The sequence below is a fragment of the Pantherophis guttatus genome, chromosome 7 (assembly GCF_059756535.1).
Source record: "Pantherophis guttatus breed Tessera chromosome 7, ASM5975653v1, whole genome shotgun sequence".
Lineage (NCBI taxonomy): Eukaryota > Metazoa > Chordata > Lepidosauria > Squamata > Colubridae > Pantherophis > Pantherophis guttatus.
Genome location: NC_142069.1, coordinates 243,869 through 384,846, shown reverse-complemented (window position 1 = coordinate 384,846; position 140,978 = coordinate 243,869). Strand labels below are relative to the sequence as shown.

General features: G+C 54.6%; 2 protein-coding genes across 2 annotated transcripts; one reads left to right on the top strand and one right to left on the bottom strand.

Moving 5' to 3' along the window:
- Window positions 1–46,558: 46,558 nt before the first annotated feature.
- SND1 (staphylococcal nuclease and tudor domain containing 1) lies at window positions 46,559–140,681 on the bottom strand. Its single transcript, XM_034430081.3, has 24 exons — window positions 140,284–140,681; window positions 139,158–139,307; window positions 138,003–138,123; window positions 136,826–136,904; window positions 135,343–135,503; window positions 135,150–135,241; window positions 133,794–133,952; window positions 132,979–133,085; window positions 132,216–132,306; window positions 129,042–129,155; window positions 104,710–104,799; window positions 97,097–97,197; window positions 96,346–96,456; window positions 95,061–95,133; window positions 89,675–89,816; window positions 71,250–71,359; window positions 51,821–52,009; window positions 49,566–49,707; window positions 49,190–49,313; window positions 48,730–48,799; window positions 47,906–48,019; window positions 47,280–47,483; window positions 47,147–47,191; window positions 46,559–46,859 (listed from the first exon to the last, which is right to left on the bottom strand). The coding sequence occupies exons 1-24, from the start codon at window positions 140,368–140,370 to the stop codon at window positions 46,794–46,796; spliced, it is 2,742 nt and encodes a 913-aa protein (XP_034285972.2). The 5' UTR covers window positions 140,371–140,681; the 3' UTR covers window positions 46,559–46,793.
- Window positions 58,427–61,288, top strand: LRRC4 (leucine rich repeat containing 4). The gene has a single exon (XM_034430083.3). It carries the CDS (start codon window positions 58,698–58,700, stop codon window positions 60,669–60,671), a length of 1,974 nt encoding a protein of 657 aa, XP_034285974.3. The 5' UTR covers window positions 58,427–58,697; the 3' UTR covers window positions 60,672–61,288.
- Window positions 140,682–140,978: the final 297 nt, after the last annotated feature.

Here is a 140,978-nt window from a genome sequence, read left to right as displayed (position 1 = left end):
AAACCTGTGATGTACAGGGAATTATTGGACGATGGGGGAAATCTTAGATCTAAAGCGGAACTACAAATATGGGGAATCAATTTGGACTGGAGGGCATATGCACAAATTCAGGCAAGATACCAAAAAGATAAAGCCAATGGGATGGGGTTTACTTCATCACAAGAGTTCAATAAGGCCCTTCTGGAAGGTGACAAGAAATGTATCACTAAGGTATATAACCTCCTCCTGTCCCGATCTGTAGCTGAGGAAATAGTTAAAGACTCGATGATAGCCTGGGGGAGGAATTTTGGATATTCATTAGATCTGGAAAAATGGCAACAAATATGGGATAGGAATGCGAAAATGACGATGGCAGTGTCTTTCAAATAAAATATATTTAAAATGTTATATAGATGGCATATACCACCAGCAAGAATCGCAAAGATGTTCCCTGGAACCTCAGCAGAATGTTGGAAATGTGGGTCAGCCAGGGGTACATTTTACCACCAATGGTGGACATGTCTACAAGCCCAAAACTATTGGAGTAAGATAAAAGTTTGGCTCATGGAGATTACAGGAGTCAGCTTTCAACTGAGACCAGAGGTCTACTTGCTAGGAATAAACCCTGTGGGCATAAGGAAAGCAGACTGGTACCTTTTCATACACATCACCACTGCGGCTAGAACTGCATATGCGCAACTTTGGAAAGGGAAAGAAGTACCATCGGATCAGATGATTATCAACAAAACTTTGTGGTGTGCAGAATGTGATAGACTAACATATATTCTTAAAGATAGACAAGAATCAACTTTCAATCAAAGCTGGGATGAATGGTACCAATGGATAGAAGTAAAAATGTCATGAGGAGAGATGTTAGGGAAGCATGTAGCATAGATATGTAAATAGCAAGTTAAATATAAATAAGGTTATATTAGATATAAGAAGATTAACAAATGCAAGATGCAGTATGAAAAACCAAATTGAAGATGTAGTATGATGATATGTGAAGTTATTTAGAAACTGTATCTATATGGGGGTTGAATCAACCTCAGTCGTATGTATGTGATTGTGTTTCGTTATAGTCTTCTTTCTGTTTTTTGTTTCTAATTTATAATAAAAAATGTATATATATATATAAATAAAAGGAAGTGAGCGTCACAGGGGCACATGGGGGACCGCTCCTGAACTGCAGCATCGCCTGCTTGACCAGCTGCAAGTGATGGGTAGCCCTCGAGAGCAATTACAATGACTGCAATGTGGAAGATGAGAATGGCTGATGTAGGATTCCGAAAGATCTCCTGTATGGAGAATTAGTGCAGGGAAAGCGCCTGAGAGGGAGACCACAGCTGCGATACAAGGATATCTGCAAGAGGGACCTAAAGGCCCTGGGAATGGACATTAACCACTGGGAAACCTTGACCTCTGATCGTTCAGCTTGGAGGCTAAAGACGCAGCATGGCCTTCTCCAATTCGAAGAGACACTTGAGGCAAAGGGGCAGTCCCGGAACCAGCGAAATCTGGGGGCTGGGCAGGGGACAGAATGGATCTGCCCTCAGGGTGGAAGGGATTGAGAGCCACTCTCCAATTGGCCTTTTCAGTCACACTAGATGCTGTGTTAGGACCTCTTTCCAGAGCACGATACCAGAGTCTCTTGAGACTGAAGGATGCCAATGAATGTGGAAGGCATTACAGAATGCAGTTGCAAGGGGACTGATGCTTGGGCGGTGCTGTCTGATGCAATTAGTGCACAAGAGGCGCCCACACAAAGGTTTTCCAAACCACGGCTGCCCACCTGATCTTTCAGCAGCACCCATGAGACCCCCAAATTATGCATCAAGTCTCTTTGGGACTGTGCAATTCCCCAGAGAACCAGTGATGGAAAATCTGGACCCACGTTCTTTCAAAATCCACAGCCACTTGGCTTTATGAGGTTAATCTAGTTAGGAGGGGTCCCTGGTGCTCTCTGAGCTTGATTGTTTTCTCGCAGATGTTTCATTATCCAACTAGGTAACATCATCAGTGCTGAGCAAGAAATGTCTGCAAGGAAACCACCAAGCTCAGAAAACATCAAGGAAGCCTCATTTCAACACTGAGCTATAAATATTCTCCTATTTAATTTAATTTAATTTAATTTAATTTAATTTAATTTAATTTAATTTAATTTAATTTAATTTAATTTAATTTAATTTAATTTAATAATTTAATTTAATTTAATTTAATTTAATTATTTAATTTCATTTCATTTCATTTAATTTAATTTAATTTAATTTAATTTCCAATTTATATACCGCCCTTCTCCCTGAGGACTCAGGGCAGTGTACAGCCAAGATAAGAACATAGAATACAAATATTAAAAACAGTTAAAAATATATATAAATTTGGCCCGAAAGTTAAGAAGTCACAAACTGATTAAAAGAATTTAAAAATTTCTTATTTAATAAATTTATTATTTAATAAATAATTAAAAAACAAGCAAATGATTAATAAGCCTTATTTTTTTTTTCCAAATCATTTTTTTATTTTAAAACAAAAAAGAAAAATAACATACAAACATCATTCATTCAATCAAGTACAGACAGTACATCGGTCGGTTTGCATCCCTAGTGCCCTCTCCTCTCTTCACAATATCACTACATATCCACAACTTATTTTTATATAAAATATATTGGTTGTATCATCATTTAAAATATTTCAGCATTTACTTATATATCACCATTTTTTATTATCTAGCCAATGATAAAATAAATCCCATATCAAATAATATTGTTTTTCTACCTGCTCTCTTATTTCTAATGTCAGTTTACTCATTTCGGCACAGTCCAACATTTTCCTAATAATTTCTTCATCTGTAGGTATCATTTCTGCTTTCCAATTTTTAGCAAATACAATTCTAGCAGCTGTTAGAAGATTCACAATTAAATACTGTAGTTCTTTATTATATATTTCTGGTAAAATCCCTAAAAAAATATCTCTGGTTTAAAGTGTCTCATGGTCATTTTTTCCAGCCACAGGTGTATCTTAGTCCAATATCTCCTTGCTTCTAGACATGTCCACCACATGTGGTAATAGGATCCTGGGGTCTGATAGCATTTCCAACACCTCTCCGATTTGTTCTGGAACATTCTGGCGATTCTCGATGGGGACAAATGCCACCTGTAAAACATCTTATACAAATTTTCCTTATACACTGTAGACATTGTCATTTTATAGTTATGAGACCACAATTTTTGCCATTTTTCTAAATCTATCCCATAACCAAATTATTCCCCCATGCTACCATCGATTCTTTAACTTGTTCTTCTTCCAGTTTTAACTCTAACAAAAACACATACAGCTTTTTAATAATATGATCATCTACCCCCATTAAAATCTTATCCAAATTAGTCAAAGCCTTGAAAAACCCTTCTTGCTTACAATCTTCTCAATATCTAGAAAATATTTGCATATATGAAAACCAATCCATCTTAAATCCCTGTTCCTCCAATTCCTGTTTTAATTTGAGTTCACCCTTTTCATCCAATAGTTCACTATACCTAATAATAGTTTGTTAAAAATAAGCCTTATTTTTCAGGTGGTGCAGACGCAGCTGCTGGCTTGTGAGCTGGTCAGAGATGCTGAAATTTGTTTGCCTTCTGCGTTTTTAATTCAAGGTTTTCTTCTGCTGCTGGTTTTTCCAGTTGGATGCTTGCTAAATTATGCGATTTCGTAACTAATGTTGCAACATCCTGAAAGCCAGGAGGAATCCCACAAGACCCCCCTTTCTCTCACCTGGGGAGGGAAGCCCAGCTGAGGAATCCTTGCTCGGCTGCTTCCTTGTCATTGCCCCACTTGGGGTGGGGGGACCCGTGGTCTGCAGCTGCTGTGACATCCCTCTTATGGAGGGAGCCCTGCTTTGGCACAGGCCCTTTGGTGATTCCCTCCCCCCCAGTTGAGGAGGGGGCAACTGCTCAGCCCTCCCCCAGCCATGGGGTTTGGCTATTCATAAATGCCTCTCCAGCACACACATACGAGACTTGCCCTGATTGGTTCCAGAAAGTGCCCCCCCCCACACCTGGAGCCATCCCTGGCTGCCCTTTGCTCCACCTTAGTGAGCAGCTCCAGGCTCACGCAGATGATGCCAGCCTCTCTGCCATTACCCAGCGGCAGGCAGCTCGTTACGGGCTGGGGAGGAGGGTAGAGAAGCAAACAGGAGCAGCCAAAGCAGCCAAAGCAGCCGGCAGCTCCCTCCGTGGAGGACCAACAGGTGGGGAAGCAGAGGGGCTTCCACTCCCAAGCATCACCCCTCTCCATCTCTACCAGGCCATGGTTGCGAAGGGGCAAGAAGAAAGAAACATGGTCATGTGCAGGATCAAATCTTCCTTCTGTTGGAAATGACTTCAACAAACAAACTTGGGTCAGTAAAAACACAGAGATTTTATTTAAAAATAAACAAGAAAGCAATTTTGCAAAATAGGGTGGGTATCCCAGCAGACCTCAACAAAGGAGTTTGAGCCAGGAAGCCACAGCCTTAGATTTCAAAAACATTCATTATATGCAGTTCTATCCCGACCGCCCATTTCCCTCCTCCTTTGGACTTATTGGACAGGCCCTCCAGGGGTTTCAGCTAATCCAAGATGCCTCAAAGGAATACATTATCTCTCTCTTTGTTTTCTCAGATTACTTTCTCTTCTCTCGTACCTATCCGTATCTATCTGTTAATACATTATTACATAACATCTATCAGCCCTCTAGTGTTAAGGAATGTCTCCGTGCACCCTCAGCAGGGCCCCTCTCCTATGCCAAAGAACAGGATCATGCCCACATGTCCTTCTCCAAGCATCTGCACCATAGACATGGGAGAAAAGTTCCACAAAGCATATACTCTAACTACATTGTAAAACTCAGTCATATTTAGATCTTAATGCAGGAAGGATACAATTGATTTCATACATATGTTTTTACAGAGGTACATGTATTATAAATGCTTAACAAATAAATGCTTAAATGGAAAATACTTTTGTAGGAGCATAACATATATTGTACAATAGAATAACAAGTTTCTATTCATTTATTACTATTCCCTTCGTTACTATTTTATTTTTGAATTCCCTTATATCCTACCCTTCCTTCCTTCCTTCCTTCCTTCCTTCCTTCCTTCCTTCCTTCCTTCCTTCCCTCCCTCCCTCCCTCCCTCCCTCCCTCCCTCCCTGCCCAAATGCCAGTATTTTGGGTGTTGACAAATAAAAACATGAGGAATAATGCAGGAATAAAAACGAAGAGCTAAAACACCAAAGGCACTGATAATGTTCCCTAGCGGGGTCATGAAACGTTTGCAAACAGCTGAGCTCCAGGGATTCTCTTGTCTTGGGAACAAAGAACAAAAGATAGCAGAGGCCAGAGAGCAAGCCCCCCCACCCAGACATTACCCTCGCCAAAGGGAGAGGCTGTCATGGATTCAGCCTGAAGAAGCAGCCAACCCAGAGGTCAAGAACCAAGTGTTACTACTGCAATCCCTTGGCGTCTGCTTTACAAGAAAAAGGCAGGCCACGATTTCTTACAGAAGTTGAAGGCTACAAGGCAGGAGTCTGGTGTGCTGGCCAGTTTGGAGAAGGTAGGCAGGTCCGAACATTAAAACTGGTACTTTGAACCTACGATGGAGCCATTCTGTAATGTCTGTATGTGTTTCAGAATAAAAAACAGAACTAGTGCAAACCTGAAAGATGTTACATGCCCCTGTCTCCGAGTGCCGGCTGGTTGTATGAACTCCAAGGAGAGTTTTGGCTTCCAGCTTCCAGCCGATGGTTCATTCTGGCCCAAAGCACCGCCTGCTCTGAGCAAGGCTAGGGGGCCTTTTGTGGGCCCTGGAAAGCAAGGCCGGCCTGGTCCTTTTCATGCCAGGAAGCCTCCTTTGGGGACAGGAGCTAGAGGGGAGGTGGTAGAGATTGCAAGGTTCAACCCCTTGCTCAGAGATGACCAAATAAATCCCTGACTTAGTGAAATCAGCCGGTTTGAAATCCTTGGCAGATTCCAAGCAGAAGCTGCTGCTGATTGACAGCTCTTGCCCTCAGAGGCTGCACCGAGTCTCCCTTTTCTTTTTTTTCATTCGGACTGACCGGTTCTTCTTCTCTCAAATTCCACCAGAGGGAAGAATCTGCATCCTTTGGCCCAAGACAGTCCTTCGATGTTCACAGAGCCGTCTCTGCCTTCTCTTAGGCAGGTTCAGCCTCCTTTAAGGCTTCCTCGCAAGGTTGGCGTTCAAGCTCCTGATCATCCCAGATGGTGGGCAGCAATATTCGTAGGGCCACATGGATAAAACCCAAGGAGGGCTTCCAGCCGACACACGGTCAGTCCTGGGCAATTGTGCCCTCGAGGTGGGCGGGGACCAAATCCGGAGAGCAAGTGACCACCTTCCCCAGGGCAGGTTGAGTTTGGGGGAGCTGCAGCCCAGCAGGACCCGCCTTTCTTCTCCACAAGAGCCTAATTTTAGTTTAGTTTAGTTTAGTTTATTTGATTTGTATACCGCCCTACTCCCGAAGGACTCAGGGCGGTGAACAGCCAACAATAAAATACATAAATACACAAAATTTAAAAACCCGATAAAATCAGATTAAATTATTTGGCCCAGACAAATTAAAATACCCCAATAATTTAAAAACAGATTAAAATTTACATATTTAAAAGGAAGAGATTAGGCCAAGCCCGCCTGATGGAATAAAAAGGTCTTCACAGCACGGTGGAAGGAGCGCAGATCCGGGATCCTCCGTATCTCCGGGGGGAGCTCATTCCAGATGGTAGGTGCCCCCACAGAGAAGGCTCTCCCCCTAGGGGCCGCCAGTCGACACTGTTTGGCTGACGGCACCTGGAGGAGTCCCTCTCTATGAGAGCGTACTGGCCGGTGGGAGGCTATTGGTGGTAGTAGGCGGTCCCGTAGATAACCAGGTCCTAAGCCATGGAGCGCTTTAAAGGTGGTAACCAAAACCTTGAAGCGCACCCGGAAGACCACCGGGAGCCAGTGCAGCTCGCGCAGGAGAGGTGTTACATGGGAGCACCATGTCGCTCCCATTACCACCCGCGCGGCCGCACTCTGCGCCAGTTGGAGCCTCCGGGTGCTCCTCAAGGGGAGCCCCATGTAGAGAGCATTACAATAGTCCAGGCGGGAGGTGACGAGGGCATGAGTGACCGTGCGTAACGAGTCCCGATCCAGAAAGGGACGCAACTGGCGAATCAGGCGAACCTGATAAAAAATCCTCCCGGTCATGGCCGTCAAGTGCTCTTCTAAAGACAGCTGTGAATCCAGGAGGACGCCCAAGTTGCGAGCCCTCTCCGTGGGGGCCAATGATTCGCCCCCAATAGTCAGTGATGGCGTCAACTGACTATATCGGGACGTTGGAAACCACAGCCACTCGGTCTTGGATGGGTTGAGCCTGAGCCTGTTCCTCCCCATCCAGATCCGTACGGCCTCCAGGCACCAGGACATCACTTCAAGGGCATCGTTGGGGTGATCCGGGGTGGAGATGTACAGCTGAGTGTCATCAGCGTACTGATGGTACTCCACCCCGAAACCACGGATGATCTCGCCCAGCGGCTTCACATAAATGTTGAACAGGAGAGGCGAGAGGACCGACCCTTGCGGCACCCCACATATGAGGGGCCTCGGGGTCGACCTCTGTCCCCCTGTCAACACAGACTGCGACCAGTCAGAGAGAAAGGAGGAGAACCACCGCAACACAGTGCCTCCCACCCCTAACTCTTCCAACCGGTGCAGCATGATACCATGGTCGATGATATCAAAAGCCGCTGAGAGATCTAACAGGACCAGGACAGAGGAGCACCCCCTGTCCCGAGCCCTCCAGAGATCATCAACCAACGCGACCAATGCCGTTTCCGTGCTGTACCCGGGCCTGAAGCCCGACTGGAACGGATCCAGATACGTCGTTTCATCCAGATACTGGGGGAGCTGTTGCGCAACCACACTCTCAACAACCTTCGCCACAAAACGAAGGTTGGAGACCGGACGATAATTTACCAACATTGCTGGGTCCAGGGAAGGCTTCTTGAGGAGAGGCCTCACCACCGCTTCTTTCAAGGCGGCAGGAAAGACACCCTCACCCAGCGAAGCATTTATAATCCCCTGGAACCAGCCTCGTGTCACCTCCCGAGAAGCCAGCACTAACCAGGAGGGACACGGGTCCAATAAACAAGTGGTCGCGTTCAGTCTACCCAAAATCCTGTCCATGTCCTCAGGGTCACAGGCTCAAACTCATCCCAGATAACATTCTCAAGACCTGCCCCTGTCTCTCCCCCTGAGACTACCCAGTCGGAGTCCAGATCTTCCCGAATCTGAGCGATTTTGTCATACAGATATTGAACAAAATCCTCGGCTCTACCCTCCAAGGGGTCCTCCCGCGCTTCCTGGTGGAGCAGGGAGCGGGTCACCCTAAACAGGGCGGCCGGGCGATTATCTGATGACGCAATAAGAGCAGCAAAATAGCTACATTTTGCTGCTTTTATCGCCACTAGGTAATTCCTAATATGAGATCTTACCAGTGTCCGGTCAGATTCAGAAAGACTGGCCCTCCAACTACTCTCTAGGCGTCTTTTCCGGCGCTTCAACTCCCTCAGCTCCTCAGTGAACCAAGGAGCTAAATGAGATCGGCGCCGGGTCAGAGGCCGCAAAGGCACGACCCGATCCAGAGCTCCAGCGGCCGCCCTATCCCAGGCGGCCACTAGGTCTCCAGTCGAGGCGTGTGCCAGAGCCTCAGGGAATGGCCCAAGCTCCATCTGGAACCTATCAGGTTCCATCAGGCGCCTGGGGCGGAACCATCTTACCGGCTCCGCCTCCCTGCGGCGGGGTGTAGCGGTTCGAAGGTCGAGACGAAGGAGAGAGTGATCAGACCATGACAAGGGCTCGGTGACTATATCCCCTATCTCGAGATCACTCAACCACTGTCCAGAGACAAAAACCAGATCCAGCGTGTTTCCCCCCGTGTGGGTAGGGCCATGAATTAACTGGGTCAGGTCCATGGCTGTCATGGAAGCCATGAACTCCCGAGCCACCTCAGATGCCTCACCAACGGACAGCAAGTTGAAATCCCCCATGACCATAAGCCTGTTAAGTGGAAGAAAATGTTAAGTGTTAAGCTGTTAAGTGGAAGAAAATGTTAATTGCAGCAATATTGTTCATTGTTCACCTTCATCTCCCTGTGTTTGTTGTCTGCAAACAAGCTGAGTTTAGCACTAATTGTTCTGTCTGTTAATTGCCTCGTCTGAGAGACACCTGAATTGTCGATTCCTCCCCCCCCGCCCCCACAAGTAGGCCATCCTTCCTCTTCCTCTTTTCTACCCCTCCAGGTGCCCACCGATCTCTCCAGCTGGCTTAGCCTCTCAGAACAAGATGTGGCAGCCAGGAAAAAGCCCCTGGTGAGCCAGGCTTGGCAGCAGCGTGGAGCTGGCACCGTCCGAGCACCTGGCGCTTGGCTGCCCATTCAGGGCATGTGCCTCTTTCATCATGAGACAAATGGGAGACAGAAAGCTGACTGGCCTAAATTGAAACTGGATTGGCCACCAAGAGGCCCATGGACTGGCCCCTACGGGCCAGTTCTGGATCCAGGTCCCCTCCGATGGCAGCCTCCTGGGTCAGCTAGCCAGGGACCCCTTCTCCTGGGGAATGCAGCTGCCATAATTCTTTGGTTGCTAAGCGAAGCTGTCGCTAAGTGAAACTGACTGTGCTTATGGTTTGACTTCAGCTTTTCTTTGTTTTACAGACCTATGAAGGTTATAAATATGAGGACTGTTTTCAAAATTACTTTTCATCACCATCATAGCTGCGAATGGTCGCTAAACAAAGCAGATGCTAAGGGAGGACTACCTGTGTGGTGCCCTGTGGGAGCCTGTTGGCAGCCGGTCCACTCAACATGCACACTGAGAGACACACACTGATGGTCTGCCTTTAGGCCTCTTCGTCCTGGCCAGCGGCTGTTCCTGGCTGCTCCTTCTGCGAGGAGGGTCCGTCCTTTGTCCAGCAGGGCCCACGTAGCTGAAGGTCTGCTGCCCCCCCCCCCATGACCTGTGATGGCCCAGGGGACGGGGTCCATCTCTGAGAGGAGGCCGTCTCCTTAGTTAAATTTGGGAGGTTGCATCGCTAGGGGAATCCATCCGGTGTTGCTGTTTTTACACAATCCAATGCACTGGATAAAACCAGAAAAACCAGTAAACAGAGTAAACCTGGAGTGGCCTCCGCTGCTGTGTCCCCCTTCAGCGCACGATGTCTTCCAGCCACCTTCTGGGGCTAAGAAGGGACGAGACAGATGTGCTGGGGCAGGCAGGCAGGGGGGGCAGGCTGGCTTCTCTGCTGCTGATGCTCCCCCTTCCTCCCCCCCCCATCTCTTCTTCCCACAAGATCAGTGGTGGGATTCAGCCAGTTTGCACCTCTTTGGGAGAAACAGTTGTTAACTTTCTAAGCAGTTTGGAGAACCGGTTGTTGGAAGAAATCTTATTTTGTTTTTTTCCACTTTACAGGGCTAATCCTGTAAGGCAGGCAGGAAGGAAACATTCTGGTGTTGTTTCTAGCCTAATCTTTATTGCCCTGCTTACAGAAACTGCCATTGACCCTTATTACATTGTAACAGCTAAGGCGAAGTGCCCATTGATGTGAATGATGTTGAGTTAGCCACGCCCACACGGTCACATGACCACCGAGCCACGCCTACCCAGATGGTCATTGGGGCAGAGAACTGGTTGTTAAATTATTTGAATCCCACCACTGCACAAGACCCCTTTTGCAGAAGGGGCTGATTTGAATCTCTCTTCGGACCTGACTAGACAGAGAAACCTTGATCTTTTCATATTTAAGGCATCCAAAGAAGGTTAAAAAGGAGAAATGAATTTGATTGGATTATATTATTTAGGGCCCTCAGTTTTCTTGCCACGTTGTGTAACTGTTTCTTGTTTTTAATATTGCCACTAGATTGAGATATGAGCTAAATCAACACACACACAATGCCACGGGTGGATCTGGGCCTGGCTTTCTGAGCAGCAAGTGGAGTCCACCTGCCAGTAGGCGGGGCCCAATCAGAGAGAAGCCCCCTCCCCGCAATGCAGGTCCTCCCAAGAGCCGCAGGGAGGGTGGCCAGCTGTGCCCCCTGCCAGCTCCAGGCATCCTGGATTGCTCAGCCAGACACTAATTGGCTCCTCCGGCCTCTCCATCGGGGTGGGGGGGCTGGTTTCCACCCTGTGAGGGGCCTCTCCCCAGCCCCAAGGCAGCCTATGTTCTCCACCATAGTTCAGAGAAACATGGGGAGCTTCCTAAGAAGCCAAACTGAGCTCTCATTCCAAAGTTTAACTGAGCAGTAATTTTTCCTTCTGTTTCTCTTAAATCTCCTGTCATTTGTCTTCAAGCTGGGGAAAATCTTTTCTTTGCTGCCTTTATTTCTGGTGCCCTTTAAGACACACACACACAGAGAGAGAGAGAGAGACAGACAGACAGACAGACAGACACACAGACACACACACACACACCCGTATCCTAAACTCTCCAGAGGGCCCAGATGACCTCGGCTGGCGTTTCCTCCATTTTCTCTGGTTCTTCAGGGTCCCTTTTACGGCAGATCAACATGAAAGCTCTGAGATATTGGTCCTTCATTTGTGCTCCCTTTCCCGGCGATTCCTGACACGTGATTGACAGATATTGCCCCAGTCAGAACATTCTGGAGTCTGGACTCGTTTTGCCATTTTTACAATATCTCTGGGCAGACATGGCCATTTCCTCCAACTATCTCCCTCGCCCTTTAAATTCCTCCTCTGTGCTGGTTCCTGGCAGCTCAGATGCAATCAGATCAAACTGCAGGAGAGCCGCCTTAATCTAAGGTAGCCATTAGCGGCTCTGCTGACCGACCAACCCATTTGTGGAAAGGCCCCTGTGAGCTGCACTTCCTGGGTTGCACAGATGGGTGAACTTAGGCTTTAAATGGAGTTGATGCTGGGGAAGGCAGGCCCTGGGCTGCCCCTCTTGTGATTCTGACCCACTTGACCGAGAGGCCGGATTGATGGAATTAATAGTGGATGGGCAGTGGCTGAACTGCCCACCCAGCACGACCGAAGGACAAACCGAGAGGGCCAGCTCAATGGCCGGAGATGACTTACTGAAGGCCGACCTCAGAACGGGGCACACACCACCGTGTGTCACTTACAGCTCAAACCACTCAACTGCGCTGGTAATGAGACGCAGCCCATTCTGGGCAGACACCCTGCACGGGGGGGGGGGTGTCCATGTCCCCGTGTCCCAGGCTTGCATTCAGGCAGCCACACAACTGCAGCAGATCCTCCCGACTGACACAAGGACAACCAGGCCAGGGTGGAAGCAGAACTTGCGCAAAGCCAGTTGTCTCCTTTGCCCCCGTGTCCGCCTCAGTAGCACCTTCACACCCACACATACAACTAGAGGTGTGTGTGGCATTCTTCTCCTCCGGTGTGATTCTCCCACGGGACAAACGGGGCACCTGTGCGGGCATGCAGCACGCTTGGCATCCAGGCTCCAAACAAGAACATTGACACTCCAAACTGTCAGGGTACTTCTGCCTCCAGAACACTTTTATAGATTGAGAGCTCAAAAATGCCTCCCTTGGGAAAAAAAGGCCTTTTAAGTGGACCGTCCAGGGGAGGACGCTGAGCCTGCACCCAGCCTGAGGTTTCAGGCCACCTCAGGAGGCCTCAGGCAACACAATGGGGTCTTAATGCATCACAGCTCTCAATTGGGAAGGTGCTGGATATCTGTTGCGCACACACACACACGCACACACACACACACGTCCTCTGCGTCTACACAGCCACCTTCTCTTCCCCTCCCCCCTCCAAGCCTCCCCCCCACATTTAAATTCCCCGTTGGCCTGCAGAAGAGACCCATGAAAGCCGATGCCTCTGAATGAAAGGTGCTAATTTGAGAAGGTGCTTCTCCAGCTCAGATGCGAAGGCTTTGTGGACAACAGGGCTTTCAAAAGACAGGAGGAAGATCTCTGGAGTCCCTTCCAACTCAAGAAGTCTGTAATTCTCTGGCTTGTAAAATTCCACTGAGTGACAAGTGTTCACACAACCCCTCCAAAGTACCCCAAATGGAACCCCCGTCATGTTTAAGACCCTAGAACTAAGGAGAACTTTCCTAACAATCAACCAGTGGCACGGCTTGTCTCCAGAAGTTGTGGTTGCTCCCATCACTGGAGGCTTTTAAGAGGAGACTGGACAGCCGTTGGTCTGGAATGCTATAGGGTGTCCTGCTTGGGCAAGGGGTTGGACTAGGAGACCTCCAAGCTCCCTTCTAATTGTTGCATTTGGGGAAGTCTTAGAAAAGTACCTCAGAGATCCTTGAAAATACCCTCATGCAATGGGTTTACAAAGATATGGAGAAGGCAGTAATTAGTGGAAGCCAGCATGGATTTCTTGAAAACAAGTCATGCTGGACCGATCTTGATAGTTTGACAGCGAGTGAATTAGTAAGCCAAGGGAATGCTCTGAACATCATCTATACACAGACTTGGATAAGGCACCCGATGCGGTGGAGTCCTTGGTGAGAAGCTGCCAGGGGTGGGTGGTCCTGCTGCAAGATGGCTTTGCAGGTGGTTGAACAGCTGTGTCAATGCATTTGCAGTGCATGGGGAGAGGCAGGCGGAGGGTCCCCCGGGGGCTTGGTCTTGGCCCTGGGGCTCTTCAACCTTTTAATCAATGACTGGGATGAGGGGATGGGAGGGGTTCCCGGGGGATTTTCAGATGACACAAGCTGGGTGTGTGGAGGGTGTCTGTGCAGTTGCTCGGAAGAGAAGCTCAAGGTTTGGCTTAGAGCATTGGTCCCAACAAAATGCGGTTCAATGTCAAAAATAATTAATAAAGTTCTACGCTAGGCAGGAAACAGCGGCTGATGGGTGCGAGTCTGATGGCACCTGGCTCAGCATTTCTTCTGGGGGGAGGATCTGGACGTGCTCTGAACTTGGGGTGGATCGGTACTTGGGGGGAGGATGAAGCTGCAACCAGAGCCAATGCTAACCATGCCATGTCAAAATCACAGGAAGGGACAGCTGTGCTCTATGGTGCACTGCAGATACTCTGCCCACTTCTGGATGCCATCACAATGGGGAAAACAGAGCTAAGAAGGAAAAGGTAGGCTGCACAACTCCCCCCCTTGTGGGCAGGTCAACTCTTTGCCGAATCCCATCAGACCCACGGTGACCCTCCCTGCCCAGACAAGCCACCCCCCATGCCTTCCAAGGCCCAGCCTGGAAGCACCCCCCCCCCAGCTGCTGGAGCAGAGATGGAGGGCAGCCAAGGAAAGACCAGCAGAGAACCCCCAGCCTTCTGAGCTCTGGTGGCGCAGTGGTTAGAGTGCAGTATTGCAGGCTAACTCTGTTCACTGCCAGCAGTTCGATCCTCACCAGGCTCAAGGTTGACTCAGTCTTCCATCCTTCCAAGGTCAGTAAAATGAGGACCCAGATTATGGGGGCAATATATGCTGACGCTTAGAGAGGGCTGGAAAGCCCTGTGAAGCGATATATAAGTGTTATTGCTATTAATTCACTCCTGCTCAACTGATGGCCTCCACGCTCCACCCTTCCCAGTCGGCTCCCTCCTGGAAGCCCCCATAATGGAAAGGACCCCAGCTATGTTGACAAGGGGCCACCCAGCTGGCCAGTCCTTCAGCTCCCCAGGAATTCCTGCCTTGTCTTCTCTCAGCCTTGAGCTCCTTCCTTCAGCGTTTTCCAGGGCAGCCACAATGCAAGGGAGGCGCTGATGAATTTGAAAGGATGCAGAGGAGAGAAATAAGATGGGGAGGGGGGATTAAATCTTGTGAAAATCCAAAAGAAGAGAAAACTGAGTGGAGACAGAAGTCTGTTCCCAAGAGGAGGAGAAGTGGCTTTATCCAGCAGGCTCCAAGATAAGACAAGTAGCAATGGGTGGAAGCTCAACAGAGAGAGTGCAAAATTTGCAACCAGGAGGCATATCCTGCCAATGGGAAGCTTGAGGCAGTGGAGCAACCTGCCTCCTGGGGGGAAGCGGGGAACGCTGCACCACTGGAGGTTTTAAAGAGGAGGTCGACAGCCATCTGCATAGGATGGCATGAGGAGAGGGTAGTAGTGTCCTGGTAAAGGCAGAGACTGGGAGTTCTAGTCCCACCTTAGGTATAAGTATGAAGCCAGCTGGGTGATACTGGGCCAGTCCCTCTCGATCAGTCTAGGGAGAAGAAGAAAAGGACAGAACACTTCCAAAAATCTTGCCAAGAAAACTGCAGGGACTAGTTCATGAACTGCCCAGCAGCCAATACTGACTCAAAGGCACGTACACAAGAAAAGAGGAGGAGCCCAGTCCTGGACATAGGGTTGGACTAGAAGATCTCCAAGGTCCCCTTCCAACCTCCTAGTCTATTATCGCTGCCTAGTGGGTGGGTTAAGCGTGCCGTGTGAACCCTGCCGCAGAACCTGGCCGAGCTCTAGAGAGGAAGGGGCTGAGGACCCGGGAGAGCAGGCCAACCGGACGGAACGAGCAAAGCCGCCAATCCACTAAATCAGCTAAATATAGTGACTCGAAGCCCCCTCCGAGCATTAATGAAAGCCTTGAATTAGAGGCACATTTGAGGCTTTGATGTACGGTATAATTTGAGAGTCTCGCTCACTGACGTCGCCCACTTCAGCGGCCGCCGCCTTTTTCCTGCCTTCCAGGCTTTCTCGGGCCACGTGCCTGCCGCGGGGAGGGGAGGGGAGGGGAGGGGAAAAGAGGGCGTCGGCTGTCCCCGCCCCTTTCTCCTGCCCACCAATTGGAAGGCTTTGCCGCGGGGGCGGGGCGGGGGCGGGGGCGGCCCGAGCGTGGCGGGGCAACTGGCCGAAGAGGCTCCGCGGCCAAGGCTGGGCAGGTTTCGGAAGCTGAGGACCCAGCGGGTCGGAGACCACGAGGAAAGGCCGCCGGCCGGCACTGCCCTGGGCGCGCCTGGTAAGTCAGGCGCTGCCGGGAAGCCGAAGCCGCCGCCCCGACCGGACGCGCCAGAGGAGACTCGAGCGGCCCGAGGGCTGAAGCCGAGACGCCGCCTTCGCCCCGCCGCTCGCCTCGGCCAGCTGCTTCTACCCGACGCCCCTTGGCAGCCGGCAGGAGGCGCTTTCCCTCGCGGGGGGGTCTTCTGGGGCGGGCCACGCATTCCTGGCCTGGGCAAAGCGGGGGCAGAGGGGCGCCCAGCGAAGGTCCCGGAAACGGGGCGATCAATGGAGGTGGAAGTGCTTCCCAGCGAAACGGGGGAGAAAGGAGGAGCTGGGCTCTTCTGGGCTCCGGGCTTCAGGGCGGAATTCCGAGCGGTCGGTCGGTCGGTCGGCCGGCTTCCAAGGGCAAGAGGGAAGGTCGGGCATTTGGAATCGGCGCCTGTGCAGGGGCCAGGATGGGCTCTGGGCGGCTTTAGCCTGGAGAAAAGACCCCCGGGCGGAGGACGGGACCGACAGCCCTCTTCAAAGAGCCCACCGCCGCCTCCCAGCAACTCTTGAGGCGGCTATTGCAACGCCCGCTCCCCAGGGCTGCCTAAAAGTGGCCGCTGGTGCCAAATGCAGGTGGGCTCAGGTAGAGGCCGAGGTTCTTGGGTGTCCTCCTTGAGCACAGGTGGGAGGCGGCAGTGGGAGGCGGCTGCCCCAAAGGTCAGCGCTATCTTGGGTGAAATGCCCGGTGCATAAAGTCCATGTCCCAGAAAGCAATAATTCCCCTCTACTCTGACCAGACCCCATTTGGAGTCCTGAGTCCATTTCTGGACATCTTCAATCCAGTCACAAATTGAAGCAACTTCAGAGGTGGGATGATGATGATGATGGAGGAGAAGGTTCAGGCAAGACTTTGTGAGGAACTTGTGAGCTGGTGGAACAATCTGCCCCTTTAAGCTGCTCCCCCCTCGAAGGAGGAAGCTGATGGCCATTGCTCAAAGTGCTTCACCCAAGAAGAGCTCGAACTGGATGACCTCTGAGGTCACTCCGAACTCTCTTGCCATGGTCACTGCCAGTAGGAAGAGGCTATGTGGCAGCCCCTCCCATAGCCCAGGTCCTCATTCCCCGGGGTAACCCCCGGCTATCTCAGCTCAAAGACTTATGTCGGACTCCTGGTTTCACGATCTGTGGTGGAACATCGCCTGGGTTTCTAGGAGGGAGGGGCTGCTTTCTGGAGGGCAAAGAGACAGCAGGAGGATAAGCCCAGAGGATATCTGGAGGTATGTGGATAGTTGCTTTAGTCTGGCAAGATGGTGTCTGTAGGTGAACAGCAAAGGAAACGACTCTGAAAGTGTCATTCTTGGTTCTTGGGCCAGGACAGGATGCTGAGTGCCACCCACATTCCTTCATCTGGAGGTGGGAGGGAAGCAGGGAAGGGCGGGAGGGACCTGTATCTTCCTCCCTGACTGCAGAGGGAAAGGAGCTTCTCTGCTGGGTTGCTTGAGTGCAGGCTCCCCCAGCAGTTGGCCCGAGAGCGGCCGGGGTGGGGTGGGGGTGGGGGCTTCTGAGCCTCTGCTGTGCAGGAGAATGGGCAACCCTGCCTCCCCCCCCCCAGCCTTAGTTCTGGGAAGACCTCTGAAGGGCTAAGAATAAAGGGCCAATATTCCCCAGCTGGCTTCCGGTTCTCTGTAGTGACTCCCAGCCACATCACGTCTTTGGGCCCAATTTCTGGGAATCCTGGCCCCATGCCCAGAACTGGAGGCAGGCAGGGAAGTGCCAAGAAGGCTAAAATGCTTGGATGGATTTTAAAGCTTCTCATTCAAACTCCAAATGTCAGGACTGCATCATCGGAGCGAGCTGCCTTTGCACTTGGCGTGAAGGTTGGTTGGCTGGCTGCCAAGCGATGCTGGTATGAGCGGCTGGAGAACTCTACCTAAGTGCAAGCAGGACAGCGGCGGAACTGGTGCTCTCACCTTCTCAGGGGCAGCTCTGAGCAAGTGGCCAGCAGGGTTAAAGTAGATTTCATGCGGTGCAAAACGGCTCCCCCTGAGCCCAACTTTGGGGCAGTGACTGATGGTTGGTCTGTCTCTGCTTGATTGCAAAGATGGCTTTTGTTGCTCTTCCTTGGGTTGGGTCCCAGCCAGTGGATTGGGGGGGGGATCCCCATTCTCTTCCACAATAACCTCTGTCTGCCGGCAGTCCAGTGAAGGGGGTGCCCCTTCCGCGCCAGAGGCTCTGGGGTCTGGGCTAATTGGCAGAGGCAGGGCCAGCTGCTTTGGCAAAATCTGTGGTGGTGGTGGTGGTGGTGGTGGTGGTGGGGTAAGTTGCAAGGAGGAAAGGATTACAGTTTCCCCAAAGGTTGCAATGAACAGTTGAAATTGCAGCCTCTGAAGAGCTCTGTTGATTCTTTTGAAAATCTTCCAGACACATTTCATGGTGGAAAAAAATAAAAGTTAAGCATCACTGTGACAGATATAAACTTAATAATTGTTTCTCTTACTCTACCTGCACTAAATTCCAAGGGCTCCATGGGGGATTCGGAGGCAGTCAGTGCTTGCAAATGCCAGCCAGGAAAGTCACATGCTGGCCCCACGTCCCACTCCCCCCCCCACCCCAAGTCAGAATATCTCAGGGCAAGAAGTGGACATGAAAGGGAGGCTGACAGGATCTGTTTTGTTAGCAAAGGGTGGCTCGGGGGCTGCTGCGATTGAGTGCAGGGGGGAGGTGTCCCTTTGTCACAGCCGCTTTCCACTCAGATTGAGGCCTCCAGTGCAGGCCCTCCGTGACTGCGGAGTTCCTCCAGAGGGGGCTTCCTTTGCCTCTCCACCCACTCCACCCATCTCGCTCTGGGACTCCCAGACCCATAGGGCTGAGTTTGGAAGCCAGAGAGAGCCCAGGATCACTTCCCCCCTCCCCTATAGGGCAGGAGAAGGAGGAGGATCTTGAAGGAATGAAGTTCACAAAGATCTCAGTCCTTTGGAGAAGCTTCCCCAGGTCCAAAGTGGTGGCCGATGGAAAAAGGGGAGGCTCAGATGCAGGGAAGAGGGTGGTCAGGTGACTGGGCCCTGGAGGGCAGGGGGCCTTTGCAGCCCTCACCCAGCCATGGAGGAGGAGAGCCTGGGGGATGACTGGGGGGACCCTGGCAGGGATGGGGCTTGAAGAAAAAGCAGGAAGTGGGTCTCAAGGGGAAGCAAGGCCAGGAGTCCCCAGTGGGTGGGAGAGGAGAGGCTTCGTTCCCCCACCCCTCAAAGGCCCGAGAAGGGCAGGGCGATAGGCAGCTGTGGCCCCAACTGGGAAGAGGGAAATTGAGAAGGGAAAGATCCCCTGGGGACTCCTAGGTGGGTCCAGATCCTGCCCCAAATTGTCTTGGAAGGGCCAGGCTGCCTTCAGGGAGAAGCTGGAGCTTCTTGGGAGCCAGTTGGGAGGGAGTCACCGTCCCCACCAGAGATGCCAGGTAGGGGCTGCCCTTTGGAGAGCCTGGGGGAGTATAGAAGCCACAAGATGGGAAGCAGAAATAGGCAGCGGTGGGGCTGGGGTTGGAGAGCGCATCGCTCTTCACTTAAGAAGCCCTGTTTCATTTTGTATCAAAACCCTTTTTAAAACATGTGAAATGTGGCTTTTGTAATAAAGCTTCCTACAAGAGAGATGTCCTGCCTGAATTTTCATGAAAACCCCGAGCTGCCGCAGCAGCCCCCGGCCCAGCAAGCAGCGGGAAAAGGCTGAGCCGCTCTGGCTGAGGGCGATGTGCACTGGCTGGCTGGCAGGGCGGCCGGCTGTCCTTGGGCTGGGTTCACGCAGCACATGGAGCCCTTAACCCAGAAGAGCCAGGCACAAGGGCTGGGTTGCGTAACAGCACAGTGTGACAGCCAGGGTCACAAAACACACAGAGGGAAGGAAGGGCTGGGTTCCCACAACACACTCCACACCAACTGCCCCCTTTCAGCTGCACAGATGGGTTATGTACAGCAGCTGATTATGGGGATGGATGAGGCTGAGGACGATGGGATTGGTGTGCATGTAGCTGTGCAATGACATTTATGCACCTGTGTGTACACACACACACACACACACACACTTCTGGCCTACGAATCTGCTTGCTGGCTTCTCCTTTTAACTGAAGTGGCTGGTGAGCGGCCGGCACTATTGATGGATTAATTGATCGATGGATTAATTAAAATCTTCTATATGCTTCCAAGCAGACCTCCCATGCTTGGTTGTGAAAATACCAGCTGGGAGTGAGATGGGAGAGCTCAAAAGGGGTGGGGGTGGGGTCCTCCTGAGGGTCTCTGTTCCCCAGGGGGAAATGGGCTGCCCCTCCCTATAGCCAGGTGAGGCTTCCATCCATATTGGGGTTGGCGATTCTTCCGGGTTGGGTGTGTGTGTCACAATTTCTTGGGATTGGCCCCTCTCCGATGGGCATCACAACTTGTGTAAACCCCTCTCCCAGCTGATGGGAGTCTTGGGGGTTGTGGGGGGGGGGAAGGACAGGCTGAAGGCAGCTTCTCTGGGGCAGGCAGGAGAAGGGCATTGTCTGTTGGCAGGCAGGAAAAGGGGGCTTGGAGGGAAAGAGCTGTCCCCCTCCTGCCATGGGGGTGTCCATACATCACCTTTACTCCATGGGTGAGAGAACTCCAGTGGTTGCAGTCACAGAATACACTATGCCTACATGTGTGTGTGTGTGTGTGTGTGTGTACGCGCCTCAGAGCCAGCCATTTGGGTTAGTGTATAACACATTTATAATTTAGCCAGCATTGTGCAGAAAAATGGGTCAGCTCCACAACAAGCCTTCTTCTGCCGGGTGTTGTTTCTGGAGAGCCCTCCCTGCCAGCTGCTGGAGTCTCGGGGAGGCCCCCACCCATGGGTCCTGCGTGGCTCCTCTCAAGTGAGGAGGAGGCCTTGGCTCCCCTGCAGCAGGGCCAGGCTGCCTTTCCCCCATTGTTTTTCCCTTGGTGAAGTGGGAGGGTGCATGTGTAGTAGGAGGGAAGGGGGACCAGAGTGTGCAGCTTTGCGGTGCATCTTAACTGGAGCTTCCTGGGCGCCTTTTCACTTGGAAATGCCCAGGAGAGGAAACTGAGCCTGAGAGAAACGCTGCTTGGATGCCATGCAGATCTCTGCAGAGCGCCTGGGCACCCGAGGCGAATGTCTTGCACCTCCTGTCCATCTTGAGGGCCCAGCTCCCTGCAGTGCAGCCCCTTCCCTCCCAGAAGCCCCTGAGGCAGCTCCCAGCCCAGCCCGGCCCCTGTGGCTGCCTTTGTCCTGTGGGACTCTGCCTGCCTCCTCCAGCAAAATTTCCCCCCTTCCTTTCTGCTGCTGGTACCACCCCCACCCCCGTCTGCCTCACGTGGCCTTTGGCTTCCCAGCACCTGGGACACCGAGCCTTCGCCCCATGAAGCAGGACGGGGCCCCAGAAGGGATGTTCCTGCTGCACAGCTGTGGGGCTCCAGCTTCCCTGTCCAGTGCAAGCTCCGGCTGGCAAGCCTCCCGCAGGCTGTTGGGGTTGCAGAGCCCTCACCCAGCAAGGTAGGACCTCTGCATGACACAAAGCTCTGAAGGGCAGGCAGAACTGGCCCAGGGAAATCCCTTCCAGGCAGCCCCTTTCGGGCTCTTCCTTCCTTGTGGTGCCTGCCACAAGGCACTCTGTCCTCTTTTGGACGGGGGGGGGGGGGGGGGCACAGAGTGACAGAGAAGGGGCTCCCTCCAGTGGGGGAGAGGAGAGGCTGAGCCCTTCTCCCTCCTCCTCTAAAGGATCTATGTCAGGGCCGGGGGCGGGGAGGGGGGTGTCTGCTGATTCAAGATGCTCACCTGCACCAGAGGCTCAGAAGAAGCTCAGTTGAAACCCTGCAAGATGGTGTGTGTGTGTGTGTGTGTGTGTGTGTGTGTTTGATCTGGCTTGATCCCAATTCCAAATTTGTGGCTGGGATGTCCCAGCCCCCCCCATGGCAATAGTGCCCCCCCATGGCACTATTGAATATGTCCCTCTGCTAAAGCAGCTGGGCAGGCAAGGGCATGAGGGGCCGTTCCAGCCTCAGTTAGGTGGGTGCCAGCTTCAGCTCTCGACAGCCACAACTTGCATCCTCACCACCTCCCATTAAACTCTGCTGGGGGGGTGTTGGAAATGAATTCCACCAACGAGCATGGGTCGATGAAAACAGACTTTATTAAAAGAAAATAATAAAAACTATTTTGCAAAATAGGGTGGGTATATCCCAGCAAATCTCAACAGAGCAGTTTTAGCCAGGAAGCCACACCTAAAATCTCAAAAGCATTACATTTTCTAGTTCCCTATCCCAGCGGCCCATTTCCCTGGACTTATTGGACAGGCCCTCTGGGGTTTCAGCTAATCCAAGATGCCTCAAAGGAATACATTATCTCTCTCTTTGTTTTCTCAGATTACTTTCTCTTCAGCACCTCCCGTACCTGTCCATTACACATCTACTTAGCATCTCTCAGTTTTAAGGAATGTCTCCGTGCACCCTCAGCAGGCCCCTCTCCTATGCCAAAGAACAGGATCATGCCCACATGTCCTTCTCCAAGCATCTGCACCATAGACATGGGAGAAAAGTTCCACAATGCATATACTCTAACTACATTGTAAAACTCAGTCATATTTAGATCTTAATGCAGGTAGGATACAATACTACGACTCCCTTCATTTCTATTTTATTTTTGAATTCCCTTATATCCTACAGGTGGGAGGACTGGCAACTCCCAACTGGTATTGCTGGCCACATCTGGACTGTTGAAAGGGGCAGCAGCAGCTTCTGCAGTGTTGCACTGGCGCAGTGGAGGCTCCCATACCAAAGGCATGAGACTTATATACCACTTCCCAGTGCTTGGCAGCCCTCTCTAAGTGGTTTACAGATATCATAATTGCCCTCAACCATCTGGCTCCTCATTTGAGCAACCTCGGAAGGACGGAAGGCTGAGTCAACCTGGAGCCGGTCAGGATCGAACTCCAGACTGTGGGCTGTGCCACCAGGGCTCTACCAGCATGTTCCCAGCCCAGGCCAAGTGGCATCTTACCTCTGAAGGCCAGGGCTCAGCACCCAGGTACACCCAGGACCATCACTCTCGACCCGGCCATTTCTTCCTGGAGGAGTGCTTGGAGGCCCCCCTCTGTCCCAGGTGAGGTGAGGGGCCTCCAAGGCTTGCTTGCCACATCTCCTGGGGTCACCAAAGCCCTTCAGAGGGGTTAAGAGGGACATTTAGCCTGCCTGCTCTACTGGCCTCCTTTCATGGCTGCTTCCACTAAGCCTGTGAAATAATCTTGACTATATGTCTGTTTATCCGCTGGGGAGTCTGTGCTGCTCTAACATTGAGAATCAGAAAGGAGGAAGCTGAAACTTCCTGCAAAAGGCACTGATCCACTCATACCTGAAGATTGGGGGGTGGGCTTGGAAAGCAATGCCCTCCCCCATCTACGGGGCCTTGTGCTGGATGGCCCTGCTCATGTAGGAGGCCTGGGGCTGCATCATCATCTCCTGGCTCCTCCAGATCCCTCCCTCCCTCCCACTCCCCACCCCCACGCCCTGCCAGCCAGGCCCCCGCCCCTCCTTGCCACTGCCAAGGTGTTGTGGAGGGGGGTGACAATCAATCAGCAGGAGGGGCTTCCAGAGCCTTGGCAGAGTCCCCCACCATATGTCTCCTGGAGCTGCAACGGCTGCTTCAGGGGCTGCGGCATTTGTGGCTGGCTCTGAGGGAGGGGCCGGGGGGGGGCACTGCAGGGGTCGGCTAGATATGGTGAATCCGGGGAAGGGGCAGGAGGAGAGGGTGGCCCTACGGCCCTTCTGGGAACCTTTCTGGGGGACTGAGCCCTCGCCCTTTTATTTGGATCTGGGTGTGTGTGCTGCGGGGGGGGGGGGGTTCTGTTCTTCTCTCCATGCAGGAGCATCTCCAGCTGCTTTGGCCAGCTGTGGAGAAGCCCAGCTGGTTTGCCAGAGGTTGCAGCACATCTGGGGCAGACCCATCAGTCTCCTTCCTCCCTCAGCTGCTGGGGGGGTGCAAATTACCCAGACCCCCTCTCTTGCAGCGGCCCTTGGCCGCTTCTACCTGGTTCCTTCTACGGCTGGGAAGGCACCTGGCATTGCCCGCTTGCTCTGGTCCTTATTAGTATTTGGGATGTGCCAACCTGGCACTGCACAGGAGGGGGACAGGAATCGGATACCACTGGCTGTGTGACCAGGGCGTGGGGATTTGCAGGTTGCTGCTGCTGCTCTTCTCTGTGTTTCTTATTTCGGCAGCCCCATTATGCCTTTCCCACAACTCCCTTGGCCTTCCTATTAGCAGAAGTGGTTTTCCCTCCCTCTCTCCCACAGGTCTGCATGCCCATTAGCCTGACGGTCCCCCACAAGGGCGAGGCAGAAGGGACCCCCCATGCACCCCCCTGTGCTCCTTTTCCCATAGAAGCTGTTGCGGGTTCTTTTGGAAGCCGGTTCTGGTGCACTTGCGAAAGGCCGCTTGCCCTGGGTCCAGGTACAGTCTGGCTGAGGGCCACAAGCTCCTCCCACATTGTCTGGAGCTCCTCCTCCGCACCCACAGCTGTTAGGGGAGCCATTTCTGGACCTAGGTTCAGCCCACTTTCAGAAGAGCACGACATCCCCACTGGGAGACAGCATGTGGGCACGGGCTCTCTTCTTGGAGAACTGGGAAAGTGACCGAGGCCTCTGTTCCCAGTGAGTGATCCCACCCTCTGCAAGAGAAGGGCAATGTGGAGCTGCCCTCTTGCCTGCAGGCGACCCCTGGAGCTTCCCCCCCTCATCCTTTCCCCTAAGGGGATCTGCAGCACGAAGGGCAGCACACTGGCAGAGCAGGGCTCTGTGGCTTTGGCCAGCCTGCTTTTGTGCCAGCTGTGGGGCTGCTGGGCTGCCCTTGCGGGTGTTAGCCGGGCAGTACCTTTGGGCCAGAGGTCGAGGCAAGGGATCATCCGCCCCTCCACCCACGCCCCTCCTGCCAGAAGGGCCTCAATGGGTTTCTGAGCTCTTTCCTGGGGCTTCTGCTGAAGCTCTCAGTGGGGAGACAGCTCTGCCAATGCCCCCCCCCTGGTCTTCAGGGGGGGGGTGTCCTTGTGTTCTTTCAGAGAGAGCCCTCCCAGACCTGGAACTTCGCAGGAGGGATGGTCTCACTGGCTGCGATGACAACCACACCTTCCCCCCTCCCCAAGAGCTGAGGGCTCTTCTTCACCAGCCAATCATGTGTCCCCAGAAGGGTCTGCCTCCAAGGGTGTCTCCCCTCCCCACACCCTGGTCCTCCCTCAAGGGATGGTAGGGGCGGGTGGCAGCCCAGAGCAGCAAACCCAACCCTGCCTGCCACCCTTCACCCATCCACTCCTGGGATGGGAGGGCAACACCCAGCTGCTCCTGGGAGTGGGACAGCAGCCACCTGGGGTGAGGGGGGCGGCAGGACTTTGTTCACTCCTTGGCTGCCTCCCGCTCCCACCACTGGGCTGGATCCTTTGACAGTGCCAAGGACCCTCAGGGAGTGTGTGTGTGGGGGTCTGCTTTCTGATCACTCCCCCCCACTCAGCTCGGTTTCCAGGTAAGAAATAGTAAGATAGAAAAGCCGAAATGCTTTTTTTTTTAGCATGTTTTGATTGTGAACTATATAACAAGCAACAGCAACAATAAAATGCATCAGTGATTTTACAGGAGGGGAAAACACAGACAGGGATTCAAACAACCAGAAGAAGAAGAAGAAAGAAAGAAACCGTTAAAAAAGGAAAGACGAGATCCATGTAGTATCGATGTAAGATGAATTCAAGCCAGGAAGACATTGTTAAAGCTACCTGGATGTCTCGCTCCCTCTTTCCAGTCTCTGGAGGGCCTTTCAGCTTTTGCTTTGGAGAATTTCTTCCATCCGAGGTCAATTTTCACCCGTGTGTCTTGGGATTCGGCCTCCTGCATTCTCCCCAGAGGACTGGCCGCTTGGAGACAAGCCCTTCTCGGTGCTCTTGAGCAGGGCTCTCCATCTTGGCAACTTTAAGACTTGTGGACTTCAACTCCCAGAATTCCCCAGCCAGCTATTCTGGGGAATTCTGGGAGTTGAAGTCTTAAAGTTGCCAAGTTTGAAGAGCTCTGCTCTGAAGTGCCCCCTTCATTCTTGATCTTCTCCTTGCTTGTTCTTCCCTCACTCTTCTCCAGTGCCTCCTTTCCCGTTTCTCTTAACATGCCCCAACCCCAGTCTGGAAGGAAGGAAGGAAGGAAGGAAGGAAGGAAGGAAGGAAGGAAGGAAGGAAGGAAGGAAGGAAGGAAGGAAGGAAGGAAGGAAGGCGGGCAGAAGGAGATTCTGTCAGGCCTATTTTTTGTGCCTCTTTCGACATTAATTCACTGACTGCTGCTTTCCCCCAAGCATTTGAAATCTCGAAATGTCTCTATTTCCCCATCTTTAATAAACTTTTCACTATGTTACACAAATTCATTTACTCGCTCTAATTGTTCCATCATATGTGCATAACTAGCGACCATTTACTCTGTTTTCCCTGTCAGACGCAATTACCCCCGTCTTGGCCACGTTTATTTTCCAACACCCGTTGCATCTATTTACCATTGGCTGGCCAAGGACTTGGCATTGCCTGCTTCCTTCCAAGGTGCGGCTGAGTCATGGCCTCCTCTGAAGCCGTCCTGGGACTCCCTTCCCTTCTCATCCCATCCCATCCGGAGACAGCTGCTTGGTCTCCTTCCAAGCTTCCTGCGCAGACCTAAACTTCTCCCATCTCCCTTGGGCACGATTCCTATCCCAGGGTGGGAGCAGTCATCCTGGTGAGGTCCGCATTCGCATCCAACATCCCATAATTCTCCAATCGGACTCTTGACACAGGCAGCTCTCCAGTTGCAACCATTCGTTTTGTGACCATTCAAAGCTGCAGCAGCCCTGCAAAAAAGTGGCTTATGACCATTCTTCAAACTTACGACCATTGCAGCATCCCCATGGTCGTGATCAAAATTCAGATGCTTGGCAATGGATTCATATTTATGACAGTTGCAGTGTCCCGGCGTCACGTGATCCTCTTTTGTGACCTTCTGACTGGCAAAGTCCATGGAGAAAGCCGGGTTCACTTAACAACCTAACGTAACAGCTTCAGTGATTCGCTTAACATCGGTGGCAAGAAAGGTCATAAGATGGGGCAAAACTCACTTAACAAATGCCTTGCTTAGCCACAAAAATGTTGGGCTGAATTGTGGTTGTAAGTCGAGGACTACCTGGATTAACATATCTACAGTAAACTTTCTGTGAGATGCCCATGCCATTCTCAGTAACCAGCTCAAGAATAAAAGCCCAGGAAAGATTTCCCGGTTTCCTGTTCATGGCTCCCTCTTTGGCTCTCTGGATCCCCGGTGCCAATGACCACTCCCCCCCCCCTGCCTGCCCCCCCCGGGCAATTTTCACCCTCCTCCAGTCCGTCCTTCCTTCCTTGCAGCCTTCCCCTTTTCAGTCTTCTCTTGTCAAGTGTGACTTTTTCCCATCCCTGCTTTTTGGATGAAATATTTATAGCATTCAATTTCAATTCAACGGTTCAGAATATTACTCTAATTTCTATACAAATCTCTGAAGCCCTAACCCTCCTCCCAGCGTTCTCTCATTTTAATTTCCCCTGAAATGATTTCAAGGTTTTTATTCTTAATCCCGTTCATTCAGCCGGAGGCTTCTTGCGTCTTCCTCTTCACTGGCTTCCAAAATATGTTTTTATTTCCATCAAAATTGTTCTGCATTTTCTTGGCCTCTTGTCATCTTAGCTGTTCCTCGGCTGCTGTCTCTGCAAATCTCCTTTTCCGCATTTCCTCAGTTTGTCAGTGATCATTTTGCATGACATGATTTCCTTACCCACAGCCTGGTCCGTTGCCAAACTCCGCCAAACCTTTTTCCTGTTTCGACTTTAGAGTCGCTGCCAGACCTTCAGTGGTGGGTTTCTCTGCCCCTCTCGTTGCCCCCTCCCCATCTGGTCAGGTTTTCCTGGGGATTCTATGCACGTTATGTCATTTCTCCCAGGTTATCTCAGATTCTCCCCCAATCGGCACTTCCGTTATGATTGACTTTCAGGGTGCAGAAAAGGTGAACAGCCCTGTCCTCTTGCATTGATTCTGAACAACATTGAAGACGGACGAGCACCGGGGAGGAGGAAAAGCTTCAGGCCCTTCAGAAGGACACCTCGGCTGCCTCTTGGGAATCCTGTCCCTGCGAAAGGGGAAACTGGGGTGCCCTGGAAATCGTTTCAGTACGCTGAGGTCTCTAATGGCTTGCCTTCGGAAGTTATGGGGGCTCCATCACTGGAGGGTTTTAAGCCACCTGCTGTGTCTGAAATGGCCTTGGGTCTCCTGCTTGAGCTGGAAGACCTCCAAGGTTTTTCCAACTCTGTTATTCTGATATTGTGGGAGTCAAAGGGGTGCAGGAGGGCTGAGAACGTCTCAGAAATAGGTTCATGGACACACAACCACAGCCGTCCAAGGATTTTAATTTGTGGGCCAAATTTTTGTATATTTGATTTTAATGGTTTTTAAATTTTGTAAATTTTATGTGTTTTAATATGGCTGTACACCGCTCTGAGTCCTTTGGGAGAAGGGCGGTATAGAAGTCTAATAAAAGTAAAGTAAAGTAAAGTAAAGAGCACCCAAAAGGGGGTAGCCTGAGAAAGAGTTCTGGGTGCAAGGGGGGAGGGGGGCAACTGAGCTAAGAGTCAGCATGGAGGTGTGATGAAAGGACGACGGGGACCCTCCTCAGGGAAACGGAGCGGGAAGCAAGACACAGCTGCAGAAAGGACGTCCACAAGGCCAGTGCAGAGAAGGCCCAGAACAGGGTTTCCTTGCTTGTGTCCAAGAAAAGGGGGCAGGGTCCTTCTGGGGCTGGAGGAGAGCTCTGTCCCCTTTGCATCGGGTCTGTAGGTGAACCACTCCGTTCTCTGCCAAATTAGGAGGCAGGAGTATTAGTGTGTGTGTGTGTGAGTGTGTGTGTGTGTGTGTGTGTGTGTGTGTGTGTGTGTGAAAAGGGATAAAAACCTAACACCAAGAGCTGCGGTCTGAAGGGCAGCCCCACAAAGCATGAACTGCAGTTCTCCTCTCCTGTTGCTGTTCCTGCTCCCTCTTTATTCCTTGGGGCATCTGACTCTCTCGAAGGAAGAAATGGGAGGTTTCTGAGCTCAGGTTTGCACTCTCTTGGGTGGGACATTTTCGCCAAAACGCTAGAGTTCCTGGTATATTTGGGGTGTTACGATTTGGCACATTGCAAATCGTATCGGCTCCCAACTGTTCACTGTAAACTTCCACCGCTGGCCAATTGGCAAACTTTGGAGAGGGAAGGAGTCCACGGAGCTGGAGTGTAGAAAGTGTGGGTCCTTTTGTGACCCATAGAGCCCCCTGGAAAGTGGACATTTTCCGTTTGGAGTGGAAGATTTCAATCTCTGAAGCAAGAGCCTTATAGGTGCCTCGTGTCTTGCATAAGCGCCCCTCCCCCCCTTCGCATCTCCACTTTAGAACTCTTGTCCCACAATGGGATCTGGCCAGACCCACTGCTGGACGCTGCTGTCAACAGGCCACCCAACATCCAGTCTATCCAAGACTGTCAGAAATTGGACCTCCCTCCTCCCTACATGATAGCTTGTTACAAAGAAGGTGTACTGGTCAAAACTTTCTTCCAGGAGATTTCAATCCATCCATCAGTTTAGAGGCTGCACAGTCCAGAGACCCCCCCCCCACCTCGCTCATTGTGCAGGTGTCCCCACCTCAGCTGGCTCTGAACCCCTCCTGGAAAGGATCCACCCCAGTGATCAGGTCTGGCTCTCCTCTCTGCCGCAGGACCTGGGATCAGCCATTGAAGGCGTGGATTGATTGGCCCGGCCGGGGCCTGAAGCCTCCAGAAGGAAAGCCTGCTTGGTCCATGACTAAACCAGCGACCCTCTTCAGCCGTGGGAAACTCTGTGGGTGAGCAGAGGAGGGCTAGCTTGAGAAAGAGTTCTGAAGGAATTTCTTCAGCACAAGAGACTGTGGGTGAAGGAGAGTGAAGGAACCGGGTGCCAAAGCAGCTGCCCGCCTGACTCGCAGAGAAACGCCCGGCCAGTACCTCTGGTCTCCACTTCTTTATTGGAGAGTCCTTGGTGCTCTCTCTTTTTTTTTTAATTTGATTTATATGCCGCCCTTCTCCGGAGACTCAGGGCAGCTTACAATGCATTAAGCAATAACCTTCATACTTTTGTATATTTATACAAAGTCAGCTTATTGCCCCCACGAACTGGGTCCTCAATTTACCCACCTTAGAAAGGATGGAAGGCTGAGTCGACCTTGAGCCTGGTGAGAATTGAACTCGCAGTAATTGCAGGCAGCTGGATGTTAAATGCTGCCTTAGGAGGCATTAGCCTCCTACGCCACTCAGGCTCTCTCTGAGCTTGGCTGTTTGCTTGCAGACATTTTATCACCCAACTAGGGAACATTATCAGCACAAGTGAGGGTGGGGTTGATCCTTCCTTATAAGCAGTGTCAGCGTTGGTGGGATGGTGGTGGTTTCTTTCTTGGCGGTTCCTTGATCAGGGTGTTTCCTACTGTCCAGGAGATTAAGGAGCTTCCACCGTCTCCTCTGGCTGCCAGTGGGGGTTCATGGATGCGCTCGGCTGGTCTTCGCCTGCCTGTCCCACATAGTGGCCGTTACGGCCCTTTTTTCTTCTGGGGCTGCTGGGACTTTTGGTTTGTTTAAGCTGTTTTGGAGTTGGTTTGTGGGCGACGGTGATGCCGTGTGTGGTTGTAACAGTCTGTCGCTTGTTCCTGAGATGTATTTGATATATGGCAGTGTTATCCTTTGCATAGTTTTTGTTGGTTGTGCTGAGCTGGGCTGAGTGGTCAGGCACTTTCTGATAGAGTTGTGAGAATAGCCAAGATGTTGTGTAGGCGGTCTGCTTCCTTTTTCTGCTGTTCTGAGTTGCTCCGGTGCGTTTGTGCTCGTCTGAATAAGGGCTCCTCTTGTGGGAGGCTGGTTGTTACTTTGGCAATGGAGCACTTGGTTAGTGTGGGTGGTTTTTCAATAGATGTTGTGTTTCTAATTTGCTGTTGTTTCCTCTGCTGAGGAGGATATCCAGGAAGGGCAGGGTTGTTGTTTTCTTCCTCCCTCTTTAATTTTAATCCTTTGAAGATGTTGTTGATTCTTTTCTTTAGTCTCCGAATAACGTTTAAGAGTATTTGAAAGGCCCAAGTGCTACCTACTCCTCTGTGGTGCACAAACACGACCACAAACAAAAGTATCCCAGGGATGAAAGCCTTCCACAATGAGGTCCTGGGAAAGAGCTTTTGGGGCCTCGGGGTGTCCCAAATGCTGCCCCCTTGCAAGAATAACAAAAATCAAAACTGCACTGTGACTTAATGCATTAGACTCCCGCCTCGGATTGATCCTTCAGCTGGCTGGATTAGTCTAATTTTTCTCTGATAAATTTATCAGCAAAAGGCTGCACTAGGCAAAAGGTGAGTAACTATGGCAACTTCTAGGATATCAGTTAGCTTTAAGCTTTGACCAGGCCGACTGAGGTGGGTGCAAAGGCCAGGAACCCCACGCCAGGGCCCCGGGTGTGTATGTGTGTGAGTCCCCTTCAGCAGTGCTCCCCTTGGGTTTGGAATATCTCAACAGAGGCAAATCAAGATGCCAACATGATTTAAAATTTGACCATGTTCTGAAAGGGAAGTATAAACAAATTCCTTAAAATGATTCGCTATTTCCAGATAGGACATTAATCTGCTTATTTTCATATACTCACCTGTGTTACGTGAAACCCTTAACAATAATTCAACCATCGGACAGAACGTATCTTCAGAATTTGTCCAAAAGGGTTAACAACTTATTTGCTCGCGAGAGTCTGGAAGATGATTCACTATACTGTATATTGTTATCCACATTAAGTTGCTATTTCATTGCATTAAACAAATGAAGCGTGCGTGTGTGTTTATTGTGTGTGTGAGTGTGTGTGTTCATTTTAAATCTATAAGTCCCAGCCTTAGTTTTATAGATTTGGTGTTAATACTAACATGTTGTATTTGCATTTCAGAATATTACATTAGTGTGGGTGTTTTACTGTTCTGCATCCCTTTTTATGCTATCCATGAAAGAAGAAAAAGAATATTTAGAAACACAGAGAGGACCTGATACACTAAGTTAATACTATAGGCTGCAAACATGCGGCCCATGATAGAACTTGCCACGTAGGCAGAGGCTCTGACTGGCGGGTACAAGGGCCTGCAGAGCCCTAGTGCTAATCTATGCCAAGCCTGGGGAGGAAATTCAAATTAGGTGCTTTGCACGAGGGAGAAAAAGGGGGCCTGGTGCTTTGCACTGATTTTTCTATCATATCTGGAAAACTTCCAGAATGCCGTGCCCTGCATGGGGGGGTGGGGGGGTGGGGAGCACATTCAGTCACCTCTAGGTTGGTCAGCTCCCCTTGCAACTGTGGGGGTGGAGCTTCTGGGGTGAGCTGAGGGGTCCTTCCTCTTCTGTCCCCTCCCCCATGTTTATGGTTTTCTGATATAGTAGCCCTGATGATGTTACCCAGCTGGGTAATGACACATCTCCACGATCACAATTAAGCAGAAAGCCCCAAGGATTCCAGAGTCTTCTTCCCCCTCCTCCTCCTTTCCACAACCCCCCCCCCCCACCTTTCTAAAGTTGTTCCCTAGGTGGGTCATGAAATACCTTCCAGGAAGCAACCCGGCTCAGAAAGCACCAAGCCCCACAGTTCAACGCCGAGCTACAGATGTTCTCTTTTATGGTTTTTTAAAATATATCTTGTTTCTTGTTACTCCTTTGGTAGCAGCTTATTCCAAATGTACTTAGCTCCCTTTCTGAAGAGGCCGGGGTCTTATTTTCAACCCAAATAATGATATCTTCCCCCCCCCCCAAAGGGTTTGCTACCCTTGTAGTGCTTTATTCAACTGAAGAAAAATTTGGCTCGTAGGAAAGAAATGCGGGTCCTGCAAATGCCCTCAAATCCTTTTGCTGGTAGGTGCCTGGCCTCTTCCGCTTTGATTTGGGAAGAAGTTGGGGGCTGAGGCTAAAGACCGCCGAGTAGGCCAAGGAGAAGGTGGCATCAGGGCAGGTTCAGCTCTTTCCTGCCTGATGCCCAGGTGGAGAAGCGGCTCTCGCGCTGCCCAGCGCCCATTCTTCCCGGAGGCCTGGGCTTGAGCGAGGGTCCTCCGGGGCCGTCCTACCCCCTCCGGGCCCCTCCCACAGGCCTGGCCCTTCCTTAGGGCGGGGTGGGCGGGGCAGCAGCAGAAGGGGAGGCCGGAGGGGGCGGCGGGGAGCGGAGCGGCTGCAGGAGCTCATCCCGCCCGAGGCTACCTGGTGGAGGACATCATACCCCCGCGGGCTCCGGAGCGCCGGCCCCGACCACAACCGCCTCTTCCGGGCAGGGCAGGACCCGCAGCGCTGCTGGAGAGTCGGCCGTCCGGGCTGTGCCTGGGGCCGCCGGGGAAGAGAGGCTGCTGCTCCTCGGTCGGGCCTTGAGCCGAGGACGCTGCCCTGCCCCGTTCCCCCCCCCCCACCGCGGACATTCAGCCCCCGCTTTCTGGAGCCCCGCAGGAAAAGCGGCGAATGATTTAAGTCCCGCAGCTTGTCTCCAATCCCGCAAAAAGGCAACCCCGGGAACCCTGGGCCCCCAAGTTCCCCTCCCCTCCATGAATGCAAGTAGGCGGAGGAACCCCGAAAGCGCCCCCCCCCCCGGCTCAAGACCGGCTTTCGCTGATGGCCACCGGAATACCCAGAGCGGCCCCACCGGTTTGCACAGGAAGGGGAATGGTCCCTCCCGAGGAAACCGGGAGTTGCGGGGGGGGAGGGGGCAGTTCTCCGGCTGCTGCCTAAAGAAGGATGTGGGGTGGGACCCCCCAAGGAGGCTGGGGGCCTCCCAGAGAGCCTTCCGGGGGTGGGGGCTCTGCCAAGACTTTGCCCACCAAAGAAACACGGGGATTCTCTTACAGCTGGAGAAGGACCCTCCCTAAAAGATGTGGGGAGAGGACAGGGGCAGGAGAGCAGCTCACTTGGGGTCCAGGGGTGAAATCTAAAATTATTTTGCTACCGGTTCTGTGGGCGTGGCTTTATTAGTGGGCGGGGCTTGGTGGTAAGGTGACTGGGTGGGCGTGGCCAAGTCAATGTCACTTCTTTGCTCTTTTTTAACCTACAAAACACAACACAACACAACTGGCTCACCCACAATGTAAAAGCAGCTGTGCTAGACCCAAAATGGCCCCTGCAACAAGCAGGAACCTCACAGCCACAAAAAGCAGAAAAAAACCAACTTTCACACTTTACACACACAAAATTCCACATACAGCTTTGTGAGATTTTGTGTGTTTGTGTAGTTAGAGTGAAACACTACAGAAACACACTAAATCTCAGAAAGCTGCACAAATATTTTATTTTATTTTATTTTATTTTTATTTTTATATAAAAGCGGCTAAATTTAAAACTTCCTAAACTTTAAATGGCTAGGTCTAAAAAAAGAACAACTAAAAAAAACCCCAATTAACTATTTTTTTAAAGCTCCCAAAGGGAAAAAAAACTTACCCAATAGAACAAGGGTCTCCAACCTTGGCAACTTTAAGACTTGTGGACTTCAACTCCCAGAATTCCTCAGCCAGCTTTGCTGGGAGTTGAAGTCCACAAGTCTTAAACTTGCCAAGGCAGGCAGGCAGATAGAGCTGCTCACCAATGAGCTTGATTGCAGGCAGGGAGATTCAGTTGCTTGCTGATGCAATGGATTGCAGGTATTACAGCAAGCAAAGCAAGGCAGGCATTGCCACCAGCTGCTAAGGTAAGCAAGCTGGAGGTGGGGGGGGGAGGGATTTTTGCTACCAGTTAGCAGGCAACTCAGCTGGGATCGTCAGAGCTTGGCTCGTCAGAGCCATTTAAAAGAAAAAAAAGCTCTGATGATCACGCTGCTCAGCTGGGCATGGGGGCGGGGCCAGGGATTTTTGCTATCGATTCTCCGAACTGCCTGCCGCCATCGCTACCTACTCGCCCGAACCGGTCCGAACCGAGAGCATTTCACCCCTGCTGGGGTCTCCCTGTTATTGTGTCTTCTCCATTCCCTTTTCTGGAGGGGCTGGAGGAGAGGGGAGCATTTTGCAAAAGAGAGCAGCTCCCTTCTTCCCCCATCCTGGCTGTGCGCCCCCCCCCCAAGGGTTGTCTGTGAGCCCAGTGTGGGGAGAGGCACCAGGCGGCCAGGAGCTTTGTGGGGAGATTGGCTTTGAGAAGATGCTGAGGGGTGGGCTGTAAAGCCCCTGGGTGCCACCAGGGAGAGGAGCACGGCTACTGATCCAGTGACCTGCAGATGAGCTTTCCTGCCAGCTGAGCGATTTAGGTAACTCCTTTATGGGGAGTTTAGATTTGCCAGCCTGCATTAAATTCGAAACTCCTGGAAGCGTTAGCAATTAAGTGGCAGGCGGGAGCAAGAGGGAGAGATGTGAGAAGGAGGAGAAGGCAGGCTGAGCTGCAGATGGTCCTGGAGTCCTCAGCCAGCAGATGCCCCATGCCAGGCTCTCTGAGGATTTGCAGCCCCACAGCTGGATAATGAGGAGGGCAGGGCAATGGGGCAGCCCCCCAGGTCCGGTTCCCTCTCTGTCCTGAGATGTTCCCCAGCACATGGCTCCCAACTTCGGCACATGACCCTGTGTGGCTCTCCTCAGCAGCTCGGCCGTTAACCTTCTTGCGCAGGAGGGAGGCTGGCCGGGAGAAGCACATCTCATGAAGAATTCCCAGAAATGGTTTTCAGCTCCCAGAGAGTCAACATATGATGCTGGCAGCCGCTCCACCTCCCCTTTCTGCGGGGGGGGGGAGGGGGGCAGCAGCCAGGCACCCAGGAAGGGAGGTGCAGTAAGCAGGGCAGAGACCCTGGGCAAAGAGGGGTCATTGGAGAGGGCAGGGCACAGAGCCCATTGGGAGCTGGTGGCAAGGACAATGCCCGGCACCACTGAGGTGTGACTTTGGGGCCTCACACCAGGCCCCTGGCCAGCTCACTGTCTTTCTGAATGTCAGGCCCTCCTGTTCCCTTCCTGGACCCCCTGCGTGCACATCCACCACTGATCTCTGCAGAAAGGGATCTCGACGTCCAAAGCTGCCTGGCCCTCTGCCCTTGTGGGGCTGGCAGCTCTGCAGCAGGTGGCGTTTCTCTGCTTCGCTCCCCATCTCCATCAACCTGTCAGCCTCTGCGTGCACAACACACCAATGGGACCCTCTTCCCTCCAAGCGCCTCCCACTAGGCAATCCTGTCGCCTTTTCTGCTCTCCCAGCCTGAGCAGCCAGCCGCATGGAAGGGAGTCAGAGACCAGGAGCCAAAGGGTTCAGCTGGATGAGGCCCAACCCTCTCCAAGGACAAGGCGGGGACACTGACTGGACCTCCAGCTGTCCGTCTCACTTGTGGGTTGTCTAGCTGGATGGATCCCGGGCTCTCTATCGGCAGCTCTAACAGGCAATGAACAGCCCTGCAGAGTCAGCCGGTCCAGCCTGTGATGCTTCGGGGATGCATGATGTCTGCGTATCCTTTGGGGGCCGCACTGTGGCTTAGTTGCAAGGTCCATTTAACCTTGCTGAAAAAGGCTCCAGATGTCCTCTCTTGGCTAAACCAAAAATAAATAAATGCAAAAGAATAAGAAATGACTAGCAAAAGCCTTTAAGGTGGAAGAAAAAAGCCAAGGAAATGGGCTAACTGTGCTTTGCCGTGACCCCTGTGGTCCCCACTTTCAGACCCTCCTTCTCTCCCCATTCCCCTCTTCCTACCTTCTCTTCTTCCTGCCTTGAACAGAATCGGATTGAAACGCTGCCAGCTCCATAGAGTTTCACGGCAGTTTACAACCGAATTAAAATGTCCACACTATAACATAAATCTATTAATAAGCAAGCATGCACGGTCAGTCTGAAACAGCAACATTCATACCTCAAGATTAACACGGCCACAGTATAAAAAAGAAATAGCACCAGCCCCATAATATCAATACAAAATTAAATTACAATCAACATCACTTTACCTGTGACACACCCTTAGCAGCCGGCCCAAACCAGCAAGAAGTCACCAGGCCCCAAAAGGCCTCAGGGACACTTCTGTGTGTATAATTTCCCTTTTTAAAAATATTTATCTCTATATAGACGTCCCTTTCACACCAGGGATTCTATGGTGCACAAATTAAAAACAGCAAATAACAAGATCACAAATGCTGCCCAGCCATGAACGTCCAGCCTTTACCCCTGCAGTCCAGGGGTACTGGGGGGGGCCCAGGTGGATGGATGGAGGCCATCCTGCCCTTTCCCTCCAGTTCTGCTGGGAGCAACCCCCCACCTCGGGCCTTCTGGCTTGGTCCCTCATCTCTCCCCCCAAAGGGCTTTCTCGCTCTTCCCCGTCCTCTCAGCCCACCCACTCTTCCTCCAGGGGCCTGTCTTGGCACTTGATCCTCAGTGGATCTCTCTGCAGGACCAATCTGCTCTGGACCCACTTGGTTCATTGGGACGGGGACTCCTCCCTCCCACCCACCCACCCCACTCGCTTGTTCAGCAACCTTGACCTGCTCTCTTCTCCTGCCTTCAACCCTGAAGTGGCCCAGCCCTTCTCCCTCCACCAGGCACCCCGCATCCATTTCCATTCGGCAGCCAGGCCTCCCTTGGGTCGGAGTTGACCCCTGGCTTCTTCTGTAGGTGGCCACTAAGGTTTTTTTAAAAAAAAAAACCCAAATTGCATCTTCTTCCATGAACGGCATTCCTTCCTAGGCAGCGCTAGGTGGTGGGCAGAGGGCCAGCACTCCTCCCACTTGTGCCCAGCCTGCAAAGAGGACACGGTGGTGCCCCAGGCGTCCACTTTGGGTCAGTGTGAAGAGCAGCATGAAGCTCCAGGACGGAGCTGAGTGGATTCCCCGGTTCCAGGCACCTTCGCCTCGGAATCAGCTCTGCGGCACAGGCACTTCCCTTCCCCCCTCCAGGCCCCCTGCAGCTTCCTTCCCCCCCCCCCCAGCAGCCAGCATGACTTCTGCTGCAGGGGGCTTCACCAAAATCCCCGACTGGCAACCTTCCAGGTGTCCTCCAGACTCAAACCTTTCAGGAAAGGCAGAGACCTTGTCTCTGAGGTTGGGGTGTGTGTGTGTGGGGGGGGTGTCTCTCCCCCCACACACCCCAGCCCTGGAAGCTCTGGAATTCTCCCTTGCTGCTTCTTAAACTGCCTTGGCTAATGGGATTGGAGGCTCAGTTGGGCAGGGAAGGCAGCACCCCTCCCCCCAAATGAGGGAAACCCATAACTGGGTCTTAATTGACCCATGGCATTCCATCAAATCAGGACCTCATCTATGCTATGAGAATGTGGTTGCAGAGGAAAGGAACTGCTATTTTGAAAGAGCTAATGTGATGGTTTGATAGGAACAGTTGCATAAATTTACTATTTGAAACATAAACATAATTTTTATAGTGATGGGGAAAGAGAGACTGAAGCAGTTCTGCAAGGCATCTTGGGAAGGTGAGGGAGACTCCAGAAGTGGAGAAGACCAGGCTGTTTAAATAACCATAAATTGAGGATGTGAGTGCAGATAGCTGGAAGAAGCAGAGTTGTAAAGAGAATTTAGGGTGCAAAACAGTCATCTAAGAAAAAGTGAACCTCATTTTAACTTACATTAATCTATCATAAGATCTGTACATTTATGAAATATTTGAAAAAAAGAGCTATTTTATGACCTGAAACTGGTTGCAGAAAATATCACACATTGTATTTTATTGTCCATTATTATCTGTAAACCATAAAAACCGAACCATTTTGTAAATCATTGAACATTATTTAGTAAATAAATAGAATTCAAATAACTGCACAATCTGGTTACTGAATTCATCTGTTTTCTGAGTGATGCAGCCATCCTGGTTCTTGGTCTCTCAGCAGCTTCCGAGACCATTGATCAGGATATCCTTCTGCACGGGCTTCATGGATTGGGACCCGGAGTCCCTTTGGTTAAACGGTGTCATTTATTAGGACCCGGAAAGCTGGCCGGCTCTGTCCTGGCACCTGCCCTCTGCAGCAGCTTCCCCTCCAGGGATCCCCACGGTTCCCCCTTAGAAACTGTTCAGAGGGCTGCTGAAAAGCTAGCTGGTCTTCCAGGGTCAGGAGGCATCTCAATTGTGCAATTTTAAAAACATGGAATCTAGGTAAATGGACAGAATCAGAATCATGGAATCCCTGAAAAGGAAAGTCCCCATCAACATCCAGGCAGCTCCACAGCAAAACATGGGCAGAGGGTTGTCTTTAGTCGCACTGTTGGATGGGCACCTTGAAGGCTCCACCAGATTTTGGGTTCTTGAGCCACGAGACTAGCATCCACCCTCAGCCGCCCTGGATCAGGTGGAGAACTGGCTGAAGGGGTGTCTACGCCAGCTGAAGAGCAGAGTGCTCAGGCCAGATGACCAGTGGCAGCTCTCACCCCCAGAAGGCCAGGGAAGAAGGGGAGCCCCACAGGCTGCCTGGGCACCAAGCCAGTGGCATGCCAGATCCAGTTTCTGTCTCAGAGCAGTTGGATCTAGCTTGAATGGAGAGTGGACATCCCCCTCAGTCTGTGGCCAGTCTGATGGGTTTGGGGCTGGGTGTTTTCCTGAGGACCTGATGGTGGTTTTCTGTGGCCATGGTTTGTGGTGAGGAGCATAGCCAGGGTTGCTTCAATGCGGCCTCTCACTGCTCTTGGGAGATGACACCCAAGAAGAGACACCTGGGGCGCTGTTGAAGGAAGACAATGAGTGAATCCAACCAAACTCGAGTAAGAGCCTGTATCAGGGATTACGCCTTGGCATGAAAGTGGCAAAGCATATTTTTCCTGCTGTTATCGCTCTGCAGTAGCCCCTTCAGAATGACCCATTCTCCTGCTGGGGAGGAATGGTTTGGAGAAGGATCATTAGCGGGTGAGGAATATTCTAAGCACCCAAGTGGATTTAATTAATTGATTTTATTTTATTATTCATATTTCTATGCCATCAAGCAGCCTGCAAAAGAAACCTTCTGTGTAGTTGCTGCTCCCTCCTTCTGGCACACCCTCCCCTCCCAAGAGATCTCTGGCCCTCGCCCTGGGGGAGGGGGATGCAGGTGCTTCTGTGTGATCTCTGCAAAGTGCCATTTAGTAGGTTGGAAATCAGGGAAGAGATTCTGGGGACAATTCTTGGAAGATGCTGACTCTTCCCACAATAAACGGCTTCCCAAGGCCCACCTTCCAGATGAACAGAATCAGAGTTGGAAGGGACCTTGGAGGTCTAGTCCAACCCCCTGCTCAAGCAGGAGGCCATTCCAGACAAATGGTTCTCCAGTCTCTTCTTGAAAGTGATGGAGCCCCCACAGCTTTTAAAGTTCCTTCATCAGAGCATAAGGTGTACACATTTTGTTTTTTGTTTTTTTTTTTAATTTTTTATTATATTTTTATTGTTAAAGAATAACAGAAAGGAAAAAAAAATCAATACAAAAAATCAATAGTAAGGAAAAAACCCCCCCCCCAACGTGCTATACGAACGGAAAGGAAGTTTTAGGAACTTGAAGTCTTCAATTCTTCCAGAAATCTCTTTGATAAGGTACTGGTGCCGATTCACCCAATCTCCCAAGTGCAAAGTCCACAAATGGTTGCCAAGTGTTCCAAAAAACATTTTCTTTATATATACCACTTCTAATTTTAATATCACAAATCAATTTATCATTTAATGCAAATTTCCATGTTTCATTGTACCATTCTTCTAATTTTAAGTCAACATTTAATTTCCAATATCTAGCAATTATAATTCTCCCCATTATAACCAAAATCCTCACCAATTCTCTTTCTCCAGTTGTTAATGTTGTAAAGGTGTACACATTTTGGGTTGTTAGCATATTAATCTTGTCCCTGTGAATGAAGGAACACAAATGGGAAGGTGAGAGAGAAAGGAGTACAAAATGGAGGTTCAGGACTGCTATTGGGGTTTGGTCATCAGTGACTTTCAAGCAGAATAATGGCCAGTTGTACCTTCATGATCTTGCAGAGCATTGTTCTGTGTGGGTTCTCCCCCCCCCAAGGTTCTCCTCTGCCCCATTGCAGGCGCTGGAAGGCTTGAATTGGAGAGCCACAAGTGTTACGGTGGCCAGCAGGTCTCTCGGTGCAGCTGTTTGCGTCTGTGGGCTGGTTTCCATTAGCAGTGTGGAAATCCTCCAGATTGCATGCTTTATTATTTACACCCAAGAAGGCCCACTTTGAAAGGCAGCAAAGGGGACTCTGAAGTTCTGCAGAGGCTGGAACTGACTTGCCTTCCGAAGAAACCAGAGAGCGACCAGCTCCCATAAGCATGTGGAGAATCTGTGTGAAGATTTGGAGAGCTACCTGCTGCCAACGTGCAAGCATAAATAAGGGTGACTGGGACAAATTTCAGGCCTAGAAAGAGTCCTGCATAGCATATGGAGAACACCCAGATTTCCCAGCTCTCATCTGGTTTTTGCAGCTGGAGCCACAAAAGAATAGAATAGAATTGAGGGCTTATCGAGAAGAGCTCCAAACAGGGCGATACGCAGCCAGGGAGCAACTCGGATGGCCCAGCGGCAGAGGTGATGGATGGAGGCTCTTCTCTTCACAAGGGCTCCAGGTTTAGGAGTTGGAGGGGCTGCTGCATAGCAGGAGACCACTTGGGGGGCGAATTCCCGAAGGCCACAGACTGGGTGAGGGTCAGCCACCGGAAGGGGGGGATACCCAGCCACTTCAGGACTTTCTAGTCAGCCCGGCTGCTGGGGCTGTGAGTGCAAGCAGGATGCTGGGCACCCTGATCAAGTCCCACTGAAGGGACTGTTACTGGATTAGGGTGAGGGCAATGCGGTGGGGCCATTACCCTCTCACCAAAGCCCCCTTTTCATGGCAATCAGAGCTGAAGGCTTTTCAAAATCCAATTGCTGGGGAGGTGTTGGGCTGGGTGGGAGGAGTTAAAGTGAGTTCAGTCTCCTTCTCCAGTTGCAAAGGGTCAGGAGCAGAAGCAATACAGACTTGTTCCAGAACAGAAGGAATAGTGTGGAAGGGGAGATTTGAGGAACTTGCTCTTGACAGACATAACTGTCAATCAGTCGAACAGGTTGCCCTTGCTGAGGGATTCCTCGCCTTCACTGGAGATTTTCCAACAGAGATTGGGGTGTGTGTGTGTATCTTCTTTGGGCAACAGTGTGGGGGATCCCACAGTATGCAGGAACTTGAAAGCCTCTTAGGACCCTTCAAACTCTAGGATTCTGTGGTAGGAGGAGAGGAGAGTGAAAATTGATTTATTACAGCACCAGAGGCAAAAGGCAGGCCTAATGTGGCCAGAAGTGTCCTATATGGATTTATGCAAAATCCAGTATGCATTTAATCAGCATCATAAAGAATTTGATGGGATTGTAGCATCTGCCTGTGAGTGAGGAGAGTTGTAGCAGGATGAACACAATGGCTTGAACTGGAGAAAGAGCCGAAGGAGATGCGGCTTGGTCTGGCTTCCCAGGGTGCCTGCCATCACTTAGCACCTCCACCACCCTGAGCATTTTCTGGCTAGCAGACAGTTTCATCCTACCTTGCCTGACAGCACCATTTTTTCTCCTTCAGCAAGCAGGCGGTTTCTGCTTCCTTTCCAAGGTCATATCTGCCCACACTTAAGTCAGGATTAAATCAGGTTTGTAACATCTTTTTCTTGACAACAGCACATTAGTGGTTTGCAACTGGCTTCACTCAGGATACCTTCTGGGTTTATTTCTTGATTTGTATATATAGCTCAATTTAGCTGAGAGGCAGGCAATCAATAGTTAAACCAGAGTCACAACTGTTTTTTTTTGTTTTTGTTTTAATTCGATTTATATGCCGCCCTTCTCTGGAGACTCAGGGCGGCTTACAATGCGTTAAGCAATAGCCTTCATCCTTTTGTATATTTATACAAAGTCAGCTTATTGCCCCCACAAACTGGGTCCTCATTTCACCTACCTTAGAAAGGATGGAAGGCTGAGTCAACCTTGAGCCTGGTAAGATTCGAACCTGCAGAAATTGCAGGCAGCTGTGTTAATAACAGGGTGTAAATGCATGCGTGTTCTGCACCCACTGAAATTTCCAGACACTCTTCAAGGGAAGCCCTATGTACAAAGTGTTGGAGTAATCCACTCTGGAAGTGACTATGAGCAGAGCCCCATGGACCAAGAAGGGGTGCAGATGCTGGACAATACAGAGGATTTTTCTAAGAGTTTCCGCCCAACCACAAATATGGTAAAGCTTTGCTTCCAATTGGCTTCAGAGTGCACTCAGAGTCCAAGAACAATGGCCATGGAGGGTGGGGGGGCTTCTTGGTCCAGCAAAGAGGAGGTTGGCCAGAATGCTCCCCTCCATTTGGATGGCTGCACCTCAGAGATCCAGCTCAGGACGAGGAGTTTGGGGCACAGAGGCCAGAGTCTCTCCGGGGTCTTAGCTCCAGGCCTTCCCTCAGAACAAGACAGAATCTGTACAGGCCCTCCCCACGGAAGAAGGTGGTGGGGTCTCAGAGGGGATTTGGAAAAACCACATAAACCTAGGTGGCAGGGGGGAGGTTGGAGGCAGCTGTTTCCATGCAGAGCTGGCAGGCCCCCCTCCAGGTCATTCTGCAGGGAGGGGATTTTCCCAAGTGGCCATCACAACCATTCTCGGGGGGGGGGGGCTGGGTAAATCGGGAGGCCGTGGGCGCTGGCAGGCTGCTTGTTCCTGATCAACCTCTGGGTTTCATTTATTCTGAACATAATTAATTCCAGGACACCGCAGTGGCTGACATGTTTCAATAATTAGTACAATCAAATCACTGTAATTGGAATAGTATTTGCAAACCCTTGGAAGGGGTGCCCAGGAGGCCTCCATGGAGCTCCCTCTCTCTGAGTGGCACGTGCGTGTGCATCAGTCCTGTAAAGTCACACAAGGCACCAGTGTCTGTGGCGGAGAGAGGCTGGCTTGCACAACCCAGCACAAAGGCCAGCTCTGGATCTTGGAGCCCCCTTCCTCCCCTGCTCCATCCCGTGGGGCCTGCTCTGCCACAGCTCCCTGCTCCCCCCCCCCCCCCAGCAATAGGAAGCAGCGCCTCGTTCTGCTGGATCAGCACCATGGACAACAGCCAGGCTGCCTTCCCTTTGCCTGAAGTCCTCCTCCTCCTCTCCCCCCCCCCCACTGCATGGGACACACACACACCCCACTTTGAAAGGCCAGATGTCCTGTGTCCTGGGCTGAAGTGCCTCTGGCCTCCTCCATTTTAAGTCCTTTTGGGGTGAGTAATTCCTCCTCTTCCAAACCCAGCACTGCAAGTCAATTTGGAAATTAATCCTTTCCACAGAAGAGGTTGGATTCCTTCCCTCCCTCTTGCACCAACCACAATTCAAGCCAATTCTTGAATTGCATCATTGGAGCTTTTGTGGTCAAAACTCTGCCCAGCTGTGCCTCAACCTTCTCCTCACCAGCTGATGGGACTGGAACTCCTGGTGCCTAGTTGAGCCAATCTCTCCCGGAAGAGTGCCTTGGATGTGTTGGTGGCCAGAGGGTCACCCCACTTCAACCACGCCCCCCCCAGTTTTCTCCCCCGTCGCCTTTTATGCCATGGCAGGTGCAGCCTGACCACTCTTCCCACTTGACCGTGAGGCACACATGCCAACCACTGAAGAAATGCTCCTGGCCAGAGCCCCTCAGGGTTCCAGGAGTGGTCGGGTGGGGAGAAAGAATGCAGGACAGACGGTCGGCTGCTCCTTCAAAGCCAAGGTGCTGAGGAACAGCAGCCGAATGGTTGAACCTTGGGGTAGAGAGGGGGATTCCTTATCTTCCCGGGGGTGGGGAGGGGGGCTGAGCGCCATCTCAGTGCTTTGGCACCACTGAGGCTTGCAGAGGTTTGAGTCCACTTGTGGTGGAAGGCCTTCCTCTCTGCCCGCAGTGGACGGAGGCCGGCTGAGCAGCCCCTTCTTCACTCCAGTCACAGGGTGGCCAGGACAACCTCCGCACTACTAGGACCCAGAAACCCTGTGGAGACTCTGATGCCGGCATTCATGGCAAAATGCCAGGCTCTTGCAGCTGTGTGACCCTTTCCCCAGAGATGAGGGTGAGAGGAAAGCCAATCGCAACGTGACTTGAAATCCTGGGAGTGCCATTTTGTGTCATGTTTGGGTCTGGCTGAGCAGAGAAATGTCCCCCCTCACCCCAAATGCCAGCCCTGGGAGGTGACCTTGCGACAATTGCCACCTACAACTTGTGCCAAGATTGTGCACCCCAGGCCTGCGGAGTGAGTGAGGTAAACGCTCCCTCTGCCTGTCTGTGGCGCCTGCTGTACAAGGGCCCCACCTGTTCATTCGCTGGGATCGCTTCTAATCAGCTCTGCCAATGCCCGAGACATGGCACTGGGATGGAGGCAGCATCAGCCTGTCTGCGAATCAGTTGCCCGCCCAGGGACGAAGGGGCACCGGTCGGCCTCCACCCAGCAAGGAGTGGATGGGAACCGATCCACCTATGCAGAAGGAAGTGGCTTCTTCCCCCCTTCATGTGGGGTCGGTTTCTCATGAGAAACGGGGCTGCCCAGATCTTCCTTAGCTTGTTGAACACAAAGATTCCTGGATTCCTCTATTGTTCCTTCAAATAGTTTTGGGGAGCAGCATCTCTGCAGAGCTCTTCTCTGGATCAAAGAGCCCCAGAGCAACCGGGCACTCTTTCCTCCTTCAAGACCCGGCACTCCCGTGCTTGATTAGGATGGATTATGTTTGTTGAATGTTATACCCTGTAATTTGTTCTGGGAAGGGGGGGGAGGTGGGCGGATGGGAAGGGGAAGGGGTGGGGGGAGGGGTGGTGGGGGTAAGGAAGGGGAGGGGGTGGGGGTGGTAGGGAAGTGGGGGAATAAATATGTAAACCTTCTGTAAAACTTTTTAATTAAAAAAAAAAAAAAAGAGGAAGGCGCCCCTAGGCCAAAGGGTTTCTATTGAACCAGCCTCAATCTTCGGGGAGGGCGGGGGAAGCAAAAGTTGCACGTCACACAAAACCCTTGGTCAAATGAACCATGGCTTATGAACTTTCTCCCTCTTTGGGGGAGATGGGTGGTTCAGAAATGTAAAATGTAAATAAAATTTAAAAATAGAAATAATCTAACTAGCAGGGCCCCTCCAACAGGTGCAAAGGGACCTCTAGCCAGTGGTGGGTTGCTCCCGGTTCGCACCAGTTCGCAAGAACCAGTAGTAAAAATTTGTAGTAGTTCGGAGAACTGGTAATAACATTGGCTGGCCACGCCCCCGAACCGGTCCCCAGCCCGGTCGCCATTCGCTTACCCTGCCCACCTCATCAGGAGCTTTTTGGGGTTTTTTACTTTTAAAAGCATTTTTTCTACAACCTCTTCGGCCGAAAAAATGCTTTTAAAAGTAAAAAAAAAAAAGCCTCTGATGATCGCGTGGCTCAGCTGGGATCGTCAGAGGCTTCTGAAAGCATTTTTTTCTGTAACCTCTTAAGATTGTAGAAAAAATGCTTTCAAAAGAAAAAAAAAAGTTGGCCACGCCCACCGTCACCTTAGCCCCTCCTCCACCAAGCCATGCCCACAAAATAAGCCACACCCACAGAACCGGTAGTACAAATTTTTAGAACCCACCCCTGCCTCTAGCCCGACTGGCCAACCCCACCTTGTGCAACTCCAATCGAGCTGTGTGTCTGTGTGCGTAGGGAAGCTAAAGACCAGTGCCCCCCACCCCCCAAGCCAAAAAGACACCGCCTGGCCCAGCTTCTCACTACTTTTATTTGCTTCCAAAGCTCGACTTAAATCACTTCTCCTGCTTGCTCATCAAGAGGCCAGGTGCAGCTTCGGGAGGGGTTTTGGGGAGTGCTCCTCCTCCCCTGCTTTGCAGGGCCTGCTCCCTGGAGGTCTGAGCGCCTCCCCACGCCCCTGCAGGCATCAGGCTCCAGCTGCGGGCAGAGGCTGTGGTGGGGGGGAGGAGGGAGGAGGTGGAGAGTCTCAGCGACTGTAGCCAAATTCATCCGCATCGTCAGCGCGGAAGTCTCCGTAACGCCACAGGTTCAGCTGCAAGGAGACAAGCCAGTGGAATGAGCCCCCCGGTTCTATCCGGCTCGCCAAACCGGTAGCACCAGCGGCGGGAGGTTCTGCCCACCCGCCGGGACGTCATTACATCCCATTTTTAAGAAGGTTCTGTGCATGTGCAGAAAAGGCGCTTTCCAAACCGGTAGCGAAGGTAAGTGGATTTCACCACTGGAGAAAGCCCCTGCGCACTCAGGTGGGGAGGGGGGTTCCAGGTCAGGTCTTGCTTCCCCCTCTCCTCCGGTGGGGGAGAAGACAGCCGGCTCACTTACTCGGGCACTCTTGGCAGCCTCCTGCGCATTCACGTATTCGGTGATCTACAAGAGAGAGGCGGTGTCAGAGCCCCCTGGCCCCAGAGCCCCTCCCTCCACCCAGGTCCCTCCCCCGCCCTTCCACAGGGCTCACCACTTTCTGGAACTGCTTCTCCTTCCGGGGCTCCACCATGACCAGCCCCGTCTTGACCAGCCCCAGCCCCACATCGGCCTTGGAGTCAGCAAACTGCAGTGTGACGTGGGTGCAGCTGGGCCCCACGTACTCTACATTCAGCAGGCACTGCGTGTTCTGGATGTCCCGCACAGCACTGTCCACCACGTCTGCCCGGGCCTCCTCCTGCAAGGGATGGACGCTGCCGGTCAAGAGGGGACGGGGAGCGCCAGGCCAGAGCAGCCTTGCTTTGATGGAACCGCAAAGCAGGCCTGCCGAAGGGGGAACGGACGCTGCCGGAGGGAGCCCCCTCTGTGGACTTAAGAGGCTCCCCCCACGGGCAGGCTGGTTTCCAGTGAGCTGTCAGAGCCCCAAATGATGCGCCCCCATCCTCAGGACACTAATGTCAGAATGCAGCACCACAAAGTAACAGCATTCCAACCATAAATGCAAAAGCAATGAAAAGCATAAATCAAATTAGAACGATTCAAAGAGGGTTCAGTTGCCCACTACCAAGCCCCCCCTTTTTCCCTGCTGCTCAGCTGCCATCCCTGGAGGGCTACAGGACCCCTCCCCCTTCCTTCCCTGTAAACCTGCCCTGGACTTACATCCTGAGGCACCTGGATGAAGGCAAACTTGTATTCCGTGGCCTGGGCAGGCAGGACCCGGGTGCCAAAGGCCTGTGGCAGGGCGGCCAGGCGGGTGGAAGGAAGGGTCTCCTTCTGCGGTGGGAGGGGGAGGGGGGAGAAGAAAGCAGGCGGTTAGTGGCTGCAGGGGCCCACTGACCCCTGACTATGGCCACAGCTGTTCCAAGCAGCCAAGGTGGCAGCCAAAGGTGGCAGCCCCTGAATCTTGGCAGGCAGAGGCTGAGCCACAGGGGAGGGGGGCTGCGAGGAGCCCCGGGTTCTTTCCAAGGATCAAAACTAAGCCAAATGAGAGGCTCCCAGACACCCTCCGTCCTCTTTCCCAGGCCTGTCTCCATCTGCCACAGACAGCTAGCAGCCGATTTCTAGCCCAGGCCCCTCTGCCCCTTTGGCTCAGCCCACCTGGGACCGAGGGTGACAAGCCTCCCAGGGCCCTGCCTCCCCTTCCTCCCGACCGGGGCCCTTCTGGGCCAAAGAGGCTTCCACTGCCCCACCCTGCCTGGGTCCCCCTCAGCCCACGGGGCCCCTTCTCTGCCCTGGCTTAGCTGTGGGGGGGGGGAATCTGTGGGGAGTGGACACCCTGTCTGCAGAAGCCTCAGCTGCCTCCCACAGGAGCTGCTCAGTTTGCTTCTGCCCCATCAACTCCCCTCCCCCTGTTTCTCCGGCCCCCGAGCCTCCTCTGCACTGGACAGCTGCTTCTGGTGCTTGGAGCCGCTGCAGCCGCTTCCTGCCCATTATCGGGGGTGGGGGGAATACCCTGCGCCCCCCCCAAGACCCTCCCAACTCACATTGCCGTAGTCGATGTAGAAGACGTGCACTTTGGCCAAGGATTCCACCTTCTCCACCCGCGCCCGGTACCTGGGGGGTGGGGAGGAAGAAGCCCCAGCTGGGCATGAGCAAGGAAGGGCCTCTGACCCCAGCTGGACCTCTCCTGCCATGCCAACCTCTGCTTCCCTTGCCCGTGGCCCTCCCGTCCTTCCTTCCCAGCCCCTCTCCCAGCAGCCCCCTGGCCCCAGGGACTGGCTTCTCCTTCTGCCCATACATAGAAAAGCCCAAGCCCGCCCCCTCCCTCCCCCTTGCAGCTGGCTGGAAGACGGGCGGGGACAGGTCTGCCCGGAGGGCACGGGTCCTGCAGCGGGTCCAAGGCTTCCAATGTGGAAGGGGGTGCCTGGTGCCAGTCAGCCTGGCCGAGAAGGATTGCTTCTCACTCTGGCTGGAGAAAAGGGTCTCTGGGTGACCTAGGCATACCATTCTCCATCCACAAATTTGGCAATGCAGAAGTCCCCACGACGGGGGGTGTAGGCCCCCTCCACGGGGGGGCAGGCAGCAATCTCGCCCCGCATGTTCTCCATCAACTTCTCCAGCTGGGTACCTGCCGAGGGGGAGGGAGGAAGCGTGAGTCAGGCCGGCCAGCCACCTCCCTCCCCATGCTAGCCTGATCATTGCCTGGACACTGTGCCCAGCTCTGCTTCTGGGGGGACCACTGAGCCTTACCTGATCCAGACCCCCACTGACCGCTTGTGCCCTGGCTTCCCCTCCCTACCCCTCCCCGAGACCCTCTTCCCCACCCAGAGCCTCCAGCTGTCTCCGTCCCCCTAAACAGCCCCCCCCAGCTGCCCCTCACCCGTCTCCACATCCTGCACGTAGAAGTGGAGATCATCGGTGACCTCGGTCACAAAGACGGGCTTGTAGTTGGCCGTGCGCTCCTTCTCCTCAGCTGTGGGCACCACGTCTTCCACGGGGGGCTCCTCATACTGTGACCACACCTGGGGAAGAGAGATGCGGCTGGGAGGGGGGGTAATTCAGCAGCCCGCTCTGGGGGAGCGCAAGCCCACCCTCCATGCTAGCCCAGGCTACAGAGCCGAGTCTGCCAGGTGGGGGGCAGCACAGCCGAGGCCCCCGTGAACCCCCACCGTCTGAACGCTGATTATTTATTCCATTGGCTGCCCATCACCAATGATTCAACTCTTGGTGGCCAATGGGAGCCATCCGGCCACCCACCTGAGGCCCCCCATTCACTTGACCATCTGCTCCACACCCGTCACTGCCCTCGGCAGCCACTGCAGCTTCCTGGTGCTCTTCCGGGGCAGGATTTGGACGGAGAGGACACAGGGACTGTCTGAAGAGCCTCCCGCCCCGGTCCAGGGAGAGGCACACCTGGCACACCAGGCGAACCCTCCTGACCACGGCTGCCACCCGCTCCTCCATCAACTCACACCGACTTCCACCAAGCAGCCCATAATACTCAGAAGCTGAATGTTGGATCATCATTGGGGGCATCAGAGGGATGACCTGTAGGCACCTTTTGGCTAGCTGGGCAGCCCATCTTAAGTGGGGTGCTGTGGCGGGGGGGGGGGTTATGAACCTTTCATGCCAGCAAGAAAATGAGAGGGAAGGATTTTCCCCAGGAGAAGGAATCTCCCCGATTCCCCCCCAGCCCCAGCCCCAGCCCCAGGCGCCCCACTTAAGATGGGCTGCCCAGCCAGCCGAAAGGCACCCCTGTTCTCATCTGCCCAGCCGTTGCTGCTTCTCAGGATGGAACCTCTGATCGCCACCAGCCCAATCTCCCTCCTCAGCATCGGGGAGAACCCTTCCCATCATCCTCAGCCCCAGCCTCGGAACAGCTGCTCTTAACCCGGGGGTCTCCGAGGTCTGTTCTGAGCTCTGGGCTGCTCCTCTGCAGCTCCCGTCCGCCCTGCCTGGTCCCCCACCTGCAGAAGGACCCCCTTTATTGGGGCCTATTAGGGGGTCTTTCAGCAGCCCCTCTCCGCTGGAACATGTGTCCCCTGGGACGAAGATGGCCCCAAACACAGCTCTTCCCGAAGGCCTTTTGGGGTGAACACGGAGGTGCCCCACTGATTGCTTTTTTAATTTCAGCCATTCTTTATATTCAAATGGAAATGAAGTTATGGATTTTATGATTCAATTGTTTTTAATACTGACGTGTCCTGTTTGATTCTCTTAATGCCATAAGCTGCCTAATTTGCTGGCAGCAGGCAAGTCCCATAAAGCGGCAAACAGACTCTCCATCTCGTGTCGCTGCCATCTTTCCTGGAGGCTCCTTCTCCCCCCCCCCCCGCATTCAAGACTCCTCCTCCTGCCCTCCTGCCCTGACACTTGCCCGTGTGTCAGGGCAAGTGTCGGAGGGATGGGGGGCAAGATGCAACCTTCAAATTGTCATTTCCTGCACCCGTCCATCCTCCTTTGGGCCAGTGGGTGGAGCAGGCGGCACAGAGGGGCAAGAGAGGCACCTGCCAGGGGCAGCCACAGCAGCAGGAGGTGGAGCAGGGGGCAAGCAGGAGGGAGTGTTCAGATGGCCGCCCTGAGTCTCCAGAGAGGGGCGGCATATTAATTAATTGATTGATTGATTGATTGATTGATTGATTGATTGAATGAATGGACCCTGCACCCGGGGGTGGGGTGGTGGGTGGTGGCAGAGAGTGCAGACCAGAAGCCAGGAAGACGAGCCCTACGTGGGGTGGTGGGGGAGAGGCAAGAAACTGAACAGATGCTTGCAAGGAGGATTCGGATAAGCTGGCAGCCTCCTCTCCATGGCCAAAATGGAAGGCCCAAGGGAAGGCGGACATCCCTCCCCCTTGGTAAGGCTGCTCCTTGGGCCCTTCCTGGTGGGCTCCCCGGCAGGCTGCCCAAGTGGGCAAAGGATCCAGTCCCTACGACCCGCTGGGTGCAGGATGGCGAAGGTGGCGGCTGCCCCACCGTGCTTCTGGCCAGCAGTGGGTGAGGCTAGAACCGCCACCCCTTTCAGGTAGCAGAGCTTGGAAGGGGGACCCCTGGGAGCGAGCTCTGTCCAGCAACCCCAACTCAGGAGCAGCATCCAGGGCTGGGAGCGCCCCCCCCCCCCCGGTGCCCGGCTGGTACCTTCTCCTTCTTCTGCTTGGCAGAGGCCTCGGCCACCGTCAGGGACTTGTAGTAGTTGCTTCGCTCGGCTGTGAAGTGCACTTTGGAGAGGGCCTGCTCCACCAGCGCCACCGAGAGGTTGAGCCCCTCGATGTGCAGCCACCCAATGAAGTTCCCCGCTTTGTCCATGCTCTCCACTTCCACGTCCACCTGCAGAGAGGACAAAGCGACCGGCAGCTGTGGGAAAGCAGACTCAACAAGGGCACTGCCCCACCCCGCCACACCATTGGCCCCTCAGAGACGCCCTCCTTCAGGTGGGGAGGGTTCCAAGCCCCCACCAGCCCCCAAGTCCAGGCAGTTGCTGCAGGCAGTCTCCACGTGAGGAAACAGCTGCCCCACCCCCGCCCCAGGCGCCAGCAGTCGGTGACTTTGCTCAGAGCGCCAAGATGGATGGCGAGCAGTGAGCAAGGTCAGTGGGGCAGTGGAGGGCAGGGCACTCGGAGGCGGCTGCAGAGGGGCCGCCCTCTAACTGTCCGGCTGAGCCCACCTCTGCAGCAGCCTCTCCCAGGGCAACCCTGCTGCATGGAACCTGCCCCCCCCCCCCATTTCCTGAACGGCTGCTTTTGGGCCTGGGTTCTGCATCTCCAGGGACTGGCTGAGCCCTGCTTGGAGGAGGCCCCCTGGATGCCCTGGGGCAGCTGCTGGGCTCTCCTTGCAGTTCACCAGTGGGCCAAAGCAGGTAGTGCAGGAGCCCCCGTTGCACCTGGTAGGGGCGGAGAAGCCCCCTTGCAAAAGAGCGGCCCTGAAAGCCACCTGAGCAGGACGGAGGAGAGTTTTCGGCCGACTCCCCTCTCCCTGCAGGGGCTGCTGCTGACCTCCAGCCCAGCCCAAGGGCAGCAACCCTCGATCCAGGCCCGAGGGCAACCGGGTGGCACCTTGGAGCTGGGTGAGCGGTGCGTCTGGCTTGCTACTGGGCCATAAAACCCGGCCCTCCTGAGAAGCTGACGTCTACATATCCAGGAACATGATGAGGTTTGCAGACAAGGGGAGGCCTGGCTGGGGAGAGACCCCCAAAGGCCTTGGGAGCTAGCCTGGGGCTCTTGGGCAGGGCGGCCCAGGGCTCTCTGGGAAGTCGCTTGCTCCTCCTGTTGCCCAGCTCAGCTCTGGGGAAGGTGTGCCAGCTCAGGTGCCCAGCTGCAGCCAAAGGAGGTAAGGAAGGGAGGAGGACAGGGATCAGGCTATCTAGAACGCTCCTCCCCGCATCCCCGGATGCCAGCAAACTTCCCCACCCTTGCCGCCATTAAGCCAGGAGGAGGGCTGGAGGCTCTGTGGGGCCTCCGTCTGCTTCTCCCAGAGGTTCAGTGGGTTCCCCAAGACCAAGCAGCCAGAGGGGACAAAAGGCTGAACTCTGGGCACTGTTGCTTGAGGGACAAGGCGGCCTGACCCCTCCCCTTTACTCCACCCCCTGAATTTTCAGGCCTCAGGGCAGCTCCATCTGCCTTTGGGCCAGCCTACCCAGTGTCCCGGTGATAGAGAAGACACCCCCCCAGGATGCCTTCCATGCCCACCTGACTTTCCTGGAGGCCCCGGGGCTGGGAAGACCCAGCCGTCCTCCCGGAGTGGCTGATGGAGCCACTTGCCCTCAGTCCTGGGTGAGTGGGGGCATCCGGGGCTCCAGCCTCCCAACCCAAAACCTGCCTTTCTGCCGAATGGGGTGAGGGCGCCTAGGCTGGGTGGTCATTTCGGGGCTGGACTCAGGACCAGCATCCCCCGGGAGGGCAGTGGGGGAAGAAGCATCAAAGCCCTCCCCACTTTGCAATCCCCTCAGCGACCAGCCTTCCCGTTCCAAGCCATGTCGCGAGGTGATCGTGTGTAGGGAGGACTCTGTGCATGGGGCAGGAAAGGGAAGCAGAGACGAGTGGAGTTTGTGGGACCAGAAGCCGGTGGGTGGGGAGAGAGGCCCACTGCCTAAAGCCAGCAGCTGGGCTGGGCAGCCAGACTTGACGCAGGCACTTGCCCTCTTCGCTTCTGGAGCCAGCCCCCAACCAGCCTCAAGCACCCATTGGCTGAAGAGCCCAGGAAGGCTCCGTTGGCACAGAATGCAACGGATGGCACCAGGAACTGGGGTACCCCTCCTGCATGTAGTGGGCATTGGGTGAGGGCACTCATCCCTAAAACTCTGCTGGAAATTTACAGCAAACACCACAGACGCCCCAAGGATCACTGCCCCTCAACAGCTTTTCCTCTCTGCGAAACCTCCCCTCCCTGCCAAAGACCGTTCCACAGGGTCCAAAAGACCCCAGCCCCCATCTGAACGACAGGATAGGGGGCACATGTTGGAAGGGGCTCAGAGATCATTTTATTTAACCCACCTCCAAAATCCACTCGGGGGAGGGGGCACCAGCCCAGAGCCCCTCTCTCAGGGCAGGCTGTCCCATTGCTTCTCAGTCACAGCCAGGGATGCCCCCGAGAGCCAGCCTAGGCCCTCTTCTTTCGCTTCAGGACGGAACGTAGGGAGCGAAGAAGCAAGCAGGACGCCATGGCCTCCAGCCTGTTTCTGTTTGTGGCTTGGGGGGATGTGGATGAGCAGCAGCAAAGCTGCGGCAGACACCTCCCCCCCCCACCCCCCACTGCCAAGACCGTGCCGGGCCCCAGGACTGCTTAGAGCTCTTTTAGGCTCCCTTGCCATGGCTTTACCCCAGGTAGCCACGTCCAAGCCTCCCTCCCTCCGTCAGCTGCTCGTGGCTCCATCCAGCCCAGAGCCAGGCCAGGCCTTCTGCAGGAGGGAGGCAGCTGGCTAAGGGCCTGACTGTGGCCTCCCCATGGCCTTCTGCCGCCACTGCAGGTCGGCCTCCCTCCCCAGGGATGCAAGACATGCTGGACACCCCACGCCCATCCACCAGTGGCCAGGTCCCCACTTGCAGGGGAGGCTGGCTCCAGGCTGCCTCCCCAGCCCAGGAAGAGGGCTCTGTGGCTGCCCTGGCACGACTGGCCCACCGAGGCCTCCTCTGCCACCCATCACAGATGCTGCTCAACAGGCAGCAGCTTCTTTCTGCCGTCTCTCGCTCCAGCCCATCAGATGAGGCTCTTATCAGGAAAGCGTGAAGATGCCCATCAGGCTCAGGGAAGCCGAGGAGATACCGTCAGAGCTGGCGGCTGTGGGGCTGGCGGGAGCACCGCCCAAGTGGGGGTCTTCCTTGTGGGCCCTCTTCAGAGGGGCTTGGAGAAGGGCCCTCTCAAGGGAAGGGGCTGCCGACATACAGCACCTCCCTGGGCAGGGATTTCTACAGTGGCCCCTACATTTACCAGCTTCTAATAAGCGAAGGCCAACCTTTGTTGTTTCTTAGCTGCCTTTCAATGAGGAGGAAGTCATGGCTTCCTCACCCACGTCCAGCCCTTGCCTGCCTGCCTGCCGTGCATTGATGCCTCAGCCCACAGCTCCCTCTGGAGAGGCCAGTGCCTCTTGCCCACCACTCCACCTGGGCAACCAGCTCATTGGCTGACCAGGGCCTCCCCAGGGCCCAGAGTACCGGCCCCATTTTCCTTTGCTCACCAGGAGACCACAAAGTACCCCAAGGTTTTGCAAGGGCAGCATTCCAGCCGCAGTGGGGAGCACCAGCTATGGCCCTTGGCAGCCCCCCCAGCTTCCCACTGCAACTTGGCCAAGTGGCCAGAAAGCATTCCCCTGAAGCTGGACAGGATCCCCCCAGAAGTGAGCCTCCCAGGGGTGCCTTTGAACAGTTGTCAGGCCTTGACATTTGCTGGCATTAAACGGGTTTCACCTTTCTGACTGATTTTATAGATGTTTATATTGTATTTTTAATCGGGGCGTTGAATGCTAGCATTTTTCACCTGTGCTTAGCTGGCGGTTGCCACCAGCAGCTTTTAAGAAGAAAAGAGGAACAGCCGCCTTCCAAAAAGCACTCTGCAAAAGTGACTTCTTAGTAGACAGCAGCATCCGAACCCGAGGCGGAAAAAGAATTCAGCAAAAATCTTGACTCAAGAAACCTTGCAGGAGAGCCACTTAAAAGCGCTGACCCCATCAGGCTTTGGGTGGGACCCCACCTGGCACCCTCCAGCTCTGCTCCAGGCAGGTTGAGGTGCCAGGATGCAGAGACGAGACCCCTGCAGCCTTTCGCTTTAAAGGGAAAGAGGGGTGGGCAGAGAGGCCAGGCAAAAGCAAGAGAGTCCCGGTGCCAGGCCTAGCAAGGTCTCCAGCTGGGCTTCTCAGCTGCCCCTCCTGGGAGCTGAGGCTTGCAAGGGCAAACTGGCATCCGCTGGGCGGTGCCAGCCAAACAGCAGAGGAAGCAGGGACACCGCACAGTCCCCAAGAAGGGCGGCCACCACAGGAGGAGCCCCAGGATCCCTGCCAAGGTTGAGCAGGAAGGCGGCAGCCCTCCCACCACGAGGAAGAAAGCAGCCAAGGTTGAATTTCAAAAACCAGCCCGGATTAGCCACACTTGGGTGCCCCGTGGCTCACTCAGGCGGCAAGAGCAAAAGCAGGCCAGGCCGGCCGGCCGGCCAAAGGAAGGGCTGAGCCTCGCTGGGCTGCCGGGCAGGAGTGCACTGGCAGAACCCTCCAGGCCAGCCAGCCGATGCAGGAATCCCCGGGGAGATGGGCGTGCCTGGCAGAGGGGAGACCAGTCCCACTCTGCACAACGGCATAGCCTGCTCTGGGCCCTGAGCCATCTCCTCCCACCCCGGGGGCTCTCAAGACCTGCTGGTACTCCGGCTCTGCTCCCCAGGGACCCCGTTCTGTGGGTCTCCAACCCCCTCCCCCCATTTGTGCAAGGCCAGAAAAATGACATTCCCCCAGAGGCTGGACGGGTGAGACGACGGGTGAAATTGGCATTTTTCTAGTGCCGAATCCGTGTTTTAGAGCAGCCAGATACCCTGAGAGCCAATCCTCTTTTCCCTTCCATCATATGGGGTTGAGCTCTGAGCTGTCAACATCCAACGTCTTGATTTTTAAAGGTTTTGTGACTGTTCTCTTGTGTAATCCACAGTTGCTTTTCTGTTCCAAGCTTTTTTCTTTGACTGACTTACTCATAATTTTAAAATCCCTATTATTTTATGGCAGAAAAGAGAGAAGCGCAAATCCAATAAATGACCACACAATTCTATTGAGGAAACAGAGAAACTGCTCGGAGTGTGAGATGATGGGTTCCTTTCTCCCTTAAATCGAGACCCCAGGCCCCAGGAGGAATCACAGGCCCCAAGTGAAAAGCTCTTGGCACATGCTTGGGAGCCCATTCAGTGGAGCCAAAAAGCAAAGCAGTGGGGGTCTGGAAGCCACAGAACTATTGCACAGGCACACAAACACCAGCAGATGACCACTCTGCCCGTTAGTCCTGGCTGCCTCTTGCTTTCTCCAACAGCCTCAAGGCAGCTGGGTGTCCCTGAAATGCAGAAATTCAGCAGCCCCACTTAGCGCGCCCCACACTCTTCCCACCTGCAAGGGGGCTCTGAGGGAGGGCACTCCTCCATAACCCCACTTGGGCCAGAGGCACAGACCAACGGAATGGCCCAGGCCTCTGAGCCAGGCCTGCGGGGGGGGGGGGCAACAGCAACTCCCCCCATCTGAGAAAACGCAGCCACGGACTGGGCAAGGGGGCCGGTCCCCTGAGCCTGCGGCAGGCCCCATCCTGGCCTGTCTCCCTTCCGGGCAGGGGAGAAGCCCCCCCTGCCAAGGCCCAGGCAGCCTCTGTCCCCAAGGGAGCCCCGATTCCTGTCCTGTCCGGACAGCAAGAGCCCCTGGCAGCCGCTACCGACGAGGGCAGCGCCTCCGGAGCGCGGAATCCGGCTCCGCCACCCCTGCCCTAGACAGGCCCAGCAGTGCTGCAGTGGGACGGTGGGGAGGGGCAGAAAGGGGTGTCCGGCCAGGGCTCTCCGAAGGGCCTGCAATCCCCCCTCTGCAGTCGGCCCGCCGGCCGCGTCGCTGCTCGCGCCAGCGCTCCGCTCAATGGGGGGCTGCGCGGCTGGCCGCCTTCCCCGCTAAGCCCCGGAGGGAGGCGGCGAGGGGCGGCGTTGCCTGCGCCGAGCGAAGCTGCCCGCCCGCCCGCCCGCTTGACGCTGCCGCCCTGCCTGCCGAGAAGCCCCTGCGTCAGCAGCAGTAGCGGCAACGGCAGCGGCAGCAGCAACGGCAGCAGCACCGGCGGCCGCGGCGGCGGCGGCGGCGGAGTGAAGGACAAAAGGATGCGAGAGCCGCCCAGGCGGCTGCTACCTGCGCCAGTCCCGGGAGCCGCGAGGGGGGCCGCTGCCAGTCGCGGCGCCGATTTAGGATGGTCCGGGGCTCTGCCGCCGCCCCCGCTCGCCCGCCTCCGCCTCCCGCAGCAGTCGCCGGGCTCCGCTGAAAGCTGCAGGCGCGGCGGGTTGCAGGTGCCGCAGCTCCCCGCCGCCGGGCCCCGGAGGGCCGCCCGCCGCCTCGCCCGGGACTCCCGCTCGCCGCCCCGAGCCCCCCCGCCCTAGGCGCTGCGCCCCGCCGGCCAGGGAGCGAGGCGCGGGCGAGAGGGAGCCGCCGCCGCGCCGGCCATGGAGCTGCGTCCCCCGCAGCGCCCCCCCCGCCGCCGCCACCGCTCTCGCCGCCGCCAGCCCTTGTCCCGCCGCCCAAGGACGCGCCCGCACAGCGTCGGCGCCGCTCGCCCGGGCGCCCAGCGCGGAGTGCCGCGGCGGCCGGCCGCCCCGCCAGCCCCTCGGGAGGCCTGACTCGGGCCTCGGGCGACCCGCCACCGCCTGGCCAGCCCCCGCCCGCGGCGCCCTGTCCCTCCCCCCCGATGGAGAACGACGACGGCGGCGGCGGCGGCGGCTCCCGGGTCCAGCCGGGCTAAGGCGGGAGGGCGGCTCGCCCCGCCGTCGGCTCCGAGTCCCCCGCGATGGTGAAGAATGCTGGCGCCGCACCATGAAGCTCCTGCGGCAGGCTCCTCCGCAGCCCGCCCGGAACGCCGCCCCGCTCGCCTGCCTAGCCTACCTCGTGGCGCAAGCGTGGCTGGTGGCGTGCGCCGTGGCGGCCAGGCCCGGGCCGCAGAGCTGCCCCTCGGTCTGCTCCTGCAGTAACCAGCTCAGCAAGGTGGTCTGCACGCGGCGGGGGCTGGCCGAGGTGCCGCCGGGCATCCCCTCCGGCACCCGCTACCTGAACCTGATGGAGAACAGCATCAAGGTGATCCAGGCGGACACCTTCCGCCACCTGCACCACCTGGAGGTGCTCCAGCTGGGGCGCAACGCCATCCGGCAGATCGAGGTGGGCGCCTTCAACGGGCTGGCCAGCCTCAATACCCTGGAGCTCTTCGACAACTGGCTGACGGTGGTGCCCAGCGGGGCCTTCGAGTACCTCTCCAAGCTGCGGGAGCTCTGGCTGCGCAACAACCCCATCGAAAGCATCTCGTCCTATGCCTTCAACCGCGTCCCCTCCCTCATGCGCCTGGACCTGGGTGAGCTCAAGAAACTCAAGTACATCTCCGAGGGGGCCTTCGAGGGGCTCTACAACCTGAAGTACCTGAACCTGGGCATGTGTGCCATCCGGGAGATGCCCAACCTCTCTCCTCTGGTGGGGCTGGAGGAGCTGGAGATGTCCGGCAACACCTTCCCGGCCATTAAGCCAGGGGCCTTCCACGGACTGAAGTCGCTCAAGAAGCTGTGGATTATGAGTGCCCAGATCGGCGCCATCGAGCGCAACGCCTTCGACGACCTCACGGCGCTGGTGGAGCTCAACCTGGCCCACAACAACCTCACCTCTCTGCCCCACGACCTCTTTGCGCCTCTGAGGTACCTGGTGGAGCTGCACTTGCACCACAACCCCTGGAATTGTGACTGCGACATCTTGTGGCTATCTTGGTGGCTTCGGGAATACATCCCCACCAACTCCTCTTGCTGCGGGCGCTGCCATGCCCCCACGCACATGCGGGGAAAGTTCCTGGTGGAGGTGGACCAGACGGCCTTCCAGTGCTCGGCCCCCTTCATCCTGGACGCCCCTCGGGACCTCAACATCTCCGAAGGGAGGGTGGCCGAGCTCAAGTGCCGGACCCCCGCCATGTCCTCCGTGCGGTGGCTGCTGCCCAACGGGACGGTGCTGAGCCACGCCTCCAACCACCCCCGAATCTCCGTCCTCAACGATGGCACCCTGAACTTCTCCCAGGTCCTCCTCACGGACACGGGGACGTACACGTGCATGGTGACCAACGTGGCAGGGCACTCCAATGCCTCGGCCTACCTCAACGTGAGCACGGCTGAGCTCAACACATCCAACTACAGCTTCTTCACTACGGTCACGGTGGAGACCACGGAGACGTCGCCCGAGAACCTCTTCCCCAAGTTCACCAAGCCGGTGCCAACCGCCTCCACGGGCTACCAGCCGGCCTACACCACCACTACCACCGTGCTCATCCAGACGACCAAGACGCCCAGGCAGGACGCCACCCTGGATGGCAACGACAAGATGCAGACCAGCCTGGACGAGGTGATGAAGACCACCAAGATCATCATCGGCTGCTTTGTGGCCGTGACCCTCCTGGCGGCGGCCATGCTAGTCGCCTTTTACAAACTTCGCAAGCGTCACCAGCAGAGGAGTACGGTGGGGGCCGCCAGGACCGTGGAAATCATACAGGTGGACGAAGACATTCCGGCCTCGGCAGGGGCAGCACCTGCCACCGCCACCACCACCATCGCCACCCCTTCGACCACGTCCGGCATGTCAGGTGAGGGGGCAGTTGCGCTGCCGGCTATTCATGACCACTACAACACTTACAAACCCTCCCAGGGGGCCCACTGGACAGAAAACTGTTTGGGGAACTCCCTGCACCCCACGGTCACAACTATTGCCGAACCGTATATAATACAGACCCACCCCAAGGAGAAAGTGCAGGAAACTCAGATCTGACTCCTTTCCTCGCCCCCCCCCCCCGTCATTATTAAATAAATGCAATAGGATGCACAACAGACAAAACCAACTTTCATACCCGGAGGGAGGAGGGCAGTCCTCCTCCCCCCCCCCCCCTATATGCTTCTATATTAAGTCCTGGGCTGAAAGAAGCAGCAGATTCTATTAAAATGTAAAGAAAAGCCTATTTTCTAACTTGTTAGCTGTGTTGAGAAGGAAGCGTAACTCCGATTCCCCCCCACCCACCCTCCAGGGACAGAGGCACAGATCCCCTCGGCATCAGACCTATTTAAAGCAAAAACATAAGCAGCCTTGCTCCCAAAGACAGTGGCGGAGAAGATAAAACAGAAAATTTCAAAACCAAGGAACAGCGGGGAGAGGGAGGGAGGGAGGGTGGGAGTTGTCCTTTTTAGAAGATGTTACTTAGAATGCAGTAAAAACAAACCCGTTTCTATAGAGACGCTCTTTTCTTAAAGCCTTGGAAAAAAGCCGTCTCCATATTTACAGTTATCTTATTTCAAAAAGAGAAAAAGGGGGGGAGGGGAGGGGAGGGGGGAGGTGCACTGAGGGTTTGTACTGTGCCAAATGTTACAAATGCAATAAAAAGGTCATTTTTATTTATTTCGTTTTTTAAAGACAGTTACCAGAAGGGAATTAAATACTTGTATCAAATTGCAAAAAAATTAAACCAGCAAGATTAATTGCTCCGTCCTCTCTCAGTGAGGATCGTGGGGGGGGGGGGGGGGTTTGCACAGGACAGAGGTGGGGGGGGGGGTGTTCTGAGATGGAAGAAAGAGGGGCTGCTTTGCACCCAGGCCGGCTGCCGGCTTCTCTTTCTCACTCAAGCTCTGCGCCGCATTCCTGCGGTCCTGTCCTCTTTGGTTAACCCTCTCGGGGCGCAGGGCCTGGTGCACAAGCCCTTTCTGGCTGGCAGAGGAGCAGGAGGATGCCCCCTCCCCACAGAGATGCCAGGGAAGCCTGTCTGGTGGGTGGGCACCCCACAAATGATCCCGGCCCCCCTCCTTTCCCCCCTGGGCCGCTCCCCCTCCCCCCTCCAGCTGCTGCTGCTCTGCCCCTCCCATCTGTCGGAGGGCACAAGCCCTCTCTGTCTGCTCCCCCACGGGGTGGGCGATTCGCCCGCCCCACCCCCATCACATCCTCTTGTGGGGAGGGGCGAGCTCAGCCTCCCGGGCTATGAAACCCCCCATTGTCCTGAGCCTGGCTCTCTTGGGCCTTGGGGGGGGGGAGGCGGGGATCGGGGCCATCGGCAGAGAGGGGAAGGCAGGCAGAGGGAGGGAAGGAGTGAGGGGGCACTGGCCCCAAAGGCAGAAGAGTCTAACTGTAACTCTGAGACAACTGGATGTTTGTATTTTAATAAATATTGTTGAGGTTTTTAAGAATGCCGTGTCCCTAAACAGTTACCGTGAATGCCAATGGTGGGGGAAGGATGAGAGCAGCCCCAGCCCAAAGATTTGGGACCTTGAAACTGCCAGGCTAGGCTGAAAAGCAGAGACCCACTGAGGACAGGGCAGGCGAGTAGGGTCCAGTCCAAGGCAGAGGTCAAGGAAGCCCCCCCCCCCCGGGACTTAAGTCTCCGATTGGCTACTTCCCACTGCAAGTGCAGTGGCTGGGGGGGAGATCCCAGAAGGCAAGGAAGCCCCCATGGAGAAGAGGCAGTCCCCCTCCATGCCCCACATCCAGAGACAAGGTAGTCACACACACCTCCCCGGGATTTCCTAGAAAGGAGGCTCTGGCCATGGGGTACAGCCCCCTTCTGGCTGAGCTCCTGGTCTCTTGGGGAGAGGTCTCCCCCATAGGAGCCATCTTCAGCCTTTGATCAGGACAGCCCCCCAAGGGGATGGGGTCTTCGGAAGCCTTGGGCCCAAAGGGCGATGCCACAGGTGCCAGTCGAGAGGAAGATGCCTCCACCTGAGCTGGCTGGACAGGAAATGGGGGAAGAAATAGGACTGCTTCCCAGAAGGCCCAGATCTTGGGGTGCCCCTCTTCAAGGGTACAGTTCTCGTTGTGGCCAGATGGCTGGTCCAGAAGAGCAAGTCCCCGGAAGACCCAACCCTCCAACTCTCCAGGAGCCCCAGATCTGCAGCGGCCTCTACCCCCTGGCATGGCCTGTCAGCTCTGCAGGGCTGGGGAGAAATGCCCCCCACTTGGGCCTAGCCGGGGCCGCTGCTCTCCGCTTGGCCTCCGTTCTGCCTCGGGGTCCTTCCCCAAAGGACTAGAGAGAATCCGTCCAGTTGGGCCTGCGGCACCCCTTTGGGCACCCTCCCCTGCTGACCCCCCCCCCCCCGCTTAGCAATTTGGGATTGGGTCTCCAGCCCTTGCTCCACTCCTCTGCCCCACCAGGTGACACTTTCCCTCTAACGGTGGGTGGGGTGGGGTGTCTGCTTTCCTGAAGAAAGGCAGAAGGCGAGAGGAGGGCAGAGCTGATCCTGCCTTGCCTCAGAAGATCTCCTGCCAGTCCCTACAAAGGGCCGGAAGGGAAGCGGCCGAGCCAGCTCTTTCTGGCCTCTGAAAGCTGACTCTGCAGCTGACTGCTGGGGCCTGGGGAGGGAGGGAGGGAGGGGAGGGGGGCCAGCTGCCACAGCATCCAACTCATCCAGGCGGCACAGAAGGCCCCACTCTCAGGCCAAAGAGTCAAGGGGGCTGGAGCCTAGACAGGGGAAGCAGTGACACACACACACACACACACACACACACACACACACACACACACAAACAAAAGAGGCACTGGAGTCAACACCCTTCCTCACAGGCACAGGAGGTTGTGGGGATGCAGGGGGGAGAAGCGCACAGGTGGGCGAGGGGGTTTGTGTGCGGGAGGGGGGGAAGTCCAAGCAGGGCCCCATCCACCCCCCAACCCCCCCTTGGGCACAGGCTCTGCTCTTCCTCGCTGGCTTGGCTCATCGCCCCACCAAAACCCAGAGCAAAACACAACATCACAACAAACACCAAAACTATTAATAATAATTATAATCAGCACCGCTAAAACAGTAAAAGGAGAAAACTTGTCGTGCTCCAGATTAACGGTTAGCGGATTCAAACAGGCAATTAAGCCACTGCAATTAGCTCATAACTAAGGGGCGCCTTGGCAGGGGGTGTCGATTCCCCCAGAAGAGACCTGCTGGTGCCCCCAGGTCAATCTTCCCCCCAGAGGGCCAAGGCAGCTCAGAGCAAAAGGGCACAAATTCCCAGCCCCTGGGGAGGAAAGGGGGTCCTGGGGAGCCCCAGAATCCCTTCCCTTCCTGCTGCTTCTGCTTCCCTGCCCCCCTCCTCTCTCAAGCCTCAGCTGATGGTGTGTGTGTGGGGGGGGTGTCCTTGGTCCAGTCATCCATGCTGCAGCATCCCCCAAAGTGCCACTCCAGCCCTTAGCCCCCAAAGCAAGGGGGCAAGCCTGCCTTGGTCCCCTCTCCCACTGCACTACCTTGGCAAAAGCAAGAGGGGCTGGACAGCTCTGCCCACCCACCCACCCAACTGACACAGTGGCAAGCTGAGAAGCATGAGATATCTTTAAACTTTGATCTACCGTTTTTAATCTCCATATTTTATGTCGTTCAGGGGGCTGTATTTTTTTAACATCACCATCACTGAGGCATCACTTCAGGATTTACTGCTGACAGAGACTCTGAGAGTCCCTGCCGGGCAGGACAGGTGCCTCCAGCCCCCGGGCACCGGCAAGCAGGCAGAGAGACAGACAGACAGGCCCCCTAACAGAGCCCAGCACGCAACTGCTTAAAATCCATACTCCCTTCCCCAAAATCGGCCTCAAATGCACTGAAAGGGAGCTACTGGAGAAAAGTGACCTCAGCTCCTCTGAAGGTCAGCAGCTGCCAGCCCATGAAAGGGCCAAGGCGCCCCGGGTGCAGAGGAGCTCCAATCCTCTGCCTTCCTTGAGAGTCCCGCAGCCCCCTCCTCTCCCCCACCCCACAGGACCAAGGGAAGTGGCGGTTACAGGCTCTCCAGGCTAAGCGAGGAAGGGGGGCCGAGGGGTCAGCTGGGCAGCGGCAGCCTCTGCTACAGCCACAGGCCCAAACCATCCCCCCACGTGGGAGCCGCAGACAGCCACCCAACCGGCGCAGCTCTCTTGCAGGGGGCAGCCAGGATAGGCTTTGGGTGGCCAACCTCCCTTCGGCCTGGGACCAGGACTACAGCTGAGCCCCCTTCTCAGGATGGCAGGAGCCCTGATGGTCAGGGCTGCAGCCCATGCTAGACAAGGCTAAGATGACCCAAGCCCCTCCTGTAAGCCATTTAAGAACATGGGAATTATAGCCTGTTAACTGAGGCCTGGGAGGTTGTGGGAATCCACAAGGGGCAGGTTTCAAGGAAACAAACCCCTTGATGGCTTCCCCACGTGCCCTTCCTCCTCCTCCCTCTGGGGACCAGCAGCCCAGGAAGCAATGAAAGGCATGAAAAGGCCCCCCTGGCCCTGCCCACCTCTAATGAGGACATTGGCTCTGTCCCCAAGCCTTCTGCTTATGACCAAGTGCCTCCAGGCGTCCCTTTCCTGCCGGTGACTCAGTCCTCCAGTCAGCCCGTCTTCCTTCCTCACCTCTTCTGTCTTCATCCTCCCCTTCTGCTCTGGCTTCTTCTAAAGGACCCCTTCCCACTTCTCTCCAGAGGCTGCTGCCTTTCTCCTGTGGGGCGGAGGGCAACACTCTCTCTCTCTCTCACGAGTGGGCAGAGACACTCACTTACAGACGGCCATTTTCCTTGCCTCCGTCACAACAGATGCCAAGCTACCCACAACCGTTCTACCCTCCTTGGCACACCATCCCCTCTCCGCCTCTGGGGAGCATCCTTCCACAGCAGGCACAGCACCCCTCCATGTGCCTCACTTCTCCACTCTCCTAGGTCTAACTTGCAGTCCTTCCCGTTCTCTGCCCCCCCCCTCTTTAATCCCAGGCAGGCTGTGGAGGGCAGGGAGGGGGGCAAAGGGGGCCAGGCGCTCTTCCCTTCTGGCAGTGTAGAGGGAGGTGACAGCCTCGGAATGACAGAGGCTGCACCACGAGCTGTCTGAGCAGTCTAGCTTAGTTCCGAAGCCCACCGGAGCCTCTTCCAGAGGTGGGACCCTCCCCACTCTGTCCTCTCCCAAGCCCTCCCCCTCCCCCAAAGACTGGAGGGCTCCGGGCAGGATCCCAAGGCAGCATCTTTCCCTGCTGGTCTCTGGCAACCCTCTCCAGGGCTGCCATCCACCTCTGACCCCCGGCTGCTTTTCCCCAGGAGTCCCAGCCAGCTCAAGACTTGGAAAGGGACTCCCAGAAATAGGGAGGCCTCAATGCCCATTGCTGGCTTCAACTGGGAAATCTTCCCCCCTGTTTGGAGTTCCCCACCACCACTGGATTTTCATCCCTGCAGTCCCGTCAGTGCCCGAGTCTGGACCGGGAAAGGAGAACGCCTTTGTAGCTCGGGGGGGGCTGAAGCGAGGAGGTCCTTGGCACTCTCTCTTGCCGACGTTTCATTACCCAAACTTGGGAAGGTCGTCATCTCTCGCACTGATGCCGTTACCTAGTTCGGGTAATGAAAGGCCTGCAAGAAAACCGCCCCGTTGAGAGAGCGCCAAGTCAGAATCGTCCCTGAACATTACGCGGCCCCGAGGGCTTTTGCTTCTCCTTTCCCCTGAGGGAAAAATGCCCGCTTACGCTGCCTTTTCAACTAGCCATCCGTCCCCCTAAAAATCCCCTCCATTTCCTCCAATTCCTTGGAGGACGGACTTCTGTGAAGGAAGGCTGCGCAAGAGGTGGGGCTCTTTCTTCCCTGGAGGAGCTGTCGGGGCGGGGGGCTCTCGTCCCTCCTGGGGGTGGTCAGGAGGGATGGGGACACCCACTTGTCTGCGAGGCAGTGGGGAACCCTGCCTTGCATGCATGGATGGGGGGCTGGAGTGGGAGACCCCCAGTGTCCCTTTCAATCCTTTGATCCCCTAGTTCTGCCTGGCCCCAAAGTCCCCCAGCCAAGCCAGCCCCTCCAGTCGCTTTTGCTTTCTGAGCCAGCTGGACTGCTGAGGGTCTCCAAAGGGCTTTGAAAGTCCTGGGGGGGGTGGGCGTCCCCTCTATGCGGGCGCCTGTTGACTCTCCAAACCCCCCGAAAGGTCTCTGGGCAGCATCCACAAGGCCGGTGGCTCCGGACGCCCGGCCATTTCCCTCGGATGATCCTTTTGCTGCAAACATTACAATGACGAACCGCCCCCACCCCACCCCCCCATCCGTTGATTTATCCAACCTCCAATAGGTTCCTTCTAAAAATAGCCACCTCGCCTGCCACCAATGGAGGCACCGGCTCTATTTGTGGCATCATCACTTGCAGCCCGGGGAAGGTCCAGGCCCCCAAGCAGAGGAGAGGCACAAGCATCAGCCAAGTTCCAGAGGGGGCCCGGGTCTTCAGTGCACCTTAGAGATGGAGGCCTTGCCCTGAGCACTCAGCCCTAAGCCTTGGTCCTTGCAAGGGATGGGGGCTGCAGCAGGAATCTTTCCTCTGCCCACCAGGGCCTGGGAGCTGCCCCCTCCCCACCTTCCCTTGCTCCCTGGGTCAGCAGACAATCGGGGGAGAGGGGTTCCCCCCCCCGGCCCATATTCTCGGGCCCAGAGTGGGAGGTGGGAGCCCCCTGCACCCCCTTCCCTGAGCTCAGCGAGCAGCCATGCCAGGGACCTCACTATAGCTCTGTCCTCCCAGTGCCTGCCCATGGTGGGCCCTTAGCCAGAGGCCTAGAGAGGGGAGGAGAGTCCCCTAGTGTGGGACTGGCTTCACCCTGACTGTGTGGGGCACCGCCACAAGGTTCAGATATCCAGGGAGAGTCTAGAGCAGAGAATGTCAGCAGGACCCTGTTCTCCTTCATACAGCAGGCAGAACTCAGTTAGTCACAGTCAGTCTGTACCTGCACCGGACGGGCAAGTCAGTTTCAGGCCAGGGACCTCTGGAGCCCCCTGGGAAAGGCTGCTCCCCCCCCCCTTTTCTGCAGGGAGAATCAAGCCTCCTCAAGGGGCTGGTGGCGGTTGAGGGCCTCAGTGGACCCCAACAGGTGTGGGAGAACCCCACTGGCCCCTTACCCGCAGGCCCTGGAGAAAGTCCATACCTTTGGGGAGCATCCGGAGGAAAGGAAGGCCCTGATTCTGGCAGACAAGGCAAGCAAGCAGCGGGGGGGGGGGGATTCTCTGATGGGACACACCTCCTGGGGCCAAAGGTTGGAGGGCAGGAGTCTGGCCAGAGAGCCCTCGCCAGGTGGGCAGGAGTGGCTATGCAGTAAACCCTGCCTGCCCGGAACTGCCAGTCCCTGCCCAGAGAAACACTACCCCTTGACTGAGCCCTGGCCTTTGGAGAAAGATGAGCCTGCGATTTTGGTCCCATCCTGGCTGAGATGCTGGGCACCAAACCCCCCCCCCCACTCCTTCCCCATATCCACTCAAGGTAAGAGGAGAAGAGCTCCAAGTAGACCGTCTGCCCATAGGGTGGTCTTCTTGCAGTCCATCCCCCCTGGCCTGGGGGAGGGGCAGTGGGGTCTTGAGGGGCCCCACTCAGACCCCCTTCTGCTGGCGCTTTCCTCACCTGGCTTGGGAGCACCTGGCTCTCTGGGCAAGCCCTGAAACAGAGCCAGGGAGTTTGGGGGGGGGGCAGGGCCCCTTTTCATTCAGCTCCCCCCTCCCCCACAGGCCCCACCAAGCAGAGGGAGGGAGGATGGAACTCCTAAGGAGGAACTGAAAGGAGCAGCATCAAAATGCTGTGGGAAACAGAGGACAACCTCCAGGGAAAGATCCTCACTGAAAGCGCAAAGCAATCTTCAATAACTTAAAATGTGACAAACTGCTAAAGAGAAAAAGCCTAATGCTCAGTTTCTCCACCAAAGGTGGGAAAATCAGGGGCTGAATCGATTAAAGATTAATAGTTGAATTAGACTTGCAAGTAAGATTGTCATAATTATCACGTCTTGCTGGGAAAAGTCATCCAGGGGAGGTGGGCGCTGGTGGGGTCTCCTTTATCCTGGCGAAAGGCCCCGGGTGGGAGGGAGGAGAAAAAAAGCCCCCCCTCAGATTGGGAGCTCAAGGCGGATCAAGAAGCAGGAAAGGGGGGTGTCATCCCCCAGCTATGTGGACCACGAAGGGGGTGAAGGGAGAGAAACAGCACCCGCACAAAAACATGAAGGGGGAGGGGAAGGAGGCAGCTGAAAGGGCCACCGGGTAGGTCAGGAAAGCGGGGATCCACAGGCTCTGAGGAGAACGGGGATCCCGGGAGATCCAGGAATGAATTCTGGGGAAGAGATCCTGCACAAGGGTGATCCAGGGCAGAAAAGGGTCTTGTGGGCGAGATGGACGAATGGAAATGAGAGCGGGAGGCGAAAGAGGAATGGAAAAGGTGAGGGTCGCTTTATTTTATTTATTTCTAACCAGCCTTTATTCTTTTTACAAATAACTCAAGACATTGCCAACACACCTTCCTCCTCCTCATTTCCACTACCACATCTACCCTCTAGGTGGCGAGGGAGGGGCTGCTCCAAGGCACCCCAGCTGGCTCTCATGGCGGAACTTGAACTCGCGATCTCCCGATATATGGCCTGGTGCCTTAACCACTAGACCTGACTGCCTCTCTCTCTCTCTTACTAGAGCAGACGAGGGTCCCAATCAAACTTGTTTAAAAAAGACCCATCTGTGCTTTAGCAGACCTGTTCATACACACATTTCAATTATTTATATGGCTGCCCATCTGCCAATGACGACTCTGGCAGCAAATTAGGATTCAAGGCAGCGAACAAGAACCCAGGATGCCGGAGGTAAACCATGGTTTCCAATGGCCGAACCAGTCAGCAGCTGAGCTCCCCTGCCCCCATCACCTCCCGGGGAAACCGCCAGGCCAGCCAGTTGGGGCGGCTGACCCAGAGGGAAGAGCTGTCCTTGGGAAGAGAATGGAAACATAAAAATGGAAACACAACTGGTCCGACTGTTTATGAGGAAAGAGTGAGGGAATCGGTATGTGTGTGTGTGTCATCGGAGCCTGCCAGGGGGGGCAAAGGACGGAGAAGGGGAGACGGCGCCTTGACCTGCCAGCAGAGGGTTAGAGCAGGTCAGGCGGACATGGACAATAATGCCCGTTAGGATGCTCGGAGAACAGAAGGCCACAAAAGGAAGAAAAAAGTGGGCCAGGAGGAAAACACACAGAAAGGAGTGTTTTGCAGCACAAAATATAAGGAGGACATTGTCGTGGGGCTCTCAGTCTGCAAAAATGCCGCTGCCTCAGAGAACCGGGTAGGGCTCACTGACAGCAGCAGAAGACAGGGAGGGGACTGCATCGAGGGGCCTCCAGCCACACCCCAAGGGGAATTAACACAAAAAGAAAGGAAATGGGGAGGGGGGGAGCCAAATAGGGAGATTCTCCAGGCAGAATTTGAGAAGCCCCAAAAAGGAGACAGAAACCAAGGGGTCAATATGGAAGTGGCTCCCGGATGGTGTGGGGAGGCCGCAGGGGCTGAGGGGAGGGGGAGAAGCCCAGCATCTGATTGAGGAGGGGTCGAGGCCTGGGAAGCGCAGGCTGGCTGCACCCCTCCGGCAGGCCCTGGAGAAACATCTGGGGCAGGAGGTAGGGGGCAAAGCGGACCAGGCCTTTGCGAGAAGAGGTCATGTACGAAGTGGGAGGGACAAAGAAATGGGGAGGGGCAGGCAAGGGCACCGCTTGCCCTACTTTCTCCCCCTTCCCTTTACGCAAGGTCTGCCTGGCAGTTCTGTCCTCTGTTTCTGTGCTGCGCAGAAGGGAAGGGAAGGGAAGGGAAGGGAAGGGAAGGGAAGGGACACACAACAGCCCCCCCCCTCCCCCCCCCCACACACACTATGTCACTTGGAACTCTGTGCAACTCAGCCAATCGACAGACACCCCCTTCCCTGCACTTTGTAAACCAGAAAACAGGTTCCTGGAGTCTACGCTGGGTGGGCCTGCGAAGCACGGAAGACCCCTCCCTCCTCAATCACCTTCTGGAATTTGCTGGGCTGTTCTTGGTCACGGCCAGAAGTCTGCTCCCCACTCACGACACTAGCCCTAAGTGGTCAACCCAAAGAGTCAAAGGCCGGCCGGCAGCCTGCGAGGGCATCTTTGGGTGTACCTGCCTGGTCCCAGGTCTGAGCCCTAGCCATGCCATGGCCATTCACAGGGCTTCCTGTGGCCCACAGGCAGGGGAGTGGCAGCTGTCTGAAGCAGGCAGCCTCGGCAGGATCCGAGCTGCCCCTCGGTCCCCCTGCAATGTCAATGCAGGCCATTTGTGGGACAGGGCGTGACGGCAGCAGGATGAAAGCCCCAGCTGACTCACCAGGGGATGCCACACGCCTGGCACCTGCGCCCAGTCCTTCTGCAGATGGCAGCCAAGGGCAGAAACTCTTGCGGGCCAAGGCTGGAGGAAGACGCAGAGGCAGAAAGAGCTGGGGAAGACTCTTCAGCCACTGACCTCCATCACAGCAGGGGAACCCCCACTGGGCCAGGCAGCCCCCCGGCCTCACAAACGCATCAAGACCGAGCAGGGAAAGGCAGCAAAGGTGCCAGGTGGGCAGGAGGCGAAGTCGAGGCGCAGAGACACACGAAGGCTGGCTGTCCTACCTCTCGTTGCAGCACCAGCTCTTTTGTGAACAGTGTGGCTTCTTCGCTGAAGGGCTCCCCTTCCTGGACCAGGCCTGGCAGGTTCCGGGCTCCACGGGGACATTCGATGCCTAAGAGGGAGAGCGAGACCTCTGTCACCCACAATCATCCCGCCGTTTGCAGTTCCCCTGACATCAGGAGGCGTTTCCCCCGATGGGTCAGAAGAAAGCCAGAGCTGTGGGGACCAGTTGCTTAGAGGCCAGAGACCTCTCTGGCTCACCCCCCTCTGGGGTCCCTCCCCCCTTCCCCCCTCCCCCGTGGTATTCTGCAGAAACACAAGAACCAGACCCCAGGCTCCTTTCCTCCTTCAGCAGCTGTGGCAACTCCACCATGCCCATTGTGCTCCCCAAGGGCAGAGAAGGCCATCCAGAGAGGGTCGCCCTCAGGCCCACTGGAGAAAGGCCTGGCCTCTGGCCATGCTGGAGGACACCCATCCAACCCCACCACTACACTGACAAATCGCCTCTGAGCACACAGTGGGTCAGAGAGGACACGGAAGCTGACACGGTGTGGAGTGGCCAGCGAGGGGCACAGAACCAGGGCCAAAAGTTCTGGTTTCTACAGTCAGATGAAAACCACTGAATGAAATGCAAATGAGAAAAATGCAAAGGTCTTTATCTAAAAATAATAATAAATGTTCAACTTATCAATAGTGTGCACAGAAAAAAATCCTGACTCAGTAACTGATCACGCACCAAAGGCAAACATAGTTTTGGTTGCAGCAAAAGAAGTTTCTAAATCCTTGGAAGCAACTCTTGTACTCCATTTCACGCTGGGCAGGACCCCCCCCCACCTTCCCCCCAGACTAAGGAGGACGGAGACTTCTAGGGCAGCGAGGGAGACCAGTGACTAGCAGTTAAAGAGAAGCCAAGAGGGAAGGGAAGGAGACGGGCAGAGAACCGATTTTCTCACAAGGACACAGATGAGTCTGGGGGGCTCCAAGCCCAGCTAGTCCAGCTGCTTGGGCTGCCCATAGGTTTGATTTGCCATGCTACATGGACTCTTTAGCAAGACCCACACCCTTTCCATGGGTCCATGAGTAAACTGTAGTCTTCCCGTGCCACATGTCCACCACCATGGATATCACAGAAGGAATAATGACGCAACGCCTTCTTTCTGTCTTCTGGCTCTCCTTGTTCGGCTCCCATCCTCTTTCCACTGAGGCAGAAGCCTCGGGGGGCTTTGAGTGCCTCTCTGAGTCCCCCTGCTTCCCCCTCGGCCCTGGGCAACCAGAGGAGAGCAGGCTTACTTGTAAAGGGTGGTCACACCACAGAAGTAGTCATTGTCATGGACAAGGCCTTCCTTATTGCCCTGGAGGGTTGGAGCAGAGGCCGGGGTTAAACCCTGAAGGAAGAGGATGCCAGGCTAGGCATCTGGAGGGACTTCCCGGAGGAGGCAGCCAGTGCAAAGTGGGGAGATTCCCTAGATTCAAAACCATCTGGCAGCCTCTGAGGGCACCTGCAGCTCCTGCTCCTTTGGGGGGGGGGAAGAGGGGCTGTGTCTGAACAGGAGCCGACCATTCGGTTTTGCACGGTACTGAAAAATGCAGGAAGGTCCAGTTACATATTTGATTTCGAGAAGGAAAAACTGGACTATCCAATTTTGGAAAATCAATGGGTCTCGGTTTTTTTAAAAAAGTGATACGCGCTTCCCATTACTTAAAAGGAAAGCCTATCATCAGAAAATATCGTTTTGGATCCACTGGGCCCTCCAAGAATGTTTGGAAAGCAGTGAACATCCAATTTCCTACATTGGCAATTTAAGAAATGTGAAGTTTTAAAACTTGTGTGATTTCCCCTTGGTATAACTTTGTTTTTGTTTCAAATTATTATGTGTATTGATACAATTCTGAGAAGCAGCCTTGCATTTGGAGAACTCGATGCAGAGCACACGGCACCTGTCATCTCGCAAGGAGCTTTGGCTCCACTGAGCCTGGATGTGACAAGAGGATAATCCCAGGTAACTGGAAAATCAGCCAATCTCCTGACTCCGAGGAACAGGCCCGGGACCCCGCCTGGCTAGACTTGGTTAAACATGGTTTAAAAACGCTGTCACAATCATGTTCCCTGAGAGAGGAGAAATGCCAGTCAGTTCTGTGTCATCTAAAATCTAATCAGAATTCCCTCTGCCTCTTAATGACTATTAATGAAGTTATTAATCGACGCCTTGAGAAGTAGAGGAGCCAGAGCTGAGCCCCACAGCACTGCATTCGCCACCTGACTTTAGCCAGACAGTTTAACTCTCCTGAACCTCGTCAGGCTGGGCAGAGAACAGTGAAACAGCTGAGACGAATGCCACAGGACACTTGGCCAAACGCTTGGCTGAAATCAGGGCCTTTCATACCCAAAGCATTCCCACAATCTATTAGGAAAGGTCAATCACATAAACTTAGTCTAGGAAAACTGGCTATTCATCAAACCTTGCTGATAGCCCCGATTACAATCTTTAAGAACCGCCTTAGAAGTCTTTTCTCCCCTTGTGGAAGGGGGGGGAGGGGGGGTTCAGCCAAATCACCGGCTGCTTCCTAGGGCGCTTTGGGGTGCCAGTCGCTTGCCCCGGGATGCTCAAAGAAAAGAGGCGTTCTGTCCACCCACAGTTCCAGCCTCTCTTCACCCCACCCCTTGACCCTCCTTCCTTTGTGGAACAGCCGTAGAGGGGACTGAACCCCAAAGGGTGGGTCTGAAGGTGTCCGAAGAGTTGCCTTCTGCCAGCTTCAGTGCCAAATTCCAGGTTCCTCTTGTCTGCCCTTCCTACGGGCACCCAGTTTATCCTCCTCCACCCAATGGGAGGCTGGGCACAAAAGAGGCAAGGGAGCTGAATGACTCCCTCCAAAAGGGGGCCAAACTTTGAAAAAGGCATCAAAAGAAAGAGACAGCCTGACAACGGACTGGAGGCGGCTGGGGTGGCCGAGAGGGAAAAATCCAGGCCACGGAGGGACCTGGCAGCACAGATGGGCAGCGGCTCAGAGTGGAAGCCGTGGACACCATCCAGGTTAAGTGCCCCCCGTGCATCTAGAGGAGGCAACGTGCTGCTATTCCACTGCAAAGACGACAATCGAAGGGCTTCCAATGGCTACACAAAACGGCTGGGAAGAATGATAAAAGCCGGAGTCTACAGTCCCAAAGGTGCTTCTTTCAAGAGGCAACTGGACTTTCTTTTCTCTTTGAAGACGTTTTGCTCCTCATCCAAGGAGATTCTTCAGCTCTGTCAGAGCTGAAGTTGTTTTTTTTTTTTGATGAGAAGCAAAAAGTTTTCAAAAAAACAAAAACAACCCACCCACCCCCCCAAGAAAGTCCAGTTGTCTCTTGAAAAAGCACCTTTAGGACAACTGTGACCTGAATGGCTGAGAACCTCCATAGACTGGAGTCTGCAGGTTTTCCCTGCCCTATTCTCACCCAGTTTCTGATTAACAGAATAAAGAAGCTGGAAGGGACCTTGGAGGTCTTCTAGTCCAGCCCCCTACTCAAGCAGGAGTCCCTACACTATTCTGGACAAGTGGCTGTCCAGTCCAGTCTCTTAACAAACCTCCAGGGTTGGAGCCCCCACAACTTCTGGAGGGGAGCCATTCCACTGGTTGATTGTTCTCACTGCCAGGAAATTTCTGCTTAGTTCCAGGTTGCTTCTCTCCTTGGTTAGTTTCCACCCGTTGCTTCTTCTCCTGCCCTCGGGTGCTTTGGAGAATAGGTTGAGCCCCTCTTCCTTGTGTTCTTCGTATGTTTTATCCTCCGGTCCCCTAATCACCTTTGTTGCTCTTCTACTCAGCTTGGTCTCGTCTGCAAATTTCAATTGGTTTCCTCCACTATGTTCCATTTTCCCCTCTCCTTGCAGTTATTTGCAACTGATCTTTTATCACCTTATTTTGGGGGAATTTCCACTGACTTTAGGGCATTTTTCAGGATGTGGTCAAAGTCACCCAGGCTTGCCTCCAGAATGGCCAAGGATGGCAATGGGCTGCTCAGCAGCCAGCCGGAGCCCAGGCACAGGGGAGAGGAGGCTCTGAGGAGGGCAAGGGGAAGGCCGTCCCTGGGGGAGACCAGGCCTTGGCCAAGGCAGCCTGGCTCTGCTTCCGCCCCGCTCTGGACCAGAGGAAAAACTGGAGCGAAAGAGGAAAGCGCTTGGTGCGGCAGAAACGCGGCACCCGCCCCTGCCACAGATTCACCCCCCCTGGAGAGAGCTGCCTTTTGCCTACGAGGCTCTTCAGCATCCTGCGAGCTGGCACCAGGCAGCACACGCCCCGCTCGCTCTGGCTGCTCCCTGCGAGGAAGTGCTGATGCGGCAGCAGGAAAGGAAACTGCTGGCCACAGGAAACCCCCCCCCCTGCCCCAGGGAGCACTGAGCAGCCCAGGAGGAGCACGCAGCTGGAGGGCAGCTCCATCCTCTGCAGCTCCATCTCGCCAATTCTGTGGTGGGGGCAAACTAATCCCCCCCAGCTCCAGCAGGAACGCTGCCCCCTGCCTCAAGATTTGGGGGTGGGCTCCCTGGGATGCAGAAGGCAGGAAGAGTGAGAAAAGGGTCCTGATGTCCCATCCCCCAAGCCTCCTTGCTTGTGGGGGTGGGGGTGGGCAAAATCTATGGATCAGCAGACTGAGCCAGGGGACGGGAACGGGCGAGGGGCACAGATATGGGCAGCCATGCCAGAAGAGAGGTGGGACGGGAAGCCCCCTGCCCCTTTTCTTCTACAGAGAACCAGGCTCCAAGCACACAGAGCAGCTCTGGGTGAAAAGAGGCCACATCCGCTCCACATACCCCCCCCCCCCCGTTTCTGAGTGGGGCTTGGGAGGGTCAGGAAGAGAAGGTACAGAAGAGCACAGAAAGTGAAGACAGGCCCAAGTGAGGGGCACAGGCGGCCGGCCCAAGCAGCCCAGGGCCAGGGCAGGGGGCGGCAGCCAAGGGGATCAGCCTTGGCAGGGAGCACGGAAGCCCCCCTTCCTCCCCCCCCCCCCCGGCAGACAGGCAGGCAGTAAGTGGGAGGTGGGGGAATTGCAGATCCAGGATCATAAAAAAGGGATTGTTTAAAAAGTCCTGCTCATTTGGTGCAACCATTTTTGGAACATCGTGCGCAGCTCAGTACTAGAAGGCGAAGGGGGGGGGGGGTTAAGAGGCAGCTGTGTAAATCTCCCCAGAATGAAGGAAAGCATGAGAGATCCCAGCCCTGCAGCAGAGCACTGGAGAGGAACCGAACGGACGGAAGGGGGTCTGGGGCAAACGGCAGGCAGCCGCATACCGAGCAGATGACAGCCCGTGAGGGGAGATGCTCCAGGGACCAAGGCTGCCATCCCAACAATGGAGGCGCCACAAGGGAGAGCCACGGCACACACCTGCACCGCAACCCGGGCTGGATCTGCAGGCTCGCCTTTGCCTGCTGCATGCCCCTCCCCTCCCCAGAAGGGGCTCGAGACAGGCCAGACAGCATCTTCCTCAGGCTGAGGCCCGTTTGCCCGGGAAGGAGGGCTCCTGCATGGTCAGATGGCGGGGGAGGGGCATGTTGGGCCACAGGAGGCTCTCTCACCCTCAGAGAGGCAGCAGCATCACCCACGGAAGCCGCTGGCTCTATTTATGAGCATCGAAGTCTAAAAATGGAACATCTTTGGGGCACAAAGAAAAGCAAAAGATGAGTTTAGATGGCCTCTCCAGAGGGAGGCTGCCCCATGGCCAAGAGGTCCAGAGGATGCCCACGTCCCTGCCTGGGGTTTGCGCCATGGCTTCCAGCCCCTGCTGGCTCGGCTGTCCTGCAGGGGAAGGGAAGGGACTACCTGCCAGGCCCAGCAAGGACAACCCACGTCACAGCCAGGAGCGCAAGGGAGGGCAAGGACAAGAGGAAGGGCATGGCATCAATCCAGGTGGATCATCCCAGGGCGGGCAGTATCCTTCCCCCCCCCCCAAGATGTCAGCTGGAGTGCATCCAGGCAAGGGCCACCCCGGGCAGGGGTTGGGTCAGGTGAAGCTGCTCTGGTCCTGGAGGGTCTACCTCCAACCAACTCGGCCTCCCTGCAGCTTGCACATCCGCCTGCCTTTTGTCCTGGCGTGGGGGGGGGGGGCACAGGGACTTCTCTCCGTCCCACTCTGCTCCCTTAAGTCCCCCAGCTCCCTCCTCCATGGGATGTGGCTGCTTCCGCTGCTGCTGCCCTGCCTGCCTGCAGGCGACTCTCGATTTATGATCACAATTGGCACTGGGATTCTGTGGTGGTCCTGAGTCACGTGACTGGACCTGGCTTTTTGACTGTTTTATGGCCATCGTTAAGTGAGTCCGTTCTCCTGAATGGGGGCTTTTTGCAGAAAACAAGCCAAGCAGTTGGGAATCGTAGTCACAAGAGACTGCAACCCATGGTGCACTCCGCTTGCCAAGTGCGGGGGACGGGGTGGATGGCGAGGAGATGACATTTCATAACAGCTGAAAGCGCTTTACAGGCCGTAAAACACTCCCTCCTAGGCCTGTGGTCATTAAAGAACAGGTCATAATTTGAGGACCAACGGTGTCCTCCTGTGAACCTTCTCCACTTTCTCCGAATTCCTAAACGTGCGAGGCCCAGGACTAGACATGGTGCTCCAAACACAGTCTGATCAAAGTCGAATGAAGCAGCACAACTGCTGGCCCCCCGTTTGGAAATTATAGAGCTTCAAATTGCATTGGCCTTTGTTGCAGCTGCATCACAGTGCTGACTCACGTTTTCCCATCTGCCTCACCCACATTGCCCCAAGATCTCCCCACAAGCCCCGTTACCAAGCCAGGCCCACTTTCTGGTTCTGCATGTTATCCTGGCTTCTGGACTCAGAGGGTAGCCCCCAACAAGCATTTCCCTCCCCCTCCCCCTCCATTCCCAGATGACCAAACAGCTGCCCTGAATGCCTGGGCAAAGGGAGGGAGACCCTGGGGCCAAACCCCTCTGGAGAACCCAAACACCAACTGCCTCCAGAGATAAGGAGAATCCAAGACCTCAGTGCCTTCCGCCGTGCCCTTAAAACCTTCCTTTTCCAGCAAGCCGGGCTGGCCTAATTTTTTAAGTGTTTTTTAAGTGTTTTGTCTATGGTTTTTAATTAACGGGGCCAAATTTATATATGTATATTTTAACTGTATTTTAATATTTGTATTCGATGTTTTTACTTGGCTGTTCACCGCCCTGAGTCCTCAGGGAGAAGGGCGGTATACAAATTCAAAATTAAATTAAATTAAATTAAATTAAACACAGGGCAGCAGCGGCAGCAGCACCATGAAGGAGCTTCCGGACACCACCCCATTCCCCTCCGACCCTCCTCTACCGGAGAGCTGCCCTTGATCCTCCCCCCACACTCCCCCAGAGATGATGGGAGGGCCGTGTAGAGGCGGGAAGGAAAGACAGGGCTCAGCCATCCCTTGGGACACCCTGAGCCATGCAGGATCGTTCCTGGCCTCTGTCCTCACCGGGCAAAACCTTCCCTCTGCCCTTCTCTTCAGAAGGCCCTCCAGGGCCTCAGCACCGAGGCACCCTAAAAGCCCTGGTTTAGACACAGCAGGGTGCCCTCCCCTCGCCCCCTCCCACCTTCCTCGCTCCTCCTCTTTGCTGCTCCAAGGACTTGGGTTGGGTTTGCCTCTGTGCAAAGCCACAATGGGGGGGGGGAGCTCTCCTGGCAAGGGCTACTCCAGAGGCCCCTCTGAAGCACAAGGGCCGGAGCCTGCTGGGAAGGGGGGGCTCCCGGATGTTGCCTGCAAATGTTATGCCCCCACCATAATGCAGGGGGAGGGGGCAGCCGGTTAATCTTCTCTTTCTCCCTTCACTTATGACTTGGGTGGGATCTTAGAGGGCATTGAGTCCAACCCCCTGCTCACTACCGATATCTAACAAACCTTCAAACTCCCAGCAGGGGGAGAAGATGGTTGCATTGCTCAACAATTCTTCTCCAAAGGAAATTCTTCTCCAAAGGAAATTCTTCCTAACGTCCCGCCTGAGCCGCGGCGGCACACTAGTTAGAACACAGTACTGCAGGCTACCTTGGCTGACTGCCGGCTGATGAAATTTGGCAGTTCGAATCTCACCAGGCTCAAGGTTGACTCAGCCTTCCATCCTTCTGAAGTGGGTAAAATGAGGACCCCGATTGTTGGGGGCAATGGGCTGACTCTGCAAACCGCTTAGAGAGGGCTATGAAGCACTGTGAAGTAGTATATAAGTCTAATGGCTATTGCTATTGCTGATCCTTTCTTTAATTTCAACCTGCTGGTCCTGTTCACCTGATGGAAGACCCTCCCGGGACTTCCGGTGGCATCGCAGGCGCTGACAGACGCTCCTTTCGGACCGTCAGCCCTGCAATTTCGCTAAAACTGCCAAGACAGCGCAAATCAGCTGTCTGATGGCTTGGAAACCTTCCCCTCGGGAGAAGAGAGGAAGGTGAGTAGCCGGACTAAGGTAGAGCTCCCCAAAAGCCCTAGGAGCAATTCTGGGGCTTGGAGGGTGAGAGCTCCCTGGTAGTTCGACTGAGCTCCGAATCAGAGGCTTTTCTGCTTCAAGCAGAACAAGATGCTGCAACCACCCCTGCAATCAACATTCAGATTCAAAATAAGCTCAAAGCAGGCAGAACAAAAACAGGAGTCCTAGCAACTGCAAGTACTGAACTTTAACTCTGTGTCTATACTTCTTCCTTCTAAGACTTTTAAAACGAAAGCAAAAATGGCGCCTGAACTGTAACAGGGCGTGAAAGTGAAAGTTATAGTGAAAGTGATAGTTAACATCATTAGCGCTTCTAAGGCTTCTAAGGCTGTTTAAGATTATTGGATTCTACACCAAAGAAAGAAAGATTTAAAGTGGAAAGAGTACAGTTTGGACTTTAAATAAACTATAATACTTACAAAAGATTTAAAAACATTTGGACTTATTGATTTGGTTGCTGTAGGAAGTACAAATTGAAAGCTAAAAATGGCTTCTAAGCAAATAAAATCTGGTTTTAAAAGTGCTGGATCGCCAGCACAACCATCAAAATTACAATCTTTCTCTACTTCAAACCCACAAATATTGACTTTGGAAGTTCTACAGGAATCTCTGCAGGACGCTTCTTCTTTTTTAGAGGGGAAAATTAAGGGAGTGTCTGAAAAAATGGCTGAAATTAAAGAAGTTATACAAACTCGGAATAAAGAAATAAGAGAAGACATAGTAATGGCATTTCAGGGTCTGGCAAAACACATTGAATTGTTGGATGAAAGAGTAGAAGAAATTAATCAGTCCAATTTGAATTTGGAAAATAAAATGGATGAAATTCAGACCAAGGTGGATAGGGCAGACGATGAAGTGGTGATGTTACAGTATAGAGCGATGGAATTTGCCCTGAGAGTAAGAGGTTTGAGAGAACACAATCGAGAGAACTTGAGAGAGATCTTTGCAGAGGCTTTTGCAAAGATAACTGGGGAGCAACAAGCAGATCTCTCATTGCAAATTGACAAAATATATCGTGTTAATTCCTGGTTTGCCAGACAGAATCAATTGCCAAGAGACATTGTGATTTACTTTACAACGAGGAGGACCCAAAATGAAATTTTACAAGCTTTCTATAAAAATAAACTTCAAATTACAGGACAAGAAGTTTTAGTGCTGAAAGAAATTCCCCCAAAAATGTTGAGAAGTAGAAAGGAGTTTGCTTTCTTGGTGGATGAACTTAGAAAACGACAGATTCAGTTTAGATGGGATGTTCCAGCTGGACTGGTGGTGAATTGTATGGGAGAAAGGTATCGCCTTAACACAGTTTGGAAGGCAAGAGATTTTTATACTAATGTATTAAAGGCTGGATGCCCACCATCTCAGGAAATGAGGAGAAGAAAAGAAGAGCTGGCAATACAGGGACAGAAGGAAAGTAAACAGCCACAAGCTGCAGGAGAGACCTCGCTTATTGAAGAAGATTTATTGCAATTTTTTGGTACTGATCAACCTTTGGAAATAGCAGAAAAAAGAGAAGAACCACAAGAACAAAGGCAGACCTGTGCAGCAGCAAAGCGAAAAGAACAAGATTTAAAGATACAGCAAACTCAAATGAAAGCTCAAGAAGCTACAAAAACAGAAGCAGTGGGGCGGGGGGGGGGGAGGCAAAGCCGAAGAGAAAGGTGCAGGAGGACCTTCAGCTGGCCCTTTTAAAGCTTCAAGGTGCCAAGAATGGCAACTAAATTTTTGACTTGGAATGTCAACGGTTTAAATTCACCACAAAAGAGAAAGAAAATATTTCATTATCTGAAACAGTTTAAAAATGATGTAATTTGTCTGCAAGAAACACATATTAGAGTGACAGATCAAAAATACTTGATAAATTCAAGATTGGGAACACACTTTGTTGCATCTGCCCCAGAGAAGAAAAATGGTATAGTTATATACCTAAGGACAGATTTAACAGCTAAATTAATTGAGGCAAATGCTCAAGGAAGATATATTGCAATTGAACTTTTAATAGAGGGGAAGAAAACATTTTTAATTGGAGTATATGCTCCCAATCAACAGCAAGAAAATTTTTATATGTTTTTGCATACTAAAATAATACAATGGGATTATAAATCGTGTATATTAATGAGTGACTGGAATGGAGTACTGGACACTCAAAAGGACAAAAAAGGATTACCTCAAAATATCTAAAAACGTGCAAGACTGCCCAAATCTTTTTTTGACATGATGGATGATATGGAGTTGAGAGATATTTGGCGAGAATGAAATCCAGAAGAAAAGGATTTTAATTTTTTTTCTGACAGACATCAATCCCTTTCCAGGATTGATTTCATATTGATTACTAATGATTTCTTTTCTAGGGTAAAGAAGACGAAGATATGTTCAAGAATTTTATCTGACCATAGTCCGGTGTGTATGGAATTAGAGCAGGAAAAGGGACCTAGAAGGTCTTGGAGGTTAAATGAAAATTTGTTTAGATATGAGGAAAATGTGAAAGAATGTAAAAAACAAATGAAAGAATTTTTTGTCATGAATATGATCAAAGGTACACCTATGGAAATGGTCTGGGATGCAAGTAAAGCATATATGAGAGGAACCTTAATACATTTGAATAATAAATATAGACGTAGACAAGAAAAAAAATGGAGGGATTTAGAAGAGGAAATAAAAATGAAAGAACAGGCGCTCTTACTGAATCCAACAGATAAGAAAATAAAGGAAACAATAAATTTGTTACGAGGGCAGTTTAATATGTTGATGGCAGACCAAGTGGCAACTAATTTACAATATGCTAAACATAATACTTTTTGTAATGCAAATAAACCAGGTAGATGGTTAGCTTACTTGTTAAGGAAGAAACAAAAGTTACGTACTATAGAGAAGATAGAATTCAAAGGTAAAGAGGTATATCAACAAAATATGATTAAAAAAGCTTTTTTAGAATTCTATACAAAGTTATATGCTAGTGATACAATTCAAGGTAAAGACATAGACAGATATTTACAGGAGGAGAATATTCCTGTAATCACACCAGAGCAGAGGGAAGGATTGAACCGACCAATAACTTCGGAGGAAATTATTTTAGCAATTAAACAGTTGAAGGGGGGTAAAGCTCCAGGCACAGATGGATTGACAGCTGTTTATTATAAAAATTTGCAGTTAGAAATGGTAGAACCGCTTAAGGAACTATTTCAGAAGATCCAAGCTGGAGGAGATGTACCCCCTTCTTGGAGAACAGCTTTTATTTCATTGATTCCAAAGGAGGACCAAGATCATAGTCAACCTAAGAATTATAGGCCAATACAATATAATATTGCTGAGCACATTGTAAGCCGCCCTGAGTCTTCGGAGAAGGGCGGCATATAAATCTAATTTTTTTTAAAAAAAATCGCTTTTAAATACTGATTATAAGATTTTTGCTAAAATACTAGCAAATAGGTTAATGGTAATTATGCAACAAATGATTCATAATGACCAATCTGGATTTATAAGTGGGAGACAAATAAAAGGTAATGTAAGACAAATTGTAAACTTATTGGAATATCTGGAAAGGAACAACCAAGTTCCTGCAGTGCTTATCTTTTTGGATGCGGAGAAGGAATTTGATCGATTGAATTGGCAATTTTTATTGAAAATAATAGAAAAGATGCAGTTTGGAGAATACTTTACACAATCTATTAGGGCAATATATCAGAGATAAGCAGCACAAATAATAATTAATGGTGGTTTAACAGAAAGTTTTAAAATTGAAAAAGGAACAAGACAGGGATGCCCTTTATCACCATTATTGTTTATTTTAACTTTGGAACCATTACTGAATAAAATACGAGGGTCAAATAAAATACAGGGAATTAAAATTAGACATCATGATTATAGATTAAGAGCATTTGCGGATTACTTTAACCCAACCAGTACAATCAGTTACAGGCTTACTGGATATAATTACCCAATATGGTCAAATGTCTGGATTTAAAATAAATAAACAAAAAACAAAGTTAATAGCTAAAAATATGACGGTAAAGCAAAAAGAAGAACTAGAAAGATTAACGGGATTTGAAATAATAAAAAAGGTTAAATATTTAGGGGTATATAGTACAGCCTCAAATGTAAAATTATATAAAAATAATTATGAATTGCAATGGCAAAAAAATACAGAAAGAGATGGAGAATTGGGGAAAATTACAATTATCTTTGTTGGGGAGAATAGCAGCAATAAAAATGAATGTTTTACCTAGGTTTTTATTCTTGTTTCAAATGATACCAATACTTAAGAAAGATGATAATTTGAGGGAATGGCAGAAGGGTATTAATAAATTTGTTTGGGCAGGGAAAAGACCGAGAATAAAGTTAAAAATAATGCAAGATATACGTGAAAAAGGAGGTCTTAAAATGCCTAATTTAAGATTATACTATGAAGCAGCTGTCCTAACAATAATTAGTGACTGGATTAATTCAGCAGAAGAAAGAATATTGAATATTGAAGGATATGATTTGTTATATGGCTGGCATGCTTATTTATTATATGACAAAAAGGTAGATAAGACCTTTAAAAGCCATATACTAAGGAATGCCTTGTTACGAGTTTGGAAGAAGTATCAATATAAGTTAAATTATAAGATACCTATATGGGCAATACCCAGACATGCGATAGAGAATATAAGTGTAGAACAAAAGCAAGAGGTGATTACTTATAAAGAGCTTCTTAAAATGGAAGGGGGTATATTGCAGTTAAAATCTATAAAGGCATTAAAAGAAGAAAAAATAATTCAAACTTGGTTTCAGTGTGGACAGTTGCAAGCTAGATGGAAAGAAGACCAGAGAATTGGTATCATGCACAAGGAGGAAAATTTGGTAAAAAAAAAAATAGAGATCAAGGTCAAATGCATATAAAAAGATTATATAATATACTAATAGAAATAGACTCAGAAACGGAATTAGTTAAGGATTGCATGATAAAATGGGCACAAAACATTCAGGAACCAATAATGATGGAAACTTGGGAAAAAATATGGGTTAGAATTGTAAAATTTACGCAAGCACAAAATTTAAGAGAAAATTTTTATAAAATGTTTTACAGATGGCATTTGGATCCTAAAAAGTTGGCTTGTATGTATCCGAATTTGCAATCTAAGTGTTGGAGATGTGATTGTGACGATGCTACTTATTATCACATATGGTGGACTTGTAAAAAAGTTAAAGCATTTTGGATTAAAATATGGTGGATTATCCAAAATATTCTTAAAAAGAAGATAAAGTTTACTCCACAATTGTTTTTGTTGGGTATAATCACAGATTATATGGTTATAGAGACTAAATTGATTTTAAATTTAATAACTGCAGCTAGACTTTTGGTGGCGCAATACTGGAAGAAGGAAGATTTGCCTACTATTGAAGAATGGACATTAAAAGTAGCGAATCTGGCAGAAATGGCGAAGATTTCAGCATACTTGAAAGATCATTCACAAGAAAGATATATATCGGAATGGAGAAGATGGACTGATTACATTCAAAACAAATATCGGACTAAAAAGTATCAAATAGCTTATGAATGAATAGAAAAGTTAAGACTATGTATATTTAGTTAAGTAAAAGGCGAGTTAAAGTGTCGAGGGGGGGATAGGAATCTGTAGTTAGTTAGCTTAGCTTAGCACATGATTGTTAATTGTTTTACCCTGTATTTTGTTCTGGGAAGTCCGGGGGGAGGGGGAGGGGGGGAAGGAAGGGAGGGGGGAGAAGGGGAAATATTTGAAAAAAAAATATTTTTTCTTATTTGTAAAACTTTTCAATTAAAAAAAAAAAAAAAAGGAAGACCCTCCCTGACTTCATAGCGGAGCCTTTCAGAAACCCGAAGGCCACCATTATAGCTCCCCGCACCCTCCACTCTTTGGCTTGCTCTACAGACTCTACTGGCAGCCTCTCCAAGGGAGGCCCCGCTGTGTCCGAAGGAGTCCAGCCTGGGCAGGAGACATCAGCTCTCCTGGGGCGCAGGGCTTCCGTTCACGTAGCGCAAGCCTGGAGCAGCCGTATCTGGCCTCTGCCCACCCACCCCCACCCCGTGGTGGTGCATGAAGATTGGCTCAGGGCGTTTGGCTCGGGTGGGGGGGCACCCCTTCTTTGCAGGCTTCTTCAAATTCAGCTAACCCCCTTCCACCCCTCCCTCGACCCAGGGAGAGAGGCAGGCTCCTTCCAGCTGGGGTTGCTGGATCAAAAAGGGGAGCGAGGCCCAGGAAAGGCCCCAGAGCCAACCCACAGAGCAACCGGCAGCATCCCAAAGCAGGGGTGGGCAGCCCCGCCCTGTCTCATCCCCCCCTCAGGAAAGGGGGGCAGATTAAAAGCCCACGGAAAGAGGGAGGCTGGGGTCTCTGGAGCAGAGCAGCCCCCTCCCCAACCGGTTCCCATAGCAACAGAACCTAAATACAGCTCCCCACAGGTCTGGGGCGGCCTTCTCCCCCCTCCCTGAGGTTGGCGTGCCCCTTCTAGAACGTCTCCATGTCCAAAATTAGCTCCGCTTCATAAAAGCCACGGCAGCGGCAGCAACCTCGCTGCCCTGATGACGGATAGTTATATTTAACCGCTGATCCCTGCTAAACAACCACTTTGGAGAATCTATGAGCCCTGGGGGTGGGGTGGGGTGGGGGCACCAAGGCTGCTTCCACCATGGGCGTAGGAGGGAACCTGCCTCCAGCAGGGGCCCGTGATGCCTGCCGGGCAGGAGCAGAATATCAGAATAAGAGTTGGAAGGGACCCACTACTCAAGCAGGAAACCCTATACCACTTCAGACAAAAGGCTGTCCAATCTCCGGCCAAGGAGGGGCCAGGGCAAAGCCGCAAAGGGCCTGAAAGTCAGCCCACCAGGGCAGAGGGTGCCCAGCAGGTACACACTGAAACTGAGGGCCAGAGATCAAAGCCTACCAGCCCAACCTGCTCTCCCCTGCTCTGTCCCACCTAGTCAGCTGCCCAAAAGGCAGGCGAGGTTTGGCCCACCAAGAGCCTGGCTGTTCTCTCGGGGGGCAGAGCCAGGACATTGGCTGCTGGACCCCTGGGTGCAAGCTGAGCCGGCAAGGCAGAGGCCGAGTTGGGGGCCCCAAGGGAGAAGCCAAGGGAAGACCGGTCCCCTCACCTGGTGCCCTGACCTCGGCCACCTCGCAGGGGCACTGCCATTCCCTTCCCAGCATCACTCCCCCCACCCCACCCCCAGAAAGGAAAGGATGCAGGATGAAGTTGGCGGGGGGGAGGGGGGGAGTCCTTTCCAGAATCCCATAATACCAGAATTCAATTACAGAGGTAAAGCCAATTCATACATTTCCACATTCTCACTAATTGTGTAATTAAATTAAAGACTGGGTAGGCCAGGAACCCCATTACACCCAGCAAGCAGCCTCCCCATCCCATCCTGGGACCCACTGCAGGCCCACTGGGGCTCCTCCACTCAGCCCGGCCCCACGTGAGCTTTTCCTCCACGTGTGGCACCTGCCCCCGTGTGGCATCTCTCCCCTCCAACAGGAGTGGGAGTTTTAGCACATTAACATTTTTAAATATCAGAGGCTCTGCAACGACGAGTCTCATTTTCTTGTCTTGTGCAGCTGACTTTAGGATTAGTTAATTATAAATAAGATTGCAAGTCGAGGTATCTCCGTATCACGCACAGGCAGCACGAAGGAGCCCGTGGGCTCCCCGGCTCTGCGCACAGCCCAGGCGCCTCCTCCGTTGCCTCCATCTGGCCTCTGCCTTTGCCAAGAGGAAGGGGCGCGCGCCAGGAGAGGAGGAGATGGCATCATCCCAATGCCGGGGGGTGGTGGAGGAGGAAGGACACAACGAAGCCGTACGGGCGAAGCTCCTGCAAGGGGAGGGGGCTGTGTGGGAGGCTGGTGGGCCAGATCCAAGGACCAGGAGCAGCCCCATCCTGGCCAAGAGGCCTCATCAGAGACCCTGCACCCCAGCCCTGCAGAAGGGAGGGGAGGTAGCAGGTGTCCAGTGCGGGGGACTGGCAGGGGCACGCCCCCAAAAAACTGGATGGCTGGCACGCGGCAGATGCCCCTTCCCACCCCAATGAGGCTCAAATGCTGAGTTCTTCAAGCAGGCGGAAGGAGACCTGGGGCCGGGCGCACCTCTGCCTGCAATCTGGGCTTGCCCAACCATCAGCCCCAGCAAGCCAGCCAGGGAGTGGGTGGGTGGGAGGGGGCAGGGAGGCAGCCCCAAGATCTGGGCGGGGATTCTGGAAAGCAGCTGGTGGAGGGACCCCCGTGGGCCAGGGAACTCCTCGCCCAGAAAGAGGAAGCTTCAGGCTTTCCGACCGTTTGCTGGGGCTGCACAATGGCCCCTCCCCAAAGGTCCTGGATACAGACTCTCCCCCCTCCCCAGGGAGATGCCAGCAGATATTGTGAACCAAGGAATGACTGCTATCATCCTGCCACGTCCTCACTTTGCCCAGAATTCCTTCCTGGTGCCATCTTGCTGCTTAGAGCCGCATGGCCTCCCCGCCCCTCCTCACTTGTGGGTCTGCAGGAAAAAGCCCACTCCCCATCCCTCTGGTCCCCACTCTGAGGGCCCTGATCCACCAGCCTTGCACTGGGGGGAGGAGTTTATGCTGCCAGTCCCAGGGTGGTCACTGTTCCTCAGATAGGCAGGTGTGAATCGCTCCTTTTGAAGTGGGACCCTGGAGTTCAGTCGGGCCTGTTGGTTACGTACCTATCTATCTCCCAGCTGCCTAGCCTCAGCCCTGCCCGCACTACTAGATGTCCTGGCCGAGTTGGCAGTTGAACTCCCCAACCTTTTAGTTGTAGGAGACTTCAACTTGCCATCGGCCGGGGAGACATCTGAGCTAGTTCGGGAGTTCATGACCTCCATGATGGCCATGGACCTAACTCAGGTTGTACAGGGCCCAACTCATAAAGGAGGACACACACTCAACCTGATTTTTCTCTCTGGACAGTGGATAAATGATCGGGGTAGGGGGGACTTATCCATCCACCCCGTCATGAACCGATCATTCCCTCCTCAGGCTGGACTTTCTCTCCATTATACCCCGCCGCTGGGAGGTGGAACCAGTGAGATGGTTCCGCCCCAGGCGTCTGATGGACCAGGAAAGGTTCCTGATGGAGCTTGGGCCATTTCCCGCCTCCCACGATTCGTCCGAGGCCCTGGTGGTGGCCTGGGAACAGGCTGCAGTGGGGGCCTCGGATCGAATCGCACCTTTCCCGGCATGTCTGCAGGACCAAGGTGCTTCAAAAGAGAGTCGGCCTCAGAGCATGCACAGAAGGCTTTTGTCCTAGGGGCCTGACCTGCTGGCCCCTGGCAAGGCCTCCCCCCTCCATCTTATTCCCAGAGAGGAGGGCGCCCCCCCCCCCATTCCTCTTTGGGAGGAGAGCAAAGACAGCAGTCTGGGGAGCCACGAAGGAGGCTGAGGCGCCCAGGCTACCTCCTGTGATTGCTGGGAGACACTGACTTAAGGCTGCTGCGTTATTCATCTTACATCCTGTCTGGAAGAACTTAAACCACCCGCGGCCGGCTGGACTCTGCAGCACAGGAATAAACACGGCCCACTGACCCACGTACCCAGGCATGAGGAGGCTCCAGGTGCAGCCGCACCCAGGGCTTCAATGCCAGTTGAAGCTCTCAGATCCCAGGGGAAGGGGCAGCACCCGTCAGCTCAGGCTGGGCCCCAAAGGAGCCCCCCCCCCCCCCCAACCTGGTCTTCCCAGCTTCTGCCCCAAAGGCTCCCTCCCTTCCCCTCTTCCCTCTTGGGCTGCCAGGGAGACTTTTCCAAATGCTCTCCTCTAGCAATCACTTCAGGAAGTCCTCCTGGAGGAAGCAAGCATGCATCCCGAGTCCATGGAGGGCCCCGCCTGGCCTCCCATCATCCTGATCCCTGAAGCGGAATTCAGCCCCCGCCAGAGGGAGTTCCCCCGACGCCTTCCAGCTGCTCCTGCCCAGCTCCTTTTTGCCTCTTCCCCAGCCAGACTGAGTCCCCTGTGGGTGCCCCCCTCTCTCACTCACCTGCCAGCAAGAAGGTAATCAGGCAGGTCTCCTTGGGTAGGTAGAGCTTCAGGCGGGAGCCGCTGAAGACGTATTCCACCACGGCTTCCGAGCGGCCGGCCCGCTGCAGGAAGGGCAGGAACTGCTTGGCCTTCTGGGTGTCCTGAGGGGGGAAGAGGCCGGTGAAGGAGGGCCGCCTGACCCTCCGGGTGCTGATGATGGGCTCACCCTCCTCCTAGAGCAAGAGGGGGGCTGCTCGATCGGGGAGCCTGTGCCCCCTTCTTCCCCCCTGGCAACGGCCCTGGGAGAGGATTCCCCCTCCCAGGGCCAGAAGCTGCTCCCTGGCACAGCTGCCCTGTTGGGAAGCGGCTCTGCTGCCCTCAGCACAAGAGAGCAAAGGAGGAGGGTCTCTGCTGCCAGGCGGGCGAGGGAAGCCCAGCCTGCCCACCAGGCGGGTCCCTCTTCCCACTCTGGGCTGCTGCCATGCCTGGAGGGAGTCTGTTGTGGCCCGCCAGCAGAGCTGGCAGCAGATTCAGACAGTGAGAAGGTTGGGGAGGAACATGGGCCAGTCCTGGAGTCTGGGGAAGGCTCTGCGTCGGAGGCAGAGATGGGGCCAGGGCCGTCTGACAGTTGTCAGTTGCCTTTGGAGTCAGACATCAGTGAGGCAGACAAACAGCTGGAGTCTGTTCCCAGTGTGTGCATGCGCAGAGTTGCCAGACGAAGGGAACAGCTGAGGAACAAGGGTCGACTTGGGAGTAAGGCCACAGATGGATGATGAATGGCCCCTCCCATAAGGAATAAAAGAGGAGCAAACAGGGAGAGGAATTTGCAGGAGTTCGCTTAATTGGTTTGTGACTTCAAGAGAATCCTTTCCAAGTTTTGAAGATATCGGCCTGGCAGCTCTCCAAGGTCTGTGACTGTAAATGCTCTCTTGAAAGACTTTGTTGGATGTGAATGTGAGAAATTCACAGTAACTTAATAAAAAGGGGTTTTTGTTGGCACAAGGAGTTTGCGTTGTGGTTTGGGAACGCCTAGGTCAGAATAGAGACAAAGGAGACCCACTTGAAATAAGATGAAACTGGGCTCTTTGCTCACTTCCTGACATGGGGACGAGGACAGCAGAGCAGCTGCCGTGCCACCCACACAGCCCGGAGAGCCACAGCCCAAGGCCCAAGCTGGCAGAACATGCTGGCCGGGTCCTGGGGGGCCAAGACAGGGAGCCACCCACCTCTCCCCTCCTTTGCTCTCGCCTGTCCTGCCCTATCAGTGAGCCAGGCTGGGCATAGCTGAAGGAGGCCAGACCCTTTTCTGGCAAGTGCTATGAACCAGCCTGTCGTCACGCTTAGTGGCCACGGCCTCTGGGGCCTCCCCCAATCTAAGGAGAGCATCCAGGGACTCTGCGGCCGAGAAGAAGTGGACGGAGCTTCCCTGCCATGCCTGCCTGCCCTGGATAGCCGGCCTGCAGGTTGTGCCATGGAGGTCAGGGATGATCCCCCTGCACCCCCCCTCCCCCCCGCAGCAGGAAGCTTTGCAGGGCAGCCGTTGCCTGGCTGTCCAGCACTTCAGGGCGGGTAGAGGGGGCAGCAGCACAGCTCTGCTTCTGGCCAGGGCTGTCCGGATCAAAGGCCCCTCGGCACAGCCTGACTGCTCAGCAGCCATTTCTCTCTGGAGGGAAAGCAGTCCGGTCCCTACCTGGGTGCCCGTTTGGGTCCTAGACACCAAGGCTCTCCTGAGGCCATCTTCCCAGAGACAAGCCACTCTGAGGTTGAGGGGCTCTCACGCCAGGAGAGAGGCAGCCTTGGAGGGGAGCCCTAGTGGGGGGGTGAGTGGCAGGGCACAGACCCTCTGTTGGCAGCTAGCTCTGTGACCGTGGGGCAGGGGGCAGAAGCAGCCCTTCCCTTCCTTCCTCCCCAGCCCCGTCTTTGTGGGGATGCCCAGCCCAGACATTTATTTTATTTATTTTATTTTATTTTATTATTCATATTTCTATGCCGCCCACTCTCCGAGGACTCTGGGCGGCTTACACCAAAGACGGTATACTAAATAGCATATTGCCCCCAACAATCTGGGTCCTCATTTTACCCACCTCGGAAGGATGGAAGGCTGAGTCAACCTTGAGCCGGTGAGATTTGATCCACTGATCTGCTGAACTAGCAGTCAGCTGAAGTAGCTGCAGTACTGCACCCTAACCACTGCGCCACCTCATCTTTGGCATGACCCAAAGGTTTGCTCTTCTTTTACCTCCCCCCCTTAATTATCTGCAAATAGAAAGGAAATTACACATCGACCGAATGAAGGAAAATGGAATTGTAACTCCACATTATGTGAACGGCTGCCAGTTATGCATAATTATGTGACATCTCAGCAAGGGGAGGGGACCTGACCCCATACAAACCCACAGAGGGAGGCTCCGCTTTAAAGCTGAGAGGGAGGGAGGGAGGGAGGGAGGGAGGGAGCACACATTGGCCTTACATGATTTGAATTACTTGGCCAGTGACTCTGGGGTAAGATCGCACCCCTCCCAGGGAAGGAGAGGCTATGCAAGGCATGCAAGGAACTCCCTTCACGGGCACAAGTGGGCGCCTCCGATGCAATAAAGGTTCCTTCACAAGGAGGAGGGCGGGGGGTGGGGTGGGGTTGGGGGACTGTTTTGCCAACCCTGCGTTCTGGAAGGGTGGGCTTGGAAGCCCTGAGCCAGCCGAGACCAGGCTCTTTTGCGGGAGGTTGGTCAGCAGGACCTCGGCACCGGCCACCCAACTGTCAGGCCAGTCCCAGGGCTGATCAGGGGCCCTTCCCACTCCGGATCACGCCTTGGGCGACTGCGTCCCTCTGGCTGAGACCTCCGACAGGAATGTCCATTCTCTCCTCCCTAGGGAAGGGAAGCCGGACCCTCTCTGGCCTTGGCAAGCAGGGAAGGGAGAGCTGCAATCCTTCCCCACGCCTGTCCAGGGGTGGCTCTTTCTTCCCTCCCATGAAGCCGAGCGTCAGTGCCTTTGCACAGAGGCTCAGAGAAGCAGCGTCTGCCCAGGCCTGCCCACCCCCTGAGCAGGAGACCCCTCTGGAAGCAAAGAAGCCCGATGCAACGAAGGCCCTCCACCCGGCCATTTTGCTCAGCCACAAGGAGAAACTGGCAAGCAGGGGCCAGGGTCCCGAGGAGAGAGGCTGACCGGCTCAGGCAGCCTTTCCTCTCCTGCCCGCCTGCAGGAAGGGCCACTTCCCCTGGACAGGGCCCGGACCACAAGGCAGCTGGTGTGGGGCTCCCTCTGTCTTTTGCAATGGCCTTCACAGCCTGAAGTTCATCCAGCACCCAGCCTGAAGAGCCTCACTGTCTGACCTAGCGGCTTTCTCCCAAGGAGATGGCTGCTCTTCCTCGCGCCTCCCCTGGGGCCTGCTTGATCGTTGGCCAACCTGGCTACTCCAATTGTGGCTTTTGGGGGACCTGGAATCTGCTCTGGGCAGGACCTGAATAGGAAAGCAGATCAGTTCTCCTGGGTTTGCTGGAGGGTGAAGACTCAGCCCTGTTGCTGTCGTCCCAGCCTCTCCCGAGGCCCTCCAGGAAGGACACGCAGATTACGGCAATTTGATGTCATCTTTGCCCTTCTCAGGAACCCATCACAACATCCAGCTGGACCAATCCTGGTCTGCGGGTCCCACTCACTCCTCAGCCATTCAAAAAATCCAAAGGCACCTGGAGGTCCTCCAGTCCAGCTGTCTGCCCAGGGCTACACCGGACAAATGATTGCCCACCTCTACTTGGAAACCTCCAGTGGCTGAGGCCCCACAACACCGGGAGACGGAGGAGTTTGTAACCAGCCATACATTAGACCCAACAAGGCCGCTGGCTGGCAAGGGCAGCCTAACCACCTCGGCCAGAGCCAGCCAAAGGCTCTCCTCCCCAACCAGATCCCTCATCCGGACTGGAGCTTCTGGCATTTGCAGGATCCAATGGGGAGTTTTGGCACACACCATCGGGGGGGGGGGGGGGGCTGACTTTCTGGCCACAGTTAAGGGGGGAGCATCTTCCTGAGGACTCGGTCTTCTTGATCTGCACAGGGGACAACCGAGCGCTTCTCCCAGCCAGAATCTGCCCCCAAAAGAGACCTTCTTGGGATCCTCTCAGGATCTGGTTAATCCTTCCAGCAGGGTAGGGAGCAGATTCCTTCCCAGTTTAGGAACTCCATCACTGGACCAGGGAGTTTTCTTCAGGGCCACCGAGCCTAAGGCAGCTCTATGTCCCTTTGTCCCAAGGGGTCCCATCTGAGCATGGCTACTCAGCGGAAGGGGACACCCCAGCAGGACCATTTTCAGAGGCCCAGGTTCCTGGGTCTCCCTTGCTGGACAGAGCAGGAAATTAAAGGGGGTCTTGGGCCCCAAACTCTTGCCAGCAGCCCCACGAGGTAGCCTGGTCCAGGATGTCCATGGGAAGATTGCTGAGATTGGCTCTAATAACAGAAACGTGCCAGTCCAGCGGTGCTGGGTCTCCTGCTCCCGACAGCCGGAGGGAGAAGAGAGGGGGCCCCCGCCTGAGCTGCTCTGCATCCTCTCTGCTTGTCTTGGAGGTGTTTCCCCCTCGTCACCTCTGGAACGGCTCCCCAGGATCCAGGTTGTCTCCTTCACTGTCTCCTCCGTGACTCTCCTCTCCAGCCACGCAGCACTAAGGACCCCGGGCTTACGGACCCCACCGCCTGTGCCAGCCCACACCTCCAGTGGCCCCCCAGATTCTGGTCAGGAAGGGGAAGCACACACGGGCCGTGGTCCTGCTAAGCATGGGGAAGGCTCCTCTGATGCTCAGGGGCAGCAGGCTGTGTCGCATCATGTTCCTCTCCCCTGGCCAACCAGATTCCCTTATGGTGGTCTCAGGGAGTGGAGGAAGCAGGGCAGGAAGACCCCTCCCCACCAAGGAGTGCTGGGGAAGAGCAGGAAAGAGAGCCTTGCCAGGCAGCTGGTTCAGCCGCAAAGGGCCAGGGAGCAAGGCCTGGAACAAGCCAGGAGGGAAGGCGCGGACAGCCAGTTCTGCCAGAGCTGGCTGAGCTCCCCCCCCCCCCCGAGAACACCTGCCTGCCACATGCGCTGGCAAAGAGGCTATCAGCATCCCAGGCACACTGCCAGAGTCCTACCAAGAGTGGGCGGGAGGCACCTTTTGGACAAGGGAGGCCACGGTTGCCCCCGGGAGGAGCCCAGAGGCTGCTGCTCCCAGTGACCCACTCAGTCAGGCCAGGAAGGCAACAGCTTCCTCCCCTCTGCCAAGGGGCCGAGCCACAGGCACCGAAGGGGCAACCGGCATGAGCTTGCCAGCTCTTCCACAGCAGGGAGAGTGGCTGCTTTCCCCCAAGATGGACAGTGGAGGAAAAGGAGGAGACCCCCAGACCCCACACCAACCAGCCGGGCCGCAAAGAGGGATGCTTACCCCGGAGATGTCGGCCACTCGGTGGATTGGCACCTCCTTCTTGCTGTGCAGGCCTTTGCCGTTCTTGACCGCCCTGTTGGGGGCAAGGGAGGGTCAGCCGCACCCAGGAACTGCGCAGCACCTGCCGTGCTCTCTACCTCAGAGCCCCTCCCTTCCCTCTTGGGAGGGGGCACTGGGGACCTACGGAGCCATGGCCCAAGGGGCTCCACCCTCTGGGGGCACAAAAGGGCCCAGGTTTTGGGGGGGCAGAAAGGATCAGTGGGGGGCCTCTGAAGACTCTGACTTCTGGGGGGGGGGCAGACTGAAGGACCCCTGCCTGGCAGGAAGCTCTGGAGGGGGGCAGGGACAGCAATCCTCAAGAACCCGAAGCCCCACTTCTGGTTTGGAGAAGGGAGGACAGGGGGCAGAAGGCCCGCCTGTTTCCACGACCCAGAGCTCAGCCCACCCCCACAACCCTGCAACTACCCCATCTCTGGAGTTTCTGAGAAGACCGGAGACACCCAAGGATGCTGCTACCCTGGAAGGCAGGAGGGAATGCGGGAGGGCATTCTCTGGAAGCCCACAATACTCCCTTGTGCTCCCAGCAGCCCCCTCCCCAAGGTCCCAGGGACCCTTTCATCGCAGAGCAGCTCCTGCAAACTGCCTGCACCTGTTCACAGTCCCTCCTCCCACTCCAGAAACAGCTCCCTCCATTTCCTCCTCCTCACTCCCCCCCTCCCCCAAAAGCCTGGCTCTGCTCTGCTCTCTTGGGTGCTGAAAGACCAGCAAGATTTCCCTTGCAGGCCCCTCCCAAGCCGAGGGGGGCCCGAGGACTCTGGGGGCCCCAAGAGCAGCCCCAGGAAAAGGCCCAGCCTGCTCAATGCAGTCCCCCCCTCCTCAGCGTAGCTCTGCGTGAGGGAGACTCGGGGCAGAGGAGAGGTTGGCTGGTCAGCTGGCTGCAGGCTCCCTCGCTTCATCTTCTGACTACTTTCTTCCCAAAGGTTGGGGGGGTGGGAAGTGCCATCGAATCTTTGAAGACACCCAGACAGTTCCGATTTCCAGAGGAGGGGTGGGAAGAAGCTGCTGGGGTGCCCTTTTCCCCCTGATCCCCAACCCTCCCCTACTGGCCAGTTTCTCCCATCCTCCGTGCTGGTCCTGGGCGAGCCTGGGCCCCTGACCACTAGGAAGTCCCCCCACCTCCACCCCCACCCACTGGACACCTGGAGAGGGTGCCCCCTCCCGCCCTCTTGATGCCAGCCTGCCCCATGGCAAGAGCTCACACCCCGAGCCCCCACCCACAGCTCACCGGGCCTCAGCAGCCAGCAGCTCATCGTAGTGGGAGGAGCGCTGGTCATCGTCCTGACGGTAGCGAATGACGGTGGCCAGCCCCTTGCTGACCAGCGCTTCGGCAATGTTACTGCAAGAGAGGGAGATCAGCAGTTAGCCAGGAAAGACAGGCGGACGGGAGTCTCGTTCTCTGGGTAGGCAGCTGAGCGTTCCTGAGGCAAGACCTCAGCCCAGGAGAGAAGCAAAGGGCTTCACTAGAAGGGCAGGGCACCAGCTCCCTCCTCCCACCAGGGCTGTGGGACAGGGCAGGGGCAGGGACCCAGGGGAAGGAGGCACCCACTGGCCTTCCAGCCCATCAGCGCCAGGATGGATTGCTCTACAAAGGGTCCCCCACCAGCCCTTTCCCTCCTTTTTCAGGCAAACTTCACGGGGGTCTCTGAAACCAGGCCCAAAGCCAGTATGCCGGGGGGGAGGGGGGCTGTGGATTGTGCCTCTCTCAGCCACCCGCGGTCGAGGCAGGCAGGGCCAGCTTCTGGCCAGTGGCCCCGGTGCCTTTGCCCTCTGCTGTCCAGCAGCTTCTAAGTGGCGAGGGGGCCTCTTGGCCCAGGGCCTGAGGAGGCATCCCTCGGCCGCAGTGGTGGTACCAGGGGGCTGAAGCAAAGGCCCGGGGGAAGCGAGGTCTGCTCAGCTGAGACAGTCCCTTCTGCCTGACCACCTTCGCCCTCCGTTCCTGCCGGCTGCCCTCGATGCCCACCATCCCCGACACTCACATGCCGCCAATGGTGACTGTGGCACAGGTGCGTTCTGAGAAGGCGGGAACCGTGTCGGTTGCCCCACTGGCCGGCCGAATGTAGTCCACCGTGACGTTCACCTGGAGGGAAGACAGGAAGGCTCAGGGGCTTCAGTTGGGGGGATGGCCAGCCGAAGAGCAGCTGGGGCCTGCAGGAGGCCTGCGCCCGCCCTGAAGCTACCACTTGGAGGCCCCTGCTGAGGAACTCTAACCTCTCCAGAGGGGAGAAGAGGCTCTCGCCCGCCCGGGGAGGGGCAGGAGGCTCTGCTCCTGCCTGGCTGCAGGAGGGGGAGGGGGCTTCCATTTGCTCCCCAGCCCAGAGCGATGCCTTCCCAGGGCAAAGGCAAAGACTGTTCAGTTGCCCGGGGCAGCAACTTCATCCCTTCTGGCTGAATCAGCCAAGGCTGCTCTGCCTCCATCCAGCCCAGGAGAATTCTACACATGACGGGCTGGTTCCCCCCCAGCAGCCCTGCATCCCAGCCCACCCATCTTCAGCACCGCCTGGGAGGAAACTGTTTTGGTGGCAGTTGCACCAGAGCAGCCGGGGGCCACCACCCCCTCCACGCGTTTATGACACTGGTTTAGGATCGGCGCTTCGTGCAGGCTTCAGAACTAGGAAGGAGGAGAATTGGGCAGGGCTGTGGGCAGGGCAGCCACAGGATTCCAGCATGCGGCCTGGGAATTGAGCCTGGCATCCCCGTGGCCACCTGGAGGGAGGCTTTTGTCTTCTACGGGGCCTGCCCAGAATTGTGGCAGTTATGAGGAAAGCTGAAAATAACCCCCCGTGAATGCCCCCTTGTGCACCACTAATGCCAGAGATCTACCAAGCCTTCCTGCCGTCAACTGGGAGACAAACTGCAGCAAGCGGGAGGCCGAACAGGCTCCTGACCAGCCTGGCTGACAACTCTGTCACCCAAAAGGTAGAGGAGGGAAGGAGAGGCTCAGCTTAGCTGCCCTGGACTTCATTCTTACGGACAGAGGTGAAGTGATAAAGGGGGTGGAGGTCGCAAGAACTTTGGGGGGGCACGACCGTGTCGTATTGGAATTCATCATAACGCAGGCAAAAGCAATAAAACAAAGTCAAAGTAGTATTTCAGACTTTAAGAGAGCTGACTTCAACAAAGTGAGAGAGAAATCAGGAAAGATTCCACCGATGGAAATCCTAAAGGGAAAAACAAGACAGTTGTGAAACTCTGAAAAATGTGACCATAAAAGCTCAATCAAACACAATACCTCAGAGAACCAAAAATAAGAGACCCCAGACAAACCAGCATGAATACACTGACAAACTGAAAGGAAAAAGGGACACATATATTTAAAAAAATGAAAAAAGAGGGATATATAACTAAAATAGAATACCAGCAAACAGCCGATACCTGCAAGGACAGAGTCAGGAAAGCTGAGGCTCAGAATAAACTTAAGACTTGCAACAAATTCAAAAAATAACAACAGCAACGTTTTTATCAATACGCAAGGAACAAGAGAAAAAAGTCAAGGAAACGATCAGTCCACTAATGGGAGAAGATGGCAAGGGGGTGACGGGCGGCAGGGAGAAAGCGAAGCTGCTCAGTCGCCTCTGTCTTCGTGCAAAAGGGAAAAAAATGTCCAACCTACCAAAAGAGGCACCACAGCAGGCAGAACAAGAATGCAGGTCAAAATAGGCAAGAAACTGATGACAAGAACACCTGTCCCCTCAAATCACCAGGATGAGATACGATGAATGGTTGAGGGAATGAGGTATGTCTAGTCTAGCCAAGAGAAGAGCAAGATAGTGACATGATAGCAGCCTTCCGGTATTTGAGGGGCTGCCCCAGAGAAGAGGGGCTCCGCCTATTCTCCAAAGCACCAGAAGGCGGGACAAGAAGCAACGGGTGGAAGATCATTCAGGAGAGAGACAGCCCAGAAGGGAGAATTTCCAGACAGGGAGGACAATTAACCTGTGAAGGACTTTCCCTTCAGAAGTTGTGGGGGCTCCATCACGGGGGCTGGGGGGTGGGGGGTGGGGTTTCAAGAAGAGATGGGACAGACAATCTCAAGAAGAGGCATCAGCAGATCTCCTGCTTGAGCGAGAGGCTTGCCATCTGCTCATCGGTGCCCGGCTGGCCCCTGGGGAAACAGGCCAGGCCAGGCTAGATAGAGACACCTTTACCCTGAGCCAGCCAAGGCCTGGGAAGCCACGTCCACCGATGTCCACCGCTTCTCTTGGCTGCCTTGGAGCCTGTTGGTCTGTGCTCTGAGGGCAGCAGACATGCCGCCCCGTAAGTCTCCCTCCCATGCCCAGACCGTCACTCAACGCGCTCTCCCCGCCATTGGCTGCTCCCCTAGGTGCCACCTTTTCACCCACCAAGACCCCACAGCACAGAAGCCGTGAAAGGAACTGGGATGGTTTAAGTGAAGGCCGGCACATCCATCACGTTGCCCTGGGACTCAGACCGCCCATCGGCCAGCCAGCCTGGGGCCAGCAGGAGCCGACTCTTTCGAGAGGCCACGTCACAGTGGATGGATGCAGAGGCAGCAAAGCAGGCGGCTGGCTTGAAGGCCTCACTTTGAAACAGGCCTAAAAACGCACAAAGGTGCGATTGAGGCAAAAGCTCCTGTGGGCGGAGCACTGGTACCCACGCACCAGCATCTGATCATGCCCCAGTCCAGGGTACGGGTTAAAATAGGTCCTTGTCCTAATCAGTGTGTGAAGAGAAAAGACAGCCATTGCCCCGACAGACAGGTTAAATTCAAATATTTTGCATGCCCCAAAAAACTGCCAGAATTAAGTGTGGGAAACGGCGTCCTGTGTAGACAGCGAGAGCAGGGATGTCCGTTCTTCTGTGCCCAGCACCACCTGACTGTACAGAAACAGTTTGGGGACCTGCTGATCTCTGGCAAGTGGAGCCATCCCTGGCTGCCCCCGTCACAAGGACCGGAAGGGCAGAGGGCTTGCCCACGCAGGGCACACGGCCTGACTCCAGGGGTGTACCCCTCGCTCCACACATTCCAGGGACTGCCTCCCCAGCAGGCAGAACAAGCAAGAAGCCCAACTCACAGCCCATGCAGGAACCAAGCAGGTGCCTGGAAAGGAGGGCTTGGAGCAGAAGGAACAACTTGCCTGTCCCCCCGGCCAGAGGCAGAATCGTCCCAGCCTCACAGATCATCCAAGGATCCTGAGCCCAGCCCCACACCGGCTGCCTGGGAACAACACACAATGCTTCTGAGGTGTCCTAGAAAACCACAGGGTGCCCCTCAGCCTCCAAAGCAGCCCCACTGCAAGTGAACAGCAGCCTTTTGGAGCCCCCACCCCTCCCAAATAAAGAGGGCACGGGATGTCTCCATTGCAGGAATTTGTGGCTCCTCTTTTCCAGAGGCAGTCCTGCTTTAGCTGCACTGGGGGAGGGGGCTTCTGTGTTCCCCTCCCTCCCCCACTGCTGTGGATGGTTTGGGGTCATCAATATGTCGAGAAGCAATTTCGCTTTTTTAACCCCAGGCCAACTAGCCATGCTGTCTCAGTTCTGACCTAAGGCCTGGAGGCTGTGTGGGCCCAGATGGGGTGGAAGAGACTCCAGCGCTATCCCACCCAAGTGAACGGCTATGGAAATTCAGGGCGGGCCCAAATCTGGCGGTCTCCCCTCTTCAATCTCAGTTGGGTTGCACCTCCCAGTGTGCAGACTCGGCTCCTGCTGGACTCACAAGAGGCCTGGAGGGCTTTTTCCACCTGTTGGCCATGTGCGTCTCTTTCCGGACAGTCACTTGAGCCTTGACCGCCTCTCAATCAGACACTTGAAATGCCCTCTGTGTGGGGCTGCCCTTGAAGACTAGCCAAAGGATACAACAGATCCAGAACGAGGCGGGGTAGGCAGTGGGGGGTGGATGGCAACATACACACACATGCCCCAAGTTGGCTTCTGGGTGCAATTCAAGGTACTGGCTATGCCTGCAAAGTCCTGCACAGCCGAGGGCCCGTAAAGGGCTGCGTAAAGGGCCACTTCTCTCCTTTTGCTTCTGCCCCTCTGGTCAGACCAGGGTGGGTGGGAATGCTCTGCGCCCCTCAATCCAACAAGGTCGCCTCGGGACAGCTGGGCTTCTAGAGGGCAGCCTCCACACTCTGGACCAACATTCTCCAGAGCCCTGCCCTGCCACTCCCCTTGCCTTACTGCCTTCCCGTAAACTGCTGGGACTCATTTGGGATGGGGTGGGGATTGTGCCCCCCCCCCAATCTCGGTGGGATTTGTGCTGCAGAGTTGCACACTTTTTGTACATATGTTGTTTTCTTTGGGTTGTGGTGTCCTGGAGTTGCTGAGCAGCTGGGTGGAAACCGAATTGACTGAATAAATAGAACCCAAAGGTTGGGGCAGCTGCAGCTGAGCAAAAACGCCCGCCCCCCCCCCCTCTCTCCCGGGCACGGATTCAAGGTTCTCCTCCAGGAGCAGCAGCAGTAGCGAAGCCGGAGAGGAGGCTGCTCGGCAGGTAAGGGAGACCGAGGCACAAGGGGGGGGGGGCTTGCAAAGAGAAAGGAGAAGGGTGTGATCCCTCAAACTGCAAGCATGGCCTCCCTGCTCCCCCGCCCCACTTGCCAACTGTCAGAGAGTTTGCAGATGGTCCAAGGCAGGAAGAGAAAGGCCCATCAGCGGAAACAAAAATCTGACTACACTCCAGCAGGCAGAGGCAGAGGCAGCTACAGGAAGGAGGGAGGGAGTGGGGGGGAGAGAAAGTGGGGGGAGAGCAGGGAGGGACCTGTTCCAGGAGGCAGCAGCAGCTGCCCCTTCCCTTGGAGCTAAGCCGTCTTCACAGGAGGGGGGGGCAAGGGTTCCCCATTTGGGAGTTCCCAGAATGGGAAGCCTAGACTTCCTTCACATGCCAGGGCTGGTTGGCGAGACCGGGGGAAGGGGGGGAGGCAGAACTGCATACCCACACCAGCTCTAATGGCTGCCCATCTCTCAGCCTCGCTAGCCAGAGTTGCTAAGCAATATGGAGAAGGGGTCCCACGCTTGCAGCACTGAATTCTGACAAGGGGGACTGTTGGTGGATTCCAGGGTGGGGGGAGGCTCTTGGAGCAGGGAAGAGTGAACTGGCCAGGCTTGTGCCTGCGGCGGAGAGAGGGATTGCCTGCCCCTCTACTATGGGGCGAGAGAGATGCTCTCCCCCCAGGCCAAGGCTGGCAAGGGAAGAAAAGAGACTACCTTCTGCCCAGCCAAAGGGCTCCTCTACACGGGAAAGAGGCCGGAGGGGACCGGGGCCCTTCTCTCTGCCTGTGGGGGAAGCCCAGCCTAAAGGCAGGAGACAAGCCAAGGTGTCCAAGGTTGATGGCCAGGACTGGATGGTGGGGCCACTGGAACTGCTCTGGCTATTTGATATGGACTCGGGGACAGCCGGAAAGTGAAGATTGGTGGTGGCCCAGGGCCAAGCGAGGCTGTTCTGGTGCCTGGCGAAAGGAGAGAGAGCCCCATCCCCCAGCTCGTGGCTGGAACATGCGACCCTGCAGCCACCGGGCCTGGGGAGGCCGCTCGCCTCCCTCCACGGTCTCTGGGTCCCGTTGCAGGGCACCCTTGATCTCGCTGGGCAGCAAGGAGAGGCGGCTGGCGGCTCAGCCTGTCACTTCCGATCAGGAGGCCCGGGGCCTCTTTCGGTCATTAGCACAAAGGACTTTTTCATCACTGGGCTCAATCAAATTAATCTGAAGTGAAAAACGTGGCGCTGACAAAAGGCATTTAGATAAAGCGACCTCGGCCGGGGAGGGCCCCCGAGCCTCCCCTCCCCCCGCAGAGCTAGAGACAAGCAGCTGGCCGGCAGCCCCGGGGCCCGAGGGCCACCGGCCGGCAAGGGCAGTGTCTCCCACACTAGATGCACTTCGCAGCCCAGACCCAGACAGCTGCCCCGTGGCGCCAGGGGGTCAGAGCAAAGAGCCCAAAGCAGAGGCCAAGAGGAGCCTGGGATGACCTTGGCCTCACCCGGCCATCAGCCTTGGCTTACCCTCAGGTTTAAAGCAGCAGCAGCAGCAGCAGCAGCAGCCCTTCAAGGCAGACGGTCTTGCCAAGAGACCCCCAACTCCTCCCCAGAGAGATGTTTGCATGGGGGAGCACAGATCTCTCCCAGGTCTGAGCCTCTGAGCTGATGGGGAGCGCTGATCCCTTCACAGCCTGTCACTCTGAAGCTGGGGCCTCTGCCTGTCACTGCCCGTGGGTGGCTTCCCTCAGGGCAAAGGCCAAGGAGCAATTACTGGCACATTGAGGTGCTGCTGGGGGGCCCTCCCCCACAGAGCTGCCCCATCCAGAGGTTGAGAGTTGCCGAGGATGCTGCCTGGGTGTTGCATGGACAGACAGAGCAGCTTCCCGAGAGGAGACAACTGCCACGGCTAACCCCTGCCCCAGAGAAGAGGGGCTCCGCCTATTCTCCAAAGCACCAGAAGGCGGGACAAGAAGCAACGGGTGGAAGATCATTCAGGAGAGAGACAGCCCAGAAGGGAGAATTTCCAGACAGGGAGGACAATTAACCTGTGAAGGACTTTCCCTTCAGAAGTTGTGGGGGCTCCACCACAGGGTGTGTGTGTGTGTGGGGGGGGGGGGGTTTCAAGAAGAGATGGGACAGACAATCTCAAGAAGAGGCATCAGCAGATCTCCTGCTTGAGCGAGAGGCTTGCCATCTGCTCATCGGTGCCCGGCTGGCCCCTGGGGAAACAGGCCAGGCCAGGCTAGATAGAGACACCTTTACCCTGAGCCAGCCAAGGCCGCTTCATGAAGGACTGGGAAGCCACGTCCACCGACGTCCACCGCTTCTCTTGGCTGCCTTGGAGCCTGTTGGTTTGTGCTCTGAGGGCGGCAGACATGCTACCCCGTAAGTCTCCCTTCCATGCCCAGACCGTCACTCAACGCGCTCTGCCCGCCATTGGCTGCTCCCCTAGGTGCCACCTTTTCACCCACCAAGACTCCATAGCACAGAAGCTATGAAAGGAACTGGGATGGTTTAAGTGAAGGCCGGCACATCCATCACGTTGCCCTGGGACTCAGACCGCCCATTGCCCACAAAAGTGCAATCGAGCCAAACGCTCCTGTGGGCGGAGCACTGGCACCCGCACGCCAGTATCTGATCATGCCCCAGTCCAGGGTACGGGCCTTCTCCAGCCCAGTCCCTGACCCAGCAGGGTCCCAGAGCTGGTCGGCGAGCTGCTCCATGGGCTCCCGGGAGGGCAGTCGGAAGTCCCTGTCAGCTGCCCTGAAGGAGCACCTGGGGCGGGAGAAGGCAGGGAAAAGCCGCTGCCCCAGAAGTGCTGCCCTCCGACCTGCCCAGTTTCTCAGCACCAAGCAGCTTCTGCGGGACAGTTGGCAGGGAGAGGCAAGAAGCCCCAAGGAAGACCATTCCTTTTCCCCCCACCCCCACCCCAGCAACAGACCCCAGGCTTTGAAAACAGGTGACCTCACCTTGCCAGCTTGGGGGGGAGGGGGTCTCTCCTGTAGCGTAAGGAGAGAGATTTCTGGACAAGCCCAAGGCAGCCGTACATCTCAGAGCAAAGAGAGGCAGGAAGATGGCCGCCACACAGGGCTCCCCACAGCCCCCACCACCACCACAGCACCCCCCCACCTGCCCCCCGGCTGGACAGGCACAGCTCACCTTCTTCCCGATCAGCTTCTTGCGCAGGAACTCCCTGGCCTCGAACATGTAGGGGATGTCATAGAGGGGACGGAGTTTCCGGTTCTTGTCCTGGGAAGGAGAGAAAGGGGTGAGTGGTGCCAGCAGGTCCCTCGGGAGTATGGCATTTCGCCCAGCTGGCCATCTGAGCTCCCGGGCCCGAAACAGGAAACCCCGAGGACCCCACAGGCAGAGTCCTAGGAGAGCAAAGGCAGGATAGGGAGGCCCATAAGGCTGGGGCACAGCATATTTCCCACCCCAGAAACAGCCTAGAGGAGGGGGCAATCCTGGAATGCCCCACCCCCCCCTCAGGGAATACTAGTACCAGGCCATCCTCCCCACAACCCTCTGCAGCCCAAAGCCCGGATTTTCTTCTAGGCAGCCACATTTCTATGTCATAAAAATGTTTTTTCTTTTAAATGAGAGGATTGAAACACCTTTCCTCAGGATGGTTGAGGATTATGGGTCATCCTCGTTTAGCGACGGCAACTCAGTTGCTAACTGAAAGTCAACTACACACCTAGGATCTTATTTCAGCTCTCCTCTGATTTACAGAGCTGCAAATGTTATGAATGTGAGGATGGGTCACAAGGTTAATTTTTAATCACTGTTTTAATTGGGAATGGTCACTAAATGAGGAGTAGGTATAGTGAAAACCACTAGGACGGAAAAACACCCAGGAGATGATAACACATTCAGGGGAGGAAGCCCTCGACAGGGTTGAGCAGCCACCTGAAAAAGACCGGAAGCCTCTTCGAATGAAACAACACAATCGGTGTTGCCAAGAGGAAACGCAGGCTCACCCTGGGAGAAGGCAGACGGGGCCTTGGGGGAACTCACAAGAAAGCCCATTTTAAGTTATTCAGGAACAGGGAAGGGAGCCCGGGGGTCTCTCAGACAGCCCAGAGGAGCCGAGACAGGGCAGAGGGACAGAGGCTTAGTTTGGGTGGCTCAACCGGGCCCTCTGCGGCTCCCTCTCGAGTCCCCCCCCAGCTGCCCAAAGGCCCCATCATAGCGGCGGGGGGGGGGGGACACTCCTGCGAGGTTGCCTTGGAGGGTAGCAGCAGCTCCTCCGCTGAGAGAGAGGGACCTGCTGAGAGGCTCCTTCCCATTTTGCTGCATAAGCAGTCTGACTGGAAAGGCTTGTGGCAGTGTGCCAAGGCCGGCCGGCTGGCCAGCCAGGCAGCTGTCTAGCAAAACTGCACTGCAAGGCCAGTTTGCTTCCTTCAGGGCGGAAGCAAAGCGGAGGTGGCAGCAGAGTCCCCAAGGGCCCCTTTCCCAGCATCCTGGCCTCCCCCCTTCTCTCTTCCGCACAGCACCGGGCTCTGCTCTGGAAAAGCGTTCACACGAGCTACCTGCAGAGAGCGATCGATGGGGCTGGGCAGGTAAGGAAGAGGCTGTCCCTTAAGTCTGTGTGGATGGAGACTCACGCACCAATTGATATCTCTGCATGCAAATTGATAAATAATTTCACAGACGATAAAGCCACTCAATTAATCTTCCACCCAAGTCACACCAAATAAAATCAATTAATGTGCATCTTGTTCCTGCTTTATCCCACACCAGTAGCTGCTCTTCAATTACAATTAACCAAGGGGATTGGCTGTGCTAAAGTGACAAAACGGAGAAAAGGACACCTCTTCTCACACACACACACACACACACGCCAAGAAAAGAACAAGTTTTGTACCAGGAGGGAGTTCTGGAATCTGACAGGATGTAAATCCCAAAGGAGCCTCCCTGGGAAAGGCTGGGTATAAATCCAGCAAACACATAATTAAAATAAATATTGGGCTCACACCAGATTAATTTCTGAACAAATCTTGCTCCTATTTCATCGATTCATTCATTACCGTATTTTATTTATTTATTAAGCAGATTTATATGGCCATCCATCTTGGAAATATGATTCTGGGTGGCTAACAAGAGATTAAAAATAATAAAACCCCAGATGAACAAAAGGTGGAAATGTTTCTTGGTTGCTGAGGGTAAACCCAGAGGAAACAAGAAACTGGACTCCCGTTCCTTCATTCGGTCCCAATGCCAGCTGAATGGGGGGAGGAAGAGCCTCTCCCCCCCAAACCCCATGGAGCTGTGGAATGTGTGTGTGTGTGTGTGTGTGTGTGTGTGTGTGTGTGTGTGTGTGTCCCACATGCCTCCCCTAGGTTGGTCAGCCCCCTCCCCCTCCTTTCTCTTTTGAAGCAGCAGGGAGAAGGGAGGCTTCCAGAGGAAGCCTTGGGTGCCCTGCAGGAGGTACCCGCAGGGGCAATGCCCCCTGCACGGAACCAGCCAGTCCAAGGAAGAGGAGAATCAGCAGCCCAACAGCAAAGCCGGCTCTTTGATCTCTTCTGCAACTCCTGGGTGGGGGGCACCTGGGGCCTGGATCCGAGGGGGGAGGGGGTGGAACATGAACTTCCCGCAGGAAGCAGAACCAGAACCAGCCTGTGGGGAAGCTCAGCTGAGCCGCAGCCGCAGGGGGAACCACGATCCCCTCCCTCCATCCTGGGAGGCGCCAGATGGTTCTGCCCTGATCCATGGCAGATCAGTGGGGAAAGGGGCCAGGAGCTGCAGGGGACCCCCACCACCAGCATTCTCTTTGGGGAACAGAGACCCACGGCTCTCGGGGCTCCTCCTGGGCTGAAAGACAGGAGACGCAGGGCTGGGGGCGATAGCTGCCATGCTCCCCTCTGACCCAGCCAGGAGCAGGAGGGAGGCGGCAGCCGTGTTCCTCTTCTTGAGCTGCTGCCAGAAGAATTTATGCTGGGCCTCTGAGCGCCTGTCAAGAGAAGCCATCAATCCAGGTTTGCCAGCCACTCTGAGTTATGCGCTGCTGCAGGGTCTGAGGCTTCCCCTCCAGCGCATCTCCTGGGCCTGTCAACTGCTGTGGCTCCCCACCCCATCCCGGCTTCAACCAGGCGACCGGTCCACATTGACCCCCAGGCCAAGAGGGGTGGTGGGCCAGGCTTACAAGTAGCCGCCTTCCCTCCCTCCTTTCCTTCCTGGCCGGGCGGAGCAGAGGCAGCAGCACCAAAGGCTGGAGAACAGCGGGACCACCGACTGCTCAACCACCCTCTTGCCCCCCCCCAGCCTCTCCCCCCCAAAGGCCCCCCTGGCACTCGGGATGCTAGAGGGCCAGCCCCTTTCCCCAAGAGCCCCAAGCCTGTCCTGCCCCCAGGAAGCCAGGGGTGGGGTGGAGTGGAGCTCATTGCCCCGTAGGAATTGTGTCCGTGGGAATGAAATGCCTCTTGGACCTCCTTGTTACATCCAGATGACCTCACCAGACCAAGGAAACGCCCGGCTGCCCTTCCCAATCTCCTGGGCATTGCAATCTGCCCCCTTCAGCCTTGGCAGGATCCAGTTCGTGCTTCCACTTTATGGATCCTGGTCTCTCTGGCTCAAACAGACCCCTTGCAACTTCTCTCTTCCCCGCCTTTAACACACACACACACACACACACACACCCAAGCCAAGCAGACCTTGGCCACTGGGCCTCGAATGCTGTTTGGAGGAGGGGGCATTTCGGCAGGGTCTTTGCCCGGGCCATCTGGCCCCAAGTCCTGAGCAGAGTCCTAATTTCTGCCTCCATCCGTTCAGGAGGGCCCGGCTGAGGGAAACCTGAAGCCCTCCCTGCCATCTATTTCACAGGTGACGCCTTCCGCATCAATCAGCACATAAATATACCCAGTTAAAACTCCTGCCCCATCAATTATTTGCTTCTTTTCAGCCAACCCCTTTTAACCGATCAAGCTAAGCCAAGCGGTGGCAAGCACAGACCGGAAATTCTCCCAGCCCAATTCGGAAAACCTTGACAAAACCCTTGAGGTTCAGATGACATTGGATTCTGGGGTGAGCCAAGAGGAATTTCAGTCTGATTTAAGGCAACAATGCTGAGTCCCCAAAGTCCTTGGGGGACCTCAGACACTGCCAGGTACAGGGGCACCACGGAGGGCATCAGGGCAGGCACCGCCGCCGTGGGAGCTTAAGTCCCAGATGGACAAGAGCTTCCCGGGCAAAGGGAGGGCATGTTCTTCCTGAAAGCAAGGCGCAGCAGGTGAGGCCAGAGCAGCTCCCCACTGCAGACCCTCTGCCCCCCTTAGCAGAGCAGTCAGGTGTCCTGCTGTGGGGTGAGCCTCACAAGGCATGGAAGGTCCAAGGGCTTCAACCGCCCACCCTCCCGAGACTCTGTGCCTCCCGTTACGCTTGTATCACTCAGACATGCTGAGGGGCTGCTTCCCCCATGATCTCCTTCTCCAGCCCAGCCCCACAAGCCCCTGCCCCCCATGCTCCTCACTTGAGATTCAGGCAAACTGAATGGAGGAGGAGGAGGAGGAGGCAGCCATGATCTGCCAGAGCTTTCTCCTTGAAGAGCCGAGCAGCGCCTGTACCCCCCCTCAGCCCAAGACCTGCATCCACCTGGCCAGGGACGGGGTGCCAGAAGCAACTCCGTCCTTCCCGAGGGTCTGCAATGCAGTTGCTGCCCTGGAGCAGCAGGACGCCAAGAAGACCCCCTCCAGGAAGCAGAGATGCCAGACTGCCACCAAGAAGAGGGGCTCCTGTGCCTTTATTTGTTTGTTTGTTTGTTTGTTTGTTTTATTTATTTATTTATTCATATTATTTATTTATTTATTTATTTATTTATTTATTTATTTATTCATATTATTTATTTATTTATTGGTTCGATTTATATGCCGCCCTTCTCCGGAGACTCAGGGTGGCTTACAATGCCTTAAGCAATAGCCTTCATACTTTTGTATAGACCTGCTTAGTAGGAGGACTTTCGGCCCCCCGTAAGCGGTGTTCTTTTTTATACAAAGTCAGCTTATTGCCCCCACAATCCAGGTCCTCATTTTACCTACCTCGAAAGGATGGAAGGCTGAGTCAACCTTGAGCCTGGTGAGATTTGAACTTGCAGTAATTGCAGGCAGCTGGTGCTACTTGCAGCAGAGGAGCCCACCAAGGGCAGCGCAAGAGGTCTGCTGCTGCCTCTCCTTGTCCAGAGGACCCTGTTGTAGCCATGGCGGGCTCAGAGGGGGAGCAAAGAGAAGCTCCAGCACGAGTCTCGAGGGTCCCTCCCTGAGCCACCTCGGGAAGCCAGGCTGCTAAGGGCAACACCTGAAGCAGCCAGGGGCCTCCCTGCAGCAGAATCCATGCAGCAGCCTAGTTGGAGGCCGGGCCTTGGCTGGCGGGGGAGAGCCCAGCACCCACCCCCATCAGCTCTCCGGCAACCCAGACGAGCCTTCTCTCCCAAGAGAGTAAATGCAAAGATAATAAAACCAAAACAACCCACAGTACTGGGCAGCCTCTGATGGCAGGGGCCAAACAGGAAAACCGTCACTTCCTTTTCTCTCTGTGAACCTGAGAAGTCATAGGACACAATTGCCACAATACACCAACCTCTTCATGGCTGACCCAGAGCAACTCCCCCTCGGAAGCCCCCTCCCCACTTGAGAGTTATTTATGGCCTTCCCATCGTCTGCACCTACGGAAATGACCCTCTCAGCAGGTGCCGTGACCTCTTCAACCTCTTCCCACCCCATCATTCAGCTCAGCTTCAAGCAGGACCATTTCCTGGAAATCACAACAAAACGCCTGTGGACAGATAAGCCCCTCCCCCTCATTATGCGGAAAAGCTTCCATCCACCCTGCAGGCCGACAGGCTTCCAGGACACATGCACATACCCCCCCCCCATCTATCACCTACTGTCAGGCCTGGGCTGCCCCTCTTGTGATTCTGACCCACTTGACCGAGAGGCCGGATTGATGGAATTAGAGCCTGAACTGCCCACCCAGCACGACCGAAGGACAAACCGAGAGGGCCAGCTCAATGGCCGGAGATGACTTACTGAAGGCCGACCTCAGAACGGGGCACACACCACCGTGTGTCACTTACAGCTCAAACCACTCAACTGCGCTGGTAATGAGACGCAGCCCATTCTGGGCAGACACCCTGCACGGGGGGGGGGGGGGGGGGTGTCCGTGTCCCCGTGTCCCAGGCTTGCATTCAGGCAGCCACACAACTGCAGCAGATCCTCCCGACTGACACAAGGACAACCAGGCCAGGGTGGAAGCAGAACTTGCGCAAAGCTAGTTGTCTCCTTTGCCCCCGTGTCCGCCTCAGTAGCACCTTCACACCCACACACACAACTAGAGGTGTGTGTGGCATTCTTCTCCTCCGGTGTGATTCTCCCACGGGACAAACGGGGCACCTGTGCGGGCATGCAGCACGCTTGGCATCCAGGCTCCAAACAAGAACATTGACACTCCAAACTGTCAGGGTAGTTCTGCCTCCAGAACACTTTTATAGATTGAGAGCTCAAAAATGCCTCCCTTGGGAAAAAAAGGCCTTTTAAGTGGACCGTCCAGGGGAGGACGCTGAGCCTGCACCCAGCCTGAGGTTTCAGGCCACCTCAGGAGGCCTCAGGCAACACAACGGGGTCTTAATGCATCACAGCTCTCAATTGGGAAGGTGCTGGATATCTGTTGCACACACACACACACACACGTCCTCTGCGTCTACACAGCCACCTTCTCTTCCCCTCCCCCCTCCAAGCCTCCCCCCCACATTTAAATTCCACGTTGGCCTGCAGAGGAGACCCATGAAAGCCGATGCCTCTGAATGAAAGGTCTCGGCTGAAAAGGCAAATGCCGTCTGATTTGGGGCTGGCACAAATTAGCAATCCTCGGGCACTCTCTTCCGGGAAGATCAGAACAGAAGACCCAGAGCTCTGTAGTGCACCCCAAGGAGCTGCGGAGCACACCAAGAAACCTGAAGCTGAGGAGGGGTGTCAAGAAAACCGGACTCACTCAAGGATGCCCAGAGGGAGCCACACGTCAACCCTGTGCCTAAAAAGGATACGCTACAGGGACAGTCCTCCATAATTGGCTGGAAACTCCCCAGTCGGTAAATGGAAAATCACATGGACTTCCGTTGCTTCACAGCTGATTGTTAAGGGAGTCACTGCGGTCGTGGAGCTGCCACAAAATGCACTTTTATTCCGTGCCCTGCATTAACTCTGCCTGTCTCAAGCGTGCTAATTGCACTCACATGATAAGTGAGATGCTGCAACGGTTACAAATGGGAGGATCCATCACCAAGCTGTTTTTTGCACCGTCCTAACAAGCAGCAGTCACCGTACAAGGCAGTGAGGACTCTGAATAGACCTTGGGTGACAACCACTCATTCAGCAACCTTTCACATCTGTGAAGGCCCTGAACCAGGTGGCCATATGACTGCGGGGCTGCAGCCATCACTGCAACCACCGAGGTCCTGTGATCGCGATTCGGATGCTTGGCAATGGGCTCACAATTGTGACAGCTGCAGCGTCCCGCAGTCAGGTGATCGCCCTTTGCTACCTTCCAGCTCCCGCACCTGCGGCCTTTTCTCCCCAGGAGCCCCCGGGCAGCATGGGGACCTGGTATGCTGGAGTGGAGTGCCCTGCCCACCCCCCTGGGCTCTGTGGCCCCTGCAGCACCAGCCCACCCATTGCCAGGGATGCAGTTTCAGCACTTTTCCCATGTTGCACTCATGCTTACGACCCACGTGGGGCACTTAAAAGACGGCAACGGGACTGCCAGGATTGAGACTGCTAAGCGATGCAGTCATGCAACATTGTGGATGGTGACCGCTCCCTCAGCAACAGAAACTCCCACCCCAATTGCCCTCATAACTTGAGGACTGCCAGTAGCTGCCCCTTCCTCTGGATCCGGGTTTGGGGGCTTCATTTGTTTTCCGGAAACAGCCAGTTATTTTCAGAGAGGCTGAGAGGCTTCCCTCCTTTGGGAGCAGTTTGTCATCTCTGGGGACTTTTATTTATTATTTATTCAATTATGAGGCCATCCAGCTCCATAATGACTCTGGGAGACTTAAGGGTGAAAATGAAAAGTAAATAAATGTATCGGAAAGAAAAAGGAGGCAGCTGATCGGAACCGGCCCTCCAGCACCGAGGACCCCTCCAAGCCTGGGCTGGGCCTTGCAGAACCACCAGGTCTCCCACAGCCCCCCGAGGCCGGGAGGACGTGACGGGCAGGACCCTCCAGGGGGCCTTATTCCATGGGGCAGGAGCCAGCCCCAAGAGGTCCCAACTGACATTGCTTAATTGATGAGACCCAGAGCCTGCCACTCTCCCCGACCTCACCAGATGGGCCAGGACTTCCGGTGAGGGTAGGGGTGTTTGTGGACCCTAAGCCGGGCAACAGCACTGGAAGGGAAACCGGCCCTCTGAATTGTCAACTGGCAACCAGTGCCAGTTGTGTACATACCACCACACACCCCTACTGCCCCCCCCCCATCCTGGGTCTAGATAATCCTGAAGCAAATACATCAAGCCGGCAAGAAGGGTTACCCAAGCCAAAGGGGTCCAAATATTTCTGAAGTGCAGAGAAATGGGGGAGCATAAGGAGGGGAGGAGGGGCAGCGCAATCAGATTCTCTTGTCAGGTTCTTTTATGGTAGCCCTTCTCTGCAGTTCTAGCTTTCCTGGCCTGGCCTACGTAGCAGGGCCGACAGAGGTGGCCTCTCAAGAAGGATATACATTAAAGAGAAAGTAATTATAGTTCAGAATATAAACAAATTATTTTATTGGTTCCTGAAGTTGCTGTAAAATGGATTTCTAATGAAATAAGAGAATTTCAAAGATATACATCTCGGATTATAGTTCCAAGGAGGCTTTTTTCCATGTCGGTGTCTGGAATGAGAGCAGCAGCTTTCCCTCTGACAGGAAGGCTGCCAAAAGGCAGGAACCGCCTCCACACACTCTCTGCAAGACGTTGTCCACGGGCCAGAGGAGGCCGGCACACTTCCCACAGCGCACCAAGTGCCAGAGGGTGCAGCCACTTCTGCTGGATTTCAGCGCAGTCCCAGCAATTCAACCCTGATCTGTGGAAATGGGGTTTTTCTCCACAGGACGGTCCTTTGAGAACCACCACCACCTTTCTGGCAAGTGATCTCGACAAGGTGAGTGGATCCCTTCAAAACACACCCAGGAAGGAGAGGCGATGTGCAGATCAATGCTCACCTGGTCCCGGTGTGAGGATCCCCACATCCTCCCACAGGAGGCGGCTTCTCAGCCCAGAGACGAATATGAAATCTGAATTCTGCTTGAAGCCTCTGGAGAAAGGATCTGGTGGCAAATTCCTTCTGCTTCAGCCATTCTGGGGTTGAGTGACCTATATTCCTTCAAGCTTCTGCTCTTGGATGGATACTCTGACATTCTTCCACACAATTTGCCGATACAATTGAGAAGTCGTTGCTCCACTGATGTCTGCAACCTGCCAGGTCCTGAGGCTGCAAAAATGGACCCAAATCGTGTTACTCCCCTTACTTTTCACAGCTGGGCTGAGACTCTCGTGCTGGAAGGTCGCCTTGTGTTTTCTTCCATTTCTCATGAAACCCATGAAGTCCTGCTTTCCTCCGGATTGGCCAGATGCTCCTGGGAAAGTCTAAGTGGTGGCGATGGCCTCTCTGGACAGCAGCACTCTCTTCCTTGGCCTTGCCTCCCACAGACCCCGCCCCTTCTGTGCCTTCCACGAGGCCCCCCGACTGCTTCCCACTGTCCAGGTGGGTCTTTGCAGGACGATGTGCTGCTGGGGGCAGAAAGTCTGGGTGGCGTTTTCTCCCTCTGCACCTGCCCACCCAAGGATCGCTGTGGGCCCCAGCCCTGACCTCAGCATGCTGAACACCGATTCGGCTCCCCAACAGCGGACTCTACCTGGCAAGCGAAAAACGTGGCTTCTTATACGGGGCGAGCCTCAACCATGAAACCTGACCGGCTCCTCATTGACTGACCCAGTTTAGAGAAGTGATTATCCTAAGGCTCTGTGTCCTTTTCCAATGAAGGCAGCGAACGCTGGCCTAATATGTTCAATAAATATATGTCACGGCATAATATCTATTAATAGGCCTTAGATGATCCTCGGATTGCGTTATCAGCCAGAAGGGGGCTTCAGGACCCTGGATGATCCTGAAGGTTTCTTTCAGGCCAGCCTTTGGAGGGGAAGAACCAGAGGGCAGAAGCCCCTGAAAGTGGCCACCCTGCAACTGAGGAGAGGAGGGGACGGAGACGCATCCGATTAAAGCTGTTGGCCGAGAATCAAAGAAAGGAGCAGACGGGGCAGCAACCAGAAGCAAGAGATGTACAGGTAGTCCTCGGCTTACAACCATTCCTTCAGCGTCTGTTCAAAGTTAAGGTAGTGCTGAACAAAGGGACTTGTTCCCGGTCCCCAAAAACCTGGCTGTTGCAGCCCCCCTTGCTGTCATGTGACCAAAACATGGGAGATTACACTTACGGTCCAGGGAGTGCTTCAACTCCCCCCCCCCCAACTGCCTGTCTGCAACCCATCTCTGCCCTTCTGGGCCCCTGCGCTCCCTCCACAGCGCCTGCCTTCCTGGCTGAGCTGGATGTCTTTGGTGCCCACTGCTGACCAGGCGTGCCCAGCTGGCCCTTTGCATGCCAGGCTTTCTTCCCCACAGCCATTTCCTCGCAAGGCCTGGGTGTGATGGCCACCGGTGGGTCTAGGCCGGGCACGCTTGGATAGCAAGGGAGGGCAGGAGACATTTGGGGTGGTGGAGGAGCAGCAGGGCTTTGGGGGCGACTACAGCTGCCAGAAGGGCAGAGAGAAGGGAAACGGCCCTTCCCTTAGGGAGATTCGGGGCTAGGCGGGACCAAGCCTGGAATGGGCTTGGATTGGAATGGGAGCTCGCTTAATGACCCATGAGTCTTGGGTAACTATGGCAACCGGGAGCGGCAGGATTGCAGTCTCTAAGCGATGACATCGCACCTTGTCACTGCATCATTATTAACCGAAATTTTCGTCCCAATTGTGATCCTATCAAGTGGGATAAAGAACTACAATATCCCACTTTGTGCAGACAATGGGAGTTTTAACTTTTATAGCAAGAGTGTGAATGGACCTGAAATTATGACTTAAACAACAAAACTTACTGAACTCCATTACATATGGGCTGTCAAAAACAACACTTTGTCGGAGATGGCTGTAAGAGGGATGCTTCTTTAAACATGTGGTTCTACCTATAGGTCCCATAGGTACCAAGTTTGGGGAGAAAGTAGTGGATTGTATACCTACATTGTGCGACAAAAGTTCAGAGGCTAATACTCTTTTGAACTCTATACCTCGTACATGGAATTTGCCAACCAGACAACGTTCATGAATTATCCATGCCAATCTTTCGATGGCCAAGGGAATGATGTTGAAAGATCAGCGCTTGCCCACTCACCCAACGGAGTGAAGACCAGACTGCACCGGCCACCTAGGAGCAGATGGCTGAGAGATGCAGACTTTGTAGGGACAACTATAAGGGGGCTCAATTATGTGAAGTACATGAGCTTTAAAAAAATGATAGTGGTATAATAGAGAAGAAGGGATAGAGATCTAGAATCCAGTGTTACTAATAGAGAAAAAGTGATAGAGGGAGTTGAAGTCCCCGGGACCTTGGGCGAGAGTGACCAGTCATATTGGAATTCAATGCAAACACAAGCAGTAGAAAATTATCTAACCAGTGTCTTAAACTTTAAAAGAGCTAATTTTAACAAACTCAGAGGGAGCCTAAGAAAAATTCCATGGATGAAAATCCTAAAGGGGAAAACAACTCAAGAAGCATGGGAAACTGAAAAATATGATCATAAAAGCCCAGTCCAATATAATACCACTGAAAAAGACAAACAAGTAATCCAAGAAGAAACCAGCATAGTTACACAAAGATCTCTCCGATAAACTGAAAGACAAAAAGGATAAGTACAAAAAATGGAAAGAGGGATACATAACTAAGGCAGAATTATCAGCAGATAACTCGAATCTGCAAAGATGAAGTCAGGAAAGCAAAGGCCCAGAATGAACAAAGACTTGCAACCAAAGTCAAGATAGTAAAAAAGTTTGTTTCAACATATAAATAACAAGAAAAATGTCAAGGAAACAGTAAGTCCACTAGAAAGAGAAAATGGCAAGGAAGTTATAGGCAGCAGAGAAAAAGCAGAACTGTTTAACTCATTCTTTGCATCAATCTTCACGCAAAAAGAAACTATAGCCCAACCTACCAAAAACATAACCATAAATGACAGACTAGAAATAAGCATGGAAATGGTAAGAGAACACATGTCTAAACTTGACAAATATAAATAACCAGGACTTGATGGATTACATCCCAGGATTCTGAAGGCGCTGACAGATGTTATCTGAGAACCATTGTACCATCTTTCAAAAACCCTGGAGTACCAGGGAACTATCAGAAGATTGGAAATAGCTGATGTGGTTTCCATCTTCAAAAAAGGAGAAAGTAACAGACCTAGAAAACCACAGACCAAACAGCATAACATCAATACCTGGGAAGATACTTGGCAAAAAAAGAATAAAAAACAGATCTGCAAACATCTAGAAACAAATAAAAGTTGTAACTAGAAGCCAACACGGGTTTATTAAAAACAGATCATGCCAAACCAATCTTATTTCATTCTTTGACAAAATGACTATATTAGTAGACCAGCGAAATGCTGTGGACATAATATACTTAGACTTCAGCAAAGGAGGGGTGAAATGCTACCGGTTTGGACTGATTCGCCCAAACCGGTAGTAAAAAATGCTTTAAAAAAAGTTTTTAAAAAGTTCCAATGATCATGTGACATAGCTGCCTGTCGGAACTTTTTTTTTACTTTTTTTAAAGCATTTTTTTTACTACCAGTTCGGGCAAATAGGTAGTAATCAAATGCTAAAAAAAAGTTTTAAAAAAGGTTCTGACGATCAGCTGTGACAATCAGCTGTGCCGGTCAGAACTTTTTTTTTACTTTTTAAAGCATTTTTTTACTACCTGTTGTCCAAACCTGTATTTTTGTGTAAAGTGTGATAGTTTGTTTTTGAGCTCTCCATGACTCTGTGCGGTTTCTGCTTGTTGCAGGGGCCATTTTGTGTGAAGTCCAGCTGCTTTTGCATTGTGTGTGTGTCAGTTGTGTAGCTTTTGTGTAATTTTTGTGTAAAGTGTGACCACCATGACCACGCCCACCTAGTCACATGACCACCAAGCCATGCCCACACAACCGGTATGGAAAATTTTTGAATTTTACCACTGCAGCAAGGCATTTGATAAAGTAGACCACAATCTACAGGCAAAATGGCTGCCTATGATCAAGAGAAGGTGTGTCACTTGGCTCCTGTTTAGATTCCCACAATGGCACACGTTTTTTCTAATGGGCAGAATTGATATTCTGAAGCTGATGGAAGGGGACACTACACAAGACCTACTTATGTGGGATTTGCATTCATGTCCAAGCCTGGGTGACCAGCATCCCAGGGTCCGGAGGAAGCCAGCTGAGCCTACGCATCTCGCCAATGGGAACTGCAGAAGCCCGGGCAAAATACCAGATTCCGGAATGAAGTGCTCACCTTCCTTCACAGAAGAGGAAAAGAGGATACTGGAAAGATTCCAAGCAGGAAATAAAGTGGCTGACCAGTGGGCACCTTGAAAACAGGGCAGCAATGGCTCAACAGGCCTTGGTTACCATCCAGTCTGCCACACTCACCTTATCTCGTCTCTGGATCAGGCAATTTCCATAGTGGATGGGGGGAATGCTGGGCATGTAATGTATTTCAGCAAGGCATTTGACAAAGTGTTACGTGACAGACTCATTAGCAGTCTATCCGGGCGAGGACCGGGTGCAGGACAATTAAATGGATACACAGAATGGCCAGCATGAAAACTGTGCTCCAGAAGGGCCCAAGTGGGAGCAAGATGAATATGAGCCCACCAGCCCTTGGCAGTCCTCTTCGGCCAGCGCATCTTCTCCTCTGCTCTGTAAACAGCCCGTGAGTCCTCACAGAGTTTCCAAGCCTAAATGGTGGCATCAATTAGCAAAGGAGAGTTATCTGTCCAACAGCCAACAGATAAAAGAAAATGGCACTGGACACTGGCAGGTTCATGGCGGGGGGGATCCCTGTTTTGCACCCCTGTCCTGCATTATCCGAATAAGAGGAGAACCTCAGGAGCCAGCATTTGGCAGCTCCAAGAGGCCCGGCAGGTCAAGGAGCCTCCTGTCTCCATTGAGGGGAGGGCAGACGTACTTCAGTCCAGCCTCCCAACTCAGCTGCCCGTCCACCCTTCAAGCCAGCCAGTGGCTTCACAAAGGCTGCTTCCTCATTGCCTCAGGCATCCAGGCTGGCCCAGAGCAGACTGACACAGGTTCTCCTGTTTTGTCTGAAGGGAGATCATTACTGTACTGGCTACTGCTGAATTCCAGGTGAGCTTGTGGGCAGATGAAGCAGGCCTCCAGCAATCCAGAGCAACTGAACAAGACAAAGTGCAGGAGGGGGGGGAGGTCCTGGAGTGGCCATCCAGGTTTACTAGTGGGCTCAGCAGGGGCAAAGCGGCTCTCGCCATCGCAGAAGAGAGGGCGCTGCCTCCTGTCACTCATACCGCCTGCCAAGGCAGCAGAGGTAGGTGGCCCTTCCCCAGCAGCCGAAGAGAGAAATGCAGGTGCCCATTCTACCAGAACAATATGATAAAAAGACTACATACTTGACCCTGCAGATACTAACTGCAACTAGAACTGTATTTGCGCAACAATGGAAAAATGATGAGATTTCGTCTGAGGGGAATGTAATTAAGAAAATATTAGAATGTGCAGAAATGGACAGACTAACGCTTACTATTAAGGATAAAGAAGAAATTGAATATTTTCTGATATGGGACATATTTTATCAATGGCTAGATAACAGAAACGGAAGTTAGAAAGGAAGAGATATAAAAAAAAGGAAATGGTAGACAGTTGTTAAAGAAGATGACGTTAAGTATTAATGTTATGTTATTATATTATCAATATGATGGTGATGAATATCACAACAAAGATGTACCCAGAACACACCCTGTTTGATGAAAATTGAATGTTATATAAATAAAACAAATAAAACATGCAGCTGCTCAGTTTTTCTGTCAAGGGTCTCTTGAAGCCCCTCCCCCCAGGCTCAATGCCATCCATGACCCAAGAGAAGCAGCATTAGATGGGGGTGGGGGGACGACAAAGGGGAGAGGCTACTCATTCTTTCTCTTCTAGTAGTTCGCTCGCTTCTCCTTCATTTATTTTTAATTAAGGAGATGTATATGGCTGAGTGGTGCAGTGGCCTAGGGGTGGAGCTCTCACCTCACAATCAGGAGGCTGTGAGTTCAATCCTAGGTACCGGTAGCTATTTCTCTTCTCTGGGCACCATGAGTAAATATCAGCTGCAAACTCTGCATTGGTGACAAGAAGGGCATCCAGCCAGTAAATACTCAGCTCCATTCAGTTACCCCAACTCCATCCCGATGCAAGGGATTACGGGGTCATTAAAAGAGAGGAAAAAAAAGATGTACATGGCTGCCCATTTTAAGTAATAACTCTGGCTGGATAACACAAACATAGGAAGACATTATAAGAAGACAAAAATGAACCAATTAAAAAGAATAGGGGTGAAACAGCCTGACTCCAGGCTATTAAAACAGCAAGACACAATAACGTAGTCTCCCCTTATTTATTCAACCTATGTGCGGAATATATACACTAAGGGAAGCAGGTTTAAAAGAAGATGAGCACTGGAGGAGGAGAAACCTGCGCTGTGCTGATGATGCCACCCTGATGTGATGGCCAGACAGGCAAAGGATCTGCCAGTTCCAGGAATAAAAGTCAAGGGGCACAGTGAGAAAAATGGGATTAAAATAAATGGAAGACCAAACCAATGACAACAGGCACAACAATCAGCCTTAGAACAGACAACACACATAATCAAAGTGTTTCCGCGTTCTAGGATTAAGCCTTAAAAATAACCAGCAGCCAAGAAATGTGCCACAGGCCAGCCCTGGGCAGAGCAGCCACGAAGGCCTTGGAAAAGATCTTCAGATGCCACAAGGTGTCTGTGCCTACAAAGATCGGAATTTTGCAAGCCTTGTTATGAATGACACTGTGGGAAGTAAAAGTTGGACTTTGAAGAAGTGTTGATGCTTCTGAACTTTGTGATGGTGAAGACCCGAGAGCAGATCGTAGACAGCCAAGAAGATCAACCAGTGGATCACTGAACAGATCAACCCAGAGTTTCACTCGAGACACAAACTCTCCTTCTTCAGACACAGGCTGGGGAGAGCCAGATCTCTATGGGGAGCTCTAGTGTGCCAGGAGAGAGGGAAGGGAAAGAGGGAAGAACTGGCAGCCAGCCGGGTGGACTCAGCTGCAGATGCACCACCCGAAGTCCTGAAGGACCAGGTTGGGAACAGATCCTCACTGCTGAGAGCCCATCGGCACTTAATGACCGATCATCAATCCTGAGATTTTCCTGGCTTTGGCCTCCCTTCTCAGCCCAATTTCCACAGCCTGTTCCTGTGGCTGGCTTCCTGCTCTTCCTTCCTCCCTGGCAGGCTCTTCTCACGCTCCCCTGGTTCTCTGCCACTGAGGTTGAGGGCTTCCAAGCGATTCCCAAACTTTTCCTCACAGACACGGCTGTACGGCCGAGTTTATCCGGTGGAGCTGGCGGCTCTGTTCTCTTCCAACTCGGCTTGACTTGGATGCGACCCGCAGATGAGCAGTCTGGGGCCTTTTCCACAGGCAGCCTTTGGCCACGTCTTCACTATGAGAACTCAGCTCTTCCGGCTCCTTCAGCCGACGAGGCTGTCAATCCGATTTCCGGGATCCATCTGAAGAGGTCCACGCAGGCAGCAGCAGAGGCAATCGGGCTGTTGGGAGACTGGGCTGGCAACCAAGAAATCACTGAACTGGCCTAAACCACAAAGCTCCCTCCTGCTTCCTAGGCCGTACGGCCCAACTATATTTTCTTCCTTAATACTTCCAAATTTGACACTCCAGTTCCCAACCATAAGTAGTAACCTATCTTGCTTGCACGTTCTGTAGATTTTTTTTTTTTTAAAAAAAAAACCTGCTACGGCTGTCCATCTTACATAGCGATTCTAGGCAGCTCGCCACAACCAAGACGAAACAGAACAGCCCGGTTCTCCCGGTTATTTAACAGGGGAAACAATCCAGAAAGGACCAGCTTCTCCAGCTGGAATGGAGCCTCTTTCGGCCTCTCCTGGAATGACAAAAGTGCCCTGGGGCCGGCCATAGGACCAGGGAGGCAGCAAGGAAGGGCTCTTTAGCAAAGCAGCGGAAAGACCATTAGCCACAGCCCTGGGAACCTGCCCTGCCCTGCCCTCGCCAGAAGAAACAAGTCCCCATTTTTTACAAAGGGACAACTGAGGAAGCTCCGGCTCAGCTGAGCCTTCTGGGCATCTAGAAGGCAAGGCTCAGCCCAGCGCTCAGTCCACAAAACGTGGCATCCCAGGACCCACTGAAAAGATGCTGTGGACTCAGACTCAGAATCTCTCACACAAACCATCCAGAAAATGCATAATTACACCTTATCGGCTGCATCTCCCTGTCTGATGAGTCAGTATAGCTAAGGAGGGATGGGCATACCATCACCCTCAAGCTGGCATCACCAGAAAGAACCCATCAAACCAGCACTTTTAAGTCACATTTTAGTCTGTGCATCACCCCAAAGGAAGAGGTGGGGGTCAGCCAGAGGGATCCTTGCTGGCCAGAGCACCATCCCCCTCTGCCCTCCCCCCAAGCTCAAAGCGGAGTGCCGAGGGGTGAGCCCAAAAGCCACCCAGTGAGACCCCACAGTCCAGGCTTGCCTGACACCAGCAGGACAGGAGAGCCAAGCTGCTTCCAGGGGCCTGTTAGCCAGGGGGGCCAAGGGGAGCCCCCAAATATGTTGGAGCCCCCCCCCGCATCACATAGACCCCCACCAGGAGATCGACTCCCCTGCTCCATGCTGCTGCCGCTGCCGCCACCATCACCCAGAGCGGGTGAGAAGGGCCAGCCATCAGCAGAGGGGAGTCCATGACCGGATGATGACAGGCCACCCAGAACCTCCCAGATCCCCGTGGCCCTTCCTGCCCCACCAGGCAGGGGAGTCCAGCAGACACAGGAACTGAACTCTGCTGGGTCAAAGGAGAGAGAAGGGTGCCACACAGCTGTATCTGGCAGACCGCCCCCCCCCCCGGCCATTCTCTGGCTCAAGAAGTGCAACTAGTGGGCAAAGAGTGGGCAGAGGGATCTTCCGGCTCCCCCAGACCACCAAAGGCCTCTCTTCCATGGCAGACCACCCCAGGCTTGGCTAATCACAAGTGGCAATCACAACATCCTTTCAGAAGCCAGGGTGGAGCCTGCTGGGGAGCAGGGTGACCATTCCCATCCTGCCCCATCACTTGGCCTGGCCAACCAACACGGCAAGCCCCCAACCCCCACCCCCACCGGGAAATAGTCCAGCAGAGAAAGCCCTTCGGGGCACTTGGCCCCAAGCAACCCCTAAGGGAGGTTTTCACCTGCCATCGCTCTGCCACAGGGCAGCTGGCGGCAGTGTCTCGACCAGCTCGGCTGCCCTCGTGCTCTAACAGTCCCACTCCGCTGAGAAACGAGCCCCCCATGCCTGAATCGCTGGGGGGAAGCGGCTGGTTTGGGAGTCTTTGCTAGGACTTTTCAGGAAAATAACTGCTCCCTTCAGAAATTGTAGCTCTTACTGCATATTTGTGCGCACACATGTAAAAATGCATAGACTGAGCCAGCCTGGTGCAAAGGTGCCAGAGTAGGCCTGGGAGGTCCAGCCCCAGAAGCAGGCTGGGGGCCCGGGCAGCACCGCCCTCTCAGCCAGGGAGCTGCAAGCCCCCATTCGCCCTGCAGTCGGGAGCAGATTATGGCCATCGCCTGTCATCCTGCAGGGAGCCACTTGGACTAAGGACAATGTGCAGCTGAGGAGCTGAACGAATGGCCGGCAGAAGGATTTAATTCTGAAAGTATTAACAGCCAGCACAACTTGCAGAGAAACGAACCTAATCCCAGACGGTCAAGATCTAGGAAGCCACAAGATCGGCCACCAGCCAATGTCTTCCTGCGGCCTGAACCAGATTAAGCAGGACTGATCAGGCATCGGCTCCAGTCCCTGACCCTGGTTTGCCCCAGGAGAAAGCCCACCCACTGGGCCCACCTCTCCTGCCTCTCAGCAGAAAGGCTGCCAGCAGCCAGGGGGCCCGCAGACCAAATGCTGCTTCCTATCAGACATAGACCTGCCTGATCCCACAACAAGGGGGGGGGGGGGCGGCTACAGCTAGGCCAGCAGGAGGGGCTTGGCTTTGCCTTCAGCCCACAAACAATGGGGGAGCTGCACCGCTTCTTCGTTCTGGGTGCAACACATCACACGAAGGATGCTTGCCACCAGCACGCAAAGTCAGCACCGACAAGACAGCTGCTCTTCCCAGCATCCTGGGCCCAATTTGGAGCATGGAAATGGGCTGCCCCAATCCTGCCAGAGATGTCCTTTTTGGGGGGGGGGGGGCGCAAGACAGCCATTTCAGGCTCTGCCTCAAACACACCGGGGGGGGGGGAGCCCCAGCGGCCGGGCTGTTCAAAAGCTGGAACACTGGCTGGGAAGTTGCCGCTTGCGTTTTTATTTCCGAGATAGACTGATGAATGACCCGAAGTGCTCTCATGCCCAAACAAGGTAACAGGAACAATTTCTTTGGATCATTAAACTGAGATGCTCAGCTTTAAATTTTCATGTTCCCTGCTCTACTACAGAAAACGAGCGTGTGTCCCTGTTCCCGTGGCCTTGTTTGCAACGTGGTTGTAGCCTTTCCGCCTTGCTTGTAGCACAAATACGCAGCGGCATCTCCAGAGCTGGGAGCTGATGGGGAAAGACAGGAGCTGAGGCCACGTCACAGGAGGCTCCACAGAGCGGCCGGGGTGGAGTGCAAACACGGGGGTGCCACCACAAGGTCTCCCAGGCGCCAGGCCAATCTAAGACACCAGAAAGGCACCAGGGGGCCGTGATGAGCCAAGCTGGGGGGGAGGGGGGACCTCTGAAGCAACCAGAAGGCGCCTGGTCCTCCATCCTCTGAAGGGGGCCGGGCTGCCTCTTGCCCCAGCTGAGGCCTCCAGCCTCTTGGCCCCTTCCCAGGCGGCTGCAGCGCTAGGGGAAATCCACACCTCCTCCCATCATCCCCTGCCACCCCTCCCTTATTATGGCTATCTTTGGAAATGTGAGCATTCCCACGTAATGATCTTCTTCGCTAGGAGTCTAAGGCTTAAATAAAATGAAGTGAACAAGTGAGATCAGGAAAGTCTGAGAGGCTAAAATGAGTCCTTTGCTGGCCTCTCACCCTGAGGGGCTTCCGAGCAAAGCAGAGGGCCCAGCCCAGGTGCCCCAAACGCCGGCTCTGCCCCCCCTCCAAATGGTGGAAGTAAGCTGAGATCAGCTAAGGAGGTTGAGCAGGACTCCCTCCCCTTGCAATGAGCAAGCCCTGGAGGGGGACCCCCTGGAAGAGGGACCCTCTGAGAGAGCAGGAGGGGAATCTGGGGCTGCTCCCAGCTGGGTGCATCACCTCCTCCTCAAGGTGCATCCTGTGAGGTGCAAATGGGCCACCAGCAGTTTTGACAGAAACATGCCTCCAGATCCCAACTTCCCAAATCGAAAAAGGGAAAGCATAATCAAGAAAACAGACGGGGGGAGGGTCTTTCAGTTTCCAGTCTTTGCTTCCAGGCATCAAAATATAATCCATTTTTTAAACATGGGGCAGAGGCTGCCACGAGTTTCATCGTGCTGAGAAACCTCAGCAGAAGTTTCGGGCCCAAATATAATTCCTTCTCATAATAATAATAATAATAATAATAATAATAATAATAATAATAATAATAATAATAATAATAATAATAATAATAATAATAATAATTTTATTTCTATACCGCCCTTCTCCCGAAGGACTCAGGGCGGTGTACAGCCTATTTAAAAACACAGACAAAACAGCAATTAAAATTTAAAATAATTAAATAAATTGGCTCAGATTTAAAACCCCAAAAAATTTAAATACCCCAATTTAAAACTATTATGTTGATAGCCCGGCCTGGCGGAACAACAGGGTCTTCAGTGCGCAGCGAAACACCCGGAGGTCGGAGATCTTACGTATTTCCAGGGGCAGTTCGTTCCACAGGGCTGGGGCTCCCACAGAGAAGGCCCTCCCCCTGGGTGTCGCCAGCCGACATAACTTGGCCGATGGCACCCGGAGGAGGCCCTCTCTGTGGGAGCGAACTGGTCGGTGGGAGGCTATTGGTGGCAGAAGACGGTCTCGGAGGTACCCGGGTCCTATGCCATGGAGCGCTTTAAAGGTGGTAACCAACACCTTGAATCGCACCCGGAAGACCACTGGGAGCCAGTGCAGCTCGCGCAGGAGGGGTGTCACATGGGCACAACGAGTTGCGCCCATAACCACCCGCGCGGCCGCATTCTGGACCAAATCTTACCTCCCAAAAGGAGCAAAATTTTAGGGCAAGCAGACCCCACTGGAAGACGGCCCCCCTCCCAAGTCCACACACATCTGTCTACAACCATCTTCAATTTCCTCCTCCTCGCCAGGAAAGAAAAGCTATTACTGCAGGCCCCGCCTCCCCCACTCAAGGCCAAAGACAAGTGAGCTAGGAGGATCCCAGGCCAGAGAGAGGTTCTGCCTCCAGTTTCTTGGGGGAGGAGGGAGATTCCAGGTGTTGGTCCTCACCCTGCGTGCCCCAGAGCCAGCCTAAGCCCATCTGCCTGCCCCACCATGGGCATGCTGCTGGTTTCCCAAAAGGGCCACCTGACGGGCGCTTGGGCCTTTTCCGTGGCAGCCTCTGCCCCGTGGAAGACCTGGCTCTCCCCCCAGCACTGGGAGATGATTAGATAGTAACCCATCGGAACTGATTTGGCACCAGGTTTTGCCGTTTTTGTGCCATTTTAACTTTTGATTGGGAGACACCCAGAGTTGATTAGAAGAGAGGCGGCTAGATAAATATTTTAAAGAAATGAACCCTCCTCAGTCCTTCCTACCGACTATAATCCTACCATCATCCCCTGGGGGCATTCCACCCAGGCAGCCGGATGCCCACTAGAGATCGGGACAGTGACTTCATGCCGGGGGCCTCGTTTCTGCCTTTAAACATGCACCGAAGGGTGGGTAGGGGTTGGCTACCACGCTGGCTGCCTTGTAAGGGAGTAATTTATTCTGTGGCCAAGGAGATCTGCACAAGCCAGGTCCCTCTCTCCACACACTGCCATGACTTCCTACTCCTGCGTGAAATAGCACACTTGCCCCACTGCGGTCAAAAGCTTTGGACCGCATGAGTTAAGGGGCGCATCAGCCACCTGCCCAGGTCTGCTGAAGCCCACCTGACTCACAAGAGGGAAGTCCTCTCCCCAGTCTCCTCCGCTTCACCCTCAGCCCAGCCTCCCCCCTCCCCAGCTCCTGACTGCTCTCTGCCTTGAGGGACCGGGTGCCTCTCCCCATAAAGCCGGCCAGGCCTGCCAGCCTCCCCAGGCGAGAGCAGATCCCGGGGCCTCCTCAGCTGGGCCACCGCAGCCCTGGGGGAGTACCAGTCATCTGGGAGACTCCGCGAACCTTAAGGAGGGAGCCACACAGGGGGCTTAATTGCTCAACGGCATCGGAGGCTGCCAAGGCTGTGCCACTCACGGAGCCAAGAGGGGGAGATGCCACTGGACACCCTCAGGGCTCTCAGTGAAATGGGGCGGTTACTGGAGAAGTCTTGGCTCGAGTCCCTCCAACCTGCTAGGCTTTATCCCCGAAAGGAGATCACACGCACAGCTCCTGAAGCCGCCCATCAGGCCTTCCTTCCTTCGGCTCTCTGCTCCCTTCCCAGGTGTCAGCCATAGAGGCTCTTCCCCATGGCCCTGCCAAGAGGGGGCAAGCTGTCCAGAACTCCGCTTTCCAGCCCCTCCCCAGATGTGGCCGTGGGCGTCTACTGGAAGAGGCTCCCGATTTAGAAGCGCCCATAAATATCTTCCTAATCTGCGGGTGGCAGAACAGGGAAGAGACCGCAGCCGTGGCAGCTCAGCAGAGCGCAGGTAACAGAATGGCTTGAACGTAGCAGCCTCTATGGGTGGTCAAAGGTGGCATCTCGTCTGGGCTGCCGGCAGGGTGACCAGCGCAGCCCCCCCCCCACACACACACACACAATCTGAGCAGGAGCCAGCTGCATCTCCTCACACCTCGGGATGCTGAATAAGGCTGCCCCGAGCTGCCACTTCCCCAGCCTGGGGAGACATCTGTCCATCGGTTCTGCCATCTGGCTGCAGGACAGGCCGAGGGGAACGAGCCGCAGTCGGAGCAGCTGGCCAAGAAGCTACTCTGGGAGGCTGCTCCATCCCCACGGCCAGCAGACCATGCCGCTGGAGGGCAATATTCACCAACGCAGCATCCGCTCAAGGAGCCCTGCTTTGGGGGCAGAAGTCCCAGTGGGTCACCCGGCAAAGGCGATGAGGCACCTGGGCGTCAAGACCCAGTGAGGAGGGCAAAGGGACAGCCACGCCAACCTGGGGCAGAGGCGCATGCCAGCACCCAGGATCTCCAGCTAGAGACTCTGCTGCCAACTGGCTGCCCCCCACAGAGACCCGCTCGGGACGCAGCTGCACTCCCAGCACTGTCTGCACATACTCCAGATGGGAGAATCGCGGTGTGGGGATTTCTGGATCGGGGCTGCTGCTTCCATGGGTCGGAAGCCTCGTGAGGCAAGAGGGCCCCGGGGGTCCGTCCAGGAGATCCTTTTACTGGAAAGCATTCAAAGTGGCTTCTCACCGCTCCCCCTGCCCCGAGCCCTTCCGCCTGTCGGGAGGGGGGGGGGAAGGGAACACATCTACATCCAACCTTTCTATAACTGAACCAGTCGCAAGCCGGGTTTCCAAACTCCAACCAACGACTCCTGTCGCCCCTTTGCCACAGGATGCCAGGCTGGCCGTCCCGCCGCAGCCAGGCCCTTCCTGTCTCGGACTGAAGAGCAGCTCAAGAGCGCCAGCGCTAGAGGCAGCTCCTCCTTTGCCTGCTAAGAGCGCCCAGAGGGAAGAAAAGGAGCAGGCCTGGAAAGGCGCCCTTTCTTCGGAACCCAAAGCTGAAGCCCTCCCAAGGAACCAGACGCTCCTCCAAGGCCTGCCTGGCTCCAAACAGCCCCCCAACAGCAGCCCCTCCTCCTTGGATAGGTGAAGAGAAGCCTCAGCTTCCAGCCAAGAAAGCGAATGCCAGAGAGGGCAGCAGAAGAGAGGCCCAGAGGGAGACCCCAACGGAGACAGAGAGGGGGGCTCAGCCGTTCCTCTCTTAAAACCAGAATTTTACATTGAGCTGCAGCTGCCAGGCTGGTCTCTGTGTGGCAATACCGGTATTAGGATCTTTGACGGGACTGAAGCCCAAACCCAGGTCATCCTGAATCAGCCGGCACCGTGTCCCCCGTCCTCCCCTCCCCAAAAGCTGTGCCCTACCTGAGGGCCTTCCCCTTCCAGTCTGGGTGGCCGGATGCTGGAGAGGTGGATGGTTTTGTAGTCCCCAGAATTCAGTTTCATCACGATGGCATCTGCATTGAGCACCTGCACCACCTGCGAGAGGAAGGGAGCAGAGACTGAGCCGGGGCATCCTGAGCCACCAAAGCCCCACCACCACCAGCCCTTTCCCAGCACTGCCAAGAAGATCAGGGGATCAGGGGAGGGTCAGCCTCACCACGCTCAGAAAGCTGCGCCCCTTCCCTTGAGAGCCCACCACCAGGCAAAAGGAGCAGCCGTGCTCGGCAGTTCCAGCGCCAGCCACCCAGGCCTATCTCGGGGGCAGGCTGACCCCCGAGCAGCTGTGGCGTGGGGGGGGGGGGTGCTCAGCCAAAAATGGGCCACACTTACATATTCCCTGCCGAGTGCTCTGGCCATCCCCCCCGCTTCCCTGAACTGTCCCGTATTTTCTTCTAAACCGTCTATGGCTTCTTTTTCAGAAATTCCCCAACTTTCTCGCTGAGGCCTGAGGAATTGTGTGGATGAGATCCCACCTGGCACTTTTTGGAAGGACCTGGGGTGCCAGCACACTTAGTGAGCCTTTCCGAATCCCACGTGGTCACCTCCTCTTCTGCCCCCGTCCCCTGCAACCAGGGTGGGAGCCGGGAGAGCCCATCTCTCAGTTCCTCCTTCGGGATGGATCCCACAAAGGAATCCCTGGGCTCTTGCTACCTCGGCCCATTCGCACTCCAACGGATGGCAGGACCACCTCCGGCATCAGATGGAGGGCAGGCCTTGTGCCCCAGCTAAAGATTATCACTGTCTTCAGGCATCGGCAGAGATACAGGAGGACCTCAGGCTCCGTCTCCTCCCCTAAACCCGGGGCCATTGAGGGTAAACCAGGTGAAGGGAGAGCTCAGGAAGAAGCGGCCTCAGAACCAAACCTGCCATTGTTTGGTATAAATGCCCGTTGCTGGGCTTTTCGGTTGCAGCTGACCAGCAGAAGGCATCCCAGATGGACGCTCATGACCCACAACAAGCCTTCTTGAAGCCCATCACGGTCTTGCTACAGAAGCCAAAAAGATTTTACTAATTCGTTCATTCAATTCGTATACTGTTCACCTCATACATATGTGAGACTCTGGGTGACACTGCAGGACCTAGCTAAAAATACGCACTGATGATGGAATATACTTAACTCTCAGCTTCAATTGTTTTTGGCTGAAGGTCTGCTCTACTTCTAAAACTCCCCAGGGACCCTCTGACAACCATGGGGCTGGAGGAGGAGGAGCGGGGGGGGGTGGAGGTGGGTGGCTCCCTCCAGACATAATTGGCCCAACCGAGTAGCACAAGGCAACCAAGTGGTGGAAACCGCCCTGCTGACAGCTGCATTAAACTCACCCCCTTTTCCAGAGAGGTTATGGGGGGTGGGGGGAGGGGCAGAAGGAGGATCCAGCCTTATTTGAAAGCTGCGCTTGGAAAGTTGACCTTGAAAATTTTGTTAAGTAAGATACGTGGGTCGGACAAAATAAATGGAATTAAAATTAGGCAGTATCACTACAGATTACAAGCATTCACAGACGACTTGGTTGTTACTTTAACCCAACCATTACAATCGGTTGTAGGCTTAATGGATATAATTAATCAATATGGACAAGCATCTGGATTTAAAATAAATGCAGGTAAAACATAGATAATAACTAAAAATATGACTATAAATCAAAAAGATGAATTAGAAAGACTAACAGGATTTGAAATTGTAAAAAAAATTAAGCATTTAGGGGTCTATATTATGACATCAAATGCGAAATTATTTAAGCATAATTATGATCCGTTGTGGCAAAAAATACAGAGAGATGGAAAATTGGAAAAAATTACAATTATCTTTGTTAGGAAGAATAGCAGCAGTAAAAATGAATGTTTTGCCTAAGTTTTTATTTCTTTTTCAAATGATACCAATACTTAAAAAAGACGAGAATTTGAAGATATGGCAGAAGGGTATTAATCATTTTGTCTGGGCAGAGACCGAGAATAAAACAAAAAATAATGCAGGATATACGTGAAAGAGGAGGTCTCAAAATGCCCAATTTAAGATTATATTATGAGGCAGCTGTTCTGTCAGCAATTAGTGACTGGATGAATTCAACAGAAGAAAGAATACTGAATATTGAGGGATATGATTTGGTTTACGGTTGGCATGCTTATTTATTATATGATAAGAAAGTGGACAAGACTTTTAAAAGTCATATATTAAGAAATGCTTTATTGTGTGTCTGGAAAAAGTATCAGTATAAATTAAACAATAAGTTACCAATGTGGGCAATACCCGGACACGCGATAGAGAATATAAGTGTAGAACAAAAACAAGATGTGATTACTTATAAAGAGCTTCTTAATAAGGAAGGAGGTATGTTACAACTAAAATCAAAAAGGGCTCCCAATGGGGGCCAAGGTGACTATGCCACCTTCCTTCTGCCTCCCCCCCACCCACACCCCGGCCAGGAGTGCCCAAGCAGAAGCCCCAGAGTCTTTGAGGGGAAGACGGTGCTGAGCCCTGGAAGGGTCCCTGGACAGCAGAGCAGGGGAGCCAAGGGGCTTTCCAGGAAGTCCAGCCAGCCGGCCTCTTAGCACCAGCCACGCTGCCTCTTAGCCCTGACAGACACAGCAATGGCGCCACCTGGTGGCTATTTCCAAACTCCACAGCACCCGATTTTCCCGACAGGGCTGCACCCCTAGTGTATGGGGCATAAGCCAAGCTGCCCCACACGTCTATCGAACAGGGATCTGCAAGCCAGGGGCGGCTTCCCACAGATGCAGTTCTCGTCCCCGAGGCCATCGTCCTGGGCTGCCTGGCCCCGCTGCTTCCTCAGGCAGCCTTGAGTTCCTGGGCAGGGCACCCAAGTACTCAAAGCCGCCTGAGAAAGCAGGGGGGCCAGGCAGCCTCAGGGGCGAGAGCATTGCACAGGTGGGGGCCCGTCCTGCTTGCTGCCTTTGCCTGTTTTCAACTAAAGCAAGCTACGGACCGGATCGGCCCTGCTTCAGGAGTCTCAAAAGCCCTCCCCTTCAGCCCCCAGGGCCCCCTGGGCCCAATTCCAGGGAGCAGCCCAGTCCACCAGGCGAGAGCAGCAGGCAGCCCAGGCGATTGGTCACAGAGCTCTTCAGGAAGGCCTCACCTACCTTGGCCTGAAATTGCTTCTCCTTCTGGTCCAGGTTGGCTGTGGGCGCCACGTAGTCCCTCCAGATCCTCAGCTTGTGTTCTTTGGCGTACCTGGGCCGATAGGGACAGGGCAGGCGGCTTGACTGGGGAGCCGCTGCCCAGCCCCAGGGCTCATCCAGCTAACCCGGCTGCCCTGACTGGCAGAGGAAGAGCTGAGCATTTATGCAGGTGGGTTCTAACCACCTTTGGCACACGGCCGAACGGGGGCCATGGGAAGCGCACTGCACATCACCCGCAGCAGCGCATCACACACTCACACCTTCCCCCTCCCCAGGGTGTGCCGCCTAAAAAGCCCCCGAGCCAAAGTGCCCGTCGTCCTCCTGTTCCCCCGGAGGTGCTGTCTGAACCCCCAGCAGCGCCTGGAGTCCAAACTAGGTGCCACATGGTCACTCCCGAGTTCAAAAACCTCTGTTACAACTGGTTGAAAGTGTTGCAGCAGACTCAAAAGCATTTCTAACCCAAACAATTTTGCGTACATCCGCGAGAGACCCCAACACTTCTGCCAAAGCAGCAGAGCAACCACAGCAGGTTCTGTGCATTTAACAGCTTCCCCCTGAAAGAGCCGGGGATGCAGAAGGGAAGCCACATCAGGCAAGCAGCAGCTTAAGGCAGGGCCTGATCACAACCCACGTGCCTGGGCAGAAGCTTGCTCAGAGGCCGCCAAGGACGAGCTGAGCGCAGCCGCCCCTTCCGAAGAGCCCCAGGCAGGACAGCCTGTATTACCGTTCCGCAGCCCGCAGCTTCTCTGCCCCCCGGGTATAGACAGCCATGGACCAGTCAACGCAGCGTGCAAAGCCTTCCTTCAGCAGCAGCTCCGTGATGTTTCCATTCTGGGTGGGAGAAGACGGCCGTCAGCAACACACGGCAATCACTCCCTCTCTCCCATTCCCAAGGCAGCCCCAGCTGCCAGACTGAGACTGCCTCCCCCAGCCCCCTGCAGGCAGAAAGCCCTTCTCTGGCTGCCCCCACAGAATAGGGCCGGTCCAGTCCAAGGGAGGGAAAAGAGGCAACGAGGTGGGAACCAGGGGAGGACCTGCCCCAGCTGCTTCCGGGCCCAGACGCAGCCTCGAGCTCAGTGGGCTCCTGGGTGGGAGTCCATGGCAGAGGGGCTGCCCATTGGAGCAACCACCCCTCCCGTTTTTATCCCAAGGACCCAAGAGAACTCTGGATGCCAACTGTCAAGCGGTGCCATTTGAGGACGCCGTGCCTTCTCTGCCATGGCATCTGCCCGTTCGAGGATCAAAGCGCCCCGACCCTCCAGCCTTGGGAGCAGCGCTACAGGCCCTGGATTTTTTTACCACGCTCTGCATCTGGCTGGCTGGCTTTTAACCTGTATGCTACCCATTAAGAGTCATTATAATGGGTAGCACCTTCATAATATGACCAACAAATAAACAAAGTCACTCTTCTGCTCAGGATCCCCTCCTCACTCCGGTCCCTTTCCCCAGCATGAAATCTTTGAATCTCCTGGTGGCCCAAGGACGCTAGAGATCAGAGACACCACCACCCAGTCACCAGCACCCCCTGCCCCCACTTGCCGGGTGCAGGATAGTGCCCAGGATGTTCTGGTTATGGCAACTCTCAAGGACAATCTGCACGTCTCTCTGCAGCAGCCGCGACTCTGTGAAAAACTTGGCTTCTGCTGCAAAGGGCTCAGGGGTCTCCGTGCCGTCTGCTTCCCGCTTGAACGTGGGGCACTGGAAGGAGAGAGCCAGTCAGGGCAGGGCCCCATGGCAGGGAAGGGAACCCACAACGGCCTATGCCACAAGGTTGATGCCAAGCATGTGTTACACTCACACACACACTCAAGGCTACACTCCATCCCCCTCTCCACCGGGACAGAGGGGGCTATCTGGAAGAGAATGCCGCACTAGCCTCCATTACGGTGGTGGGAAATTCCAGCCTTTGGCCTCCTAACTGCACGGAGGCTGCATTGTGGCCGGAAGAAGGGAGCTCCGCTTAACAGGGGTCCAGCGATGTCCAACCTCACCCAGTCCTCCTAACTCCACGCCCAGAAGGAAGGAAGCAGCAGCCTGTAGCAAGCTCAACCAGGTCTTGGGGGGCTAGTGGGCAGTTCAGTACACAGGTGAGCTGCATGTGGGGCAGCAGCCCTTGATACCATTGGCCAAGGTGCCCTTTTGGGTCAGCTCTGGGGATCGGGGCTGGGTGGGGCACTCCTGCAGCGGTTTGGCTCCGTTCTCCAAGGCTGGTACCAACTGGTGTGGGCAAGGAATGAGGTGCAGCCCTTAGCTGCCCTTTTGTGGCCTTCCACAGGGCCCGTGGCTCTCTCGGCTCCTTTTCCACATCCACATAAAGCCCTGACGGATCCAGTTCAAGGTGTTGGGTTATCTCACTGAAACCCCTTCATGGCCAGGCTGAGGAACCATCTGGCCCTGACCCAACCCGTTCCAGCAGAAAGGGCCTGCTGCAGGGCCCCTCAGCCAAGGAATCCCACCTTTTCTGCTATGGGCACACACATTTAATACATGCATAAACAAACATGCATACATGCAGCCAAGCTGGAACAGGCACTAGGATAAACCGGGGGCTCAGATGGTCTCCTTACATGACATAAAACCTGGCAAGCCAGAATGGACAGGAGAAGTCCTGTCTCTCAGGGCTCCAGAGCCAATAATGGGGACCCCCCCCCTCCAGGATGAGAAACGGTTCGGAGAGAGAGGCTCAGAAGAGGTCACAGGAAGCTCTTCTCTGGGCTGGGATTTGTTCCAGCAGATTTGGTGGTGGCCAGTAACGGGGATGCCTTTAAAGGAGGACTAGCTCTCTACTCTCCTGGCCGGGGGGGTGGGGGGGGGGTGGCGCCTCCTGTCAGACCACCAGAGGCTGGACTCGAGGGGGCCGCGTCTCTTCTTCCAATGACCCCTGGGAGTGGCTACCTTGATGCCGGACAACATGACAGTGACCAGGTAGTATTCTGGCAGGAGCAAGGCCCGGACGACACTCCCATCCCGGACGTGTTCGATGATGGCTGCAGAGAAAGACTACTCAGCACCTGGTCCAGCTCCTCCCTGCCCCCAAGAGTAACACCCCCCCAAGCCAGCCCCCCCCCACCTGCAAAAGAGGGCTCACCGTTCACTGGCTTCTGGTGCATGGAGTCCACAAAGTGCCGGGGGTTCTCAATGGTGTACTTGAGGTCTCGGAGCGTGTGTGAGCCTGTCCCTTCACTCCACATCCCCTTCTTGGCAGTCTTGGCCTGCTCCTCCAGCTCAGCCAGTCTGCTCTGCTCAGGACTAGGAGGAAGAGGAAAGTCCTCCGTGAAAGGGGGGCAGAAGACCCCACCAAGTCTGGCCTGGGCAGCCCCCCTCCCCGCCCTCCTCTCCGCAGACTAGCGACGTTCCCAAGGAGCCTCCCTGGGTGCGCTGCCTGAAGGCCCTCCCTTCCTATGCAGCAGTTATGATGAAGTCCCCAGTGCCCCGATTCCCCCTAACTCTTCTCCTGCTCCTGTCCCACGGCCTTTGGGGCCTGGAGTCCCAGGAGAAGGGAGGTGCTGTGAACTACACCTTGGGTTTCAGCTTGTCCTCCACACAAAAAGACACACATTTTGCACCCTGGAAGCAACAGGGGTCATCATGACTGAATGGACATGCAGATTTCGTGCCTAGACCAGAGATGGACAGGACTCTGGAGCCAGTCTGGATGATCCTGGGAACTCCTGACTGGATTTGCACCCGGGATGCTCAGAGGCTCACCAGCTGCCTCCTTGGGGTGGAGACCTTCCCCACCGGAAGCCCCATTTCCTTCCAGCAACTGGGAAGACCCACCCTGGATTGTGGCTCTCCTCCTTGAAAGCAGCGGCTGCTGCCACTTCTCAAGTGCCCCCACTTCCACACTACCTACAGCCTGCTAGCCCACCAGGGACCCCAAGACTCTCTCAACTGGGGGGCGGGGGGGGGGGCAGAAGCAGCCAGCCAGCCATTGCGCCACAGACCCCTGTCCATGTGAAGAGGGTTGTCGTTCCCTTGGAGAACCATAGCTGTTCCTACTCCAGCCTGTCTCCATTTGTATGTTGGCCTCGTACCCACCTCAGAGTGGCCTTCAGGGGGCTGCAGCAGGTCACTATGGCCCCCCGTTGTAATGGGGGGGGGAGATGGGATGTGAACCACACATCTGCCATGGGCCCCCCTCCTTCTCTGACCATTCCGGGGCAGCAGCTGCTGCGATCCATCCAGAACATGGGGGCAAATCACCTATAGACAGTCCTGCCTTCTCAGGGGGTGTTCCCCCTCGAGGGCCCGCGCTGCCTGGTGACCTTCCAGGCTTTGGGTTCCTCTGACCCTTTTGTGGATCAGCAGCCCAATGGAGGGCAGGTAGTGCTGACAGTCCAGCTGCCCAGAGCCCTGATTCACCCAGCACCCCTCAGCTGGCTCTGGCACTCCTGGCACCCAGCCTGACAGGAGGCCCCTTCTCCTAGGGGACCCTGTGTGGGGCAGCCGCCCTAGAGGTGTCCTTCTGGAACTGCAGGGACAGCCACATAGGGCCGGATTCTTCCTTTACTGGGTGGCAAAGTAGCAAGACCCTGCCCCCCAACACCAGAGGCTCTGGTCAGACTTACTTATTGGCTCGGATCCCTTCCCGGCGACAGGCCAGCCCCTCGGCCACCAGGGATTCAGCAATGTTCTCCCCAGCTGTGTCTGCAATCAAGAGAGTGGTGTTAAGGAAACAGAGGGGACCCAGGAGTCAAGCCACACCGGAGGCTCCCATCAGCGCCACCAAAGCTAGCCCAGCACCCATCAACAGCCATCACAGAGGGCACCTGGCCTGAGGGAAACCGGTGCCCGAGTCACCTCAGGCTGCATTTGCCGATGGGAGGGGGGGGGAGCTGCTTTTGCTGAGCCCTCCGGAGGAGCTGAAGCCACAGGCCCTCCTTGCTGCCCTCTCAGCCACTAGAGCCTGGCAGATGGAGCCCCCTCCCCTTCAGCCTCCCCAGCACATCTCAGGCTGACTGCTGTGGAGCTTGGCTTGGCTGCCCCCAGACGCTCAACGCCCGGTGCTTGAAGGATCAACTATCAATTGACTGATCTAGGGCTCTGGGAGATGCAAAAGAGTTAACCAGACCAGAAATAAAACAAGGGCCACCCTAGAGGTTGTCTCCAATGCCCTTATACGGTCTGCGGGGATACCCAAACCAAATAGGCAGGACTGGCTGGGACAAGACAGTGCCCGGTGGGCTCCACAAGAAACAACCCACGCTCCCAACACAGCAACCGCAGGACGGCTCCACCACTAGTGAGGCCAGTGCATCCTCCTGGCTCATTGGAGCCTCCAGGCCACCTCCCACAGAGCAGGCCAACCACACCCCGATCCGGTTGAGGCACGGCTGGCTGAGGACCCCCAGCTCCCACCTCTTCTTAGCAGGAGCGACGAGAGCGGAAGTAGCAGGCCGAATAATCCCTGGGGAGAGCACGTTCCTGCCCAGTACAAATACTGAGGTCTGGGCCACTGGTTGCCGTGGGGTTTACCGACAGGGAGCAAGCGGCTTTCCCCTGTGCAGGCTGCAACAGCCTCGAGCCTGGCTGAGCCCAAGGGAGGAACGCCATCAGACCGGGACGGCCCTCAACCCCCGACTGGAGGATGACCTCACCCAATGCTTTCCTAATCCTGCTGCTCTAGGATTAGTGGCTAGACCTGTCCAGTCCCCAGGAGCCCCGGCAAAAAGGCAACCCCACCCCAAACCCTGGCAAGCAATCCAAGCCACAGAAGGGCTAGCCCAAGTAGAGAAGGCCTCTCACCTTTGCCCAGGTACACCATGCCGTACTCCCGCCGGGGAGAAGTCTTGTACTCCACGGAGAAGCAAACATCTTTGCCAATCAGCTTCTTCCTCAGAAACTCACGAGCCGGAAACGCCCAAGGCTGGCAAAGCAAGAAGTTAGCCAGAGTGGCCCAGGCAAAGCTGACTCTCCCTCCTGGTCCTCACCACACCCCAGTGAGCAATCTCCCACTCCCACTCCCAGGCCCAGATCCCCCTCCTCCTGCCTCACTGCCCATGGCAATGGCCTCCTCAGAAAGCCTCCCTCAGTCCCAACACCAGAGCAGGCGAGCCTGAGTGAGGGTGGCAAGGTTCACCCTCTCAGAGACCTGCCCCCTTCACAGGTTCTGGGTCTCTCACCCAGTGCAATATGGGAGGGGGCTCTACACCCAACCCAGGCTTCTGTTTGTTAGGGACTGCCCGGCTGTTGGTGGGCCAGGGGGGCCCTAGGGGCAGCAAATGGTCCAAGCTCCTATCCTCTGGGGGGGCACATCCCCAGCACCCACGGGATTGTTCTGGGCACTTGCTGGCCCACTGCATAAATCTCCAGATTCACCATCCAGGGCTTCTGCTCGGTCCATGAAACAGAGACCATGCTCATTTCCTGACAAGACTGATTTTCTACACTTCTCAGGATCAGCGTGCCTACATCATACTTATTACAAAAACCCATAAGCGGCTCCACCCCCTGCCCAATCCTAACCTCACCCCAGTTCCATGTGTTTTTGATAGGAAAACTCACCCAGCAGCTTAGAATAAAAGGCGATGAACAGATGGCTTCTCTGGCACCTGAGCAAAAGCCACCCCTTCCCCAAGGAGCCCAGGGCACAGAAGCCTGCCCGAGTGGCCAGGGGGGACTGCCTGGAGTTTCCCACCAAGGCTCAGCCAGAAACAGCTTTGACGGCAGGAGCGTCAGGGGCAGCAGCAGCCACAGCAACCCCTGAACGACACCCAGCCAGGTAAGGACCTGGAACTGCAGGGCTCAGAAAGTGGGGAAGAAACATCCTTTGGCTCCCAGGACAGGACAGCTGGCCATGACTGATGGTGACCCACACTGGAAGCTACCAAGGACTACCTGGGGGGGGGGAACACAGCAGCTTAGGTGCTGGCATCTGAAGCTTAGGGGTCGGGACCCTACCTCATCAGGGGTATCCTTGCCATCGGGCTGCCCTGCAGCTGCTCGGCGTGCCAGAGTCCCGGCACGGATGTTGCTGAGATTGATCTGTCTCTCAGGAGGCGGGCCTCCCCGGGGCTGGCCCCGGACAATGATGGCACAGCCCGAAAGGACCTGGCGAGGAAAGAAGACAGGCAGGCATTAGGAGGGGCAGGTAAGACCCACCCCACAGCCAACAGGCCCCACTTACACAGGAAGCACCCAGAGAAATCTTTCCCACAAGCCACTGCAAAACAGCAGGGGAGGGGGGAATGCTCCCCATCCCACCCAGCCCTCTAGGAAAGCTGCCTTTCAGAAAGGAGCAGGCTTTCCCGGGCGTCTGCAAAACGTTGCTCCGGGTCAGATCCAGATCCTTCAGACGGAGCCATTTGGCACCACCTCCTTTCTGCCCTGGGTTCAAGGCCACCAGCACCCTACCCCCAATACCTTGCAATAGCACCCATCGGCTACCAGCCGTGCTACCTGCCGCTCTGCCAATCCTGGCGCCAGCCCCCCCCTCCCCCCCCGGGCAGAGCCAAAGGGCACTAAAGGGCACCCTGCAGGCTTTTCGTGCCAGCCCAGCCCTGCCCACTGAGCAGCCCATGTGGCTGAAACCTGCCCCGGAGGCCCCAGCAGGACGTTCAGCGCTGAGGCAAAGACGCTCCGTGGGGAAACATTCCCGGGGCGGGGAGGCGGCTGTGCGAGTTCTCCGTCCCCGTCCTCCGCTCTCCCCCGCCCGCGACCCCTGCCTGCCGCGCAGCCTTTGCCAGGGGGAAGCCCGGAGCAGGCAGGACACCGGCACGCCTGGAGCACACCGACAAGTCCCGCCTGCCCGGCGCAGCCCACCGGGGGGAAGAGGAGAAGCGGCCGCCAGAGCCCCAAGAGCCCCCTCCCGCCCGGACTCCTGGCTGGCTGGCTGGCTGGCGGGCGGGCGGGCGGGCGGCGGCGGCTGATTCAATCCGGGGTCGGGCAGCTCCCCCCCCCCCGGCAGCCGCGGCCACGTCCTCCCGGCGGCACCGAGAGCGAAGCGCCCGGCGAGACCCGCGCAGGGACCGAGCCTCCGGCTGCTTCCCCCGCCGGCGCTCTGCACGCGCTCAGGAGCCGCCTTTACCATCTTGACGATGCCGCGCTGGAGGGCGGGCGCCTGGGCGGAGCCGGCTGCAGAGGCGGCGGCGGCGGGTCCGGCGGAGGAAGCCATGACGCCGGGGGTCGCGCTGGAGGTCTCCGCGGGAGGAAGCGGGAGCCGAGGCGGCGGCGGCGGCGGCGTCCGAGGAGCGGAGGGAGGAAGGGGGCGGAGCAGCAGCTGGGTATTTAGCTGGGCCCGCCCCCCGGCGCACGCGCAGCACACCCAGCGGGCCCGCCCCCTCTCGCGGGAAAGCCAATCGGCCGGCGCGATCCGGCGCCCTACCCCACGGGCGCCCGGCCAACCAATCGGCACGCCGGGAGACGGCCAGCGAGGGAACGGAGCGTGTTCAAACCGAAGCGTCGCGGCAGCGGAGGCAGGACTTCCGGGTCACTCTGCCAGAAGGACACGTAGGCAGAGAGCAGCACGCGCGGCGGGCCACGTGGGAGGTGCGCGTGCGCCAAAGCCGGCCGGAGGAGGGAGGGGAAGTCCTGGCGGTGCACGTGGCCAGCCCGGGGGGTCGGGGGGTGGGGTTTCTCTCGCTTCCCTTTCGGCCGCCGAGGCGGAGGCTCCTCTCGGGGCGCGGCGAGGAGGGCGTGCGTGTCGACCCCCGTCCCGGCTGCCCCTTCCCGGGCCTCGTTGGCGGCTCTGCGGGGCGGGCAGGCAAACGGGCGCCCCTCCGT

Excerpts from the sequence above, each read along its gene's own strand:
- LRRC4 (XM_034430083.3), top strand. The coding sequence starts at position 58,698 with ATGAAGCTCCTGCGGCAGGCTCCTCCGCAGCCCGCCCGGAACGCCGCC.
- SND1 (XM_034430081.3), bottom strand. The coding sequence starts at position 140,370 with ATGGCTTCCTCCGCCGGACCCGCCGCCGCCGCCTCTGCAGCCGGCTCC. Across the intron at positions 133,086-133,793 it reads TGGGCACTATCCTGCACCCG|AATGGAAACATCACGGAGCT; the intron begins GCAAGTGGGGGC and ends TCTCCCACCCAG. Across the intron at positions 132,307-132,978 it reads AAGCTGCGGGCTGCGGAACG|GTACGCCAAAGAACACAAGC; the intron begins GTAATACAGGCT and ends CTATCGGCCCAG.